The sequence below is a fragment of the Podarcis muralis genome, chromosome 13 (genome assembly GCF_964188315.1).
Source record: "Podarcis muralis chromosome 13, rPodMur119.hap1.1, whole genome shotgun sequence".
In the NCBI taxonomy this organism is placed as follows: Eukaryota; Metazoa; Chordata; class Lepidosauria; order Squamata; family Lacertidae; genus Podarcis; species Podarcis muralis.
In genome coordinates, this window is record NC_135667.1 from 48445536 (window position 1) to 48560279 (window position 114744).

The window sequence follows — 114744 nt, forward strand, 5'->3', positions numbered from 1 at the left end:
GTGGAATGCCCTGTCACAAGAGACTAGGGCCCTGCGGGACATGACATCTTTCCGCAGGGCCTGCAAGACAGAGCTGTTCCACCAGGCCTTTGGTCAGGGCGCAGCCTGACCCCCTCCTCTGGCAATCTGCACAGAATTTTGCTTGATGGTTGCCATTAATTTGATTTTAATTTGATCTAATTAATTTTATAATGAATGTTTTTAGAATGTTGGATTATTTTGTTTGTTGTTAGCCGCCCTGAGCCCAGCTTCGGCTGGGGAGGGCGGGATATAAATAAAAATTATTATTATTATTATTATTATTATTATTATTATTATTATTATTAAGGTACCCCTGCCCGTACAGGCCAGTCTTGACAGACTCTAGGGTTGTGCGCCCATCTCACTTAAGAGGCTGGGGGCCAGCGCTGTCCGGAGACACTTCCGGGTCACGTGGCCAGCGTGACAAAGCTGCTCTGGCGAGCCAGAGCCGCACACGGAACGCCGTTTACCTTCCTGCTGGTAAGCGGTCCCTATTTATCTACTTGCACCCGAAGGTGCTTTCGAACTGCTGGGTTGGCAGGCGCTGGGACCGAGCAACGGGAGCGCACCCCGCTGCGGGGATTCGAACCGCCGACCTTTCGATCGGCAAGCCCTAGGCGCTGAGGCTTTTACCCACAGCGCCACCCGCGTCCCTTTTTATAAAATGTTAAAATTGGATAATTCTAATGATTTGATGTAGCAACTACTGTGGTCCCCCCCCCCCCTGTTATTGTTGAACTCTAAATAAAGTTTTATTCTGTTAAAAAAAAAGAATACACCCAGATCAGGACACAGGTAGTCCAAACAGTAAATGTATGTTAATCAAACAAACAGAACTGCAATTAAAAAGCTAAGTTGAAACAATAAAATGCCTTGTTGAAATTTGCTGATGTGCAGCCAGAAGTTCAAGCAATGCCAGCAGGTATTCTTCCTTTCACAAGACAAGCCAAAGACCACTACGGCACCGGATGGGATTTTTTAGTTCCAGAAGGCTGCAAACATTCAAAAGACTGGCTTCTCTTAGCTTAGACATAAGTTAATAATATAGCCCCATCATGTGGTGGAAAACTAGGCAGCCACAACTCAGGAAACTGCCACCAAGAGCTTCATTAATTGGCAGGGAAGGTTAATTTGGCTTGGTCTCTTCTGCAGTACAAATAATTAGCATTTGACAAATAAAAATATTGGCCCCAATTCAACTAAAATTGTGAAGAAGGGAGTTAAATGTGACGACCTTAAGTAGCCCCATAGAACTAAGGTACGTAATATAGTTAGCCATTGGTTTTAGCAAGGGCAGGGGCAGAAAATATATGTTGGTGCAGAATATCTTTTAAAATTCCCTGACAGGAAAGGGATATTCTTATTGAAGGATTAATCTATAAAACCCATTTTTCTGCACCTTTAGGATTTTGCCTTGGGTTCCCTGGTTCTATATTTCCAGATACGGTTTTTTAACTGGAGCCTTGCTCATTAGGGTCTAAAATACTGGTGCACACTTCTGGGATTTCTGCTGCAAAAAAAAAATCAGATAAGCTTAGAGTGCAGAGATGCATATTGGTCTTACTAATGTAAATGAATAGGCATTTTCTCCTTCCACTTATGGACCTGACTTTGTGGGAACAATTTTTTTTCCTTTTGTCCAAACAATACATAGTCGTGTACAAAAGCAGCCGCAGCCTATAAAACAGACCTGTTGTGATAAAGACTTTTTTGGGGTGAGGGACATTTAACTAGTGGGCTTCAAAGGTTTTCTGAAAATAAATCTCTTTTATTCCTGTCAATTGTCGCACGTACCAAGGCATCTGACCTTTCTAAGCTTTTAAATTTAGAAGTTTGGAAAATTGTGAATTCATTTTGGATTCACTTTCATGGGGGTATTGTTTTATGTTTATAATTACGTTATGTCTTTTTGTGTTTCTATACTGCAACACACCCCCCCCCCCGTGATCATCACATGAAGTGTGGTATAGAAATTTTAATAATTATAATATTCTTTAGCCTCTTCACACACCCATTCCCTCAATCTAGTTTTTTTGCAGCCTAGGACTGCAAGAATATCGAACCTCTCCATTCTGAAGGAAATCAGCCCTGAGTGCTCACTGGAAGGACAGATCCTGAAGCTGAGGCTCCAATACTTTGGCCACCTCATGAGAAGAGAAGACTCCCTGGAAAAGACCCTGATGTTGGGAAAGATGGAGGGCACAAGGAGAAGGGGACGACAGAGGACGAGATGGTTGGACAGTGTTCTCGAAGCTACCAGCATGAATTTGACCAAACTGCGGGAGGCAGTGGAAGACAGGAGTACCAGGCGTGCTCTGGTCCATGGGGTCACGAAGAGTCGGACACGACTAAATGAGTAAACAACAGGGAAAAAAGGCACACAGCTGTGAAACACCTTTGCTAAAAAATGTCAACGTGAGGTGCTATTTTCCCTTTCATGGGTCCATGTGTTTGTAGCCATCTTTTCCTCCAAACTACCAGTAGAGCAAAAATATTGACTGCCTTCAGCTCACCATTATAATGCAGCACCCCATATCAAACATAACAGCAAACGTATTTGCCATGATGCTATTTATTTGTATATGACGGAGGGAAGCAAACTGCAATTCCAGTTGTTTACAGTAAAGCCCTGTACACATGTACTCAGAAGTCCCAATATTATAGAATTACAGTCTTAAATCAGATTGGGTATATTTACTGACAACTTGCGCAGTCAGTATCTCTGTTGACTTTTCTACAATATGAACTGAGTCTCTGTCCTCTTGTCCTGCAAGCATTGTGACTTATTCCTGGGTCCAACTTGACTCATCATAACCAAAGGCTAGACAAAATAAGGTGAGTCCTTCTGGAGATGGTTGAGCAGGTCTCTTTTTTATATATAATAATTTTTATTAAGCTTTCCATTTAACAATCCAATCATATCACATTAATTATTCCAAATTATACCAATACATATTATATACTCCGAATATTTTGCCAAATTTTAAATTTTGTTGGGGGTTCCCATGTTTCGAGCTCAGTGAGGGTCCAATCATTTCACATTTCTGATGCTTTTGATGTTCACAAATCCCATCCTCCAGTCTTCTTGTTGTTATCATTTTTCTTCTTAATAATCTCTGAGTTGTTTCCGCAGGCTAGTTAAACCAAACATTGTTATATTTCTGTGTGAACATTGTAAGGCTCTCCTTAAATCACCACACGCTGATCCAACAGTCCTGCTCAAGCGGCAGGCGCCATTTTAGTCTGTTCCGATGTAATAAAGTCTAAGCGTCTGCTCATTAATTTTCCCAAACCCGTTTCACCATAAATCAGTCTTTCCAGGGGAGGGTTTGCCAACACACAATCCAAACATGATAACAAAGCTATGGCTCACCTCCCCCTCTGACTATCAATCTCGCAACTTAGTCTGTCTCATAATGGCGTGATTGATCAGGTCTCATGAGCCTTTGTATTTCCTGCTTCACTGGAACAATCCAAGAGTGAGAAAACTGCCGATAAGAGGGGCAGTGTGGGTACATTATAGACTACAAAGGCGATGATAATCCTCCTCTGTAGTTGCTATTCATCGAGGAAGATTAACACGCATTTGGTTTTGGAGAGCCAGTCATTCCTGAAGGTCAGAATCTCTACTTCACACGTAAAGACATATAGAACGGGGAACGGCCTGTCCAACAGATTCACCGGTGAGAAGACAAAACCTTTGCCCCATCAAAACTGGTGTGATTAGCTGCGTTAGGCTGCAAAATACCAATTGGAACGGAGCACATCTGATTTTCCCACTGGGGTTTCAGCACTGAGACAGTTGCATCTCATATCACCAAAACACGGACATATTACGACAGAAAAGGTGGCCTGGTCAGACACTGTGATTGTGAGTGGTTATTCAGAGTGTGGTTACTAGGTCTGGCTCAAAAACAACTAATGTACAATTTGGTTATCAGTACATGAAAATGGATTTCCTACCAGTCACGGAATTTGAGGGCAAAGTCCCATTTGCTTTGGAAAGTGGTTTTACCCACAATGTAAGTTTAATTGAAAATCCATTAATTTCCCCCAAATAATTTCTCCAGGTGAAGCTAGAAAGAGATGCGTTGCAGAATTTTGGGGGGGGGGAATCTTACGTTTGTGTTCCTCAAAGTTGAAACACACGACACAATATCCCTACAAAGGATGGTGAAAATTGGAAGGGGTGGGGCAGGCAGGAATATTTAAAAAATTCTTGGAGTTTTGACATGGGCCGTTTGAACTATAATTACATGTGTCCTTCCTGAGCTGCCCAGACCACTTTATTCAAAAAGCAGCAACAAAAGACACTTACAAAAATGAACTCAACAAAGCCTCTCCTCGCAGCTTTACACAAGAAATAAATACTCCCAAAGTGTCTCCACACAAGGTTACAATTCCATTGAGGAGATCACTTTTCCCCCAGAAATAAAATTACAATAACTTACCGGTATACCTGGGGAAGAGTAATGTGCCACATCACTTACTGTATGGATTATCACAGGCCACTTTTGATAATGAGCAACACAGACCCTTCCACCCCACATCTGAAAACAAGTATTAAATTATTTTGGGGATATGCATCTCCCACCATACACCTCCAGCACAAGAGAGCTCACCTTTAAATATTATTAAAAACAGCTAGGCTATCCATCCTTCTCCAAGGTGTACCGCCATTTTGAAACAACACCACAAACTTTCTCTGGTGGTCTTGCCTTCTCCTTCTCCTGCACTGGAGCCAACTTCTAGGCAGGTTTCTTCTTCTTCTTCTTCTTCTTCTTCTTCTTCTTCTTCTTCTTCTTCTTTTCTTAAAGAAGGTGGAACTATCAGCCTGGTTATACCTCAGCCAGTTATGTTTGAACAACGTTAGCACCATTCCTAGGAACTAAAGGAGTGAACAGCACGATTTTTGAGTGTATTGGATAACATCAGATTTTTGGTGAAATTGTGACTCCACGGGTTAGGGATTTTTCGGAAATAATTGTGACTGCACGGGTTAAGGCGTCAAGGGTTATAATAAAAACCCTTCTGTTTCCACTGCCAAACCTTCCAGGGAAGAACTTGCAACGGTTGGCACCATTCTTGAGTGAATTGGAGAATGTCAGATTTTTGGTGAAATTGTTAGGGTTAGGGATTTTTTCAAAAAAATGTTTTTCCGCAGGGTAAGGCGCCAAGGGCTGATTTTTTTTCAGTCTATGATAAAATGTTCTTTTTGCACCGCCAAACCTTTAAGGGGAAAATTCTAACAGTTTGGCACCATTTTTGAGTGAATTGGAGAATGTCAGATTTTTTTGTGAAATTGTGACCCCGCAGGTGAGGACGTTTTTTGAAAAAATTGTGACCACACGGGTTAAGGCATCGAGGGCTGATTTATTTATTTATGATAAAACGTGCTTTTTGTACTGCCAAACCTTGCAGTAGAGAATTTGCAACAGTTTGGGAAGCTCCCAAATGTATAAAGCAGATTTTGTCTGATCATATAGGTAAAGGTAAAGGGACCCCTGACCATTAGGTCCAGTCGTGGCCGACTCTGGGGTTGCGGCGCTCATCTCGCTTTACTGGCCGAGGGAGCCGGCGTACAGCTTCCGGGTCATGTGGAGAGCATGACTAAGCCGCTTCTGGCGAACCAGAGCAGTGCACGGAAACACCATTTACCTTCCCACCTATTTATCTACTTGCACTTTGACGTGCTTTTGAACTGCTAGGTTGGCAGGAGCAGGGACCAAGCAACGGGAGCTCACCCCGTCGCAGGGATTCAAACCGCCGACCTTTTGATCGGCAAGTCCTAGGCTCTGTGTTTTAACCCACAGCGCATAGGAAGTTCCTAAATACAACATTGCCCTGTTTCATAATAAAATATCCTGCTTTTATATCTTAACAAAGAGTCCTTCAAAAAAATATTTTAAAGTGCAGGAGACCCGTTGCTGCTTAGTATTGCTCTGATATAATGGAAGCATAAGATACCTGCAAAAAATCATGTGCCTTTTGTGTTTTTCAAATATCTAAGAGACAAGTCACACAGAACAGGGAAATTTACATTTTCCAAATTCTCATTACTACAGTTACAATGCAACTCTCTTTTTTAAAGTAAAGCAAGAGGTCAGCTGCACCAGCAGAAAACATCCTTCCCACATAAAATCAAAAAAACATATCATCAATTAAAGCTGCAGCTATTTGTATAAATACAACATCCAGACCTCATCGGCATTTACATTTGCTCCTAAAGGCACACTTTGGTTCACGAATTCTGCTGTACATAAAAATACTACAGATTATTACATCTATTCCTGTATTATTTATAAAAAGGAACGGCTGCTTCTCTTCCATGCTGGCAAATTCAAGGGGGGTTATTGAAGCACTGAAGAGGATATGAAAGCAGCCCTGTGAAAATCCATTATGTGCTTCTGGAAATTCCTGTTTTTCCCATGGTAGACAATTCCTCCTGACTTTTTTCCGCAGAATAAAGTCACAAACGCACAGCAATTATTACACCTGCATCCATTTAGCCACATTGGTTTTCAAGTCACTAGCCCTCATGAGTTCCGTCAAGATGAAAAGGGCACTGGAAAGTATGGAACCTGCCTGCAAGCACCTTTTGACAACCTGCAGGTAAAGAGAGAAAGTAATTCAGTCAGGATTTTTTACTCTGCAGACCGACACTAAGCAGAAACAAGCTCCACTGTGTTCACTGCAGTGACTTCCAGGTCTGGAGGACTGTGTTCTTAATAAATCTGGGTCCCATCCTTCCTCCCCACATCAGTTTACAGAATCATGTCAATGGTTATTATCCCACAAGTCATGCAATTCCACAACCCCCCGCAACTCCTATTCAATGACGCTGTCATCTGCACATGTGCAATGGATGTCTAAATTGTACACACCTCAGCTCAAGTTTTTGAATTGGGTGGAAGCTGGTTTGAGGGAATGTGAATCAATCAGCAGTACAGTGGTACCTCGGGTTAAGTACTTAATTCGTTCCGAGGTCCGTTCTTAACCTGAAACTGTTCTTAACCTGAAGCACCACTTTAGCTAATGGGGCCTCCTGCTGCTGCCGCGCTGACAGATCACAATTTCTGTTCTCATCCTGAGGCAAAGTTCTTAACCTGAAGCACTATTTCTGGGTTAGCAGAGTCTGTAACCTGAAGCGTATGTAACCTGAAGCGTATGTAACCCGAGGTACCACTGTATTTCTCAAGAAACGGCAGGATGCAGATGGATTGAGGCTCACATCTTGTGTACTCTAGTTTCAAAAACCAGCAAAGGCTGTGCACTGGAGTCAGAGTAAAGCATAATGTGTACACAATCTGAATCTCCTAAAATACATGCTTAACTGTGCCTTCCCATAGCTAGAAATCTGGAGTTAGCTAGAACATAATGAGCCCCCGCAGAACACACTAGCTGGTATTTTAGGAAAACGTTGACTAGCCTGAGCTCAGTTGGTTTGAAGACAAACAAGCTAGCCCAACCATTTTATTTGACGCCTCAAATAATCAAAGCAAGCGAAGAAGTAAATACCTTCATGCAATGTCTGTCTCTAGAATATCATCTGTTTTAATAGGCAGCCTCTTCTCAAATGTCATCATTTCTTCCTCTCTCCTCTTCCTGCGCCTTTTTTTACAGTAACTTGAAAAGCAAATTTGCAAATATGTGTCATTAAGCGCACATCTAGTCCGTAAAATCAGAACAGAGAAACACGCGCCACTGCAACACACGCACCTTAAACGTATTTTATTTCTAATAAATCTAGATAATCTTTTCAAGTACATTCCCAAGTAAGAAAGCAAGCGCTTTCTCCAAATGAAATCAATGACGAAACCTGTTGTGCTTTGGCAACTAAACAGACCGTTGCCATAGTATTCAAACCCCACAGAAGTCAAAGGAATACGATGAGCCTTCATGTGGCAACTCGACTCGTCAGGCCAAAGTAGTCTTATATGCTTCATTTTGCCACATAATTGTGGAAGACTTTGAGGAAGGAATGGGACCCGGGTGGGGCTGTGGGTTAAACCACAGAGCCTAGGACTTGCAGATCAGAAGGTCGGCGGTTCGAAATCCCTGCGACGGAGTGAGCTCCCGTTGCTCGGCCCCTGCTCCTGCCAACCTAGCAGTTCGAAAGCATGTCAAAGTGCAAGTAGATAAATAGGTACCGCTCTGGCGGGAAGGTAAACGGCGTTTCCGTGCGCTGCTCTGGTTCGCCAGAAGCGGTTTAGTCATGCTGGCCACATGACCCAGAAGCTGTACGCCGGCTCCCTCGGCTAATAAAGCGAGATGAGCGCCGCAACCCCAGAGTCGGTCACGACTGGACCTAATGGTCAGGGGTCCCTTTACCTTTGAGGAAGGAACCATCGTTATTAGCCACTCAGAGGAATAAAAGTGAAAGGGAAAGGACCCGGGTTTCCATGTCATGTGGCCAGCATGACTAAACCGCTACTGGTGCACGGAGGACTGTGACGAGTGTCAGAGCGCACAGAAATGCCATTTACCTTCCCGCCACAGCAGTACCTATTTATCTACTTGCACTGGTGTGCTTTCGAACTGCTAGGTTGGCAGGAGCTAGAACAGAGCAATGGGAACTCACCCCGTCGCAAGGATTCAAACCGCTGACCTTCAGACCAGCAAGCCCAAGAGGGCGCTGTTAACAGAGGCTGGCAGTGACATTTTTCATAGGAGGATAGTTAGGGTCAGAGGCGCATCACACCTCCCTCCCTAAGCTGGGCAGAAGCTTCTTGGGCTTTGGGGATGAGGTGCGTGCCAGGGGAAGATTGAAGAGACTAGCCTAGTTCCCCGGTCTACTGACCTCACAACACTGACTATTAGCTTATCCAATCCAGCCTCAGGAGGGCTTTGTTTGCATACTGACAAGAAACACAAAGGATATCAGTCAAGGATCAGAATGCTCATCCAGGCTTCCTTTTGAGCTGTGCTTTACAGGCACAGGTTCACACAGAAGAAGAAGAAGAAGAAGAAGAAGAAGAAGAAGAAGAAGAAGAAGAAGAAGAAGAAGAAGAAGAAGTAGTGGTGGTGGTTATTTATATCCCGCCCATCTAGCTGTGTTTCCCCAGCCACTCTGGGCGGCTCCCAACAGAATATTAAAAACACGAGAAAACATCAAACATTAAAAGCTTTCAGATGTCTTCTAAAAGTCTGATAGTTGTTTATTTCCTTGACATCTGATGGGAGGGTGTTCCACAGGGCAGGTGCCACTACCAAGAAGGCCCTCTACCTGGTTCCCTGTAACCTCACTTCTTGCAGAGAGGAAACTGCCAGAAGGCTCTCAGAGCTGGATCTCAGTGTCCAGGCACAACAATGCGGGTGGAGACGCTCCTTCAGATATACTGGACCGAGGCCGTTTAGGGCTTTCAAGGTCAACACCAACACTTTGAATTGTGCTCGGAAACGTACTGGGAGCCAATGTAGGTCTTTCAGGACCAGTGTTATATGGTCTCAGCGGCCGCTCCCAATCACCAGTCTAGCTGCCGCATTCTGGGTTAGTTGTAGTTTCTGGGTCACCTTCAAAAGTAGCCCCACGTAGAGCACATTGCAGTAGTCCAAGCGGGAGATAACCAGAGCATGCACCACTCTGGCGAGACAGACCACAGGCAAGTAGGGTCTCAGCCTGTGTAAAGCTCCATGTCTGAGGTGTTTTTTTGTTTTGTCCCAGCACTTTCCCCAGGAAAACCCATGCTTTACCACTGAATTGGAGCAAACAGCAATCCGCAGAAAATCCAACTGATTTTGCACTGATTCAAGGGTAAAACATGGGTTTTCCTGGGAAAAGCACAGAGACAAAAACCAGCAAACAAACTCAGACACAGATCTGGAAAGCCCATACCTGTGGCTAGAAACAAAGGAAGTCTGGATGAGCCCTAAGAGCAAGTTGCAATCTTTGCTTTATTCAGGATGTTTGAAATGTGGCTTCCTGGAGAGGGATCTGCCTGAGGAAGGCCTAAACTACCCCCTCAGATTTATCGTAGGTTGGGGGGGTGGAGAGAGAGAAGCAAAAAATTAAAAGTGGGTTTCATGTTTCTGATTGGGGTCACTGGTTGGTCCTGGGTTTGGAAACCAAGGCCCAGACAGCTGACTTGAAAAGAGACAACCAACATTTCCCCTTTTAGAAATAATATTATATAACTACTTTTGGAGCATTAGGAACCGTTTACAGTCATACTTCAGTAGTCGATTGCCTTGCGAGTCGAACGTTTTGGCACCCGAAAAACCGAAAACCTGGAAGTGAGTGTTCCAGTTTGCAAATGTTCTTTGGGACCCGAACATCCGACGCGGGTTCCGATTGGCTGCAGGAACTTCCTGCAGCCAATCGGAAGCCGCGCCTTGGCTTCCGAACGTTTGCGAAGTCGAACGGACTTCCGGGAACGGATTCTGATCGATTTCCAAGGCATGACTGTACAGTCATACCTCGGGTTACAGCCGCGTCAGGTTGCGATTTTTTGGGTTGTGGACCACCGAAACCCGGATGTACCGGAACGGGTTACTTCCTGGTTTCAGCAGCCGTGCATGTGCAGAAGTGCTAAATTGCACTTTGCGCATGTGCAGAAGCGCTGAATCGCAACCCGCACGTGTGCAGAAGTGGGTTGCGAACACTGCAGGTTGCAAATGTGCATCTGTGGCGATCACACACAGGGCCCCCGGACGTTTGACGGTCTATTGACCCTGTGCCGCCACTGCAATTGCTTTTTCCGCTGCTGCCACCACCCCGCTTCTCACGGGGACACACGGAGTCCAGTCAGTTGTTAACATAAACAAATAATCAAGTTTATTTTTAAATGTAGGAACGAGCGTATGGTTCCAGTTAATTTTTCTCTTGTCAGTTTCTTATTCTTAGTTCCTAACAACTCCAAACTGGTTATTCCAACTATCTATCTGACTCCACCTAACAATTCCTCTCACTCTCTCACAATACAACTCTACCAACCCACACCTAAACCTCCCTCTTCCTTATTCAACTCCCAAACCTCAACTCTCAACTCCCAAACCTCAACTGACTTTCAAAACCTCCCACTTTTATTCCCCCCTTGCATTCTCACTGGCCAATCACATCACACCTATTTTAACCCTTTCCTTATGACCCATCCTAGGAGGCAAACGCCACAGCATCCCACACGGATCACGTTCGCACCCCGAGTGTCCACTGTACTGCTATTCATGTAAAGCAGTGTTCCCCAACCTTGGGCCTCCAGCTGTTTTTGGACTACAATTCCCATCATCCTTGCTAGCGAGGGATGATGGGAGTTGTAGTCCAAAAACAGCTGGAGGCCCAAGGTTGGGGAACACTGATGTAAAAGACCCAAAACACCAGAATCGACTCTGTGCTTTCGGGTCGGCATACTTACTGAGCGCAGGTGCATATACAGGCAGTCAGGACGATGAGTGTCACCATCACACCTATCAAAGACATCACCACAATCTGACCTTCATCCCCTCGCAAGTAAAACAGATCCAACCTCTCACACCTTGCGCCGGTGTAGCCTTTCTCGCAGCTGTAAAGGAGGGACAGGAGACGTGAGGGTTGTGAGACGCAAAGGGCATTGTGTCAATGCTCACCAATGGGCCCTATCAGTGCCGGATTTACAGTACAGTGGTGCCCCGCAAGACGAACGCCTCGCAAGACGGAAAACCCGCTAGACGAAAGGGTTTTCCGTTTTGGAGGCGCTTCGCAAAACGAATTTCCCTATGGGCTTCCTTCGCAAGACGAAAGCCCATAGGGAAATCTCCGGGACAGCGGGGAAGCGCAGCGCGTCTTCCTCACTGTCCTCGGACCTCCTCTGAAGGCTGGCGGCGGGGCGGAGAGACCTCCTCCCGCCACCAGCCTTCGTTTCTCCGCTATCCCGGACGGCTTTTGAAGGCAGGCGGGGGGGAGCAAAGACTTTCGCCCCCCGCCGGCCTTCAGAAGAGGTCCAGGACCTCTTCTGAAGGCCGGCGGGGGGCAAAAGTCTTTGCTCCCCCCTGCCTGCCTTCCCGGGGGCTTTTAAATCACCCCGGGACAGCGGAGAAGTCCTCCGCTGTCCCGGGGCGATTTTAAAATGCTGGCAGGCGGCAACGAAGGCTTCGCTGCTGCCCGCCAGCATTTTAAGATCGCCCCGGGACAGCGGAGAAGTCTCCGCTTTCCCGGGGTTTTTTAAAATGCTTGGGGTGGGAAGAAAAGCCCTTGTCCCCCCCCCCAGCCTTCAGAAGATGTCGGGGGACAGACTGTCCCCGGACCTGGTCTGAAGGCGGTTTCCATAGGAATGCATTGATTGATTTTCAATGCATTCCTATGGGAAACCGTGCTTCGCAAGACGAAAAACTCGCAAGAAGAAAAAACTTGCGGAACGAATTAATTTCGTCTTGCGAGGCACCACTGTACATATAAGCTAAAAAAAGCTATAGCTTATGGCCCCACTCTCTTGGGGGCCCAAATAAAATTTAAAGGGAAAAAAGCCGACGTTCATTTCCAAAATATAAGATAAAAAACAAATAAAATAAAACCTACACACAGCAACAGTGTTTTGTGCTGTGTAGGCTCCTATGATGTAAGTAATGGGCCCCGCCTGCTAGCCTGCTCCCTAAAATATCACTGGTTTGCTCAGTTCTATATATAGGGTGCCTACATTCTGCATGGACTTCTTAACTGTGTTTCAGTTCAACAATTACTTTGATAAAAATACGTATTTTGTTAAGTGCAAATGGCTTTCGATACCTATTAGGTCAAAATATAAATAGTTAACTTATTAAACCTCACAATAATTTCATAATTATTGTATTTCTAATAGTATATCAGTAATTTTTATATAACTGTAGAATGAAATCAGTAATTTTTATATAACTGTATAAACCACTCTGAAAATTCATTATTCCAAAAATGACACTTCTTCTGGTTGTAAATATTAAGATTATACCAGCAAGAATGAGTCTTTTTGTAAAAAAATATTATTTAAATCAAGTCTTACGGACGAGTGATTTAAATCGATTTGATTCAAATCAAATCCACCCTGGCAGAAACAGGGATCCTCATCTGACGAAGAAAATTCTGGTCAGTGACTGACATTTAACTGGGGGGAGACTTGACATCTTCACCTCTGCATTTTAGCAGAAGTGGTGGCAATATGCTTTTCAAAATATTCTGATGCTCTGGAACAGGGGTCACCAACCTTTTTCAGCCATGGGCCGGTCCACCGTCCCTCAGACCTTAGGGGGGGCCCCGACTATATTTTGAAGGGGGAAAATGAACGAATTCCTATGCCCCACAAATAACCCAGAGATGCATTTTAAATAAAAGCAGACATTCTAATCATGTAAAAACAAGCTGATTCCCAGAGCGTCTGCAGGCCAGATTGAGAAGGCGATTGGGCTGCATCCGGCCCGCGGGCCTTAGGTTGCCTACCCCTGCTCTGAAATAAGCCCCAGAACTGAAAGGCGAGCGGGCTCAGTTAGCAACTATGCCATTTCCAGAGAGCCTGTCACATCAGAATTCAATGGCGGACAAGAGACGCCTTTCTCTGTACTTCGGAAAGTCAACATACACGCATGCCGGAATCTGTTCTGCTGCAACGTAACGGCATCTTCCCTTGATGCAGTAGTGCTTGTACTCCTCAGGACATTTTGAAAAATGCCCTCTCCACCTCAGTCCTGTGGTGCCACCTGGAAATTAAAAAGGGGGGGATAAATTAGGGCAGGGCAGTCCAACACGGGACCCTCAGGGCCTTTTGGGGCGGCCCCCAAAGGCAGGTTAAGTGAGGTGCTGGGCTTTGGAAAGGAGGCAAAAAGCTATATGCTATACAGGGGCAGTCTCTTAAAAAGCAGAGACATCACCTTGCCAACAAAGGTCCGCATAGTTAAAGCTATGGTTTTCCCAGTAGTGATGTATGGAAGTGAGAGCTGGACCATAAAGAAGGCTGATCGCCGAAGAATGGATGCTTTTGAATTCTGGTGCTGGAGGAGACTCTTGAGAGTCCCATGGACTGCAAGAAGATCAAACCTCTCCATTCTGAAGGAAATCAGCCCTGAGTGCTCACTGGAAGGACAGATCCTGAAGCTGAGGCTCCAATACTTTGGCCACCTCGTGGGAAGAGAAGACTCCCTGGAGAAGACCCTGATGTTGGGAAAGATGGAGGGCACAAGGAGAAGGGGATGACAGAGGACGATATGGTTGGATAGTGTTCTCGAAGCTACCGGCATGAGTTTGACCAAACTGCGGGAGGCAGTGGAAGACAGGAGTGCCTGGTGTGCTCTGGTCCATGGGGTCACAAAGAGTCGGACACGACTAAACGACTAAACAACAACAACATACAGGGGCGGAGGAAGGGGGCGGTCTACCCCGGGCGTCTTCGCTTAGGGGGGTGACATTTGGTGCGCCACCCACCCGTGACTCAAAAGCCTACCCTGAGCCGTCAGGCAAAGGGGGAGCTGTGCCACTTTGCCAGCGGCATTCTCCCCTCCCCCCTTCGTTTTGACAGCTGGAGGAGGCTTGGGAGTCGCGAGCGGGCTGCACGCCGAATGTCCGCTATTGTCGGCTCTCTCCGTTCCCGGCTGCAGGGCACACGGGCCGCTCCGTGCACCCGAGCGGCTAACCCGCACCTGGGAGGGCACCTGTCAGGTGAGGAGGTGGTTGCTCACGAGTAACCAGGCAGGACTCCAAGCTGTCTTTTACAGGTTTTATTGGTGCAAACTATTTACAGTGCAGAACCCCCAAGTTCATGTCCATCTTAGTCACTTGCAGATTCTGGGAGTGGCCCCTTCCGGTTTCTCCCCCAACATAAGAACTTAGACACCCCAATTATATAATGCAGTGTTCCCCAACCTTGGGCCTCCAGCTGCTTTTGGACTACAATTCCCATCATCCTTGACCACTGGTCTTGCTAGCGAGGGATGATGGGAGTTGTAGTCCAAAAACAGCTGGAGGCCCAAGGTTGGGGAACACTGATATAATGTATATAAATGAAAACTATAAATAATTTTTAAAAAACAACAACCTGAAGAGGTGGTGCTCCTGGCACAGGTGAGGTGCAAGGCATGGTGGCCAACAGTAGGTGGCGCCAGAGCCAATGACAGGCAGAGCTTGTCACTCTAGGAATCATAGAATTGTAGAGTTGGAAGGGACCCCAGTGGTCATCTAGCCCACCCCCCGCAATGCAGGGATCTTTTAGGGCAATGTGGGGCTGAAACCCACAACCCTGGAATTGAGAATCTCATGCTTTACCGAGTGAGCTATCTAGGTTCATCCCCATCCTCTCCCCTGCTGATTTCCACAAGGGCAACATTGAGAGTAAGGAAGAAAAAGATGGCCGCCCGTGCCACCCCCCTAGACTAGCTGTTGTTACTAAGAACAGGAGTGTCACGGTCCGGTTCATGGGTGATCGAAGTCCCGGCTGGGGACGTCGGGCCCGGGGGCAAGATGACGGGGTGGGAGCAGGAACAAGAGTCCAGAAACCAGGAGTCAGAAAGCCAAGAGTCCGAGGGTCAGAGAGCCAGGAGTCAAGAAGCCAAGGGTCCGAGGGTCAGGAAGCAAGGAGTCAAACGCAGCAAGGCAAGGAACATGTTGCTGTGGCAAAGATCCGAACTGAAAATGCTGACCTTATATCCCTTCCTGGCTCTTGCCACCAGGTGCTGTGAGTTACCAATCGGCCTCACCTGTGCGGCCGCGCCTTGCCTCTTCAGAACAAACTTAGGAAGGCCCCAGTCCTGCAGAGTCCTATTGGTCACAGGGCCTGGCTCCTGCATGCACACCTGCCAAGGAGGTAGGTGGGGCAGTGCCCCATTCATCCCAGTGGAGCAGGCCCCGCTGCCACTATCTACATCTGCTTGAGGATACCCCTTTGTGCTTTCCACAGGTAAAGTATCAGCTCCATCTACTATTCATGAAGGCTGCGGCACCTGAAAATTGAACTACGAAGCCTGCGACAGACTCTTTGGAAACCCAACAGCACAAGAGACAGAAAACTCGGCTCCGTTCCACTCCGGGAACTATCATCACAGGGGTTAAAAGTTAATGCTGCTACAAAAGAATGATTAGCTGTGCGGATTGTGTTACCAGGCTGAATACTAAATGAGGCTCTGCTAAGAATGCAGTCTTAACCGTGGCAGATTACACGGTCTCCACTCTCGACAGAGGAGATCTCTCACAGTGGGCATTTTCAAAGAGACAGTGCAAAGGCGAGGGAAACAGGTCACCAGAGGTTCACATCTCAACAGGAAACTCTGGGCGGCTCCCAACAGAATATTAAAAACATGATAAAACATCAAATGTTTAAAACTTCCCCCAACAGAGCTGCCTTCGGATGTCTTCTAAAAGTTAGATAGTTGTTTAGTTCCTTGACATCTGATGGGAGGGCGTTCCACAGGGCGGGTGCCACCACCGAGAAGGCCCTCTGCCTGGTTCCCTGTAACCTCACTACTCGCAGTGAGGGAACCGCCAGAAGGCCCTCGGAGCTGGATCTCAGTGTCTGGGCTGGACGGTGGGAGTGGAGACGCTCCTTCAGGTATACTGGGCAGTTTAGGGCTTTAAAGGTCGGCACCAACACTTTGAATTGTGCTCGGAAACGTACTGGGAGCCATGACGGCCATCCCCTGCTTCCACGCTTGGAGGCCCTAGTGTTTCTGAATATTGGTTGCTGGAAACAACAGGAGGAAAGAGGGCTCTTGTGTTCGAATTCTGCTTGCTGGTTTCGCACAGGCTACTGTGAGAACGGGATGCTGAACTAGGTGGCCCATTGGCCTGATCCTGCGGGCTCTTCTTATGTTGTGCATTGACTCCTATTCTAGACATCTGGAGGAGTCATAGCAATACACACGTTAGGGAAGAGAAGAGATAACGTCTGGGTTAGAAGTCTGGGGGATCCTTAAGAGTAAAAGGTAAAGGTAAAGGGACCCCTGACCATTAGGCCCAGTCGTGGCCGACTCTGGGGTTGCGGCGCTCATCTCGCTTTATTGGCCAAGGGAGCCGGCATACAGCTTCCGGGTCGTGTGGCCAGCATGACTAAGCCGCTTCTGGCGAACCAGAGCAGCGCATGGAAACGCCGTTTACCTTCCCGCTGGAGCGGTACCTATTTATCTACTTGCACTTTGACGTGCTTTCGAACTGCTAGGTTGGCAGGAGCTGGGCCCGAGCAACGGGAGCTCACCCCGTCGCAGGGATTCAAACCGCCGACCTTCTGATTGGCAAGTCCTAGGCTCTGTGGTTTAATAATAAAATAATTTCATTCATATCCCGCCCCGCCCCCCCAGCCAAAGCCGGGCTCAGAGCGACTAACAACAGTAAAATAATATAGCATTCTAAAATCGATTCATTCTAAAATCCGTTCAAAATTAAATTAATGGCAACCATTGGGCTAGAGTTCCGTGAGGATTACCAAAGGAGGGGGTCAGGTTGTGCCTTGGCCAAAGGCCTGGTGGAACAGCTCTGTCTTGCAGGCCTTGCGGAAAGATGTTAAGTCCCGCAGGGCCCTAGTCTCTTGTGACAGAGCGTTCCACCTGATCAGGGCCACAGCCAAAAAGGCCCTGGCTCTGGTTGAGGCCAGCCTAACCTCCCTGTGGCCCGGGACCTCCAAGATGTTTTTGTTTGAAGACCATAAGGTCCTCTGTGGGACATACCAGGAGAGGCGGTCCCATAGCTACGAGGGTCCTAGGCCGTATAGGGCTTTAAAGGTTAAAATCAGCACCTTAAACCTGATCCTGTACTCCACCGGGAGCCAGTGCAGCTGGGTGAATGTGATCCCACGGCAAGGACCCCGTAAGGAGTCTCACCATGGCATTCTGCACCCGCTGGAGTTTCTGGGTCAGTCTCAAGGGCAGCCCCTGCGCCGTGATTGTACTTTCAAAGAAAGGGAAAAGGGGACTCCCATCCAGACATTCACCACAAAGAGATAGTGGAGGGCTGTGTGCCTTAACTAAATTAAAACCACTGATTAAGAGCTCACCGTTAGTGGGAAAGGCGAACCAACATTTTAATCAATTTGGGAGTCTGAGATCTAGCGCAGTCTCTACCCGCTCACCTAAATGGCTTCAAAACGAGCAAGATCGGCTCTCTTTGGTCTTGCGAAAGGTTCATATTGTCAGTGATTTCAGATGAAGACTCTTCACTGCAGATGCCCATAACTCTTCCTGCTCGGAAGACTAGAGTGATTTCAGCCTGAACCGAAAAAATACCTGCTGGCCTTGAATATATTCTACCAAAAAATGCTATATTTGGACATGGGCAGAAAGTAGAGCAAATTTAACCTTGGCCCCAAACAATTCTAAACATTTTAATCTCCAGTTGACATTTGAATGAGTAATAAGCTGTCAGTTTGCAGTGGTATCCCAAACTAAAATGAGACTTGCATAACTCAGGTGGGAGATAACAGTAGCAAGAAGATATGAGGAAAGCAGCCTGCATATAGTTATTATTTATACCAGAGGTCAGCAAACTTTTTCAGCAGGGGGCCCGTCCACTGTCCCTCAGACCTTGTGGGGGGCCGGACTATATTTTGAAGGGAAAAAATGAATGAATTCCTATGCCCCACAAATAACCCAGAGATGCATTTCAAATAAAAGCATACATTCTACTCTTGTAAAAACACGCTGATTCCCGGACTGTCCGTGAGCCGGATTTAGAAGGCGATATGGCCGGATCGGGCCCCCGGGCCTTAGTTTGCCTACCCATGATTTATACTTTTAACTCCCTGCCCTTAATACAGTGGTACCTCGGGTTAAGTACTTAATTCGTTCCGGAGGTCCGTACTTAACCTGAAACTGTTCTTAGCCTGAAGCACCACTTTAGCTAATGGGGCCTCCTGCTGCTGCCGCGCCGCCGGAGCACGATTTCTGTTCTCATCCTGAAGCAAAGTTCTTAACCCGAGGTACTATTTCTGGGTTAGCGGAGTCTGTAACCTGAAGCATATGTATCCTGAAGCGTATGTAACCCGAGGTGCCACTGTATACTCATTCCTTGCTCTCCACACACCCCTCTCCTTTTTAAACCCTTTACACAGATATAGCTAGGGTGGCATGATGGCAGGAGTGTCAGACTACGGCCTTGGAAACACAGGTTTGAATCCCCACTCAGCCATGAAGATCACTGGGTGAGCTTGGTCCAGTTGCCATCTGTTAGGCTAACCTACCACACAGGGCTGTTGTGAGGATGAAATGGAGAGGAGGAGAACCACGCAGGCAGCCTTAAACTCCTTGGAAGATAAAAGTGGTATTTACATGTAATAAGTAAATAAAATGGTTTTCTGAGTAGTGATGTATGGAAGTGAGAGCTGGACCATAAAGAAGGCTGATCGCCGAAGAATTGATGCCTTTGAATTATGGTGTTGGAGGAGACTCTTGAGAGTTCCATGGACTGCAAGAAGATCAAACCTCTCCATTCTGAAGGAAATCAGCCCTGAGTGCTCACTGGAAGGACAGATCGTGAAGCGAGGCTCCAATACTTTGGCCACCTCATGAGAAGAGAAGACTGCGTAGAAAAGACCCTGATGTTGGGAAAGATGGAGGGCACAAGGAGAAGGGGATGACAGAGGATGAGATGGTTGGACAGTGTTCTCCAAGCTATGAACATGAGTTTGACCAAACTGCGGGAGCAGTGGAAGACAGGAGGGCCTGGCGTGCTCTGGTCCATGGGGTGACGAAGAGTCGGACACAACTAAACAACTAAACAACAACAGTCCCTGAACCTACATCTGATTCTCAGGAACTGAGAGATATAGCCATAGGAAAGAGCACTGAGCAGAAATCTATCTTATTTGATACTTGGAGAAAATCATCATGCAAACTGACAATATTTGCAGGACAGAAAGGCTTTCAAAAACTTATTGTCAGGTTTTCTTGCCATGAGGCTGGTGTACCTACAGATATACAGTTGCTCATGAGAATGTCAGCGTTCAAAATGGAAATGCGACTGAACATGAGTTTGACCAAGCTGCGGGAGGCAGTGGAAGACAGGAGGGCCTGGAGTGCTCTGGTCCAGGGGGTCACGAAGAGTCAGACATGACTAAACGACTAAACAACAACAACAACAAGTAAATAAAATAACTTATGCCAGCAGAGATTTCCCTTAGCTGGGGAAACAGTGGGAGGAGACAATTGACTGGGGGTGGCTAACCATGCAGTGTACTGTACATCTGGATTTAGAATAGCACCTTCACATATAATTCGTATTGTTACCTGTGCAATTTCCATTTGGGTAGCCGCAGGACAGCCTCTTTGTTTCCTGTTCGGCGGTTCCATTGCCATCGCCAGTCACACAGTCGAAAATGGCAAAGCCTTCAGAGGGGGTGGGAGAAAGAAAGGAAAAACATTACACACATATATTTCAAGACCTCTTTACTCCCACGATGCTCCCACCATGAATTGGAGTCTAATAATAATAATAATAATAATAATAATAATAATAATAATAATAATAATTTTTATTTATACCCCGCCCTCCCCAGCCAAGGCCAGGCTCAGGGCGGCTAACAAGCAATAATAAAAACAAGTTGAATTAATACAACATAAAAACAAGATTAAAATACAACATTAAAATATTGAAACATTAAAATATTAAAATGCAGCCTCATCACAGGAGGAGAAAGGAAAAAGAGAGGGAGGGAATCAAATTGGCTCCAAGCCAAAGGCCAGGCGGAACAACTCTGTCTTACAGGCCCTGCGGAAAGAAACCAGATCCCGCAGGGCCCCGGTCTCATGAGGCAGAGCGCTCCACCAGACCGGGGCCAGCGTTGAAAAGGCCCTGGCTCTGGTTGAAGCTAATCTAACTCCCTTAGGGCCCGGGACCTCTAGAGTACTGCTATTTATGGACCTTAAGGTCCTCCGTGGGGCATACCAGGAGAGGCGGTCCCATAGGTATGAGGGTCCTAGGCCGTGAAGGGCTTTAAAGGTCAAAACCAGCACCTTAAACCTGACCCTATACGCCACCGGGAGCCAGTGCAGCTGGAAAAGCTGTAGTAAAGGTAAAGGACCCTGGGACGGTGAAGTCCGGTCAAAGGCGACTATGAGGTTGTGATGCTCATCTCTCTTTTTGTGTTTGTCCACAGACAGCTTTCCAGGTCATGTGGCCAGCATGATTAAACCACTTCTGGCGCAACGGGACACCGTGATGGAAACCAGAGCGCACAGAAACAGCATTTACCTTCCCGCTGCAGCGGTACCTATTTATCTACTTGCACTGGTGTGCTTTCGAACTGCCAACCTTCTTCGTGGCGGGGATTCGAACCACCAACCTTCTGATCGGCAAGCCCAAGAGGCTCAGTGGTTTAGGCCACAGCGCCACCCATAGTGTAAACACAGGAGACTGAAGAACAGTCTCCAGTGCTACTCTCCGGTCACAACCCTGCAGGTAGGAACCAAGCCATCAATATTCATCCTGCAGAGTCTGTCCAGAAGGAAACCAAGAAATAGAGCAGAAAGATCAGGGCCATACTGCCCCTGTCCTTCTCTTTATTAAGAAAATCCATCAGGCGGCCAAGGCTAATTCAATCTCCAAACCCAAGCAAGCATGGATCCAAGTTATCAGTCCCATCTGCGAACGTCTGGAGTTGCTCCACCACAATCCACTCCATCACCTTGCTCAGAAATGAAGAATTTGCAACCCAGGCTGTACAGTGGTACCTCGGGTTAAGAACTTAATTCATTCTGGAGGTCTGTTCTTAACCTGAAACTGTTCTTAACCTGAGGTACCACTTTAGCTAATGGGGCCTCCTGCTGCTGCTGCTGCGCCACCGCTGCACGATTTTTGTTCTCACCCTGAAGCAAAGTTCTTAACCCGAGGTACTATTTCTGGGTTAGCAAAGTCTGTAACCTGAAGCGTATTTAACCTGAAGTGTATGTAACCCGAGGTACCACTGTAGTTGATAGTCAAACCTCGGTTTCCGAATGCCTCCATTATCGTACACTGAAAACCTGAAAGTAACTGGTCCGGTTTTCGAACGATTTTCAGAAGCCAAACATTTGACATGGTTTCTGTTTTGAGTTTCCCCATTGTATTGAGGCTTCCGCTTTCAGTTTTCGGGTGTCAAACGTTTCGGAAGTCAACGGTCTTCTGGAACGAATTACAGTGGTACCTCGGGAAAAGAACTTAATTCGTTCAGGAGGTCCGTTCTTAACCTGAAACTGTTCTTAACCTGAGGTACCACTTTAGCTAATGGGCCTCCCGCTGCTGCCGTGCCGCCGGAGCACGATTTCTGTTCTCACCCTGAAGCAAAGTGCTTAACCCGAGGTACTATTTCTGGGTTAGCAGAGTCTGTAACCTGAAGCGTCTGTAACCACTGTACGTTTGACAACCGAGGTTTGACCATAGAATCCACTGGGCCCAGGAAAAGTGAGAGAGCCTCCAGCCCCCATTTCCAATGGACTGTCTTCACTCTAATCCCATCATAATACCCGTTTCCCATCTTTCATCAACTTTCCCCCCTTTAATTCATTATTTTTCCACCAGCAACCAACGAGAACAAACTGAGGCCAAGGTTTTTAAATCAACCAGGGCTCCAGGGCTATGGAAGAACAGGAGAGCAGCCCAAATGCACTCCCCCAACAGAGGAGAAAACTGATGACGACTTATCTCAGAATCACAGAATGGTAGAGTTGGAAGGGGCCACACAGTCATCTAGTCCAACCCCCTGCAGTGCAAGAATCTTTTTGCCCAACCTTAGGCTTGAACCCATGACCCCCAAGATTATGAGTCTCATGCTCTACTGACTGAGCTATCACCACTTCAGTTTAGCTTTCTGATATGATCTAATCCCGGGCTCTCTGACACACCAGGTAAGCTCAGCCTGAGATGGAATCTACCGATAGAAAAGTTGGCTGTGCAGCAGCATTCGAATGGATGGATTTGACGGCTAACCAGCAGCCAGAATAATAAAGCAATTGTTGCTGAACACAAAAGCGGGGAAGGCTCTTTGCACTTTCAAGCCTTCAAGGGAACACTTCCTCCTCACAGCTCAGACTGGGAGGCCTTCACCGGGGCCTGTTTCAACAGACTTCAATGGGACTTATTCCTGGGTGCAGGATTGCAGCCATGATTTAATCCATTTGCTCAGAGACCCAGAAGTCTGTGAAATTAGATTATATCAAGAATGAAATACGGATGGTTGATTTGATTTAAAAATTACCCAACAGGCATGCATACACACACACACACACACACACACACACACACACACACACACAAACACACACACACACACATTCCCCCCTGCAAAAACCCTGGGGTTCCGGCGCTCATCTCGCTTTATTGGCTGAGGGAGCCGGCATACAGGTTCCGGGTCATGTGGCCATCATGACTAAGCCGCTTCTGGCAAACCAGAGCAGCACATGGAAACGCCGTTTACCTTCCCACTGGAGTGGTACCTATTTATCTACTTGTACTTTGACGTGGATTCGAACTGCTAGGTTGGCAGGAGCAGGGACCGAGCAATGGGAGCTCACCCGTCACAGGGATTCGAACTGGCAACCTTCTGATCGGCAAGTCCTAGGCTCTGTGGTTTAACCCACAGCGCCACCCACGTCCCTTAAAGAAGAAAAACAGGTCATAAAACCAAATTTAGACTTGAAATGTGGTTTGCACACCTGAGAGAAGCAAAGCTTCAAATACAGTAGGCATGTCCAAAGTCTGTTTCGGGGGCCTAATCCGGCCCCGGTTGATTAAATCCAGTCCCTATGGCAGTATATGCCCTGGGGTAAAATCCTAAAAAAAACCTTAGCAACTTCAATCCAAAAAAAAGCTCAGAAACTCTGGCGGGCTCTCACGCATGTTCAATTCATGAAATCTGGCCCTCTTTGAAAAAAGTTTGGGCACCCCTGAACAGATATCAGCATGGCTGCTAATATCAATGCAATTAAATTTGTTTAACCTGCCTTTTAATTAATTAAATAACTGCCCACATCATTAAAAAAAAAAACCTTCAAAAGAGGTGCCTTTTTCAGATTTCAAAGGAAGCGTAAGACTACTACTGACAATAAATACCGTATTTTTTGCTGTATAAGACTCACTTTTTCCCTCCTAAAAAGTAAGGGGAAATGTGTGTGCGTCTTATGGAGCGAATGCAGGCTGCGCAGCTATCCCAGAAGCCAGAACAGCAAAAGGGATCGCTGCTTTCACCACGTAATGATCCCTCTTGCTGTTCTGGCTTCTGAGATTCAGAATTTTTTTTTTTCTTGTTTTCCTCCTCCAAAAACTAGGTGCGTCTTGTGGTCTGGTGCGTCTTACAGAGCGAAAAATACGGTAAATGCCAAAAAGGGGGATTCTTTCAGAGGAACTTAAGAGTACCAAAACAGCTCCATCGCTGGGCCATACTAAACAACCAGCTAAAGCTCTTCCGGATTAATCTAGAGCCAGGGCTTTCTCGGCTGCGGCTCCTATCTGGTGGAACGCTCTGTCGCAAGAGACTAGGGCCCTGCGGGACCTGACATCTTTCCGCAGGGCCTGCAAGACAGAGCTGTTCCACCAGGGCACAGCCTGACTCCCTCCTCTGGCAACCTGCACAGAATTTTGCTTAACGGTTGCCATCCATTTGATTTTAATTAATTTTTAGAATGAGATGTTTTTAGAATGTTGGATTATTTGATTGTTGTTAGCCGCCCTGAGCCCGGCTTCGGCTGGGGAGGGCGGCATATAAATAAAATTTATTATTATTATTATTATCATCAATGAACAGTTCAAGAAGGACACTGACAAACTGGAACGTGTCCAGAGGAGGGCAACCAAAATGGTCAAAGGCCTGGAAACGATGCCTTATGAGGAACGGCTAAGGGACCTGGGCATGTTTAGCCTGGAGAAGAGGAGGTTAAGGGGTGATATGATAGCCATGTTCAAATATATAAAAGGATGTCATATAGAGGAGGGAGAAAGGTTGTTTTCTGCTGCTCCAGAGAAGCGGACACGGAGCAATGGATCCAAACTGCAAGAAAGAAGATTCCACCTAAACATGAGGAAGAACTTCCTGACAGTAAGAGCTGTTCGACAGTGGAATTTGCTGCCAAGGAGTGTGGTGGAGTCTCCTTCTTTGGAGGTCTTTAAGCAGAGGCTTGACAACCATATGTCAGGAGTGCTCTGATGGTGTTTCCTGCTTGGCAGGGGGTTGGACTCGGTGGCCCTTGTGGTCTATTCCAACTCTATGATTCTATGATTCTAATAGCCATGCTGGAACAAGACAGTCGCCCATCCAGTTCCCATCAAATAACTGTGGGCAGGAGCAGAAAGCAGTGGCACTCTCCCTACTTGTGAATTTTTCAGCAACTGGTATTCCGAGACACCTTGCCTCCAACAGGGAAGGGAGAACACTGCCATAGCCTGTTGGAAGTTCGCATTCCTACCATTGCTACCTCTGAGCACTTGCAATCTAGAGGCTATTCATCAGAAGAAGAACCTGTAGAAAGGAAAGCACACTTTATTTCTACTGAGGCAGGCAGACACTGGCGGCATCCCGCTGGGAAAGTGAGCAGAGCAGAGCAGAAAGGTATGTTTCGGTGCTAAGCTTAGAGTGCTGGTATCAGAACATTCCAGGAATTCTTCCGCCTCCAAAAAAATGCGATGCAGATTCATCGTTCAAAGTACAGTAAATGGCACAGAACTGGAAGATGATCCAACTTTTAAATACGCCACCAATGTAATAATTTTGTATGCAGTCAAAACGGTTTACAGGATCTCTCAGCTGATTATTTTTGATCAGTTAAACAAGTCCAGCATGTGGACATCTTTCCGCAGGGCCTGCAAGACAGACCTGTTCCGCCTGGCCTTTGGTTTGGACTCAGTCTGACCCTTATGTTTCCCTCCCCTTACGGTTTTGATCTATGAGCTACTTTTAAAATGAGGCTGCATTTTAACCTGTATTTTAAATTGGTTTTTCCCCCCTATTATGTTTTTACTGTAATTTTACTGGTGTTAGCCGCCTTGAGCCTGGTTCTGGGCGGGGAATAAATAAAATTATTATTATTATTATTATTATTATTATTATTATTATTATTATTATTATTAAAATAGCAGAGTATGCTATGGTGCTTGCAATTTATTTTTCTAAATTGCCCTTAGATATATAACCCCTTTTTCTCTCGGGCGTGTGTTATGGTTTTTTCGGTATTAATCCCTTTCCCTCCAGCTGTCAAAACCCAGAACTGAACACTCTTCTTCTTCTTTTATTTCAAATTCCCTCCAACATGGAAAACTGGCCCATGTCAACTACAAATCAAAATGCTGTCTAATGCATGTCATAAATGGAAAAAAAGCTAAGCAAAAATTGCATTTTAAAAAGTGAAATTACAAGCTCAGTTAATACTGGAGTTGGCTTACGGAACTATTAGGTCTCTAAATTTTCCTAATGGCGCAATCGCATTTCTATTTTGAACGCTGACGTTCTCATGAGCGACTGTATATCTGTAGGTACACCAGCCTCATTGCAAGAAAACCTGACAATAGGTTTTCTAAAGCCTTTCTGTCCTGCAAATATTCTCAGTTTGCATGATAATTCTGTCCAAGTATCAAATAAGGTAGATTTCTGCTCAGTGCTCTTTCCTATGGCTATATCTCTCAGTTCCTGAGAATCAGATGTAGGTTCAGGGACTGTTGTTGTTTAGTCGTTTAGTCGTGTCTGACTCTTCGTGACCCCATGGACCAGAGCACGCCAGGCCCTCCTGTCTTCCACTGCCTCCCGCAGTTTGGTCAAACTCATGCTGGTAGCTTCGAGAACACTGTCCAACCATCTCATCCTCTGTTGTCCCCTTCTCCTTGTGATCTTTCCCAACATCAGGGTCTTTTCCAGGGAGTCTTCTCTTCTCATGAGGTGGCCAAAGTATTGGAGTCTCAGCTTCACGATCTGTCCTTCCAGTGAGCACTCGGGGCTAATTCCCTTAAGAATGGATAGGTTTGATCTTCTTGCCTTCCATGGGACTCTCAAGAGTCTCCTCCAGCACCATAATTCAAAGGCATCAATTCTTTGGCGATCAGCCTTCTTTATGGTCCAGCTCTCACTTCCATACATCACTACTGGGAAAACCATAGCTTTAACTATATGGACCTTTGTTGGCAAGGTACACTGTCTCAAGCATTTGTCTCATTTTGGTTCCTTTTTCCAGATAAACAAGATGGGATAGCCTTTGCAAAATGTCTTACCAGTTCAATAGGATTGACTCCCATATACTGATGGGTGGATATTGCAAAATTCTTTCTCAGGATCACTATGATCTTTGCATCAAACAAGTAAACTTCTTGAATATAGAGACCTTCTCTCTGTTTTAACTGAAACTGCTCAATGGTCTCTTATCACGACTCTTGGAGGCAAACATTCAGATATCCTTTTAACAGAAATTCTGACCATTTGTCCAGTTGATAAAATTCGCCATTGACTAATGGCTTTCAAGGGTCCGTCGCTTCCTTTTTGTTGCGTGTGGTACACTGGATAATTGAATGAATGAACTTCAGCAATGTAGAACTCTGATACGGTGCTTCACAGATATACTCGCAGCTTTCAAGAGCACTCAGTCTCCTGGTTTTAAATCCTGCCTGCTAAGACATTGATCACATCGTCATTTATTCCTCATAATACTTTTCTCAGCAGTGTTTAATATAGCCCAAACTTTCACATAGTCTCTGAGTCTATTTAAGGTAAGTTCTGTCTGTAGTTCCATCAGGTATTACTGAAACCAGAGGCCTACCAGCAGTCTGGCTTCCCTCCCAAATATAAGGAAACAAGGCGAATATCCTGTTGCATGTACTAAAACAGCCAACATATTTCCTCCATTGTCTCGTCTGCTTGGGATCCAACACGTCTAGCAGTGCTCTGTGGTAACTTTCTGGCTGAGGATGGCAAAGGGTGATGTGAGATTTAATCGCCCTCTTAAGCTGCAACCAAGGGACGCGGGTGGCGCTGTGGGTTAAACCACAGAGCCTAGGACTTGCCGATCAGAAGGTCGGCGGTTCGAATCCCCGCGACGGAGTGAGCTCCCGTTGCTCGGTCCCTGCTCCTGCCAACCTAGCAGTTCGAAAGCATGAACCGCTCCAGCGGTACCGCTCCGGCGGGAAGGTAAACGGTGTTTCCGTGCGCTGCTCTGGTTCGCCAGAAGCAGCTTAGTCATGCTGGCCACATGACCCGGAAGCTGTACGCCGGCTCCCTTGGCCAATAAAGCGAGATGAGTGACACAACCCCAGAGTCGTCCACGACTGGACCTAATGGTCGGGGGTCCCTTTACGTTTAAGCTGCAACATTTCTGGAATGAGGTGACTTTCAAAGCCCCTACCTGGATCAGAGAAAAAACTGGCAGGTAATCCATAATAATGAACAAAATATATTCACCACAGTATTTTACCAACAGGTCCTAGACTTCCGATTTTTTGTGCGAAAAGCCTGGGCACAGCAGGTCACGTGATCTGTTCCTACCAGAATCTTGCCCAGTTCCAAAGACCTTCCACCTGCCTTGCCCCACCCTCATCTCTGCTTCTCAGTTTGTATTGCACTATTTTATGCACTGTGACTTGCTGTTGTTTTATTGATTATTGTTGTTGTCTAGTCATTTAGTCGTGTCCGACTCTTCGTGACCCCATGGACCAGAGCACGCCAGGCACTCCTGTCTTCCACTGCCTCCCGCAATTTGGTCAAACTCATGTTCATAGCTTCGAGAACACTGTCCAACCATCTCGTCCTCTGTCGTCCCCTTCTCCTTGTGCCCTCCATGTTTCCCAACATCAGGGTCTTTTCCAGGGAGTCTTCTCTTCTCATGAGGTGGCCAAAGTATCGGAGTCTCAGCTTCACAATCTATCCTTCCAGTGACATTGATTATAGTTTAGAAATTATTTATTATAACTGTTAAGAGTGGATTCCTGTTTAATTTTTATATGCTGATATATACCGTATTTTTTGCTGTATAAGACTCACTTTTTCCCTCCTAAAAAGTAAGGGGAAATGTGTGTGCATCTTATGGAGCGAATGCAGGCTGCGCAGCTATTCCAGAAGCCAGAACAGCAAGAGGGATTGCTGCTTTCACTGCGCAGCGATCCCTCTTGCTGTTCTGGCTTCTGAGATTCAGAAATTTTTTTCTTCTTGTTTTCCTCCTCCAAAAACTATGTGCGTCTTGTGGGCTGGTGCGTCCTATAGAGTGAAAAATACGGTGATATTATTCTATACTGTTCTAATGGACGTGGGTGGCAGAGCCTAGGACTTGCCAATCAGAAGGTCGGCGGTTAAAATCCCCGTGATGGAGTGAGCTCCCGTTGCTCAGTCCCTGCTCCTGCCAACCTGCACGTCAAAGTGCAAGTAGATAAATAGGTATCACTCCAGCGGGAAGGTAAACGGCGTTTCCATGCACTGCTCTGGTTCGCCAAAAGCGGCTTAGTCAGGCTGGCCACATGACCCAGAAGCTGTACGCCGGCTCCCTCGGCCAATAAAGCGAGATGAGCGCCGCAACCCCAGAGTCGGGCACGACTGGACCTAATGGTCAGGGGTCCCTTTACCTTTACTGTTCTAATGGATTGTTGAATATTACTTATTTAATATAAGTTGCTTATTTTAAAGTTATTCTTTATTATCACATTATTGTATTGGATTGGATTGTTATAAGGTGTACATTCTTTGATTCTTCGGCTTGCAAACCGCCTTGGGTATTGTAAAATAGAAAGACGGTACAGTGGTACCTCTGGTTACGAACTTAATTCGTTCCGGAGGTCCGTACTTAAGCTGAAACCGTTCTCACCCTGAGACGCGCTTTCGCTAATGAGGTCTGCCTCTGGTGCGCAATTTCAATTCGCATCCTGGGGCAAAGTTTGCAACCAGGAGCAGCTACTTCCGGGTTAACGGAGCTCGTAACCCGAAGCGTGCGTAACCATAGGTACCACTGTATACAAATCAAAAGTGAAATGAAAATGAAATGAAAAGGCAGACTTATCCAATGACTCTTTCTTGGAAGCACGGCTGCTTTGTGAGATATAGTTTTGCCCTGAGCGCATATCCCAGAGCTCCTCACAATCCTGTGGCGGGGTAAAACTATGTTCTCAGAAGCTCAGTGGTTCTTTTGACACCAGCGACATCGTGAAGGCTGTACGTTATGGAGTGTGAGGCACAGCTCACGTTGACACCAGTTCAGCAAAATTCCCTGTGCTATTGTCCTTGGGGCGTGTGTGAGAATGACCGGTGTAACTGGACACTAGCCCCTATCCTATTTATGTTTCCAATTTATGTCACCCTTTCTTCTCTGGGGCTTGGGTTGTGGTTTTTTCCCACACCTTTCACCCCTCCTCACTGTCAAAATCCAGAAGTGAATATTCTTCTCTCTGAATGGTTGTTCTTCAAGATTATTCTGCAGGGTTAGCAAACTTTTTCAGCAGGGGGCCGGTCCACTGTCCCTCAGACCTTGCGGGGGGCCGGAATATATATATTTTTGGGAGGGAAATGAACGAATTCCTATGCCCCACAAATAACCCAGAGATGCATTTTAAATAAAAGGACACATTTTATGTAAAAACACACTGATTCCCGGACCGTCTGCGGGCCGGATTTAGAAGGCGATTGGGCCGGATCCGGCCCCCGGGCCTTAGTTTGCCTACCCATGTTATTCTGCTTATGTTGCAAGTCCTCTCCAACAGGTAAGCTAGGGAAATAGAGAGCTAAGCCACTGTGACTTGTAAACGGCACTAGTTTCTAGGAAGCAACTGTTCCATGAGTCTGCAAAGAACACAATTAACTTTGGAATCATTTGCTGCGTTATTTAATGCTGGTGGGTTTTGATATAAGTTTGTTTAACATTACAGAGCTAGGTTAACGTACACCTGCACGTCACAGCAAAGAAACATAATATATCCAGCAACATTCTCAAGCGAGAAAGGTTGTAAAACCATTTAAAACTGCATGTGATATACAACACCAGCACTCCGGGGCTCGGTCTGTTTTTAAATTCCCTGAACTACCGTTGATTCTAAAGCATCCTAAAATAAACACACAGAGCTAAATATAGAGAACTGGCCCCGTTCAGTAGGTACCCTGATGGATACAGCCACAGCACGGGCAACAAACCCTGCTGGCCTGGCATAGCTTGATACATCAAAAAATAATAAAATATAAAATCATATCTCTTCTGCTAGTGCTGCTTATTCCCTCTCTCCTTAAACAAGCCATTTGGGGTTGATTTGTGCTTTAAATAACTTCAGAACTATAGTGCGCTTTTAGTATTAGGGCTGAGTCCCAGAACGAACTAAATTAAAAACTGCATCTGAGCATACACAGAGTGTTTTTCTCCTTTTCATTAAGTGAACACAGCCTGCCTCAAAGATCAAGCAGCCAGACATTTTAGCATACAAAATGAGCCCTGGAATATGTATATTTTTAAGAAGAAGAAGTGAAGCAATGATCATATATATTAAGAAAGAAGATGTAAACTCCGGCCAACCACACTTTTCCATTCTGCACAGCTCTGCCAGCCTGTCTACAAGTTCTCAAGTCGATGCAACTAACCTCTTTCATCCAGAGACTTCACAACCGCTGCTTTTTCCCCCTGGTCCTTCCCACAAACTCCTCTGTGCTGCTGCTGACACCACAAGCAGAAATGGATCAAGTGAAACTGCACCTGCTGAATTTCTGCCTGCCAGGTACCATAGAGGCTCAGGAACCCCTTGCAAGGAGGGGGGAGGTAAGACTAAAAGGTACTCCCGCTAGTACAGTGGTAAGCAGTGCTTTTTTCCTGGGGGAGACACATACCCCTAAACCTTTTGCGAATCTAAGTTTGGCCTCGTTGAGGGGCAGTATTTCAAAATGAGTAGGAAAACGAGAGTACCCCTAAACATTTTTTAAAGAAATAAAGCGCTGGTGGTATCGCTGCCTGTCACACACCAGACCAGGGTCTGATTCCCAGACAGGGAGACTGATATTATATAGCCCAACCGGTAGAGCATCAGCCTCTTCCTTTCTCCTGTGATGAGGCTGCATTTGAATATTTCAATATTTCAATGTTGTATTTTAATCTTGTTTTTAAATTGTGTTCATTCAACTTGTTTTTATTATTGCTTGTTAGCCGGCCTGAGCCCGGCCTTGGCTGGGGAGAGCGGGGTATAAATAGAATATTATTATTATTATTATTAATCTCAGGGTCCTGGGTTCGAGAACCACCTCGGGCAAAATATTACAGGGTTGGGCTAGATGGCCCTCACGGTCCCACCTACAATTCTGTGGCCCCTCCATGAAAAAGGAAGGCAAGGAATGGAGCTGCCCTGGTCCCTTTTTCTTCCCAGGTGCAGCTAGCAGTTTGGCAACACAGGCAGAAACTTTGCGGCTGCACCTGTTGGACGTCTGCCTGCCGCGGAGCTCTTAAAGGGCCGGGAAGAGAGGAGAGGGACCACGCTGGGAAAGACCTCCCGCCAGCCCCACCGCGGACCCCGAGAGCCCCCCATCCTCACCCAGCAGCAGCAGCAGCAGCGGCGGCGGCGCCGGCTCCATGGCAGAGCGCAGTCCCGGGCGCGCCCAGCTCCGCACCTCGCCGCGCGCCCGGGCGCCCAGCGCCGAAGGAGGCGCCGGAGATGCCCGGGGCGCTGCCTCCGCCTGGCCGGGGGAGGAGCCGCGTCCTTCCCTTCGCGGAGACGGGCGGGCGGTGGGAAGGCGCAGTGGGTGGAGCAGAGGAAGGGCGGGTCCTGCCCCACCTGGGGGAAACCAGGGGGGGTTCCGGGCATAGGCTGGATGCAAAGAGAGTTGCCGGTGGTTGACAGGGTTGTTGCATATAGTGTGTGTGTGTGTGTGTGTGTGTGTGTGTGTGTGTGTGTGTATATATATACACACAATGCAAAATTACAACAAATTTATATATATATGCAACGACAAAAGCATTGAATATATATATTCAATGCAAAATTACAACAAATTTATATACAACAAATATATAGATTCAATGCAAAATTACAACAAATTTATATACAACAAATATATATATTCAATGCAAAATTACAACAAATATATATATATATATATATGCAACAACACAAGCATTGAATATATATATTCAATGCAAAATTACAACAAATTTATATACAACAAATATATAGATTCAATGCAAAATTACAACAAATTTATATACAACAAATATATATATTCAATGCAAAATTACAACAAATATATATATATATATATGCAACAACACAAGCATTGAATATATATATTCAATGCAAAATTACAACAAATATATATATATGCAACAACACAAGCATTGAATATATATATTCAATGCAAAATTACAACAAATTTATATACAACAAATATATATATATATATGCAATAAGAAAAACATTGGATATATATATTCAATGGAAAATTACAAAACATTTCTTTTTTTAAATAGTTTTTTATTAAAAAAGTAAACAAAACATATTATCTTAAAACATATCATCCTTGTTTCCCACCCCCCATTTTCCCCCTCCCTCCCATGCAAGGGATTTCCACATGGTGGGGTTAATGTTCATGTCCCGTTAACAAACATCTTTGTAACGCGTTGTGGGTCTGCCATCTAGTCCCCCCCCCCCCTGCAAAACTGCATTGGTCCATCTAGGAAAGCCACTACTGTTCTTACTTACATACTTGCTCTGTTGTATTATTTGGAGAGCCAAGATTTTCCCCCAGGAGAGTGTAGGGTACAGATTTAGCAGGCTATCTCCTAATCCTACCCCACAACACATCTTAGAACAGCCCAGTTTTTCCTTTTGTTCGTTTAGGACAGATACACTGGTTTAAAGAGTTATGCCACCTGAATTGCATCATTACTTCCTTAGGTAAAGGTAAAGGGACCCCTGACCATTAGGTCCAGTCGTGACCGACTCTGGGGTTGCGGCGCTCATCTTGCTTTACTGGCTGAGGGAGCCGGCGTACAGCTTCCGGGTCATGTGGCCAGCATGACTAAGCCACTTCTGGCGAACCAGAGCAGCGCACGGAAACACCGTTTACCTTCCTGCCGGAGCGGTACCTATTTATCTACTTGCACTTTGATGTGATTTCGAACTGCTAGGTTGGCACGAGCAGGGACCGAGCAATGGGAGCTTACCCCGTCGCGGGGATTCGAACCGCCGACCTTCTGATCGGCAAGCTCTAGGCTCTGTGGTTCAACCCACAGCGCCACACACATCCCTAACAATTCCATTACAGTTACAGATAGGTAGCCGTGTTGGTCTGCCATAGTCAAAACAAAAAAAATTCCTTCCAGTAGCACCTTAAAGACCAACTAAGTTGGTTCTTGGTATGAGCTTTCGTGTGCATGCACACTTCTTCAGATACACTGAAACAGAAGTTGCCAGATCCTTCTATATAGTGAGAAGGTGGGGAGGGGTATTACTCAGAAGGGTGGTGGGAATGGGTGATTGGCAGATAGCTGTGATGAGCCTGTTGACGACTCTTAACGACTGCAATAGGTCTTACAGGAAAAAGCAAGGGGTGAGAAGGTGAAAAATGGCTTTGTCATGTATAATGAGATAAGAATCCAATGTCTTTGTTCAGACCAGGTCTCTCCATAGTTTTAAGTTTGGTAATAAGTTGCAATTCAGCAGCTTCTCTTTCCAGTCTATTTCTGAAATTCCTTTGTAGTAAAACAGCTACTTTGAGATCGTGTATAGAATCCTTGTCCTGGGAGATTGAAGTGTTCTCCTACTGGTTTCTCTGTCTTGTGATTCTTGATGTCAGATTTATGTCCGTTTATTCTTTGGCGTAAGGTTTGGCCTGTTTGTCCAATATAGAGAGCTGAAGGACACTGTTGGCATTTGATGGCATATACAATGTTAGACGATGAGCAATTAAATAGTCCCGAGATGGTATGTGTGATGTTGTTGGGGCCAGTAATGGTGTTGTCCGGGTGTATGTGGCAGCAAAGTTGGCATCTGGGTTTATTGCAGGCTCTGGTGCCGGTGTCCGTGTTAAGTCTAGTTGTAGTATTATTGTGGGTTAGGAGTTGTTTAAGATTGGGTGGCTGTCTGTAGGCAATGAAAGGTCTTCCTCCCAGAGCTTGAGAAAGAGAACTGTCATTGTCCAGGAGAGGTTGTAGAGAAATTCCATTACAATTTGCCAAACTGCGAAGCCTGACTTTCGCTCCATTGCTTTTCACTGCCAACGATCAAGAGGGACCATCTGTTCTTACTTATGTACTTGCTCTGCTGTATTATTTGGGGAGCCACGATTTTCCCTCAGGAGAGTGTAGGGTACAGATTTAGCAGGCTATCTCCTAATCCTACCCCACAACACATCTTAGAACAGCCCAGTTTTTCCTTTTGTTGGTTTAGGACAGGTAAAAAGGTAAAGGGACCCCTGACCATTAGGTCCAGTCGTGGCCGACTCTGGAGTTGCAGTGCTCATCTCGCTTTCATGGCCGAGGGAGCCGGCGTACAGCTTCCGGGTCATGTGGCCAGCATGACTAAGCCGCTTCTGGCGAAACCAGAGCAGCGCACGGAAACGCCGTTTACCTTCCCACCGGAGTGGTACCTATTTATCTACCTTAGAGTTATTCCAAAGTAGGTATAGTAGGAATCCCGACCTTATCAAGCAACCTTAGCTAATGAACTGGATTGTATTGTAAGCCTCTGCACCACAGATACTACTTGCTAGAATACGCCAGCTTCCTTAAAAGTGAGTTGGAAGGAAAGAAGAGATTAAGCTCTGGCATTTCTTTCGGCTGTGAAAACCTGTTCTTAACCATCAGTATTTCCTAACAAGAGAAGCAACCAGAATGCAGTTACACCATTGTGTATATTGAAGAAGCAGGACAGGATTTTCAGCATCAGACCCGTTCTCCTCCCACTGTGAAATGAAATATCCAGTTACTACTGCAAGAGTAGGATGAGTGAAAATATTTTAATCCCTTGTACCTGTAAAGCTATCTGAGCAAACCTTTGGAGTGAAGACATTCCAGTGCCTAAAATGTGCTTCTCCACCCCCAGAAGACGTTTTCCACACGCATTAATTTGTGGCAAAACCTGTGTTTGCTATGAAACTTTGCTCAGTTGGGAGCCATGCCTTATCCTGGTTCCCTAAATAGTGAACATGTGTGATATACAGTGGTACCTCGGGTTAAGTACTTAATTCATTCCGGAGGTCCGTACTTAACCTGAAACTGTACTTAACGTGGAGCACCACTTTAGCTAATGGGGCCTCCTGCTGCTGCTGCGCCGCCGGAGCACGATTTCTGTTCTCATCCTGAAGCAAAGTTCTTAACCTGAAGCACTATTTCTGGGTTAGCGGAGTCTGTAACCTGAAGCGTATGTAACCTGAAGCGTATGTAAGCCGAGGTACCACTGTACAGTATACATTGAGAAACACACAAGTTAGTTCTCATGCGTTTTCCATACATTACACAGTTTCAAGCGCACACTTTAAAATACCCAAGTTTACAGCGAAAACAACGTGTGAATCATAGTCATTTTTCAAATTGCTTGGTGTCAACACACAAGCTAGGCTGAATCCGTTTCATTAGCGTTGAGGCTAGCATCCATAGCAATTAATATCCAAGAAGGGTGTAAAAGCACACCTTCCAACATTTCTTATTTACCGTATACCCTGCCCACCTGCCTGTTGCCCCAGTCGCTCTGGGCAGCTTCGAACATCTACAGTACTGTATAAAAACATAATAAAACATTAAACATTATAAAACTCCACTATAGAGGGTGGCCTTCAGATGTCTTCTAAAGGTTGTATACAGTGGTACCTCGGGTTACATACGCTTCAGGTTACATACGCTTCAGGTTACAGACTCCGCTAACCCAGAAATAGTACCTCAGGTTAAGAACTTTGCTTCAGGATGAGAACAGAAATCGTGCTCCGGCGGCACGGCAACAGCAGGAGGCCCCATTAGCTAAAGTGGTGCTTCAGGTTAAGAACAGTTTCAGGTTAAGAACAGACCTCCGGAACAAATTAAGTACTTAACCCGAGGTACCACTGTAGTTACTTATCTCCATACCCTCCAACAGCACTTCATGTGATCAGACTAAAGCTATATGGAAGGAAAGAGGGAGTCTTTTTTAAAAAAGCAAAAATGCTATTTCACAAAGGACCCCTGACAGTTAAGTCCAGTCGTGAACGACTCTGGGGTTGCGGAGCTTATCTCGCTTTACAGGCCGAGGGAGCCGGCGTTTGTCCGCAGACAGTTTTTCCAGGTCATATGGCCAGCATAACTTAGCCGTTTCTGGCAAAACCAGAGCAGTGCACAGAAACGTCGTTTACCTTCCCGCCAGAATGGTACCTATTTATCTACTTGCACTTTGACGTGCTTTCGAACTGCTAGGTTGGCAGGAGCTGGGACCGAGCAACGGGTGCTCACCCCGTCGTGTGGATTCGAATCGCCAAACTTCCGATTGGCAAGCCCAAGGCTCAGTGGTTTACACCACAGCACCACTCACGTCCCCAAAAAAGTGATACGGAAGAAAAGAGGGAGACTTTTTTAAAAAAGCAAAAATGCTATTTCACAGGAAAGCCTTGCCCAGTTAATTATTTTCTTCCCCAAAAAGTGCAAGGGGGGTGGTTCAGGTGTGAGAATGACAGCTATTTCATTGAAAGGAGTTCCTCCGCCTCGCCACTTTTCATTAATTCAGATAGCCAGAAGATCCCTGCTTTTCTGAGCTTCAGCTTTGTTGTGAATGGGGCGTGTGTGACGTTTGGGTGCTTGACGCAGCACCATTAAGAACTTGAAGTGTGAGAAAGCCCCACCCCACACGCCTACTGCCGTTTTTCCACTACACTTGCAATCACGTCATGAGGTGTGGCACCCTAAAGTAAATGCAGCTGACTGTGTGAAAACACGCTACCCGAAAAAATGTGCCACAGCTGTCAGAATTATTACATCCCGTGGATGCGAGGCAAAATCTGTACTAATAATTACGAGAGGCAGGGCCACACCGCTGGCACGAACTAGGCGCTGCAAACTGGCATTTTTAAAAACAGCAACCAGAATGTCCTTGAGGATTTAGAATTGAGTGCTTATCAGCCAACCGCATTATTCATCCTTTGAACCAGTTTTTTTTCATAATTAACTGCACTATGCAAAAGGGTGATGAGCTGGAAACCTGAAATACGTTCCCAAATAACCCCTTGGGAGCAGGCCAAGGCCATGGTCTTGTTTTAGGCTTCCCATTTCCCTGAATTTCCGGGGCAGGTTTAGAGCGTCAGTTTCTTGGTGAGGAGAAATGTACTGGTGGTGATTCATTCGGGTTTTCTTTTCAGCAACAGCTATTTATTTATAAGTATATAGGTAAGGCAGATGGCAAACAGGTTGTGCTAGTTTGAAAGCAGCCTCGGCGATGTGCACGCTATAGCTTTAAAGCTCATTTGAAACGCATTCTTATTTCCCAGAGAATTCTGGGCACAGGGTTACAATTTCCCAGCAACACTGAATAAACTACAGTTCCCATAGTTCTTTGAGGGAAAGAACATGCTTCAAAGTGCTTTTAAAGGTATAGGGTGAGTGTCAGGAGTTCAGCCTAAACTCAAGTAGGACCCTGGCAGAGACACATGCCCGACTGGCATGTTCTCTCCCTCCTGGTCAATCATTTGGGGGCTTCATAAGCTTGCTTCAGCCCGAACATCACAGCGACCGATGCCAACCGACACCGGCACACTTAGGGATCCGCAGAGTCTGCGCATTTTGCGTGACAGACCTCAGCAACTCAGCATTTTGGCTAATCTACTTTATTTACACATAAACACACACGGAGCACTGCAACATGGCTCCCTCTCTCTCTAGCATCAGACAGCAAAGAGAAAAGGGACAAAGGACAATAGTCCCACTTCACAGAACACAGAAACACAAACATCCTGTCTCCGTCTCTTCCCACTCTGTGGAGTCAAAACATACACCGTCATGTGATAGACAACAATCCCATGACTGCAATCACGGAGCAGGAATTCTAACAGTGAGTAGACAGCCTCAGTCTCCCCCCAAAAAAACAACAAACCCTTGCAACAACCTCAAGCTATTTCCTGCCAGCTTCTTGTTAGCTTGAAAACTCAATCTGTTTCTCTAATTGCCTCTTTTTGCCTCCTCGTGGCCCTCACACACTTGGGTAGGTGTAACTTACATTCCAGACATTTTAAAGAACTGAAAATTATCGTAATGAACCATTATCTCAATGAACCATCAGTGGTTAGTGCAGTTTATCAAGTCACATCCTATGTTTGTTTATTCAGAAGTAAGATGTTTTGCACTGTTCCGTTTTTTTCCAGCTCCTAGCAAGCATTTCTGGGCGCTTCCAGATGACCTGTTTATTGCATTTCCATCCTGATTTGTTGGCAAGGAGATTAGACTACGTTGGCCACCAACTCAGCATCTGTTTGCGGGGAGGTTAGATGTTGTTGCATCAAAGCAAGTGTTATCTCCACACTTTCCTCCGCGCTTCCCATGGTGTACGAAATCCGGACTCTGGAGGAAGTGGGTTTGTCACACAATACTACAGTCATCTATAATTGCACACCCTAATTTTGCTGGTATGTGATTGAATGCCACTTGAAAATAGTCACAATCTGAAAGCACCCTCTATGGACAACCCTTGTTAATTCGGGGCATTGACACCAGCGGGGAAGGATGAGTGAAGAGCAGCGAATGACTGCTTATCCGCACCATCTCAAAAACCACCTTGCAACTTGGGTTTTCCTGCATTTTTGTGGTATGAACCACATGGCATTTCCACTGTCCTGTTGACACCTTGGTCCTCCTGGAGCCCAAAACTGTTTTTCACCTGACCGTAGTGCAGAAAGTTTTCCTAAAAGGATCACATTGCCTCGTGCCATGCAATACGAGTTTTGCATACCACGGTTTTAGAGTTACATCAGGTTTCCCAAAATTCAGCGCCTACCTCATCTGTGCCCACAATCATGTCACACTGTGTTTCCCAGTTCTCTCTAGCTCCAGATGCTGTACATGAATAACAATTTACAGATATTCTGGCATATCTCCCATCTAAATATGTTGCGGTTGTTATGTACTGAAGTTATCACCCTGGACCAGCAGGGGGATACTGTAGATAGTTTTCACTCAGGTCCACATATGCAAATAAGGGATTGAAAGTGACGTTCAGTGATTGGATAGTTACAGAAAGTGGTTACAGTTGCGTTGTAGTGGAGCTCTATATAAGCAGGCTGGCTGAACCCTTCAGTTCAGTTCTGGCCTGTGAATAAACAAGAGCTGTTTGAAGAATCGCTGTGTCGTCTGATATGTTCACCCACAACTTAACAGCGGGCATAGCCTGGAACAGGGGTAGACAACCTAAGGCCCGTGGGCTGGATGTGGCCCAATCGCCTTCTAAATCCAGCCCGCAAACAGTCCGGGAATCAGCATGTTTTTACATGAGTAGAATGTGTCCTTTTATTTAAAATGCATCTCTGGGTTATTTGTGGGGCATAGGAATTCATTCATTTCCCCCCCAAAAAATGGTCTGAGGGACGGTGGACTGGCCCACGGCTGAAAAAGGTTGCTGACCCCCCCTGGCCTGGAATTTAAATGCTGTAAATGCCTTCCTTGTTGAAGGAACCGATCATTCAAAAGAGCAATGTGGATTTGCGAGATCACTGCTGAATAGCCCTGAGACTGATCAGATACACTGTGACCCTAATGGAAGGTTTCTCCCACTATCTTTCCCCACTAAATCTGAGAATTTTACGCATGGAAATGGCTGCAGTAGACAATGTTTTATTTAAACATAATAACTGCGTTGTTAAACTCACATGATGCAGACATCTTTCATGTTTTCCCCAGTATTTTATTATTACGGCAATTACTACAGGTGAAACTTGAAAAATTAGAATATCGTGGAAAAGTTCATTTATTTCAGTAATTCAACTTAAAAGGTGAAACTAATATATGAGATAGACTCATGACATGCAAAGCGAGATAGGTCAAGCCTTTATTTGTTATAATTGTGATGATTATGGCTTTTCATGACATTTCTGTTGGTCTTTAGAAATACATTATTCACGAAAGAAGAATGGAAAGCTAAACCTATGGAGTACGCAGAAATGGCGAGACTTACGGGAAGACTTAGAGACAATGGCAATAGAGACTTTAAAAAAAGATTGGGAACCGTTTATGCTGTATTTACAGAAACATTGTAAAGAAATGGACTCATTCGCAGGGTTTGAGTAAACACAAGTAAGAAAACAAATGTAAAGATTAAGAAACAACAATTTGGAAATTAATTAAATGTAAGACATAATTGGAAAGATAATATGGTATAAAAAATATATAAGAACATAGGAGCATTTAACTAAAAATTTAACAAAAATAAGGAAAAATAAATTAAGCAGAAGTAGCAAATATTTAAAGAACCGGAACTGGAAGTCATAGAGTGGGGGGCGATATTTGGATTCTTTTATCATTATTATTTATATGATAAGTGTGTGGAATATTAAATTGTAAAACTAATAAAACTTATATATATATATATATATATATATATATATATATATATATTACTCCTTTGAGGCTTTGGGAATTTTTTTCTGGTGAATAAGCACAGCTGCCTAAACTGGGTGGTTGTTTTCATTTGTGCCCAATAGATGGCGGCAGCAGTTTATAATGGGGCACATAGAAGCCTATTAGGTCATTTATTCTACAAAGCGTGTTCTCCTTCATGGAGAGCACGTGTTGCGGTGGGGGCCGCCAGGACACTCCAAAGTTGTGGGGCGGGCTAATTGACCGTTGGCCACTGATGCGATTGGGGCTTCCCTTGTTGTTGGGAAGAAGTTAATGTTGCCATTTGTTGATTGACAGCCAGAAATGCTAAAACTCCTTGCACGAGGCTAGGGCTTCCTCTTTTCGCCCCGTGCATCGGATTGCCCGTCCCTCCCTCCCTAGAATTAGGGTTGTTCGCTTTGACCTTGCTATGCCTGTCATGGGGTCGTCTGCTCTTGGGGCAGGGGCCCAGTAGGAATTTTGTCCATCTGGCTGATTGGCTGGGGCCATTTGGTTTTTGCCTACTGCGTAGCAAATCGTCACAACTTGTAAGGTTGCGGTTAGGCATTGGTTTATGGTTTGGTTGGTTGAGGGGCATGGATTGGCTGTGCCTGCCCCTCTAATGCTGCTGCTGCAAGGGATTCCGTTAAAGGAATCAGGGGCTAACTATTGCCTGTCCACTCTGTCAAGGAGGCTTGGGCCATAGCAATGAGCTCCTGGTTGCATTTGGGGGGGACTGAGGGCAGGTTCCCTGCTCTGTCACTACACCCAAGTGTATTCCCCTTTTCTGAGTTTCGCATCGTGCGGAATGTCAGTCTGTCCCCCATGGTGGGGGCAGATAGTCGCAACCAATACCTAAGCAACCACTCACATTTTTGTATTTTAATAAAGTTGTGGCCAAAATTATGCCAGAAACCTTAAACAAAAAATTATGTGTGATGTGAGTTATTGGGGTGGCCCTGGGGACCTCGACAAGTAACCCCAGTTAAGCAAAACATGATGAATTTCAATTAAATAATAATAATAATCTTCACAGTGCAAAATGATTTTGAGATCTGCAAGAACACTGTTATTTGCAAATTTGTTGATTTCTTTTGTAGGTAGCATTAAAAAAAAAGAATGCCCAATTTTATCATCTGAAAAGCATAAAAACATAATCCACTACAGTACGATGCACATACAGTTTTATGTGCATTTAACTTGTGCAATTTCAACTTTGCACGGTTGCAGGCTGCCTGGTCAAAATTGCTCAAATTAAACGCAAGGAAGATTTTCCTGGCATTGAAAGAGCTTTCAGTATTTCCGCCTTGATCACTGAGCAAGGCCTTCTTGACGTGCTAGGAGCCTGGGATGGTCGCGTGAGATCTCACAGGAACACACACAGCTCTGCAAGCTCTCACAAGAGGTGCGTCCTATAGAGCGAAAAATACAGTAAATGCTTTTAGTGTGTGAAGGTTGTGTTAACGGAAAAATCCGAGGGCTCCCTTGGACAAAAACAAAGACACCGACCAGGATTACTTGGAGCAAAACAGCAGCCTGTAGGCTTGGCCTTTATTGAACTCTTGCAACAGGGTGCTCCCCTCACTTGCAGGAGAGAGGAGGTACCCAGAAAAATGGTGTGCAAGGCCTTATAAAGACTTTTGAAACTGCCACCCTGTAGATCAAGACCACCCCCAGAAACATCATACATACATCACAGAAGGGGTGTAACCTAAGACCACCCCTCAGATACATCACACCTACATCACAGAAAAGGCGGTCTAAAACAGAAATTTGAATATTGTTTTTCTCCTGTTGTTGTTTATCTCCTGTCTGGCAGGTTACTTGATTGGATTGCCTGGGGAGCCTGGCCAGTCTTTTGTAATGATAAATACTTAGTTCCTGGGCCAGGTCACAGGCTCACACCCTATTCAAACACAGACATACCCTTAAGACAGGATTTGTTAAGGAAAAGACAATGGGGAGGCTTTTCCATTTTGACCTTGCAGAGAAAAGATTTGGTCAGTTTAGGAATCAAAATGGTTCCAGGTTGGCCTTCCTGTGCTGATCTATGTACGTGCTTGGTTGGTACGCTCATGAACATTACCATATATCTAAGACCATAAAGGGACGCGGGTGGCGCTGTGGGTAAAAGCCTCAGCGCTTAGGGCTTGCCGATTGAAAGGTCGGCGGTTCGAATCCCCGCGGCGGGGTGCGCTCCCGTTGCTCGGTCCCAGCGCCTGCCAACCTAGCAGTTCGAAAGCACCCTCGGGTGCAAGTAGATAAATAGGGACCGCTTACTAGCGGGAAGGTAAACGGCGTTTCCGTGTGCGGCTCTGGCTCGCCAGAGCAGCGATGTCACGCTGGCCATGTGACCCAGAAGTGTCTCCGGACAGCGCTGGCCCCCGGCCTCTTAAGTGAGATGGGTGCACAACCCTAGAGTCTGTCAAGACTGGCCTGTACGGGCAGGGGTACCTTTACCTTTAAGACCATAAAATTCCTATCACAGTAGCAATTGTGAGTCACAATAATAGGGGAAGGTACAAGCTGGCTTCAGTGGGGCAGAACTAACCACCTAGAATGTATTTGGAAAATATATGTGCAGAAGATGCCCTCCTGTTGCTGATGGCTAGTGTGCCCATGCAGAGCAGTGAGAAGGAAACAGATCCTGGGACAGATTTTTCTTTACTCTCTTCCTGCTCCTGGTGGTCCAACCCGTAAATGAGTGATGGGAAGCAGTCTCTCTTCAGGGCGAGGCATTTATCCCTGCAGGATGCAACTTAGTATATTTGTACAAGATTGGGGGGGGGGGGGGAATACGGAATAACAGATACAAGTTTGTTTAAAAAGTGATGGAAGTCAATCAATGAAATTTTATTATTGAGATATTTGTAGAACAAATTTGGAAGAAATTCTTCCAATTTTTCTTCTTCTTCCAATTTTTCTTCTTATTTTTTCATTTTCTTTTTTCTTCTCTTCCTTTTCTCTTTTTTTTTATACGTGTGTGCTTATCTGAAAAATATATGTATGTATGTACGTACGTACGTATGTATGCATTTGTATACATTCTGCTTGTATTTTGTAATAATTATGTTAAATAAAATAATAAAAAATAAAAAAGAAGGAAACAGATCCTGGAACGGATTTTTCTTTACTTTCTTCCTGCTCCTGGTCGTTTAGAGTTCTAAATGAGTGATGGGAAGCAGTCTCTCTTCAGGGTGAGGCATTTATCCCTGCAGGATGCAACTTAGAGGGTCATCGCAGCCCCTCAGATGCAGGCCATTCACAGCATTTGTATGAGAATCAAAGAACAGTAGAGTTGGAGGGGACACTGGGGGTCATCTAGTCCAGCCCCCTGCATTGCAGGAATCTTTTGCCCAACGTGGGGCTCCTGCATTGAAGGGGGTTGGACTAGATGATCCTTGTGGTCCCTTCCAGCTCTACAATTCTTGGATCCCTTCTATGCCCATATACTCGGAGACTAAAGGTATAGTTGTACCCGGTTCTTTCCAGTCCGATTTTCCCCACGCTGCTCTGACCAGCGCAAGAGTGGACTCCCTTCTTTCACCCCCAGACACTTTTCAAAAGTTGTTCCACTAATTCTTTGAATTCACTCTCCTTATTGGGATTAAATTTGGGGAGTTTTCTCACTCCGGGGACAGTCTTAGAGGCTGTGTGCTGATGAGCTGATCTCTCCCCCTGCTGCCACGGCCCGTTTCCCAAATTGAGACAGCCTAAACTCTTCAGAGCTTGGGTTGCCCCGGTGGGGAGCTCGGTTTTTTTGTTTTGTTTTGTCGCATTTATAGAAAATTTTACTCATTGTTTTTAGAAGATGCCATGTCATCAAGCACAAGGAAAGAAAGATTAAACAGCAAATACCTGGGTTATAGATGGCAAAGAACAAGAGCATTCAATCTAAAACGTCCCTTTTCTATAGACTTTTTAATGTTTACAGTTCCACAGTTGCAGACGTGAAACAGTAATTGCCCTGAATAGAGATATTTCCAGATTTTTTTAAAAAAATACCCACTTACAAGACATTTGTACTGACAGTAAACACAGAACAAAAGTAATATATTTAAGCATTTAATGTGCCTTGTTTTCATCAGGGTAAGTGAGACATTGTGTGTATCAAAACAAGTGCTGTACAACTACTGTTTATATGGTTTACTTGAACCCACAGGGACACAGGTAAGAAACATTTTCATGAACAGAAGGATGGAGGATGCGCGCATTATAAGAAACGAAGTTTGTGTTCTACCAAAAGATGAGGATCTCCCATTCCTTCACTCTGTGCCGGGTCGTTCAGAATATCCTCAAAACCAATGCAGTCACAGTTGCCTTTCCAGATATCCAGGGACAAGTTAGAACTAGGAAGGAAAGGAAGACGCTGGAGCAGCTTCACTGCTTGGAATTCCTTCTGCAGCTTCAGCGGTGCATGCAGCCCCGGAATATTTCTCAGAGTAGAAAAATTCATCTTATCTTGATTTAGCAACAACAACAACAACAAAAGTATCCGGTGTGTCCAAAGGATGAACAGGGAAAAGTTCGCTCTTCACATTTGTAAAGCCTCTATTTGTAAAGCTTTCAAATGCTTCAGCAGCTGAAAAATCAGAAACCGGAATACAGTCCTTCAGCAGAGATCCAAACACTCTGGAATTCGTCAAGCTGTGGAATCCTCAAGCTGTGGGGGTTTTTTATAAAAAAAGAAGGGGAGAAAGGACAGTCGTCAAGGACAATGGGAGATGTAGTGAAGCAACCCCTGTAGGATGGCCCCCAACATTCTCCCCTCCCCATGCAAAGGCACCCTTCCTCTTACCTGGTCTTTTGGGGGGAGGCTTGGGCAGCAGCCACAGCGGTGCACGATCGAGATCCTGCAAGAAAGAAGGGATATTTGAAGCACTGCTTCTTGGGCTCGAATCCTGTTGGCTGCTTTCGCAGTGCCATCTGGGTGGCCCCTGGGGGAAGAGGAGGCTGGACCAGATGGCCCCTTGGCCTGATCCTGCAGGCCCTCCTTGTGTGTGTCCTACGGCCCCCCTCCTCCCCCCTGTCCCATTACCTCAGGGGCGAGAGGCCGTTGTCTGGGCTCCAGTCCCTCCCGGAGGAATGCGGCGGTTCCACGGCTGAACTTCTCCCTCGCTGCAAAACAAACGGAGACATCATCAGGCGCCTGTCTCCCAGCCACGCTAGCCCCAGTCTGGGGCAGGAGGGTGGGGGACCTGGGAAGGGACATTTCCTCCTACCTGATCTTATCAGGGCTCCCCACTTCTCCACCGTACGGGCGTCCGACCGGCCTAGCACAGAAGCAACAGCCAAAGTCTCCTCCCTCACCTGAGAAGCTGTTTTAATGGGAGGAAACTTTGGCTGCTGCTTCTGTGCCAAACCGGGCCGGGATGGAGCCATGCCCGTACGGAGGAGGGGCAGTGGGGACGCGCCGCGAGGGACGTCAGCCGGGAACCGCCGGGATGTTCGGTTCTTCATTCCGGGAGCTGGCGCTGGAGCCTCATCCCTGGAGGCGTGGCCCTGTGGAGGAAGAAGGACATCGCATGAGAATGGAAGCCACAGGTGGACTCCCAAAACATGTTTCACAAGGATCCCTTCATTCCCTCTGCCCTCGTACCTGATGTTCGCCACGTCTCTCCAGGGATTTCGCCAGAACAAAATATGTGTTGGGGAAAGGCTCCCACACTGCAAAGAAAAAAGAAACATGAGCAGGCGCCTGGCTCCCTGCCATGCTAGCCCCAGTCTGGGGCATGAGGGTGGGGGACAAGGGAAGGAAGCATTCCTAGAATATGGGGCACTCAGTGGGCATTTCCACTTACCTGAGCTGGGAGCCTTTCCCCCTTTGTTCTGGCCGGCCTCTCGCCTAAGGAAGAAACAAGCTCAGTTAGTATGATTGGCTGGAGGAGTTCCAGATAAATATATAGGTAATAACAGGTATCTCTTTTATTCTAAGGTTCGTTATGGTAACTGAGACCACCAGCTGAGGTTGGCTAGAACCTCAGGAAGGACAGTTGCATGGGATACAGAAATTAGAGAATAAGATGGGCTAAGAAGGCAAGGAGAGCCACTTCTTCCCTGGTCCAGTTCCACACACCATGTCTGCTTCTGACTGAAGGAAGGGATGACTGGGGGGGGGGGGATTCTGGGATTGATCTCCACCAGAGCCAGATTACCCAATGGACAGAGCAGGCCTATGGGCCAGGCAACAACGGATCAGAATAAATACTGTTTGTTTTAGCTATTAATTATTGTTGGTTGGTAAAATCAAAAATGTATCAGGATATGGTTTGCGAGGAGCCCAGGGCTATTTTGACTGCCTAGGGGCCTCCACAGGTTTTGACCTGGAACTGTGCCCAATCAAGGGCCAACTTTGGGCTCTCATATGTCAAGGGCCTCCTGTACGCAGAGCCGTAGCTGAGTGATCTTGCGCCCCTGGAGAACCGTCCAAATCGCACCTCCTAAAGGTAAAGGTAAACGGACCCCTGACCATTAGGTCCAGTCGTGGCTGACTCTGGGGTTGCGGCGCTCATCTCGCTTTACTGGCCGAGGGAGCCGGCGTACAGCTTCCGGGTCATGTGGCCAGCATGACTAAGCCGCTTCTGGCGAACCAGAGCAGCGCACGGAAACGCCGTTTACCTTCCCGCCATGCCCGTACGTATTTATCTACTTGCACTTTGACGTGCTTTCAGACTGCTAGGTTGGCAGGAGCTGGGACCGAACAAAGGGAGTTCACCCTGTCACGGGGATTCGAACCGCCGACCTTCTGATCGGCAAGTCCTAGGCTCTGTGGTTTAACCCACAGTGCCACCCGCGTCCCTATCACGCCCCCTAGCCACGGACAAATGACCTCTTCTTTCTGCCTCTCCTCCAACCCTCCACCCATTCAATTCACCCTCTATTAAAAACCTTTTCTTATGAGGCAATAATCAATATTTTTATTTATAGACAAATGATGGACATATTTCTAGCCGATTTTGCGCTCACCTGCAGGGGCCCACCTCACCACCCCCTAACTATGGCCCTACCTGTACAACCCTACAACTTGGCACCCCTCCCTCTTGTTCTTCAGCATTCCTTGGGCCCCCTCTGCCGTGTGGGACCCAGTGTGAGCACACTGGCTGTGCCATCCTCAGACTGACCCACCCCTGCCACAGAAGGGCACAGCATACCTGCAGATGTTGGTTTGGGACGTGGCACCGCTGGGCTGCTGCTTGGCCGGAGCCCTGACCGGCACTTCCAAACCACGGCCCTGCAAAGGAAGAAGGACATTTTACTCTCCTGCCATAGGCATCCGCTCTAGGGGACAGGGGACCCTCCCCAAAGATTCCCCCCCCCCAATTTTTTTTAATTAATTTTCCAAAAAAATAAATTAAACAAACATAAATCTCAACCGCATTTAAACCAAACTTAGTAACATTGTTAAGTGACTTCCTCGTATCCCCCTGGTTGAATTTCCGTGTATATCATTTTAACAGTTTTCCAAAACCTATATTCTTAAAAAATTAACTTAATCACTTAACATCTTTCTTTCTTTACAATTCAGCATTAAATGTATTAATTCATCACATTATGTATTTAAATACTAAGGCTATCTGGTATTTGCAAGCTTTCCCAATTATTTTCTTCTGGAGCAGTTCGCCCTCCATATTGTCTCTCCCCCCAGCCACATCAGGGGACGGCCAGCCAGCGGAGGGTCATAGGGGGCAGGTGGGAGGGTGAAGGCCGCTCCCTGCAAGGCCCTTTCCACCTGGCCTGAGGGGCGAGGACCAGACCCACTAGCCAGCCCTACTAAAGAGGCTCCTCCTGAGGCCGGAGGAACATCGCCCAGCTATGTTTTATTGATTTATTCTTTTTTTAAAAAAAATAATATTTATTACTTTTCCAACAATTTAAACACTACAAAAAAAAGAACAATACAATACAGAAACACTACATAGCACTAACACATTAAAGTGACAAAACAAAACAAAAACAATTTAAAACACATCAATTTCAATATCTCATCTTTCATTCACTTATTTCAATGACCTCCTCACACCTCCCTTTTTATATTCCACTTCTATTAATTGTTTCAGCAATTCCTTTCCATCTTCCTCTGTTTTCTATCCCGTTTTATTGACTTACTATGCTGTAAACCGCTTTGAGGTTTTTATTACAAATATAAAGCGGTATAGAAATATAAATAAATAAATATGCGGGAAATGGATTCCCCATGGAATCAACATACCACGATTTCTAATGGTTCCCCACGGCGCCAGAGCAGCTGCTGTGGCCTTCCTTTCTGAGAACCTGTGAGACAGAAAGGAAAACAAAAACAGAGGAAGTTACCAACCAGTAATTCACAACAGAAAATACCATCTGGGGTCCACAGCTGAGGACCTGCCAAGCTAGCAACATCTGTGGACAAGGCAAGCCAGGGAGCCAAGCCACATGCATCAGTGGTGGGTGATGCCAACAACAACAACATGCCACTCATCTCCTCTGGGCCATCTACCATCAGCATTCATTTTTCTCTAGCAAATCTCTACAATTCCGTCTACAAGTCTATAATCTATAATTCTATAATCCTATGATTTAAAGTGCATCTAATGAACATTTAGGGGACGCGGGTGGCGCTGTGGGTAAAAGCCTCAGCACCTAGGGCTTGCCGATCGAAAGGTCGGCGGTTCGAATCCCCGCGGCAGGGTGCGCTCCCGTTGTTCGGTCCCAGCGCCTGCCAACCTAGCAGTTCGAAAGCACCCCCGGGTGCAAGTAGATAAATAGGGACCGCTTACTGGCGGGAAGGTAAACGGCGTTTCCGTGTGCGGCTCTGGCTTGCCAGATGCAGCTTGGTCACGCTGGCCACGTGACCCGGAAGTGTCTCCGGACAGCGCTGGCCCCCGGCCTCTTGAGTGAGATGGGCGCACAACCCCAGAGTCTGTCAAGACTGGCCCGTATGGGCAGGGGTACCTTTACCTTTACTTTAATGAACATTTATAGCACATGATGTCCCCAAAATGATCCCGGGCATTTGTAGCTTCCAGGCTCTCACCTTTGCGAAACTCAGCCATAGTGGTGGATACTAGCTGTAGAAAGATTCAGGGTCCTTTCAGACTATTAAAGTAAGTCTGAATGTTGGTGGGGAGGCAGTTGAGAGTTGGTTGAGAGTGGTGGGTTCTAGAAGAGGGGGGACGCAAGGGACGGCTTCCGATTGGCTGCAGGAGCTTCCTACACTCAGAAGGAAGCCATGTCGGACGTTCAGCTTCCAAAGAACGTTCCCAAGCCGGACACTCACTTATAATTATTTTATTTGTTGAATTTATATTGCACCCTTTCTCCCGAGGGAGGCCATAATGACATGGGATGTGGGTCTATTCTGGGCAGTTTCCCGTAGCTATGACACAGCTGAGGCGCAACTGGGAACATTGTGTGAATAAAAACCACTGACTTAAAAGTGCCAAAACTTTCCTGCTTCTTTAGATGTGTGTCAGCAATGCAGGCAATAAAGGTAAAGGTACCCCTGCCCGTACGGGCCAGTCTTGACAGACTCTGGGGTTGTGCGCCCATCTCACTCAAGAGGCCGGGGGCCGGCGCTGTCCGGAGACACTTCCGGGTCACGTGGCCAGCGTGACAAGCTGCATCTGGCGAGCCAGAGCCACACACGGAAACGCCGTTTACCTTCCCGCTAGTAAGCGGTCCCTATTTATCTACTTGCACCCGGGGGTGCTTTTGAACTGCTAGGTTGGCAGGCGCTGGGACCAAACAACGGGAGCGCACCCCGCCGCGGGGATTCGAACCGCCGACCTTTCGATCGGCAAGCCCTAGGCGCTGAGGCTTTTACCCACAGCGCCACCCACGTCCCTGGTAATGCAGGCAATAGTGGCTAATAATAATAATAATAGTGCCACTCATCTTCTCCGAGCCTCCTACCTTCAGAATCCATTTCTCTCAAGTCTATCACCAACATCTGACAGGCATCCCTCTTGCAGGGCAATATAAGGCTTGCTTGCAAAGCAGCACTTTGTGACATCAGCTGGCAAACAGGGCCCAGGCTGCTGGGTTGTCAGGCAGATGAATAAAGAAAAATAAAATCAGGGGGGTCAAAATGTGCTGGGATGAGGCCACCGTGGGTCAGGCCAGAGGGGGCTGTTGGGGTGTGTGGTTCTTCCTTCCCTTGTTCTGCATCTTGCTCCCCCGCCCCTTCCATTGGCTGCTTGATAGTAGAGTTGGAAGGGATGCCAAGGGTCATCTAGTCCAACCCCCGGCAATTCCAGGATCCTGGCTGGGCTCCAAACTTCAATCATCTTCTTACCAGATTTAAGGTGCTGCTTTTGACCTTTAAAGCCCTTCATGGCCTAGGACCCTCGTACCTACGGGACCGCCTCTCCTGGTATGCCCCACGGAGAGCCTCAAGGTCCATAAATAACAACACCCTAGAGGTCCCGGGCCCTAAGGAAGTTAGATTAGCTTCAACCAGGGCCAGGGCCTTTTCAACACTGGCCCCGGCCTGGTGGAACGCTCTGCCTCATGAGACCAGGGCCCTGTGGGATCTGATTTCTTTCCGCAGGGCCTGTAAGACAGAGTTGTTCCGCCTGGCCTTTGGCTTGGAGCCAATTTGATTCCTTCCCCCTCTTAATTTTTTCTTTTCCTTCTCCTCCTGCGATGAGGCTACATTTTAATATTTTAATGTTCCATGATTTTAATGCTGTATTTTATTTTTGTTTTTAAGTTGTAACCATTCTTCTTGTTTTTATTATTGCTTGTAAGCCGCTCTGAGCCCGGCCTTGGCTGGGGAGGGCGGGGTATAAATAAAAAATTATTATTATTATTATTATTATTATTATTATTATTATTATTATTACCAGCCAGATGTAGAGTCGCCTTGAGGGACGGTGGACCGGCCCATGGCTGAAAAAGGTTGCTGACCCCTGCTCTATGTGCTGCTTCTGTAGTGAAGCATTTACTGTGGAACAGGCGAGCTTTTTCACTTTTCATTTAATAGCAATCTGCATGGCACCAGGAGCAAAACATCATGTTTCCTTTTCTTGTTCAACCTCTGCTTTGGCTCAGAAAAAAGAGCCTTTTTAAAAACACAACAGAACAGTTGTGTAAGAACCCATCATGCAGCTTGTTCAGCGCACTGTTGGGCTGGTTATTGTCTGCAGAAATTGCTCCAGACCAGGGGTTAGCAGACTTTTTCAGCAGGGGGCCAAGTCCACTGTCCCTCAGACCTTGTGGGGGGCTGGACTGTATTTCAGGGGGAGGGAAATTCCTACGCCCCACAAATAACCCAGAGATGCATTTTAAATAAAAGGACACATTCTGCTCATGTAAAAACACGCTGATTCCCAGACCGTCCACGGGTCGGATTGAGAAGGCAATTGGGCCGCATCCGGCCCCCGGGCCTTAGGTTGCCTACCCATGCTCCAGACCTTCCCTTCTTTATGGTCCATCTCACCTCTCTAGGAATCAGTCCCAGCACTTTAACACTTCACTTTCAAAACACCATTGCCTCTATATACATTTCTTTTCTTCCCTTGCCTAAAACACAGTTTGTGGTGAAGAAGGGAAATATGATCAGGAGCTTAGCAAAAGGTAGGTTTGCTTAACCCTTTCACACACACACCTGTGGTTCAAATGAAAACCATCATTCAACACACACACACACACACACACACACACACACACACACACACACACGACTTCCCTCCTGGCTACAGAATGTTATTTGGGTTCCAGAAATCTGGAGGCAGCATTGCTATTCCGCTTGCAGCTTAAATCAGCAATGACATGACTGGGTGCTGAATCTATGTGAAGCACCTCAGGATGCTCACGGCATGGTGTAGAACTTAAGGCTAAATACTTTATTTTGCAATTTCCTTGGGGGTTTTTTTTTGGAAAGGAAGCTCATGTAGATGAAATATCTTAGGGAGGGGAGCAGAATTTAACTTCCCTCCTCACATTTAAAGTATTCTCCAATTTTTGCTCAGTTCGTCCTCCCTTTTGCCTCACCCCCCGCTGCACTGTCAGTATTCTTATTCTTATTTATTATTATTATTAGCTACAGACACTGCAGACCTGACTCTAGGGGCAGCCATCTTTTTTGTAGGCTTCCGTTGAGGAAGAGACATATAAGGCCTGCAGGCTTTGCTTTTCCTATTGAAACAGTGGGGCAGCTTGCAACATATATAAAACCATAATTAAACATTAAAAAACTTTCCTATATGCAGGGCTGCCTTCAGATGGCTCAGGGGTCAGATAGCTTCAAACATTTGTCCGATGAAAATAGGGGCGTCCTAAGGAAAAGAGGGTCATTCCAGAATCAAATCAGAAACCGGGACGGCTTCTGGAAATCCAGGACCGACCCTGGAAAATGGGGAAACTCGGAGGGTCTGCATTTATTTAAGCTAACCTTCCCCATGGAAGTGAGCAAAACCTGTTTCTGAGAAAGCAGGCTGAGAATTGCACTGCTAGACTTAGACAGAAGGTTGTTTAACCTATCTGCCTTAACTTTAGATACAGGGGCAGCTGATATTTTGGGTTCTTTGCTTTCCAAAACAGATGACGCAGCAGCTTTCAAAAGCAAAACTAAATATATAATCTTGTTTGTGTGGTGGGTCTGTACACCAAACAAACAAGCAGAGCAACCGATAACCTCACAGTAAGGTTTCTATATCCTGTTCTAATCTTGTTGTCTTCATTTCAACTCTGCTTAGCGATATGCGCCTTTCATTCCATGACCTTTAGGTCTCTCTGCTGACAAACCTCCCTGCTTCCCAGTCTACCCACTTTGGTCCATTAAAGTTTATGCCATAATAAAGTGGCCTGTCTTAAAGGTGAAGGGGAGGGTTTTGTTGTTTTTCCTTCAACAGACAAATATAGGGCCACCCCTCTGGAATTCCAAGGCGTTTGTTTCCACAAATCAGGACTGCGGTCACGATTTTGTAAACTGCAAAACGAAACCACATTCCACATTCGCTTGTGATCACTGTTGCTTTTGTTCGGCTAATTGTGTATTTTAAAAGTGCCCAGTGTTTTGGGAGCAGGCAAGGCTGCGATTCATAGCAACACCAGGAGCAGATCATAGTATTTTGGTGAACGAGATGAATCTGCACACACACACACCATACATTTAAAACATACTACCCCTCCCAACAATCCTGTGAACCAGGGGTAGGCAACCTAAGGCCCAGGGGCCGGATGCGGCCCAATCGCCTTCTAAATCCAGCCTGTAGACAGTCTGGGAATCAGCGTATTTTTACATGAGTATACAGTGGTACCTCGGGTTATATACGCTTCAGGTTACATACACTTTAGGTTACAGTCTCCAGTAACCCAGAAATAGTGCTTCAGGTTAAGAACTTTGCTTCAGGATGAGAACAGAAATCGTGCTCCGGTGGCGTGGCGGCAGCAGGAGGCCCCATTAGCTAAAGTGGTGCTTCAGGTTAAGAACAGTTTCCGGTTAAGTACGGACCTCTGGAACGAATTAAGTACTTAACCCGAGGTACCACTGTAATGTGTCCTTTTATTTAAAATGCATCTCTGGGTTATTTGTGGGGCATAGGAATTCGTTCCTATTTTCCCCCAAAAAATGTAGTCCGGCCCACCACATGGTCTGAAGGATGGTGGACCGGCCCACAGCTGAAAAAGGTTGCTGACCCCTGCTCTGAACCCTAATTTACCATTCATGGACCTACAATTCTAGCACCTTTATCAAACTACAGTTCTGATCATTATTTTTTTAGGGTGGGCGAGTGTCTGGTGTGTCCTGAATCTTGCAAACGGACATCTTTGTTTAAAACGTTGGCATGTCTGCTATTTTGACTAGATGTATTTAATGTATGAGGGACGCGGGTGGCGCTGTGGGTTAAACCACAGAGCCTAGGGCTTGCCGATCAGAAGGTCAGCGGTTCGAATCCCCACGACGGGGTGAGCTCACGTTGCTCGGTCCCTACTCCTGCCCACCTAGCAGTTCAAAAGCACATGAAGTGCAAGTAGATAAATAGGTACCACTCCGGCGGGAAGGTAAATGGCGTTTCCGTGCGCTGCTCTGGTTCGCCAGAAGCGGCTTAGTCATGCTGGCCACATGACCTGGAAGCTGTACGCCGGCTCCCTCGGCCAATAAAGCGAGATGAGCACCGCAACCCGAGAGTCGTTCACAACTGGACTTAAGTGTCAGGGGTCCTTTACCTTTATGCACAAGGCAGTTTACAAGATGAAGAACCAACAAAATAAATAGAACACATCTTACAACAGTCTGTCCCAATACAAACAAGTCAATAATAAAAAATATGACTTAAAATAAACAACAATATTCAACAATTCATTAGAATATAATAATACACAATAAAATAAATTCTCAAAATACCGGCAAACAATAATTAAAGAGAAATCACCCTCAAACATTATTTTAAATAATTACTAAATTATTATCAGCAGAAACAACAGCCTCAAATTCCTGCATTGCAGGGGGCTGGACTAGATGATCCTCAGGGTCCCTTCCAAATCTACATTTCTAGGATTCTATTGTTTGTAAGCCGCTTTGGCATTTATTTGAATGAAAAGCGGCACAGAAACTGAATCAATCAATCAATCAATCAATCCAGTGGTCAGGTCCCGGGGCAGTGGGGGGCAAAGAGAAGCCCGCTTGCCCTTGGGAAGATGGTTCTTCCGATCCTCTCCGCCTGGCGTCTCCTTTCCCCTCTCCAGGTTCCCATGGGGCTTCCAATAGGCGAGCGCGGCGCTTAAGCCTGCGCGCAACGCCCAGCAGGGGCCGCCCTGAAGCCGAGCGAGGGCCGGCTGCAGCAGCAGCAGCGGCGGCTAAAGGGGAGGCGAGAAGTCAGCGGACGAGTCCCGGGGAAGGGAGGAGGAGCAGGAGGAGAAGGAGGCGTTGCACTGCAGCACCAGCAGCTCCGGACCAGAGAGGAAGGAGAGGGGAGAGAGAGAAAGACGCGCGCTCCTCGAAGCAGCCGGAGGAAGTGCCGCCGGCTCCGGATCGCAGCAGCTCCTCTGCCCGCCAAGGCCGTCTCCAAGCGGGGCGCCAAAGCTCCCCACCCTCCCGGCGCCGCGGTCCCCCCGTGCGCAACAGGGCGCGCGTCATGGCGCACCGGGGTGGCCGGGCGCTCGCCGCCTTCCTCCTCGCTGTCACGGCGGCAGGTAAGCGCGGCGGGGGCTGGAAAGTCAGCAGCGCGCTCCGAGCCTTCCCTCTCTTTTTCAAAAAGCCAGGCTTGCCGTCCTTAACCCCGCTTTTCCTTAGGAGGGAGAGAGGCGCGCAGAAGGCGACGCGACTCGCTTTCTTGGGTAGGCAGGGGGAGCGCTGCGCTCTTGGGAGGCGTCGGTACCGGCTTGGAAGCGCACGAGGGGGGCGGCAGAGACCAGAAATACCAAACTGGGTGGAAGGAGCCGTCTGGAGGTCCCCGGGGGAAATGTAGATTTCTTTACGCGCGCCTTTCCTTCCCCCAAAGAGCGCGAGGACCAGATTTCCAAGCGCAACGTTTTGGGCTCGATCGGGCTGCAGTCCCTAAAGCACTTGCGCTTGAAAGTATGGGACGCTGAAACCAAGGGCGCTTACTTGCGAGTAAACAGGGCCAGGGGATGCCAGTGAACAGGGCAATAGTTAGAAGCCGATGGTTTGCATTTGAAGGGATGGTTTGGAGTGAATGTGGCCAGGCCCATCATCTCTCCGGGTTCCTCGAAGGAGGGTGCGCGCGTGTCCTCGTGGACAGGGGTGGGGCACTTATCGTCAAATATTTGGCGGAGAAAGAGGAGAGGTGGTGTGGAAAATCGAAACTTAAGCGTTGCAAAGGTGGCTCTCTTGCTGGTGAGAGCAGGAATATGAAGCAAAGGCTGCCCAGAGTTTTACTCAGCAAATTGCAATGGACACGGGGGTTTATTTCGTCTGTTAGGTAGGTATGGCTAAGTTGGCTGCCTCCTTGTCATGGGATAGCAACTAAGAAGCAAAGGGTTAAAAAAAGTCCCTAATTTTCCCTTTTATGAAGTGTCAAGAGTTGTATACCTGTGAAAAGTTGAGCTGGGGGGCGCAGTCATTAATAGCAGAGGGCTATTTCATAACTTTTGTAAAAGCCTACATCTAAAGTGACTGCGTCCAACATATATTTGCAAATGCACCTATTGCTTTGGCGTGTTAGTTGAAAAGCCAGGATTGGCTGCACGTCAAGTATTAATTGGGTGGCAAACTCACTTAGCTGCTGTTTATTCCATTTATACATGGATCAGTGCCACAGTTAGCTTCTTTCCTTGTGTTGCTACAAATATCCTATCCTTAAACCCAGATCAGTTTTCAAAATATTCATTAGGCTATTTAAAATGCTATACTTAAACATACCAGATACCTATGCAAACCATATAACTGTAAATAAATCCCTTTTAGAACCATGACATTTTAGAGTTTGGAGATCATTGCAGACGGTTGGACTAGACGACTACCATTCTATGAATCTGTAACTCCCTATTTAGTGTACAGTGGTGCCTCACAAGACGAAATTAATCCGTTCCGCGGGTCTCTTTGTCTTGCGGTTTTTTCGTCTTGCGAAGCACGGCTATTAGCGGCTTAGCGGCTATAAGAAAAAGGAAACAAACTCGCAAGAACTCGCAAGACGTTTCGTCTTGCGAAGCAATCCCATAGGGAAATTCGTCTTGCGGAACGACTCAAAAAACGGAAAAACCTTTTGTCTAGCGAGTTTTTCGTCTTGCGAGGCATTCGTCTTGCGGGGCACCACTGTACTTCTGAGAAAACATGAGTAAATCCTAACATAAAATATTAGCATTGCACTGCATGATTTCCGTAATTGGTTAACAGTAGTAGTCACAACATCACCCAGAAATAGTGGGCAAACAACATTCAACTCTTCATCACGTAGGGCAGGCATAGTACAGCAGCACAAACAGAGCTGTGAAGACTGTATTCCATGAGCTAAAAAAATATTGTACCCATGTTGTCCCATTTCTCTTCCAGTTTCTTTGGTGATCCTTTTGTTTACACATGGGTTCACCATTCCCTTTGGCATCCTGTCTCCGCCACCACTTTTTTTGTTTCGTAGAGATTCCATGCTGGGAAAGCTGAATTGTAACCTATAGGTAAAGGTAAAGGACCCCTGACAGTTAAGTCCGGTCGCGGACGACTCTGGGGTTGCAGCACTCATCTCGCTTTACAGGCCGAGGGAGCCGGCGGTTGTCCTCAGGCAGTTTTTCTGGGTCATGCGCCCAGCATGTCTAAGCCATTTCTGGCGAAACCAGAACAGCGCACAGAAACGCCGTTTACCTTCCCGCCTATACCTTACCTCTTTATCTACTTGCACTCTGACGTGCTTTCGAACTGCTAGGTTGGCAGGAGCTGGGACTGAGCAACGGGAGCTCACCCCGTCGCGGGGATTCGAACCGCCAACCTTCCAATTGGCAAGCTTTAGGCTCAGTGGTTTAGACCACAGCACCACCCACATCCTACTGCCACCTGCATCCCATAACCTATAGATTATGCCTATTGGATAAATGTGCCTAAATCTCTTCCTGCTTCCCCTCACCATTTCTTCTTCTTTTTCATAATTTTTTTGGCTCATGCAAACCTTGATGAAGGATGAAAAACTAAACCCCCAAACACTGGAGTGCCTCCCCCAAATACCAGGAAAACCTTTCCAGCAACTCCTTGGACTTCTGAGATTTTAATAGGTGTTGCCTGCATACTTCCAAGCACACTGCTCCATAAGGGTTAGAGATTTGCCTTAAAAGGTGGGGTGAAGACTGCAGTCCTATACACACTTACCTGAGGATACATTACACTGAACTCAGTGGAACTAGCTTTTGAGTCAACAAAGCTGACTTCAAGCTCTCAGTACCATATTATTGGGCTTTTATGTGCAACTTTAGAGGGAAGCAGGCTGGCTGCCACAGGCTGAGTTCTTCAAGTCACAGGAAAACTCAAGAGAGAGCAAAATTTATTTGGTCTGAAGTACAGTGGTACAGTCAGGACGTGGGTGGCGCTGTGGGTAAAAGCTCAGCGCCTAGGACTTGCCGATCGCATGGTCGGCGGTTCAAATCCCCGCGGCGGGGTGCGCTCCCGTTGCTCGGTCCCAGCGCCTGCCAACCTAGCAGTTCGAAAGCACTCCCGGGTGCAAGTAGATAAATAGGTACCGCTTACTAGCGGGAAGGTAAACGGCGTTCCGTGTGCTGCGCTGGCTCGCCAGATGCAGCTTTGTCACGCTGGCCACGTGACCCGGAAGTGTCTGCGGACAGCGCTGGCTCCCGGCCTCTTGAGTGAGATGGGCGCACAACCCTAGAGTCTGTCAAGACTGGCCCGTACGGGCAGGGGTACCTTTACCTTTTTTACAGTGGTACCTTGGTTATCAAACCTAATGCATTCCAGGAGTCCGTTCGACTCCCGGAACCATTCGAAGACCAAGGTGTGAGTTCTGATTGGCTGCAGAAGCTTCCTGCACTCAGTTGGATGTTGGCTTCGGAAAGACGTTTGCAAACTGGAACACTCACTTCCGGGTTTGCAGCGTTTGGGATCCGATTTGTTCAGGAGCCAAGCCGTTTGACAACCAAGGTGCCACTGTATTGGAGTGGTTCGGGCCAGCCAGCCCCAGAAATGGAGTTTCTCCCAAGCAGTACTAAAAGATTGGTTCACTTTGTATTGGAAGTTTCACGCAGTTTATCTTTTATATATATATATATATATATATATATATATATATATTTGCTTTCGTAGATTTTCACGGGTACAGGAATGCAGGTTTTGGTGTCCTCGGGTGTCTTCCCGTGTAAAAGTTGGGGTGTCTAGGCGACGTTTCGACGAGGTCTCACTCGTCATCTTCAGGCTGGTGCTTTCGGCTTCTTGTTACTGGAACAGAGCAGGATCTCAGTGTTTGAGTTCCTATAAATACTGTTGAGGAGGTGTGGCCTCTAATGTTCTTGGGCAGAGAGGAAGTTCCCAGGCTAGTGTGCCTTTTCTTCTTTTGTTTCTTAATTACTTGAGGGATATCTTGAGTGATTTCTTGAGTTGTATCCTGAGTACCACTTAGGTGGGTCATTAGGTGTGGATTAGTTGCTAAAGCCTTTGTGTCTTGACCTCTTGAACTTTGTGAAGAGTTTTTCTGGGAAGATGGTTGTACTGCATTTTGTTGTGCTCTGGCTTGGCTTCGTGTATAGGGGCGAGCTGTGGTTTTGTGGTCTGTGCCAGCCAGATCTGTGTAGGGATTGCAGGGGGGTGCAGCATCCGGAGGTGCCACCATGGTTTGGCTACTGGATGGTATCTGTAATTCATCTGTGGAGAGGGTCTGGGTTTGGGTCTGGTGTGGTTGATTGGTGATGGCGTTCTGTGTGCCTCTGGCTCTGGTGTCAGTTTTTGTGGGGAGGGCTAATTTCCAGATGTCTGGCAAGCGGGATGTGTCGTCACGCTTGTTCATGTTGTGAGGGTGTTTCTCTATCTCGATGGCTTCCATGATTATTCTCTTGTGGTGATGTTCCATGTTAAAGAGCAATTTGGAATCTGCAAAATTAATTTCGTGTCCTGTTTCTTTCATGTGTTGGAAAAGAGAGGAAGTGGACAAACTAACAGACGAATAAATGCACGTATCGCAGAACACAAGAATGCCGTCAAAAAAGAAGAAAAAACTTCCTCTCTTTTCCAACACATGAAAGAAACAGGACACGAAATTAATTTTGCAGATTCCAAATTGCTCTTTAACATGGAACATCACCACAAGAGAATAATCATGGAAGCCATCGAGATAGAGAAACACCCTCACAACATGAACAAGCGTGACGACACATCCCGCTTGCCAGACATCTGGAAATTAGCCCTCCCCACAAAAACTGACACCAGAGCCAGAGGCACACAGAACGCCATCACCAATCAACCACACCAGACCCAAACCCAGACCCTCTCCACAGATGAATTACAGATACCATCCAGTAGCCAAACCATGTTGGCACCTCCGGATGCTGCACCCCCCTGCAATCCCTACACAGATCTGGCTGGCACAGACCACAAAACCACAGCTCGCCCCTATACACGAAGCCAAGCCAGAGCACAACAAAATGCAGTACAACCATCTTCCCAGAAAAACTCTTCACAAAGTTCAAGAGGTCAAGACACAAAGGCTTTAGCAACTAATCCACACCTAATGACCCACCTAAGTGGTACTCAGGATACAACTCAAGAAATCACTCAAGATATCCCTCAAGTAATTAAGAAACAAAAGAAGAAAAGGCACACTAGCCTGGGAACTTCCTCTCTGCCCAAGAACATTAGAGGCCACACCTCCTCAACAGTATTTATAGGAACTCAAACACTGAGATCCTGCTCTGTTCCAGTAACAAGAAGCCGAAAGCACCAGCCTGAAGATGACGAGTGAGACCTCGTCGAAACGTCGCCTAGACACCCCAACTTTTACACGGGAAGACACCCGAGGACACCAAAACCTGCATATATATATATATATATATATATATATATATATATATATATATATATATTATTTATTAAAGATTTTAAACATTATCACCAAACACATATAGACCCATCCCCAAAATACAATAGACAAAAAGAAAAGAGACAAGAAAAAGAAACAGACAAAAATTACATACAACGTCAAAATCAACTTCTTGATAACCATACTTTCTTCACCTTTTTGGACTTCCTCACGTCCCCCGTTCCTGCGTTCCAAATTTATAAAGTTCTAGACAGCAAATTATCCCCTTTTTTCAATTCTTATTTTGTATTTTTCCAATATTATGTCTCTAGTATAAATTACTTTAACCAAAAATTTAAATATAAAATAATTTAATACGTAATATTAACCCAAAATTTAATTTTTTCTCCAATTTCACCTGTTCTCATATTCCTTTCAACTGGCTTACGGGTGCCATGTTATTTTCGTTCTTGCATCTTTCTTAACATTCATACAATTTACAATGTTTTTGTAGGTAGTCCTTGAATTTCTTCCAATCCTCTTCCACTGCTTCTTCTCCCAGGTCGCGGATTCTGCCAGTCATTTCTGCTAATTCCATATAGTCTATCAGTTAGTTTCACGCAGTTTATCAGGTCAGTTGCCGTCACCAAAGCAATTTGCCTTCAGGGTCCAAAAATAGTAAAATTCCATTGCTCACCGAAGGTGCAAAGTACGCAACCATGAGATGTTTTTTCCCCTTAAGAAACAGGGGATAGATGTCTTGGCCTACCTACAACATCCAGTAAATAATTGAAAGCAGCCAGTGTTACAGCAGAAGGTCAAAATGTTCAACATACGATTCGGAGAATTACCTTTACAGAGTAACTCAGTACAAGATTTTGTTCTTGAAGGGAGCTTGGGAGAGGGATGACGCCTTGCTCGCTGGTTGGCAGAACTGCCACAGCGTCAGAGAGAGGCAAGGCTGGGATCTTTAACAGATGTGTAAAAGAAGGAATTTGGGCAACTCCTGCAGCCAAGCTGGTGCCAAATGTCTTGCTCTACTTTCCTTTGAACCACATCAGAAAGGACGAGAGGGGGTGGGTCATGTCATCTGGGCAGCCCAGGACCTCCAGACACACTGACCAGACCTGCGCCCGGGGGAGGTCATTTCAGTGCTGCTAGTGCAGCAGTTTGGCTTCACCCTCGGAGGCGCACTCCATTGTCTCCTGAGATGCCAGCAAGTGGATTTATACTGGACCATCCCCACAATAGGACGCGGGTGGCGCTGTGGGTTAAACCACAGAGCCTAGGACTTGCCGATCAGAAGGTCAGCGGTTCAAATCCCGATGATGGGGTGAGCTCCCGTTGCTCGGTCCCTGCTCCTGCCAACCTAACAGTTCGAAAGCATGTCAAAGTGCAAGTAGATAAATAGGTACCACTCCGGCAGGAAGGTAAACGGCGTTTCCGTGCGCTGCTCTGGTTCACCAGAAGCGGCTTAGTCATGCTGGCCAAAAGACCTGGAAGCTGTATGCCGGCTCCCTCGGCCAATGAGCGCCGCAATCCCAGAGTCGGCCATGACTGGACCTAATGGTCAGGGGTCCCTTTACCTTTTATCCCCACAATATTCCACTTCATTGGTTTTCCTGCTACGTTCCCCCAGGTTAACCATGTTCCTGCTGTCAAGAGGGCCGTAATTGCACCGTACAGTCTTCCTCACACTCTACAATTTAGCTAAACACAGTCACAAGCAGCTCGCTCTAAACAAGTCGCTGAACTTGTTTGGGGCTGCAAGCTGTCTCCAAGGCAGCACCATCAAAGCTGTGCTTTTCGTTTTCCCAGTGCCCGCTTTCTGGATCTTTTCGACAGCAGTGGCAGGCGACGTCTCCCAATTCTAATGCTTGTTGTTGCATGGTTTTGTGGTTGCCTGGAAACAGAAAGGCTTTTCTTCTTGTTGACATAATTTGCGATAATTTGCCCTTTCCTTTGTTCCTGCAGTATTTATTGTTGTATAAAACAACCTGGGGACCCGGGACTTTTAAGCGAGTCTTGGGACAAGCCCAGCTTGATGAAAGGTATCCAGCAGCTTCCACCGTCACAAAGTATTTTGCAAGCTCGCTTGAACCTCGTGCCTTGCTTCAGAGCACAGTTCCTGACAGCACAAGCCCATATGGCACTTTGTCAAATCTTCCTCTCAGATAATCAGCTGCTGTGAGTGGATCACTCTGTCCTTATAAAGTCATACTTCGGGTTACAGACACTTCGGGTTGCACGTTTTCGGGTTGTGCAACGCGCCGAACCCGGAAGTATCGGAACAGGTTACTTCCGGGTTTCAGCGCATGCGCAGAAGCACTAACTCGTGTTATGCGCAGAAGCGCTGAATCACAACCTGCGCATGCACAGATGCAGTGCTGCGGGTTGCGAACGTTCGCAACCCGAGCGTCCACTGTATTGCGTTCAGGCTTTGTCAGAGATCCAGTTCCATTTTTTTCTTGTTACCATGATGTATGTATAGACACCTGCTGGTGAAGGACAGAATTGTAGGGCTGGAAGGGACCCCCGAGGGTCATCTAGTCCAGCCCCCTGCAATGCAGGAATCTCGACACGCAGCCCCCCATCCATTTGATAACTTTTCATGCACCTGACAAAGTGTGCAGTAAAACAGTTGCACCTTCAGTGTGATTCGGCCTGGGTGAACTCAGCTACGTCAGCCTGGATAGCTCAGTTGGTTAGAGCGTGGTGCTGATAATGCCAAGGTTGCAGGTTCGAGCCCTGCATATTCCTGGATTAATAATAATAAATTTTTATTTATACCCCGCCCTCCCCGGCCAGAGCCAGGCTCAGGGCGGCTAACACTAATAAAATCACAGTAAAAACATAATAGGGGACAAAGGGGGGGGGGGGGGGAGACCAATTTAAAATACAGGTTAAAATGCAATTTAAAATGCAGCCTCATTTTAAAGTAGCTGATAAATCAAGACCATAAGGGGAGGGAAACATAAGGGTCAGACCAAGTCCAAACCAAAGGCCAGGCGGAACAGCTCTGTCTTGCAGGCCCTGCGGAAAGATGTCAAGTCCCGCAGGGCCCTAGTCTCTTGTGACAGAGCGTTCCACCAAGTCGGGGCCAGTGCTGAAAAGGCCCTGGCCCTAGTTGAAACCAATCTAACCTCCTTGAGGCTCGGGACCTCCAAAGTGTTGTTATTTGTGAACCTCAAGGTCCTCCGCGGGGCATACCAGGAGAGGCGGTCCCATAGGGGTTGGACTAGATGTTCTTCCGGATCCCTCCCTACTTCAGTTCTGTGATTGTTTTCGGTTTTCTAAATAATCAAGTTATTTTGCAAAGAGCCATCTCCTTGCAATCCAAAATAGCATTTTTAATCTTTCTCCCCTGGAATTTTGAATAGTTTAAAAGTGGTAGCCTGGATCCCATTCTGGGGTTTAGCTTCAACTCAGTTACTTGTAAGAAGCAGCAGCCGTTTATCACTTACCACCTGACTTTATGGCATCCTCTACATGCTGAATGACTTTTGGCACCATGCAATTCTTGCTTAGTTATCCTGTAACTTTCTAGGTCCAAAATTCACCAAGGAAATTGCAGGCCACTTTAAGGACACCTTAGCCTTTTGTGACGGGACGCGGGTGGCGCTGTGGGTTAAAGCCTCAGCGCCTAGGACTTGCCGATCGAAAGGTCGGCGGTTCGAATCCCCGCGGCAGGGTGCGCTCCCGTCGTTCGGTCCCAGCGCCTGCCAACCTAGCAGTTCGAAAGCACCTTCGGGTGCAAGTAGATAAATAGGGACCGCTTACCAGCGGGAAGGTAAACGGCGTTCCGTGTGCTGCGCTGGCTCGCCAGATGCAGCTTGTCACGCTGGCCACGTGACCCGGAAGTGTCTCCGGACAGCGCTGGCTCCCGGCCTATAGAGTGAGATGAGCGCACAACCCTAGAGTCTGGCAAGACTGGCCTGTACGGGCAGGGGTACCTTTAGCCTTTTGTGAACCTTGCTTGCGTGAAAAGGAGTGCAAACTTTCCTCCTTGGCCCTTACTTACCCGGACAGTGAAAACAGTTTATTGGCTGTAAGTGAGCGTTTATGAGATCAGCAAGGAAACCTGCTGACCCAAGGCTTTGTGTAATTTCTCTTTCCACCGTGACACTTGGATCTTAAGATTTTTATTTTGCCTTAATTTTGTGGAGGGCAAATAGATACCTCTTTCCTTCTTGAACTAGGAAGCCCAGCTCCGACCGCATCTAGTCCGTTGTGACTTGCCTGAAGTAGGAGAAATGAAACGTAACAATGGTACTTCTTTGTTTTGGTTTTTTCTTTCTAAATACAAAACAAAAACCGCTTCTTATACAGTGGTACCTCGGGTTAAGTACAGTGGTACCTCGGGTTACATACGCTTCAGGTTACATACGCTTCAGGTTACAGACTCCGCTAACCCAGAAATAGTACCTCGGGTTAAGAACTTTGCTTCAGGATGAGAACAGAAATCGTGCTCCGGCGGCAGCAGAAGGCCCCATTAGCTAAAGTGTTCCCTCAGGTTAAGAACAGTTTCAGGTTAAGAACGGACCTCCGGAACAAATTAAGTACTTAACCCGAGGTACCACTGTAGTTTAATCTGCCACTCCTCCTTGGTTGGTACAGAATCTTATTTCCATCTGCACAGGTGTGATCCTTCTGACTCCTGTAGAGCTGGGGTACAAATCTGGGGATCCATTTCTGATCGATGACGTCCAGGTTCAGGAAAATAAATAAATCACCATATTTCCTCAATGATAGCCTGTTCCATCTCACCCCCACTACCATCTTGTAATGTATATGTACCCGTATTTTTCGCTCTATAACACGCACCCGACCATAACACGCACATAGTTTTTAGAGGAGGAAAATCCGTAGGCATGCCACCCGTAGGCATTTCCTCCATAACACGTACAGACATTTCCCCTTACTTTCTAGGAGGAAAAAAGTGAGTGTTATGGTGCAAAAAATACGGTATATTATATATACATTAAACAAACATATAAACAAACAAACAAACATATAAACATTATACACACACACACACACACACACACACACACACACAGTGGTACCTCAGGTTAAGTACTTAATTCGTTCCGGAGGTCCGTTCTTAACCTGAAACTGTTCTTAACCTGAAGCACCACTTTAGCTAATGGGGCCTCCTGCTGCTGCTGTGCTGCCACCACCCAATTTCTGTTCTCATCCTGAAGCAAAGTTCTTAACCCGAGGTACTATTTCTGGGTTAGCGGAGCCTGTAACCTGAAGCGTATGTAACCCGAGGTACCACTGTATATATATACATATAGAGAGAGAAAGAGAGAAAGTGACTAGAATCCCAAGTCTACCCAAGATTATTTTCCTCTATATTGAGGTGAGGTGGGTAGCAATTTCTCAGGGGTTGTTTTTTTTTGGTGGGAGGGGGGAGTCACCTGCCATCACCTCTTGACATCTTTTCAGCCCCTGGCAGAATATGTTTTAATTTTACAGGTGTTTCAGCGTTACAAGTTTCCTGCATTGCAGGCGATGGCACTAGGCCAGCGGTTCCCAACCATTTTTTTGGCTATGCCACACCTAAGCATCTCTAAAACCTTGCTGCCACCCCCCACTCCCCGTGACATATAATTCTGATTATTCAAAAAGTGAATAATCCTGTTCACGTAAGGGAAGCCTAAAAGGCCATTCACTGTTAATAACTCATAATAATAACTCATTCTTTAATTCATAACAACTGTTAATAACTCGTTCTTTAATTGCCCCCCCTTAAAAATCAGATTGCTCCCCTATGGGGTGTGTGCCCCATGTTAGGAACCATGGGACTCGGCGACTCAGTTCTATAATTCTATGATCCCATGATGCTAAGTTTCTCATCTGTGGTAGAATTTGCAATGGGTGCTTGTAGCCTGTTGTCAGTTTTACTGTTATAATAATAATATGATAATAATTTATTATTTATACCCCGCCCATCTGGCTGAGTTTCCCCAGCCACTCTAGGCGGCTTTCAATTGAGTGTTAAAAAAAATACAGCGTTGAATATTAAAAACTTCCCTAAACGGGGCTGCCTTCAGGTGTCTTTTAAAGATAAGATAGCTGATTATTTCCTTCACATCTGATGGGAGGGCATTCCACAGGGCGGGGGCCGCTACCGAGAAGGCCCTCTGCCTGGTTCCCTGTAACCTCACTTCTCACAATGAGGGAACCGCCAGAAGGTCCTCAGCGCTGGATCTCAGCGTCCGGGCTGAACGATGGGGGTGGGGACACTCCTTCAGGTAAACAGGACCAAGGCCATTTAGGGCTTTAAAGGTCAGCACCAACACTTTGAATTGTGTTCGGAAACATACTGTTGTGTTTGGTTATCTGTTGACACACTCCTGTTGTCGCTGGGCTTTGGCACGGCTTCTGTAGACTTCTGTGAGTATGTCTTGATGCTAGAGGGAGAGGCATAAAAATATTAAACAGGTAACCTAACTCCTGGGGGCAGTGAGAGATTTTACTTTCTTGGGCTCCATGATCACTGCAGATGGTGACAGCAGCCACGAAATTAAAAGACGCCTGCTTCTTGGGAGAAAAGCAATGACAAACCTAGGCAGCATCTTAAAAAGTAGAGACATCACCTTGCCAACAAAGGTCCATATAGTAAAAGCTATGGTTTTCCCAGTAGTGATGTATGGAAGTGAAAGCTGGACCATAAAGAAGGCTGATCGCCGAAGAATTGATGCTTTTGAATTATGGCGCTGGAGGAGACTCTTGAGAGTCCCATGGACTGCAAGAAGATCAAACCTATCCATTCTGAAGGAAATCAGCCCTGAGTGCTCACTGGAAGGACAGATCCTGAAGCTGAGGCTCCAATATTTGGCCACCTCATGAGAAGAGAAGGCTCCCTGGAAAAGACCCTGATGTTGGGAAAGATGGAGGGCACAAGAAGAAGGGGACAACAGAGGATGAGATGGTTGGACAGCGTTCTCGAAGCTACCAACATGAGTTTGACCAAACTGCGGGAGGCAGTGGAAGACAGAAGTGCCTGGCGTGCTCTGGTCCAGGGGGTCACAAAGAGTCGGACACGACTAAACGACTAAACAAGAAAACCTAACTCCTATGGGCCAAAGCAAAACACTATATTTGTGGTGTTGGCCTCCTCACCTGTCCCTGGTGCACACAGAGACGCATTCCTCTATACACAGAGAAAATAGATTCCCTGCTATATATGCACACTCTTAGCCACTCAGCCACCATAGTGACAAGCAGTCTGTCCGTCTGTCCCCCCAGTTTTACATAGGGACAGCTGTTTCCTGCAAAAACCGTGCATGTGTTCACATGCCCTGTACATAAATGAGATACCAGCACCGTGTCTCTAGAAATGAACTCTCAACACTCAGCAATACAGTGGTACTTCCGTTTAAGAACAGTCCTGTTTACGAACGATTCGGTTTACGAACTCTGCAAAACCGGAAGTAGCGTCCTGGTTTGCAAACTTTACCTTGGTCTAAGAACGGAAGCCGAATGGCAGAAGGGCACCGGCGGCGAGAGGCCTCATTAGGGAAAGCGCACCCCGGTTTAAGAACGGACTTCTGGAACGGATTAAGTTCGTAAACCGAGGTACCACTGTACTTAATAATTCTGGATCTATTCTGGTTCCCACCAGAAAAAAAATGGCACTTTGCTTTGACCCCTGTAAGAAATCCATTGCTATTCTTTTAAAAACCTTTTAAAAACCTGTGGGGCCTGCCCCTTTTCTGGATAATGGTTCTTCAAATCCCTGTGGGCTGCAACTGAGATTTAACTGTTAAGGCATTTTCTTTTTCTCATGCACTCGAAAGAAGCTTGTTAAACACAAGACCGGCGTGCCTTAAGAAACAAACACTCCATTTTGAAAAGCAGGGTGGCGAAGAATAATTTAGAAGGATTTGATGCTATGAACTGTTGTCTTAATGAGATCAAAGCTCATGCTGAGATGAAAAGCTACAAAACGAGCCAGTTGCCTCATTACGGGTTTAAATTCTGAACTAGTGCTCTGTTGCTGCCTTAATGTACTGGCGGGTGACAGCAAACTAAACAATTTCAAGAATCGGAAGCCTGGCTTCTGGGACCTGAGGGCACTGTGGTGACGTGAAAAGAATAATCATTCAATAATAAGTTCAACATTTAGCAGCATGGCTTTTGAGCCCACTTGAGAACCCAAAATGTTTGCTTTTACAGTTCTTTTTGGAGTCCCCCCGCTATAGAGCTGATAGCTTGAGTTCTTGGGGTCAGTTGAGGCGCAATTCCATCTCCTTTGTTTGGCAACCGTTGAGAAGCCATCCCTTTAAAACCGCTTTGGACAAAATGGGAACTGTGTGGAAGGACGGCGCTGTCTCTCAGGCCAGTACTTCCCTCAGACTGAGACAGGGCTCCACGATCTTTTCAGGCTCAAGGGCGGAACATTCCGGAAATATAAGGAACCGTCACGGGCACCAAAAAATGTACCCATTTCACAGAAGAAGAATGTTGTTGTTGTTTAGTCGTTTAGTCATGTCCGACTCTTCGTGACCCCCTGGACCAAAGCACGCCAGGCACTCCTGTCTTCCACTGCCTCCCGCAGTTTGGTCAAACTCATGCTGGTAGCTTCGAGAACACTGTCCAACCATCTCATCCTCTGTCGTCCCCTTCTCCCTGTGCCCTCCATCTTTCCCAGCATCAGGGTCTTTCCCAGGGAGTCTTCTCTTCTCATGAGGTGGCCAAAGTATTGGAGCCTCAGCTTCACGATGTGTCCTTCCGGTAGGCACTCACGGCTGATTTCCTTCAGAATGGATAGGTTTGATCTTCTTGCAGTCCGTGGGACTCTCGAGTCTTCTCCAGCACCATAATTCAAAAGCATCAATTCTTCGGCGATCAGCCTTCTTTATGGTCCAGCTCTCACTTCCATACATGACTACTGGGAAAACCATAGCTTTAACTATACGGACCTTTGTTGGCAAGGTGATGTCTCTGCTTTTTAAGATGCTGTCAGTGCTTTTCTCCCAAGAAGAAGGATAGGCAGTGCTCAAACTGGCAAAACACACACAATGCCCCGAACTACCAAAACACAGGGAAAAACAAACAGACAATACCCCACCACCATATTTTGGGGGGGGGGGGCTCAACACCAAAATAATAATAAATAACAAGGAAAGCAATATACACCATTCCCCCAAAAAACACCCACACACAGACCACCACCCCCAAACACAACAGGGATTCCAGCAGAGAATGACAAGAAAGAAGGTGGCTGTTGGTTAGCCTGTACTTCATTTCCAGTCATTCCAACCACTGTCCCAAAAAAATTTAAATGGCAGCCGCCAAGGACAACAGGTGCTTCAGGTAATCTGTTCAATTGAGCCTACACCTGATTTGTTGGCGCAAAGTTTGCAAGGACGTTAGACAGCATCAACTATATATTGATCATTCATTCTGATTTGCTTGTGGGGAGGTTAGACGATTCTGCGCCAAGGAGTTGTTTTTGTGTGTTTTTCAATTTTTTAAATTAATTTTCCAAATTTATAACAAACAGATAGGAAAAAGAAAATCAAAAAACAAACAAACCAACAAACATTTATCCTGATTTTAGTAATTCCACTTTTGTTAACATTGTTAAGTGACTTCCTCGAATCCCCCTGGCTGAGTTTCCATACAAATCATTGTAACAGTTTTCCAAAACTATTTTCACATAAAATTTACTTGGTCAATTAACATCTTACTTTCTTTTCATTTTTAACTTTAACATAATATTTTCAAATCCTAGGCCTATTTGGTACTCGCAAGTAATCCTGTTTATATCATCTTAAGATATTTAGCTAAATAGTCTTTGAATTTCGCTCCTCCTCCCTCTGGTCACGGACTTTTCCGGTCAGGTTGGCTAGCTCCGATAATTCCATCATCTTCATCCTCCATTTCTCCACGGTTGGTACTTCTTGTAATTTCCCATTTTTGACCAGCAAAATTCTAGCTGCAGTTGTGGCATACAAAAACAATCTAAAATCTTTTTTTGGGCAATTCCAAACCTATTATTCCAAGTAGAAAGGCTTCTGGTTTCTTAATAAATGTATATTTCAACATTTTTTCCAATTCATTATATAGCTTTCCCCAGAAGTCTTTCACCTTGGGGCAGGTCCACCACATATGATAAAAAGTACCTTCTTTTTCTTTACATTTCCAACATAGGTTATCAGTCTTATGGTAAATCTTTGCTAATTTTACAGGGGTTAAGTACCATCTATACATCATTTTCATAACATTTTCCTTTAACACCGTGCATGCAGTGAACTTAACCCCTTTCCTCCACAACCTTTTCCAGTCTTCAAACATTATATATATATATATTAAAATAATATTTATTAATTTTCAACAATTTAAATACAACACTACAAAAAAACAAAGAAATACAATACAATACCATACAAAAAAGACTACACAACACTAACACAAACAATTAACAAAACAAAACAAAAAACCATTCAAAACACAATCCCATTTCAATATCGTATCTTTCATTCACTTGTTTCCACGACCTCCTCACACCTCCCTTTTTGTCTTCCACTTCTATTAATTGTTTCAGCAATTCCTCTCCATCTTCCTCTGTTTTCTATCCTATAATTATCTTAACACATTCTAACCTTATTTTTCCCTTTAATACCCTATTAATCTATCTATACTTAATTCCTTATAACATTTCTACTAAAGCCATATAACTTCATTCCAACATTTTCCTAACATTCATTAATTTTACAGTATTTCTGTAAGTAGTCCTTAAACTTTTTCCAATCTTCTTCCACCGATTCTTCTCCCTGATCTCGGATTCTGCCAGTCATTTCCGCCAATTTAGTCTTCAAACATTATATTGTGTCCAACATCTCTTGCCCAATCTTGCGCCAAGGAGTTGTTATCCCACACTTATAGAGTGCATTTCCCCATGCCTTTCCCCATAGCTTTTGCTACACGGCCCGCTTTTAAATGCATATTCATAGTGGAAACACCGTACGAAAACAGGCCATGTGCTGTCGCAGTCGAGGCCAAGCCTGCCAGAGGAGTTATCGGCTGGCTTGCACAGTGCTTTGGTGACAGAAAGCAGAGACCAGTAAACTCAATAAAATAGGCCTGGCAGTGAAGCTTATTAATGTGGTGATGGGATGTCATCTCCTAAGCAGCAGCTGCCCAGAACTGTAGAGCTATAGAGAGTGATTTACGCAAGACCGACAGGGATGCGTGACTCCAAGAATATGCAATCTAATTACTGGGAGAGAATGCAGGCTGCTCTCAATCGTAAACAGATAAGCCTTTCTTACGGGAAACTTAGAATAAACCTTCCCTTCTTCAACTCCCAGTATAACAGAGTATGCTGGGGGGAAAGATTATAGCTCAGTATTGCTGTCCCTGCAAAAAATATCCTCATGTGCTAGCGCTAGGATTTTCAGAAAACTTTGCACGGCAGCCAAAAAGGCACAGAGGGGTTTGAGACGCTGATCAATTTCCTATTGAGCTGGTGCACCTCTGGATCGAACCACTTCAGGGTACAGGTGGGGGCATGTTTAAAAGTCACCTGCAGATAGAAAACCGGTATATCAAGGAGAATATTCTGCTGGAATTCTCCTCCCTGGCGGCTGGTTTTCCAGGTGCAGGGATTTGGAGGGCAGAAATGTGTGGCAGGGCATTTAGTCATGCAAATTCTGGTCTGATGTGGTACACCCTAGAACCTCAGCATAGGTTTAGCATCTCAGCGAGAATTTAGTCCTCTCGGGCAGCGTGTACCGGTGGTTGTCATCCGTTCAAGTTCAGAACTGGTTGCGGTTGTTACAGTGGCAAGTGGTTTTGAGTGCCTTGCTGCCTAACCCAAACTAAGACCCGCAGGTCAGATAAGGCCTGAGGTACTCGTTTATCCGGCCCATGGTGACCCCCGCCGCCCGCTCTTACCAGCGCTGCGCCACTGCCCACTTTCGTGTTGGAGGAGCACCGGAAATAACTTGTGCGCATGCGCATGCGTTATTTGCGCATGCACAAGCGTTATTTCTGGTGCACATCCGGGTCGGAGGAGGCCCGTGCACATGCGCAGAAGCTATTTACGGTGCTCCTCTGACCCGGAAGTGCGCTGGAAATAGTGTGTGGGCACGTGTGTGGGCACACGCCCTCCGGCCCGCCGTGCGATTGGCGTTGAAGACACCGACCCGAGGCGCGGTAAGTTTGCGCCTAACCCATGATGTGTGAATTTAGAGACTGGCTGTTGCTTCCCCACATGCTATAGGGCTGTTGCATCAGATTAATTGCAGTTTAGCATATAACCTCTCACGTCTTCCATCTCCCATAATGCCATTCTCCAAAGGAAAGTCTTAATATATCTATGCTGGTGCCAATTCTGCAACATAACGCAGGAGAGAGTTCAGGCGCATTAATCTTAATCAATGCAAAAGCAGCAGAAAACAAACTCACTTTGTCGTTCCCCTCAACTACCCCTCAGCACTTAATTTTGGCTGGATATAAATTATGTCACGAAATGTGCTTTAAGACATTTATGCCTGCCTCAAACACAGCAAGAGAAAACCTGAGTGTAGTAAGTGCTTAGAATCATAGAATTGGCCCTCCAGCTGTTTTGGGACTACAATTCCCATAATCCCTGACCACTGGGTCCTGCTAGCTAGGGATGATGGGAGTTGTAGTCCAAAAACAGCTGGAGGGCCAAGTTTGGCCATCACTGAGCTGGAGAGTAGGCCTATAAACAAGTTCTTATTGGCAGTTGGACAGTTCCAGCAAAGGAAACGACGAGTGAAAAATAATAAGCAACCCATGTTTTAACACTGCATTGCAAAAGTGATTATTAGCTGCAGAAAGGCGATAGTGTGTTCTCTCAACAAAATAATAGGAGAATGCATTGGGGCTCACAGGTCATCAGGGTGTGGGGAGGGAATGGGGTTCCCTCCCTCTGTGCTCACCCTTTGCTCCTGCCTCCCTCCGTCTTGCAAAGTCTCCCTCTTCCCCTTTGCCCTTCCTTAGCTGCCAGACCTGGGATGCGGGTGGTGCTGTGGGTTAAACCACAGAGCCTAGGACTTGCCGATCAGAAGGTCGGCGGTTCGAATCCTCGCGATGGGGTGAGCTCTCATTGCTTGGTCCCTGCTCCTGCCAACCTAGCAGTTCAAAAGCACGTCAAAGTGCAAGTAGATAAAAAGGTACCGCTCCAGTGGGAAGGTAAACGGTGTTTCCGTGTGCTGCTCCGGTTCGCCAGAAGCGGTTTAGTCATGCTGGCCACATGACCCAGAAGCTGTACGCCGGCTCCCTCGGCCAATAAAGCGAGATGAGTGCCACAACCCCAGAGTCGGCCACGACTGGACCTAATGGTCAGGGGTCCCTTTACCTTTACCTGCCAGACTGGCTTGTTCACCAAGACCTGGTAAAGAAAGGGCAAGGCGAAGGGATAAGCAGCACTCCTTCTCACCTCCTAGATCCCTCTGCCAGCAGGTGAGTTGACCACAGGTGTTTTGTCCAACACTCTTCACCCTGACCCACCTTCCCAAACCATCGATTGGCGGCACCTGCTGGTAGAAGGTTGGACATTAATATTGAAGTCACTTTGGAAATACAGTCGTACCTTGGATGCCGAACGCCTTGAAACAAGTACACTTCAGCTCCTGAACTATCAAAAACCAGAAATGAGTATTCCAGTTTTCGGGTGATTTTAGGAAGCTGAACGTCCGGCACGGCTTCCGATTGGCTGCAGGATGCTCCTGCAGCCAATTGGAAGCCACATCTTGGTTTTTTAACAGTTCTGGGAGTGGAAGGGATTTCTGGAACGCATTCTGTTCCAGAACCAAGGTACGGCTGTACTACAAGTTTCATCCGGAGGACCAAGATTCTATATACAGTGGTACCTCGGATTAATTTGTTCTGGAGGTCCATTTTAAACCTGAAACTGTTCTTAACCTGAAGCACCACTTTAGCTAATGGGGCCTCCCGCTGCTGCCGTGCCGCCGGAGCACGATTTCTGTTCTCATCCTGAAGCAAAGTTCTTAACCTGAGGTAATATTTCTGGGTTAGCGGAGTCTGTAAACTGAAGCCTATGTAACCTGAAGCGTATGTAACCCGAGGTATCACTGTAACTGTTATATAAGCACACATGTATGCTAAAATTTGTTCCAGCGGCCTCTTTCATTTGCGCAAGGTGTCATTCCATTGGAAACATTTTCCGTCATTTCTCAATGTGCTCAAGTGCTTGAACCAGAGGTCACATTTACACAAAACCCTCCATTTGAGATACCCCCAAGCTAGGGGATGGGATCCACAGAGCAGATAAAATATAAGGGAAATTAGAAGAATTTTTAAATAATAGCATCTACTGCCGCCATTGTGCGACTAAATGCCATATCTCTGGAATGGAAGGGCCAGAAAAGTTATGATGAGAATTTTCCACATGCATTTAGCTTGTTTATTTGTCTTAACTTCAAAGCAGCTGTAGGAGACTGTAAGCTTTGATTAAGGAATTGGCACTGGGGGGAGAGAGGGGGGTCTGATCCTTTTCTCCCATGGTATTTCCCTGATACAATCCCCACCCCCCACCCCTTGCAAAACATAACAGAAAACCCCTTATTATCTTCACAGGGTGAAAATAGGAAGGTGCAACGTCAGGCTCAAATAGCAGGTTTGGGAGGGCAGATTTTAGATCAGGGAAATAGCTGTGTCACACACGGTTTCACTCTGCAAACACAACACTCAACCGTGCGACGTCAGCACAGGTTAAATTTCCCAGCAAAGACCTTGTTAAGCAGAGAGTTAAAAGAAAGTGGTTTTTTGGGGGCGGGGTACGGAAAGTAAGTAAGAGGAAAGGAAAGTCATCTTGACATTTTACTGTACAGAAATGAAGATGTGAAATTAAGTGTCCCGGTAACAATAAGCTACAGCGCGTTTTAGTAACGGCCAGTTCGTGACAGCTTCTTCCAAGGTCTTTCCACCCTCGAAGCAGACATATCTGCCTTGTCTCTGTTTTCTTGCCCTTTGCATGCGTTCTGCCAATTAAGGAATGTTACAGGCTTGTCATCAAGCAAATCTTGATTGTATTTTGGCAATGCCTAGGTTTGAAAACCAGTTCAGACATCCCTGTGGGTCTGCTATCGCAGCTCGTCGCCGCAGCAAGGCAAGGTCTCGAGTTACAGACTTCACAGAAAATTACAGCGGCTACTGTATTTCCGTGGCTTGAAGCACAACAATGTGCTTCCCTCCCTCTCTCTCTCTCCCCCCCCCCCCATTTTGTCCCTACATCAAACCTTAATTGCTTCAGGAAATCATTCGGAATATAATGGCTCTACCAGCATTCTGTTTCTGAATTCAGTCCCACTCAGGCTGAGTTCCAGACAGAAACATTATAGGCTTGATAAGGATATCTGGCTGTTTGGGTTTTTTTGCTCATTCACAACCCTGTAGGGATGCTCTGCCCTGCAGATCAGAGAGGTGAAGCTCTGGGATATGGTTTTGACTCTCTTCCTTCTGTGATTCATCCCACCAAACCCCTAAACCAGGCCTAGGCAAACTCGGCCCTCCAGATGTCTTGAGACTACAATTCCCATCATCCCTGACCACTGGTCCTGTTAGCGAGGGATGATGGGAGTTGTAGTCCCAAAACATCTGGAGGGCCGAGTTTGCCTACGCCTGCCCTAAATTCTCCTGCTAGCTCTGCAAAGCGGGGAAAGGCGAGGATAGGGGAGGTTTTTCACTGGAGAAAAAAATCCATTGCAGACATGAGGAATAGTATAATCCCGCCATCATAGGGACCATTGGCTCATCCAGCTCCATATTGCCAGTCAGACTGGCATCTTTTCCAGCCCTGCATGGAGCCACTGGGGACTGGGGAGAGGACATTTTGCGTGCAAAACATGTGTTTTGACCCTCCCATCAGTAGCACGCCGGTGGAATGACAGCAAACGGAATGACCAATATAAAATGAATATGAATGAACTTTATTACGGTCACAGACCAAAATAAAAAAAAAACCCAACCAAACAAACAAAAAATATAAATAAAATAGCAGTTAGGATTTATTTTTTTTAACCAATAATTGTTAGAGCAAATAAGGACAAAGAAACAAGCATAGGATAAAACATCGGGGGGAAATACAAGATTAAACACGGATAATGGATGGGTAAAAATTGATAATTAAAACAGATAAGAGCTAAAAACAAATAAAAGCGCGCAGTTAAATCAACTGTAAGAGCATAAGAACTAAAAGACTCGCAGTTAAAACAAGTATAAGAGGCTGCAGAATAGAAGCCTCTGAAATAGAGGACACTCACAACATTAGAAACCGATGTGCAAATATGGTTAAAACAGACAATTAAAACAATGTGCAACAATAAATTTAGAAACAATGTACAACAATAAACTATCCCAGGGAATTGACTCAGAGTCACCCATGGAAACGAGTTTGGGGATTTTCATGCCAGACTATTTTGAGTTGGGCGATGGTCTGCGCCTACAGATTTGTACACAGAACCTGGCGACCAGATAATGAATATGATTATACAAAGCAATTTGCTACCAGACTCTTGCATTGCTAAAGCTACTAGGGCTGCTTTTGTATTTCTCTGAAGGGGACCGGAAAAGCACGGGTAGGGTGGAGAAGTCAACGTCTTTTATCTGTTCACTGTCACAGTTTGGAGTGGCCCTCATAACTCCTCCTCTGTTGCTGTCGCTGCTTTTCCAGAGAATCTTTGGCAACCCAAAACCCTTATCAAGCGCCAACCAGCTAATGCAGAAAGACAGATGGAGCAAACAGGCCTTTCACCAGCCAGTGACATCCGAAACATATTATTTCTTGAAGGGCAGTTTGAAAAGAAAAGAAAATTACTCCGTTCTACTTCTTGCCCATATTCCTGCCCACCAGGCAGCCCAAAAACCTAAACCAGTGATAAGAAATATAATAACAAGTAGCCCCAAAACCTAGTTAAATTTTGATCGGCAGTAACAAACATTAAAAAGCAGCTGATGTTTCAATTAAAACAACTAGTCAGCCTTCTGCGGGTTGGGAGTAAGAAAGCTGACAGGCTTCAGACGCCACTATAGTGTGTCAAAAGTTATCCCACACCCAACTCCCAAACGCAGTTTCAGTAACTTGACCTGAAGATTATAGTAAATGCTAAAACCAAAAGGCTAAACCTTAGACTTCCCAGTTCTCAGGGCAAATGTATCCTGTTGTAGAATTTTTTAAGCCAAGCTGTTTATCTGCTGGAGGCAACCTAGAAGACAGGTTAATTGCACATGCTGGCTGTTTACATATAGACCATTACACATGCTTTTTAAAAAGTCAGGCTGGGTTATTTTCCATCGGCTACTTACTTCGTTGTTGAATGCTGGTCACTGGCTGGAGTTAACCAGGGCCCCTTTTTTTTTACTTATTATGTTTGCATTTGAAAATAATTAAACCAAGGCAATGCATTAATCAGACTGTAGGAATGTTGTTGTTGTTTAGTTGTGTCCAACTCTTTGTGACCCCATGAACGAAAGCACGCCAGGCACTCCTGTCTTCCACGGCCTCCCGCAGTTTAGTCAAACTCATGCTGGTAGCTTCGAGAACACTGTCCAACCATCTCGTCCTCTGTCGTCCCCTTCTCCTTGTGCCCTCCATCTTTCCCAACATCAGGGTCTTTTCCAGGGAGTCTTCTCTTCTCATGAGGTGGCCAAATTCTTGGAGCCTCAACTTCAGGATCTGTCCTTCCAGTGAGGACTCAGGGCTGATTTCTTTCAGAATGGATAGGTTTGATCATCTTGCAGTCCATGGGACTCTCCAGAGTCTCCTCCAGCACCATAATTCAAAAGCATCAATTCTTCGGTGATCAGCCTTCTTGATGGTCCAGCTCTCACTTCCATACATCACTACTGGGAAAACCATAGCTTTAACTATATGGACCTTTGTTGGCAAGGTGATGTCTCTGCTTTTTAAGATGCTGTCTAGGTTTTATGCTGTAGGAAGGTACATAGGAAGGTACTTTCTACAGAGTTGGACGCTGGACTCTGCTAGCCAAGTTTTCCCTACTTGGACTGGCAAGGAAGCGCAGCAATTGGTCTCAGCGCTACCCGGAGATGTCTTACCACTATACTCCAGCCACGTCCCCAAACATTTTTAATATACTGTACTGGTATCAAAGGGACGCGAGGGGTGTTGTAGTCTAAACCACTGAGCCTTGGGCTTGCCAATGAAAAGGTCGGCGGTTCGAATCCCAGCGACGGGGTGAGCTCCCGTTGCTCGGTCCTTGCTCCTGCCAACCTAGCAGTTCGAAAGCATGCCAGTGCAAGTAGATAAATAGGTACCACTCTGGCGGGAAGGTAAACGGCGTTTCCGTGCACTGCTCTGCTTCGCCAGAAGCAGCTTAGTCATGCTGGCCACATGACCCGGAAAAACTGTCTGTGGAGAGGACAAACGCCAGCTCCCTCAGCCTGTAAAGGGAGATGACTGGACTTAACTGTCAGGGGTCCCTTTACCTTTACCTTTTTACTGGTATCAAAATACAGTGATACCTCAGGCTACATACGCTTCAGGTTACAGACTTCGCTAACCCAGAAATAGTACCTCGGGTTAAGAACTTTGCTTCAGGATGAGAACAGAAATCGTGCTCCGGCGGCGCAGCGGCAGCAGGAGGCCCCATTAGCTAAAGTGGTGCTTCAGGTTAAGAACAGTTTCAGGTTAAGAACGGACCTCCAGAACAAATTAAGTTCTTAACCCAAGGTACCACTGTAATGACACCTTGCTCAAACAAAAGTGAGGGAAGTCTTACTTGTCAAAATACCCTCATCACTATCAGTGCAATCGTATGTTCCTCTGCCTTGGGATCATGTTTTTGATGGGTGGTTTTTGCAGTATGGCTGACTCAAGAGGAAGCCACCTCAATTCTCACAGGAATTTTGCAACCGTATCTCTGGACCTTTTAAAGTAAGATTGGGTGTGGACGTATTTATACAGTTATTGGTAAATATGGGACTTTGGAATAGAAGCAGGACTGGCTATCTAATACATGACTGGTGGGGGAGGCCGTGATTGGCAGCTAAGCCTGTGTTTGACTTTCTACAAGTTGCAAAGCCAGAATTAACACCATGGATGATGAACCCTTGTTAAATATTGCATCTATATTCACTCTTAAATGGAAAACACCTGCCGTGACCAATTCACTTGAAGCTTAAAAATAACTTCTTTGAAATCTTGGGGGTGGGAGAAATTTGTGGATTATCTGAAATGCTCAGATCAGTATCTTCTGGTCGCCGAATGGTTAAGTGTGAGGGAGCAAACAGACGTATTAACCATCTCAGAAGGACTGGAAAGTTTTGATACTAGCTATTTTTCATTGCCACCAAAGAGGAGTACAGAAGGTTCAGGAATTTCATTCATGTAGTCCTCCTAGCACAAAAGCGATAATGACTTTTAATAGATATACTTCCACAGGGACAAAAGAAATTGTTCTTGAGTGCGTATATTATTAACACCACAGGGCAGTTCTGCATTTTTCAGTGACAGTTCTTGACAGTACAATTCCTGTCAAGCAAGGGGACACAGAAACAATTGGCATAATTTCAGGATCTAGTTCTGTCCAAAGACAGGCACATGTGACGTGCTTGAATACCACCCAGGTCCAAATAAATAATAATTATGTTGTTTGATTTTATGAGTGGGTTGCTCTGGTTATCTCCCGCTTGGACTACTGCAATGCTCTCTACGTGGGGCTATCTTTGAAGGTGACCTGGAAACTACAACTAATCCAGAATGCGGCAGCTAGACTGGTGACTGGGAGCGGCCACCGAGACCACATAACACCAGTCTTGAAAGACCTACATTGGCCCCCAGTACGTTTCCGAGCACAATTCAAAGTGTTGGTGCTGACCTTTAAAGCCCTAAACAGCCTTGGTCCAGTATATCTGAAGGAGTGTCTCCACCCCCATCTTTCTACCCGGACACTGAGGTCCAGCGCCGAGAGCCTTCTGGCAGTTCCCTCACTGCAAGAAGCCAAGTTACAGGGAACCAGGCAGAGGGCCTTCTCGGTAGTGGCGCCCACCCTGTGGAACGCCCTCCCACCAGATGTCAAAGAGAAAAATAACTACCAAACTTTTAGAAGACATCTGGAGGCAGCCCTGTTTAGGGAAGCTTTTAATGTTTGATGTATTACGGTATTTTAATATTTTGTTGGAAGCCGCCCAGAGTGGCTGGGGAAGCCCAGCCAGATGGGTGGGGTATAAATAATAAATAATTATTATTATTGCCATACTGTTGGGACGCAGGTGGCGCTGTGGGTTAAACCACAGAGCCTAGGACTTGCCGATCAGAAGGTCGGCGGTTCGAATCCCTGCGACGGGGTGAACTTCCGTTGCTCGGTCCCTGCTCCTGCCAACCTAGCAGTTCAAAAGCGCGTCAAAGTGCAAGTAGATAAATAGGTACCGCTCCGGCGGGAAGGTAAATGGTGTTTCCGTGCGCTGCTGTGGTTCGCCAGTCATGCTGGCCACATGATCCGGGAGCTGTACGCCGGCTCCCTCGGCCAATAATGCAAGATGAGCGCCGCAACCCCAGAATCGGTCACGACTGGACCTAATGGTCAGGGGTCCCTTTACCTTTAACCATACTCTTACGTTGGGTTTCATTTTCCACGATTGAAATCTATGTAACAGTGGGTGAGGAGAGAGGCTTTCTGGCAGAGCCGGCACACCCATGAGGAAAAGTGAGGGGACCCTCAGGCCTCAGGATCCACAGAGGCAGCTGGCCTTCAAGGAACGCATCGCCTCTTGCTGCTGAATCGGTCAGCTTCTCGTCTGACCCCACAATGCCACCTGTACAGCCATCTCCTGGCAAATAGGTGGCATTGTCAGTGTTCGATATTAGCCAGGCGCCTGGCACATTTTGGACCAGGCTATCAGCCACTTAGGGATGCGGGTGGCACTGTAGGTTAAACCACAGAGCCTAGGGCTTGCCGATCAGAAGGTTGGCGGTTCGAATCCCTGCGACACGGTGAGCTCCCGTTGCTCGGTCCCTGCTCCCGCCAACCTAGCAGTTCGAAAGCACGTCAAAGTGCAAGTAGATAAATAGGTACCGCTCCGGTGGGAAGGTAAACAGCGTTTCCATGCGCTGCTCTGGTTCACCAGAAGCGGCTTAGTCATGCTGGCCACATGACCTGGAAGCTGTACGCCAGCTCCCTTGGCCAATAAAGGGAGAGATGAGCGCCGCAACCCCAGAGTTGGTCACGACTGGACCTAATGGTCAGGGGTCTCTTTACCTTTACCTTTACTATCAGCCACTTGTGACCAAATGAGGATGCCTGAGTGCCTGGCATCTCCACTATCTGGAGGTGCACGCTGGGATCGTCGGATCGGGACTGCTTCCGCACACTAATACCCCACCCTGTAAAATTCTAGCAGTTGTGTTTTATCTACACAATCAGAGTGAATTTCATGAAGCAAAATGCTGCCTCTGAGCAGGAGCGCCGAACAGTTGTTGTAGCTTATTTTTACTTACACCCCCCCAATGCCCTCCCCACAGTTGTGAATAATATTCTTATGTTATGACTGGACCGTTAAGAAAAAGAGGTAGGGATAATATATGTCCCTGAATCAAGTGACTTCTTCCTTAAGTTCTCACAGTTCTCAACCTAGTTCAAGGTTGCCTTCTAAATTAGCCATATGTTCAACTAATAATCAATACAATCAGTCCTTCGTTTGAAAAATAAGAGTCTAGAGCCGTCTTGCCCCCAAACGGCAACTAGAGGTTCTGTTTTGGAGACTGCAACCCTGGTTTAAGGTTCCGTTTGGCACCTAGCCTCTGTATCTGAGTTTCTAACACTGAGCACTGTACATCCTTTTCTTCCTGATGTAAAGGTAAAGGTAAAGGGACCCCTGACCATTAGGTCCAGTCGTGACCGACTCTGGGGTTGCGGTGCTCATCTCGCTTTACAGGCCGAGGGAGCTGGCGTACAGATTCCGGGTCATGTGGCCAGCATGACTAAGCCGCTTCTGGCGAACCAGAGCAGTGCATGGAAACTCCATTTACCTTCCCGCTGGAGTGGTACCTATTTATCTACTTGCACTTTGACGTGCTTTCGAACTGGTAGGTTGGCAGGAGCAGGGACCGAGCAACGGGAGCTCACCCCGTCGCAGGGATTCGAACCGCCAACCTTCTGATCGGCAAGCCCTAGGATCTGTGGTTTAACCCACAGCGCCACCCGCGTCCTGATGTAGGTCTTCAGTTTTTCTTTGCTGGCTAGTGGTACACTGGGGGGTGGGAGAGAGAAGGACCACTTTGTGGTTTGCCTCAGGTGCCAAAATGTCTTGGGCCGCCCCACTTGCTGGGAAAATGAAAATCTTGGGTGAAAGCAGATTTCCCACTCGCAGAGCAATAGGCAAAGGGGAGCTGGAATTGCAACTGCTATGAATTTTTCAAGATGAAGTATAAAAGCGTCCTGCGGCTTTTTAGAATCTGCTCCACTCAAGTGGAGGAAACCACAGCTGTGGCTGACACCAGTTGGCTGGCACAACTTCCCTGTCAATCGCTGGAGTAGTTGGGCCGGTTCGGAAAGTTTACACTTTTTCATCTAACAAAGGGCGAGCAAATAAAGCCAGAATGGGTGGGCTGCTTTCGCTTTAGTTTTATTTAAAGGTAGCCTGCCTTGAGGCCTGAGGGGAGAGGCCAAGATCGAGGGAGGAGCCGGCATTCACCTTGCTGGCGTGCAGCTTGCGGGGGGGGGGGGGACAAATTGCAAAGTCATACTAAGCTCTGTTCTTGCCCTGTGGGCGGAAAACGCGCTGCGGTCCCCGTTGCAATGTTACGCCTGTCTTCACCCTTTGAAAACAGGAAGTTAATTGGGCTTGATTTAGCGACGCAGACTCTGCTCGCTCCAGAATGAATGAGCTAAGGTTCAGCTCGATGGGACAAATGCGACGTTTGGGCAAGCAGATACAAAAAAGGAAGCCGGGAGTCTTAAATTTTCCACCAGTTGGATTTTGCAGCCTGGATGGGCTGATTAGATTTGCCTGTGTCCCTTATTTTTTCACAGTTGACTCTGCTAATGCGAGTCGGGGTGGAGCGTGGGGAGAAGCTAGGAATTATGGAGGCTCCGTCTAGCCCCTGACAACTGAATCCTTGAGCCACAGAGGGCTGAGTTTGAGCCAAGAGAACTAGAAGTTGTGAGGATACAGCCTACTTGGGTCTCATCCCAGGCACGAGGGGAGATGGAGAAGAGCCCCAAACCAGTTAAGAGGGGTGTGGCGACCCACTGTGTCCATTATACTGCTGGAAGCACCTCAGGAGTGTGGTTGATAAAGTTGGGCCCCCTTGTTTAAGAACCAAAGTAGTGAGATGTGTTGCAACAACTGAGTTATGGAACAGAAGTGGAATAACTGGAAGTAAGCTGAGCATTTACCTTCTAGAAACCTGTAAGATCTACCTGAAGCGTAATAACTGAACTTAAGCAACTGAAGTTTAAAATAAGATGTGCTAGATTAGAAGCCTGTAGCTCTGTGGTCTAAACCACAGAGCCTAGGGCTTGCTGATTGGAAGGTTGGTGGTTCAAATCCCCGCGATGGCATGAGCTCCCGTTGCTCGGTCCCTACTCCTGCCAACCTAGCAGTTCGAAAGCACGTCAAAGTGCAAGTAGATAAATAGGTACCGCTCCGGCGGGAAGGTAAACGGTGTTTCCATGCGCTGCTCTGGTTTCGCCAGAAGCAGCTTAGTCATGCTGGCCACATGACCCAGAAAAACTGTCTGCGAACAAACGTTGGCCAGTAAAGCAAGATGAGCACCGCAACCCAAGAGTCATTCGCGACTGGACTTTTTTTTTTTTAAAAAAAAGATTTTTTATTGATACAACAAGAAAAAAACACAAATACCAAATTACACACAGGAATAACTATAGATACATAATTTTCTTAGCAAGCAATATAACATATATTGGTCGCGACTGGACTTAACTGTCAGGGGTCCTTTACCTTTACTTTAACATCCGTTAGATTTAGTATAATTATTAATAGGTTAACTATTTCCTGAAAGGACATTATCTCCTGATAACATCCTTTGTTTTATCCACTTTGTTCTATATAATAAATATTTCTTATTCGTTCAGCTTTTGTCTGAGTAAGTATTTCCTCACACAAAACCCAAAAGATAACCTGTGATAGTTACTACAGAGTGTGTACATAGGTGGGATCTGCCACAGTTGGGATACAGCAGTGGGATTCTCTACAAACAGCAATAAAAGAATCCTGTTTTTATTAACCAGGCAAATTTTGCCTGACATTCAAAATGCATTGATAGTGCCAAGTGAATTTGCCTGGAGAAGCAACTTCACAACTGAGGTGCCACCACAGAAAAGGTCTTCTCTCCAGTAGTCAGATATGTAGCCTTCTGATAGCTGGCAACACCTGGTGAAGGGCCTCAGGTAAACCATTCATTTTGATGGGAAAAAGTACTGTATAGGGGTGATTCAGAGGCACTGTTGGGTTGGGGAACTCAACTGCAATATCACTGCTTTGGTCATTGAGAATCCAGCCTCCTTCCTTCCTTCCTTCCTTCCTTCCTTCCTTCCTTCCTTCCTTCCTTCACAGCCCTTCCGATCCACCTGCATCGCCCACCCATCCCCTCCAGATTCTGTTTCCCGCTCACGCTAATAATATGGCCAGCTGGTTATAAATCTAGAAGGTAATAATATTTGTGCGTATGCTTCACCTGTGCAGGCTTAACTGTCTCCTGTGCCTCTTCACCTGGTCCACCTCCTCCCTCAAGCACGGTTCCCTCAGGAACAACAGAATTTAATGATTCCGCTGCTACAACCAGTGTTGGCACTCCTTTGAGCACCCAGAAGGGAGCCTCCGTGACAGTTTCGCTCCCATTGAGATTTTCAACTCAGGATAGCACCACTGCTCCTAACACCACAGTGGAAGCTTTGACTGCAAACCCCGTTTCGGCTGTAACGCCCCTGTCAAGAGCAACGGCCCCGGATAGCTCAGCAGCAACCCATTCATCACCGCAGCCAAACACTGGATTACAAACCACGGAAAACACATCAGCCCCTGCGACATCAGTTGCCGGCCTGGTCACAGGCGCCACTCCTCACTTGGAAACCACACCAGTCAGCTCTTCGCCTACTCTAAATGGATCGTCCACCAACCCTTTTCCTACTAACGCCACCTATCTAAGCACCACCCAAGTGCCGAGTGCAGGAACATCTCCAGAAGCTGTGTCCTCCAGCAAACTCCCTACTGGAGAGGCAACATCTGGAGAGACATCTGTGGCAGCATCCTCCCTGGGCTCCACGCAAGGGGCTACTATTTCTTCGCCAGCGGCTATGTCAAGTAAGGCTACTCCAGCGACCTCCCCTACTGGCAGTACCACGTTCTCTGTGGGGGTAACCATGCAGGAAGTTCAACGGGCCTTGAGTTCAGGTGAGTTGGTCTGTTTCTGCGCTTTGCACGGCAATGGTTTTGTCGACCTTGCGGCTTATTGTTGTCTGTTTTAGGGAGTTCATAAGGCTCCCTAAATTATTATTTTAAATTATTATTATTATTATTATTATTATTATTATTATTATTATTATTATTAAAAAATAATTGGAAGGACTCAAGACAGATTATTTCCCCCCTAAAAAATAAATAAATGTCAAAATAGAAAAGGATGCATCCATTTTCCTCTTTAACCAGGCCTGTGGATGGGGAATTTTTAATGTATTGTTTTAATTGGGTTTGTTAATATATCTATGTGGGTTTTCGTTTGTTTGTTTGTTTTGTTTGTAAGTCACTTTGAGTTGCCTTTGGTAAGCAAAAGCAATCAGTAAATTTAATTAATAATAATACATAACAGAACACACCTACTAAAAAATTTCTGTCCACCCTGATACATTTTAACGTTCTCACTTATCTTCTGAAAAATGGACTCAGTGCAGGCCTTGTACTAACCCATGGTTTGTTATTCACCATAGCATAGAACCCAGACTACAATATATAATAGGCAAGCCGTGGTTTAGAGCTGTTTCGTCTGCTTTCTTTAGCCGTCCTCTCAGCCCTCAACTTTGAAGGTGCATTCCTGTCTCTTACTTTCTGTCTGTGATGCAGCAACTTGAAGAGCGATGGCCACAACTATTGTGTTTCTCCCATCACTCCATGGATGCATCGCGCCAGATGATAATTAGAATAAACCAGGGTTATAATGCTTCTGTCTCGCCCTCAGTCAAATATATCTCTAAATTTATCTGGCAGGGGAAGAAGCCAAGAATAAAATATAAATTATTAACAGATTCTAAAGAGAGAGGCGGCTTCTCCCTGTAGTTCCCAATTCTGGTTTGCCAGCCAATTGCAAACCATGTCATGTCAATTCACACAACAGGCCAGACCAAAATTAAACTTAACCATGGTTGAGATGTCTGAATTTATCTGTAGAGTTTAAATCATAATAATGGAAGTTGCAGAGATCATTCTCGAAAGCTGTAAATAAATCCTTAATATCATTATAATTTCATTTGTATGACACCTTTCCATAGTTAAAAGCACACTCGAGGCAACTTATTACGTGAAAAGATTTACATAATTACAAGTATAACGAAATAGTCATGAGCAGAAAATAAAACACATCAAAAAGTACACAACGAAACTGAACAGTTTCCACATAAACCATAAGATCGAAAAATAAAGATCCGCCAAATTAATCTCAATAAGAGCAAGAAAAAGAAACCCGAACAATACCCCAGCCCAAGCATCTGTTCAGCAGCTTCAGTTTTTGTCACTCAGCCAGGGCCCTGCCCTTTCACTCTAGGTGGAAAAAATCTAGCAGGTCTTCCATGACACACAGCTAAGATGGAGGGCTTCCATGTTTATTATCTATTATAGATAGATAATTTATTACGGTCAAAGACCAGTTCGCATAACACAATAAAAACAGAGTTCATAAAGATAAAATATACAATCAGAGCAGATTGCAGCAATAGCTCAGGGGTAGATATATACATACACCTGTACAACTGAGATTTGGGCTACCATAAAAATTGAGCCTGAGGGCGACTTCAGCATTTCCCTAGTTAGCTATGTGGGATGCGGGTGGCGCTGTGGGTTAAACCACAGAGCCTAGGACTTGCCGATCAGAAGGTCGGCGGTTCGAATCCCCGCAACGGGGTGAGCTCCCGTTGCTCAGTCCCTGCTCCTGCCAACCTAGCAGTTCGAAAGCACGTCAAAGTGCAAGTAGATAAATTGGTACCGCTCCAGCGGGAAGGTAAACAGCGTTTCCGTGCACTGCTCTGGTTCGCCAGAAGCGGCTTAGTCACGCTGGCCACATGACCCGGAAGCTGTACGCCAGCTCCCTCGGCCAGTAAAGCGAGATGAGCGCCGCAACCCCAGAGTCAGCCACGACTGGACCTAATGGTCAGGGGTCCCTTTACCTTTAGTAAGCTATGTTATTCTACAGGATGATCTGTGCCTACAAATCTGGGCGCAGAATCTGGCTACCAGCCAGGACCCTCAGTTCAGATATTGTTGGACTGCAACTCCCATCCTCTTTGACCACTGACTGGAGTTGATGGGAATTGGAGCCCCAGCAACTGGAGAGCCACAGGTTCTCCAGTCTTGACTTTGAAAGAACATGAAGACATGGGACCTACTAGGCTGTCTTTAGTAAATGAGACAAGGAGAGAAAGAGCAGATACAGGGCCTCTAATACTCAGGCAGTCATTGGCTGTGTTTCCCCCACTACAAAGATTAATGTCGTCCCTCCAATCCCTCTCCTTGCTTTTACAAGCGAGTATAAAAAAAGCTGGAATAGCAGTTAGCCACTTAATAAGAGCGCACAAGCTTTGAACGCAGACGTTCAAAGCCCCAGAGATTAAATCTCACAGCCATAACGTCACTTGATGGCCTTAAGCAAGCAACCATTTTCTCCCCCCCCCCCCACCTCTGCTGCTTAAATCGGAGGATGATAGGACTGACTTCAGAGAAGAAAGGCGCTATATCCGCCCTAGTGGCTATTATAATTACGCCACACTGTTTAAATCTCAAACTCTGTCTGCGTGCATGCAGATTTTCAAATCGCAGGATTTGGAGTCGGCGCTTAATATGCTTTGAGCACTCCGTGCTACGAGCTTCCTTGGTTTGCCACATTTTCTACATTAGAGGGCAGTGTGTCTGTGGACTGAATCGTAGGATGAAAAATAATCTGGATGGTTGAAGGTGAAACTGTGATCTCTGATACATCTCTTTTGCTGTGCAGGCAGCATCGCCGCTATTACCATCACAGTGATTGCAGTGGTTCTGTTGGTGTTCGGCATAGCCGCATTCCTGAAGATCAGGTAAGAATTGGTGCCCTTATTTAGAGGAGAGGCAATAGTTTAGGGAAGTTTTTAATATTTAATGCTGTGTTGTTTTTAACACTCGATTGGGAGCCACCCCGAGTGGCTGGGGAAACTCAGCCAGATGGGCGGGGTATAAATAATAGATTATTATTATTAGAATCATAGAATCATAGAGTTGGAATAGACCACAAGGGCCATCGAGTCCAACCCCCTGCCAAGCAGGAAACACCATCAGAGCACTCCTGACATATGGTTGTCAAGCCTCTGCTTAAAGACCTCCAAAGAAGGAGACTCCACCACACTCCTTGGCAGCAAATTCCACTGTCGAACAGCTCTTACTGTCAGGAAGTTCTTCCTAATGTTTAGGTGGAATCTTCTTTCTTGTAGTTTGGATCCATTGCTCCGTGTCCGCTTCTCTGGAGCAGCAGAAAACAACCTTTCTCCCTCCTCTATATTATTATTATTATTATTATTATTATTATTATTATTCCTTGGGGAAAGGCTGGCTTCTTAACTATGGTTCTTACAGTCACTCCTCCACAGCTGGAAGTGGGAAGAGCCCCTATAAAATTCACTTCTTATCCAGATAGCATATAGACCCCTGATGAGGAGTACCCAATCCCAAATTATTCGCAGGGAGGCATATAGAAGCTGTGCCAAAACCCAACAATAATAGGAGTGTCAACTGATAACCAAACGCAAACTGACAACAGGCTACCACAGATGAGAAACTTGGAATCCTAGACTTAGAAGGGACCTTGAGGGTCTTCAACCTCCTACAATTCAGGAATCTCAACTACAGCATCCATGAGAGATGGCCACTCAACCTCTGCTTTAAAAACTCCAAGCAAGGAGAGTCCATCAGCTCCATTGTTGAACAGCTCTTACTGTCAGAAAGTCCTTCCCTGATCTTTAGTCGATATTTCCTTTCTTATAACTTGAAGCCATAAGTTTGAGAGCCACCCTCTGGAGCAGGAGAAAACTAGCTTGCTTTAGATATTTGAAGATGGCTACCATCTCGCTTAAGAGGCCGGGGGCCAGCGCTGTCCGCAGACACTTCCAGGTCACGTGGCCAGCGTGACAAAGCTGCATCTGGCGAGCCAGTGCAGCACACGGAAACGCCGTTTACCTTCCCACCAGTAAGCGGTCCCTATTTATCTACTTGCACCCGGGGGTGCTTTCGAACTGCTAGGTTGGCAGGCGCTGGGACCGAGCAGTGGGAGCGCACCCCGCCGCGGGGATTCGAACCGCCGACCATGCGATCGGCAAGTCCTAGGCGCTGAGGTTTTACCCACAGCGCCACCCGCGTCCCAGTAATGGAAGTACAATCCCCAAAAGGACAGAGGGAGGAGGCAGGTGAAAGAGGGATTGTTAGTGTTATAATTTTTACTCCAGAATCTTACATTTCTGTAATAAGCATAGGCTGACCGGAGTACGGTTCTGTTTCTGTTTCTCCCTCAGGCATTCTTCGTACGGAAGGCTCTTGGATGACCACGACTATGGATCCTGGGGGAACTATAACAACCCTCTCTATGATGACTCTTAAATGGAGGAGAATCCACCAAAGCCAAAAACTGCTCGTGTATTTATGAAGCACTTATTTCACTAAAAGCGCCATGGCCCGATAATCCTTCCGCGTACAATGTCCGTGTTGTTGCTCCTCCTCCTGTTTCTGCTGATGTGTTGTCACCATACCTTTTCGCAAGGCAGGCCCCAAACGGAAAACGAGCCAACCAGAGTGGAGCGTTCAGCAACAAATCGGGCAAGAGTTGGAATCCGTAACTACGAGAATACTTGCTCGCAGGTGCCGTTGCCTCCAAACCCTACCGTTCTGCAAAGTGATTAGGATTCCTGCAAAAAGGAACGAAGTCGGTGGAAAGTTTCGCCACCTGTGGCCGTTTGGGCTCCCAGCAACTCAGTTGTAACAGGAAACCTGCAATGAAGAATGTGACCTTTTATAGAGTTGTCAGCAGAAATTCGTGGTAGAAGTTGCTCAGGGGTCTCCCAGAATTAAACGGCAGATCTTGATTCTTGCTTTAATTGCCTTTTCCAGCTTGTCTCCTTAAGAAAGCGTTCTGAGTAGAATTCAGCTGAAGGTTGGAGCAACCTGATATATAACTGAAGTTCTTATTAAATGTTTTGCTAAAGAAAGGCAGAATGTAACAGTAATAGGGGCTTTAGCCAGAAATGGCAGTCTGGTATACTGATCCCCTCCCCAGCCTTCTATAGTGTCCAGTTCATTGGGGCCTCCTTTCACAAAAATCTATTACAGTTTGGGCAGTTGTTTTTGGAAATTTATTGAAGCCCAGTGTTAAGTCATGAGCCCACCAGCTCATGGTAAAGTTATTGTTACCTCCCAAATACAGAGGCTCTCCATGGAATTGCCTTCAATAAAGTTTGTTTTGTGGGGACCATTTGGAAAAGCAAACTCTCAAGGGCTATTTTTCCACACCCCAAGTTTGTCAGTTCAGACGTGTTTTCAGAAGTGTGTTAGATAAGGGGGTCCTCGCCTTTTGAGCCCCTCTGTGCACATACAGATTAGGAAAAAGCAGAAAAGGCAGGTTCGCGATGCAAATGTAGCGAAGGCCAGCGGATAATTTGCATTACGAATCAAAGCTTCTCAAGCCAAATAGAAGTAAAACACCTCATTCTGCATTATTGAGTTCCAGCCGATGGCGACTAACGTTAAGCTGAACCCTAGATGCAAGTCTTTGATGTATTTTCCATTATAGAAAGAAGGATTCCATTTCAGAAAAGACATTTTCAGTACTACAGTGTTGCTTTCTGCCTTTTCAGTATGCAAAGTCTAGCAGTTGCTGTTTTTTTTATCTCCTTCCCTTCCATTTTTAAGGGCACAAAGCCAGTCTGCTGTCACAATGAGGTTTGAACAACATATTATGCAGAGTTGGGGGGGGGGGATTCCCCTCCTTTTATTTTTATATCAACCCCAAAAAAGATAGGGCAGCATGTCTGTGGCTAGATGCAGGGCAAGTGAGGAAGGAAGGAAAGATTCTCGCACATTTAAAAAGTTGCTGCTGTGCTGGATGGCAGAGACACCGTATGAACCTCCAGCAAAACACCTGTATTTCTCTGTTTTTTCGTTTTTCTGTTTCGTAGCACTCTTGTCTCTGCAACTTTTTTGCATTAAAAGCTGGATGGAGGAAGATTCTTGTGCTAAACTCTTTAGTGCACAGTGTAAAGGGGGGGGGGGGGAATTGATTCCCCCCTCCCAGAGGCTAAACAGCTACTTGTTTGCACTACAAATAAACTTTAACAATAATAAAGATCTCTCTTTCATGCTTTTTTCTATAGAAGTAAACCTGTTAAACCGAAGTTAGCACAAAGTATGGGGGTGCGAACACATTGCCAGCTTGAAGCACAGCTAGGCCATTGCTTTTCTCAGGCTGGCTTGAAGCTGGTTTGGGGGGAAAATGCACCAAAACACAGTCTTTCAAAAGAAAGGATGGAATAAGGGTGGATTGTGGCCAATGCCGTGTGCCACTTCCCAAACCAGTTTGGGAGCGCATTGAATGCAGAATAATGGGATTGTGCGCACAGCCTTGCTTTCTTAAAGGTAAAGGGACCCCTGACCATTGTACCTATTTATCTACTTGCACTTTGACGTGCTTTTGAACTGCTAGGTTGGCAGGAGCAGGGACTGAGTAACAGGAGCTCACCCCGTCGTGGAGATTCAAACCGCCAACCTTTTGATCGGCAAGTCCTAGGCTCTGTGGTTTAACCCACAGCGCCACCCGCATCCCAAGGTCAAGCAACCTCTTTTCAGCACATACTTGAGCTGCTTAGCACCTATTTTCAAAGCCGGGTGGTTGAGCTCAGCCTCAACTCCCCTTTCCACCTTAGTGTACATCCTCCAAAGTCACCCCCAACAGATTCCTTTGGCCCAAAAGACATAGCTTAAAAGAATTGGGTATAGTAGACCCAATTTGAGTTGCACAACTCAAATTGATTAATTCGGCTTGGGAAACCCAGCCAGATGGGCGGGGTATAAATAATAAATTATTATTATTTCATTTATATACTTCAATCCCAAAGTTTTTGAGAGTCAGCTGTTGTAAAGGTGTGGTGATCTGTCGTGGAACAATCCCGTTCAAGAAGATAACTGTGTGGTTGCACAGACCTCGTTGCTGGTTGCGAAGGGCCCCCCCGACTGTTCAAGCTTCGGGGCCACAAAAATGTAGGGGGAGGAAGTACACTCATTGCTAATAGCCCTGTTGCTGCGGGAATCCCAGTCCCTGACCCCGTGCCAGCATTTTAATTGCAAAGTTGGCAAGCCTGTTCTGAAAAGCATAAGCAGGCTTACTGTATCCATTAAACCTTTTGGAGTCGTAACAGAAGCAGCTGAATTCTGGCGAGTCTTGCATCTGTTCCAATGGGGTTCTGTTGTGGGCAGGATGTCAAATCGGATGACGTTATATGGAAGACCGCCTCCAAGTTTGCCACTTTGCAGCCCTGCGTATATCCCTCAGATAAGGGGACAGGTAGGTGGCGCTGTGGTGTAAACCACTGAGCCTAGGGGTTGCCAATCGGAAGATCTGCAGTTTGAATCCCCGTGACTGGGTGAGCTCTCATTGTTTGGTCCCTGCTCCTGCCAACTTAGCAGTTGGAAAGCATGTCAAAGTGTAAGTAGATAAATAGGTACCACTCCGGCGGGAAGGTAAATGGCATTTCCGTGCGCTGCTCTGGCTTCGCCAGATGCGGCTTAGTCATGCTGGCCACACGACCCGGAAAAACTGTCTGTGGACAAACATTGGCTCCCTCGGCCAGTAAAGTGAGATGAGCGCCGCAACCCCAGAGTCGTTCACGACTGGACTTAACTGTCAGGGGTCCTTTACCTTTACCTTTTTAAGGGAACAGGTATGCTGAGGTGTCATCACTGATGACAACATCTGATTGACTCACCTCAGGCTCTTCTTATAGCCGTGAAGTGTTAGTGTCTAGATGTAACACAAGTAATTGATCACTTGTCTGTTAATGGATGCTGAGTGGCAGCCCTGTTTCATGAAGGCTGACAGGAAGTAGGGCAGCCAGGCACTTAACTGCGTAGGCATCTCCATGTCAGAAACTGTCAAGAGCCAAGTCGTGGAGAACAATCTAGGTCCAATGATCTTATCTCCAAAGGCAACTAGGCCAGGCAGCATACACCTTAAAACCAGATGCAATCAGCCTCTTTCCTGCTGCGGCAGCCACAGACAGCTTTTCCTACATTCACAACAATATATCAACCACATCTAAAAAAATCTGCGAACTATATGTTATATATGCATACGGTATATTTGATTGACTATGCCAGGGGTTGTCAACCTGGCCCCTACACCCTACTAGTGGGCGTTTCAGGATTCTAGGTGGGCAGTAGGGGGTTTTACGGCACAAGCTGAATCCTTCCATCAAGCACCGATAGGCGGTAAGGAAATTTTACCATCAAGAAAGATGCATTAGTGGGCGGTAGGTATAAAAATGTTACAAGAAGGACAACAAGGAGGGAGACAGGCTACCTTCTCTAGGGAGGGAGTTCCAAAGACCAGGAGAAGCCACCACTCAGAAGAAGAAGAAGTTTGGATTTGATATCCCGCTTTATCACTACCCTAAGGAGTCTCAAAGCGGCTAACAATCTCCTTTCCCTTCCTCCCCCACAACTAACACTCTGTGAGGTGAGTGGGGCTGAGAGACTTCAGAGAAGTGTGACTGGCCCAAGGTCACCCAGCAGCTGCATGTGGAGGAGCGGGGAATCGAACCCGGTTCACCAGATTACGAGTCCACCGCTCTTAACCACTATACCACACTGGCTCTCTGAGAAGTGTGGGAATGTTGAGGATAGTAGGAGAGGATATATTGATTAAATATTAACCTTCCTCACTCATGCTAGTGAGCTAGTAGCAGAGCACATTCCCTTGCACATTGCAGGAAGCTAGTTGATGGATTTGTGAGAATCATTTGAGTTGATCAATCCAGTCTGGCTTGTCCAGATTGGATTGTTCCTGATAAATCCCTTTTAGTTCCCTCTTAAAAACAATAATGACACAACAGTCTTCTTTTAAAAGGAACGATAAGGTTTACTTACATTCAGTTCACAGTATGGTCCTGAAGGCAGGTTTTATCTTGTAGTTAGAGTTACAAATAATAATAATAATAATAATAATAATAATAATAATAATAATAATAATAATTTATTTGTACCCCGCCCAACTGGCTGGGTTTCTCCAGCCACTCTGGGCGGCTTCCAGCAAAGACCAAAAATACACTAAAATGTCACACATTAAAAACTTCCCTGAACAGGGCTGCCTTCAGATGTCTGAATGTCTGGTAGTTGTTTATCTCTTTGACATCTGATGGGAGGGCGTTCTACAGGGCGCCACTACCGAGAAGGCCCTCTGCCTGGTTCCCTATAGCTTTGCTTCTCGCAGTGAGGGAACCGCCAGAAGGCCCTCGGCGCTGGACCTCAGTGTCCGGGCAGAACGATGGGGGTGGTGACGCTCCTTCAGATATACTGAGCCGAGGCCGTTTAGGGCTTTAAAGGTCAGCACCAACACTTTGAATTGTGCTTGGAAACGTACAGAGAAAAGTGTGGGTTCATCCTCTGTGGGGAATGAGACCATGTGCTGCTGGCTGAGACCCAGCAGACAGCATAATGGGAAAGGGCAAAAAGGGAAGATGGCTGTGTGACCAGCCCTTTTGTAGGGTCTGCTAGGGTCATGCCCATCTACTTGGTCACACACAGGGGAAGGATGCTCCAGACCAGGTGTGACAGGAAGTCCTCCTGGCTGGAGCAAACATTCCCCGGTGCGTCCACTCTGAGCAAACAGGAAATGTTGGATTTGACTGCTTCAGTGATGTTACATCCCACAAGAAGGCCCTCTCCTGCGTCCCCACCAAGTGTGCCTCTAAGGGTGGTAGAACCGGGAGAAGGATTTCCTCCAAAGATCTCAGAACCCAGACAGTTTCATATGAGGAAATGAATAAAGGTAAAGGGACCCCTGACCATTAGGTCCTGTTGTGACCGACTCTGGGGTTGTGGCGCTCATCTCACTTTATTGGCCAAGGGAGCTGGCGTACAGCTTCCAGGTCATGTGGCCAGCATGACTAAGCCGCTTCTGTCGAACCAGAGCAGCGCACGGAAACACTTTCCCGCCAGAGCGGTACCTATTTATCTATTTGCACTTTGACGTGCTTTCGAACTGCTAGGTTGGCAGGAGTAGGGACCGAGCAACGGGAGCTCACCCCGTCACGGGGATTCGAACCGCTGACCTTCTGATCTGCAAGGCCTAGGCTCTGTGGTTTAACCCACAGCGAAATGAATACAAGGACCTTAAACCTTGCTCCGTAATAGATGGGCGCCCAGTGCATATGTCTTTAGAATGGTGTCACATGTTCTCATCCATATGCCCCCATCACTAGTCTGGTTGCAGCATTCTGCATCAGCTGGAGTTTCCAAACCAGAACCAAGCGCAGCCCCACATCAAGCATGTTGCAGCAATCCAGCCTCAATATTGCCAATGCAGGCACTACAGTGCTCAGACTCTTCCCCTCCATGAATGGCCATAGCTGGCAAACTAGTAAAGGTAAAGGTACCCCTGCCCGTACGGGCCAGTCTTGACAAACTCTGGGGTTGTGCGCTCATCTCACTCTATAGGCCGGGAGCCAGTGCTGTCCGCAGACACTTCCGGGTCACGTGGCCAGTGTGACGAAGCTGCTCTGGTGAGCCAGAGCCGCACACGGAAATGCCGTTTACCTTCCCGCCAGTAAGCGGTCCCTATTTATCTACTTGCACCCGGGGGTGCTTTCGAACTGCTAGGTTGGCAGGCGCTGGGACCGAACGACGGGAGCGCACCTCGCCACAGGGATTTGACCCGCCGACCATGCGATCGGCAAGTCCTAGGCGCTGAGGTTTAACCCACAGCGCCACCCGTGTCCCTGGCAAACTAGACATAGCTGCTAAAAGGCTCTCCTAGCCATTCAACTTTTTCATAAATGATCAGAAATCAGCAGCAAAGTACACCAAGTTTGAACATTGGCATCCAATGATCTAGGGTGGCGAAAGCCCAAGTGGACTGCGAAAAGCTGCAAAAAGATTCCTTCAAAATTGGGTAAATGGGTAAGAAAACTGGGGAAAGATATTCCTTCTAAGAGGTGATACTTCCAAAATTGATGAGGACCAGGACTTTGTGGTTGCAACCAGTGTTGGTGTAAGTTCCTATATACACCAATATGTATTACAGTACAGTGGTACCTCGAGTTAAGTACTTAATTCGTTCCGGAGGTCCGTTCTTAACCTGAAACTGTTCTTAACCTGAAGCACCACTTTAGCTAATGGGGCCTCCTGTTGCTGCCGCACAGTTTCTGTTCTCATCCCGAAGCAAAGTTCTTAACCCGAGGTACTATTTCTGGGTTAGCGGAGTCTGTAACCTAAAGCGCCTGTAAGCTGAAGCGTATGTAACCCGAGGTACCACTGTACAGTTAATTATGACATGCTGTGAACTACCCCCTTGGGGATTGGATTTTTATTTTTTGCATAGCAAATAGTTTGCTTCCATCTTAAAATGCACATACACGTGCATGCACGCGCACTTCCTAGCAATTATTTATCTCACATGACATCATTTCCCACTTTATTCTCTCTGTTGCTCATCTTCCTTCTGTGCTAAGCAAGGCAGTCCACATTCTCGCCAAGATTATGTTTGTGGTGTCTTGATCCCAGTCAAGAAGAGGAAACTGTAACCATGGGGACAGAGGCAATAGATTTAGAATCTTAGCTGGGTCACGTCACTCCCTCTCTGCAGCTCCTATCTGAAAGCTAATTCAGCATCTAAAAATATCACACCAACATAGTACCTTTTAAGGGCAAGTCCAGCTGGTCCCCTGCTCTTAAAAATGAGAGTGTAGAGACTATTGTGACTTGTGTGTAGCACAGCCAAAAGAGTTGGTGGCTCTAGAATCAGCCTGAACCGAAGGAGAAATGAGCCCTGTGACACTTGGGAGCGGACTGGTGTTCAGTTTTTAGTTGCCGTACTCAGGATTTGCACAATCGCAGCACAACACACTTTCATGAATTAAATTACTAGTGTCGGAGGAGAGGGGTGGTATATTCAGTTCTCCTTTCTGTCTGACAGTGATTAGTAGGGCTTGAGCTGGAAGACGCTCTTTGCATCACCTTCAACCCATTGACTGATTGTTAAAGGCACGTTTCCCAGCACAATTCAAAGTGTTGGGGCTGACCTTTAAAGCCCTAAACGGCCTCGGCCCACTAGACCTGAAGAAGCGTCTCCACCCCCATCGTCCAGCTCCGAGGGCCTTCTGGCAGTTCCCTCTCTGCAAGAAGTGAAGCTACAGGGAACAGGGCAAAGGGCCTTCTCGGTAGTAGCGCCCACCCTGTGGAATGCCCTCCTACCAGATGTCAAGGAAATAAACAACTGACTTTTAGAATACATCTGAAGGCAGCGCTGTTTAGGGAAATTTTTAATGTTTGATGTTTTGTTGTGTTTTTAATATTCTGTTGGGAGCCGCCCAGGGTGGCTGGGGAAACCCAGCCAGATGGGCAGCCGTCGCAGGGATTCGACCTGCTGACCTTCTGATCAGCAAGCCCTAGGCTTAGTGGTTTAGACCACATCTCCACCCGTGTCCCATAAATATATTAGTAGTAGTAGTAGTAGCAGCAGCAGTAGTTTTGGGCAGCAAAGAGTTAAGAAAACCACTAGAACTCATGGTGATGACCTTGATGGTCTGGTAAAATGGCCAAGTACCCCCCCCCCCCAGAAGAGCCTTACCTTCCCATTCCCAGATGTGGAATGTGCTAATTGATTCTATGTGAAGGGAGAATGGAATTTGACTTGAAGCAGGAACAATCTCAGACAAGGGTCATGCTGCAAGGGTACAAGTTGTAGTGGGGGAAAAACCCTAATCTCTTGTCCTCCATTTCTCCTGAGCCACCCAGGCAAGTCCTTCTCACCAAGTTCCCAAAATGCACAGGATAGTTTCTGTCTGGCAGCAAACAAGCAATCCTGGGGATCTAAACCACAGAGCCTAGGGCTTGCCGATCAGAAGGTCGGCGGTTCGAATCCCCGTGACGGGGTGAGCTCCCGTTGCTCAGTCCCTGCTCCTGCCAACCTAGCAGTTCGAAGTGCAAGTAGATAAATAGGTACCGCTCCGGCGGGAAGGTAAACGGCGTTTCTGTGCGCTGCTCTGGTTCGCCAGAAGCGACTTAGTCATGCTGGCCACATGACCTGGAAAAGCTGTCTGCAGACAAACGCCGGCTCCCTCGGCCTGTAAAGCGAGATGAGCGCCACAACCCCAGAGTTGTCTGCGACTGGACCTAATGGTCAGGGGTCCCTTTACCTAGCCAATTCCCCAGATTGCAAAAAGTGTCAGCCCTCCCATTCCACTCCAAAAAAGGTGTTTACAGACTATCTGATAAACATGCCCACAATATAATTGGCGAGAAGGTGCCAGTTGCTAGTCAAATGGGCAAGAAGCTCTTCAAAAGGGACTTGATAAATGGTTTTTTTGCGGGGTCACCAATGGAGGTACACATATACGAGGCCCCAAACCAGAATATCTCCAAACTCTAAGCTTTAATTTTATTTTTTTTAAGTAGCTCAATCAAATATTTCTAAGGAAAGTTATAAAACAAACTGTGGAGACAAATCTAAGGCTTCAGCACTGGACAGGCAGTACCATTGTTAAGGAAGCTTAATCACTTAATCACTGTTGCTATTGGAAAAAGTAATGTCAACCACCTTCACCTGCCCAAAGCAATCTGCGTATAACCTATCCTCTATACACCCATATTTTTACTTGGTCTTTCAGGCCCAGATCCGGATGAGGAGGACAGAGCACCTGGGACCAGCAAAACTGTTTCACCTTATGAAGCATCTGGACACTGTGTTGCTTAGGAATCCTATGAGTTGACCTATGTCTATTTGTTGCTTACGTCAGCAATGCAAAAAGGGGTCTGGATTCAATGTGGGGCAGGTGCTGCAAGTTTAGGAAGAAGGGCTGTTTCCCTTGGCGCTCCATATTTGCAAAGCAGCATGATTTTCATTCTTCTGACAAAAATACTTGAGTGAATTTTATTTTAAAAATTTATGTCCTACTTTTTTCATCAAATCCATAGAGGCTGTTATTGAGCCTTAGGAGTGAGACTTGCAATATGGAGTCCTTCTGTTCAGAATTCCAGCTCCACCTCCAGTCTTCAATCCAAGACACACACACACACACACACAGAGGTCATGCAGCATACTTATGTCTCATTGGGCTGTTTTAGGGTTTTGCCCACTTAGGGTTTTTCCCCCCATCTAAAAATGTATTTTATTGTCTCTTTTGAACTGCCCTAAGCCAACGGATACTTTGCTTTTGTGCATGTGTGGTGTTAAAGTTATCCAGACACATTCTAGGCTGCAATTCTACACTCACTTCCAGTGAGTAAGGCCCATTGAACTTGACAAGATTTACTTCCGAGTAGACGTGCATAAGGTTGCACTGTAAGGATATTTTCAGTTTGTACAGCTGCCAAACTGTGCAGAGCATTTCAGGAATTTACAGTTCAACTGCCATAAATCTAAAAACAACAATGGGTCAAGATAGCGACTCCAACAACAAGCTCTGAAAACAGCAACGGTGAAACAGGCTGGGCTTTTCCTACTTTTTAAAAGCTTGTTTTAATTATTGCTGTTCAGCGAAAAGCAGCATTTGCCTGCCTTTAACATACTTTAACAGGGACGCAGGTGGCGCTGTGGGTAAAAGCCTCAGCGCCTAGGACTTGCCGATCGAAAGGTCGGCGGTTCGAATCCCCACGGTGGGGTGCGCTCCCGTTGCTCGGTCCCAGCGCCTGCCAACCTAGCAGTTCGAAAGCACCCCCGGGTGCAAGTAGATAAATAGGGACCGCTTACCAGCGGGAAGGTAAACGGCGTTCCGTGTGCTGCGCTGGCTCGCCAGATGCAGCTTCGTCACGCTGGCCACGTGACCCGGAAGTGTCTTCGGACAGCGCTGGCCCCCGGCCTCTTGAGTGAGATGGGCGCACAACCCTAGAGTCTGGCAAGACTGGCCCGTACGGGCAGGGGTACCTTTACCTTTTAACATACTTTAGGTGATATATTTGCCAGTAATAATAATAATAATAATAATAATAATAATAATAATTTATTTATACCCTGCCCATCTGGCTGGGCTTCCCCAGCCACTCTGGGCAGCTTCCAAAAAATATTAAAATACTGTAATACATCGAACATTAAAAGTTTTCCTAAACAGGGCTGCCTTCAGATGTCTTCTAAAAGTCTGGTAGTTGTTGTTCTCTTTGACATCTGGTGGGAGTTCCACAGGGCGGGTGCCACTACCCAGAAGGCCCTCTGCCTGGTTCCCTGTAGCCTCACTTCTCGCAAAGAGGGAACCGCCAGAAGGCCCTTGGAGCTGGACCTCAGTGTCCGGGTAGAACGATGGGGGTGGAGACGCTCCTTCAAATATACTGGACCAAGGCTGTTTAGGGCTTTAAAGGTCAGCACCAACACTTTGAATTGTGCTTGGAAATGTACTGGGAGCCAGATATATATGACCAACATTCTGGTAGTGGTTTATCTTTTGACAGATGTATTTGCAATGTAAAGGCTATCATAGTGCTTTAGAATACCCTGAAGAATAAAACAGCCCATCCCATTGGAGCCTGGAATGAGTGGATTTGTTATAGAGCAACAGACACACTGCCAAACCAGTGAGGTCTGAGGGGTGTTGGGAGTCCAGCAACATTCAAGTTTTCTTCAACTTTGCTGTAAAAGGGCCGGGCAAGAATTAAATGATTTTGAAGTGACAGCTGTGTGTGGTTTACATTTTAATATGTTGATAAGTATCAGGGACGTGGGTGGCGCTGTGGGTTAAACCACAGAGCCTAGGACTTGCCAATCAGAAGGTCGGTGGTTCGAATCCCCATGATGGGGTGAGCTCCCGTTGCTCAGTCCCTGCTCCTGCCCACCTAGCAGTTCAAAAGCACGTCAAAGTGCAAGTAGATAAATAGGTACCGCTCCGGCGGGAAGGTAAACGGCGTTTCCGTGCGCTGCTCTGGTTTGCCAGAAGTGGCTTAGTCATGCTGGCCACATGACCCGGAAGCTGTCTGCGGACAAACGCCGGCTCCCTCGGCCCATAGAGCGAGATGAGCGCCGCAACCCCAAAGTCAGCCACGACTGGACCTAAAGGTCAGGGGTCCCTTTACCTTTACCTTTAAGTATCAGACAGAAGCAGCTTCGCCCAAAGGTGGGGTGAGGAATTGAAGAGCACCTCTCCCTCAGAGCAAAATCAAAGCCACCCCCTTTGAGCAGAGATTTATTTGTGGAATATGCGGTATATAAATAAATTGGCTAAGGCTGACTACACAGATGCAGAAAGGCATATTTAATTGCTAGCATATTTGTTGTCGGCATCCGTCTGTCTCAAGAGACAATGGAGTGCGCCTTCAGGGGTGAAGTCAAAGTGCTGTGTAAGCAGCACCAAAGTGACCTCCCCAGGGTGCAAGCTTGGGCAGTGGGTGTGGGGGTCCTGGGCTGCCCAAACAACAAGATCCCCCTCTCGGCCATACTGATGGGGTCCAGAGGAAAGCAGAGCAATATGTCTGGCATCAGATTGGCTGCCAGATTTGCCAGGAGGAGGCGAACAAGGAACCATCCAACTGTCCTAGGGACTCCCCTCCAGATTTGTGTAGGCTTTACTTCTGAGCCTTTTCTTCTCCCAAATACAGTGGTACCTCGATTTTCAAACAGCTTAGTTCACGAACAACTTGGAACCTGAACGCTGCAAAACCAGAAGTAGGTGTTCCGGTTTTCAAACTACAGTGGTACCTCGGGTTAAGTACTTACTTCGTTCCGGAGGTCCGTTCTTAACCTGAAACTGTTCTTAACCTGAAGCACCACTTTAGCTAATGGGGCCTCCTGCTGCTGCCGCGCTGCCAGATCACAATTTCTGTTCTCATCCTGAAGCAAAGTACTTAACCCAAGATACTATTTCTGGGTTAGCAGAGTCTGTAACCTGAAGTGTATGTAACCTGAAGCATATGTAACCCAAGGTACCACTGTATTTTTCAGAAGCCGAACATGCTCCGTTTTGAGTCCCCCTGTGTTTCCTGTTGTGCTGCTAATTTGTGTGTCCCCCCCCCCCCATTTTAATTCAAGCCTTCTGTTTCTGGTTGCAGTGTTCTAAGGAGATATTTGGAGCTTATATTTGGTGCTTTGTTTTTGCTATTTATTTTGCGTTTTTGGTTTTGAGGCTTTTTCACCTAATTTGTTTTTGTGACTGTGTGGACTGTTCAGCTACAGATTGATTGATTGATTGATTGATTGATTGATTGATTGATTGAGTGATTGATTGTGTGACTGAGGAAATGGATAAAAGCTCCCCATCCAAACAATGACTATCATCAGTGCAGGTAAGATAAAATGTTCATTTTAATTTTCATCATCTACAATGCTCTTTTATATATTTTATAGTACAGTACATTGATTCCCGGACCGTCTGCGGGCCGGATCTAGAAGGCAATTGGGCCGGATCCGGCCACCAGGCCTTAGTTTGCCTACCCATGGTGTATACAGTGGTACCTTGGTTCTCAGACGCCTTGGTACTTAAACAACTTGGAACCCAAATACTGCAAACCCGGAAGTACCATATTTTTTGCACCATAACACTCACTTTTTTCCTCCTAGAAAGTAAGGGGAAATGTCTGTGCGTGTTATGGAGCGAATGCCTGCGGGTGGCGGGGGGGGGGGGGATCTGCTGCAGTCGTGAGCAGAGGATCCATGGTTCCCCTTCCTTCCCTCCTCCGTGGCTCGCTTTGAAACAGCAAAGTGGGAGAAGAGCCGCTGAGTGGGGAGGAGAGAAGGACAGAGAGCCTGCTTCTTTAAAGGAGCAAAGCAGGAGAGGAGAAGAGCCGCTTACACGAGTGTAAGCGGCTCCTGTCCAGTTGGTTCCTTTAAAGCAAGCAGGCTCTCTGTCCCTCTCTCCTCCCCACTCAGCTCGCTACATAGCAACAAAGTTTTTGTGCTCGCTAAGCTCTTTTTAGTTTTGTTTTTGTGACTGTGTGGAACCCAGTTCGGCTACTGACTGATTGTGTGACTGCAGTACATTGTTTATTGCTTTAATTTTATGGATCATTGGTACTGTTCTCTTCAGTGAGTATTGAATTACCACCTGAATGTGGACTATTTCTTACTGCTAGTCTACATCCATACATAAACTACAGTGGTACCTCAGGATACGAACGGGATCCATTCTGGAGCCCCGTTCACATCCAGAAGCGAACACAACCCGCATCTGCGCGTGCCGCGATTCGCCACTTCCGCGCATGCGCGTGACGTCATTTTGACCATCTGCGCTTGCGCGAGCGGCAAAACCCAGAAGTAACGTATTCCGTTACTTCCAGGTCACCGCAGAGCGCAACACAAAAGCGCTCAACCTGAAGCACATTTAACCCGAGGTATGACTGTATATGAAGGGACGCGGGTGGCGCTGTGGGTAAAAGCCTCAGCGCCTAGGGCTTGCCGATCAAAAGGTCGGCGGTTCGAATCCCTGCGGCGGGGTGCGCTCCCGTTGCTCGGTCCCAGCGCCTGCCAACCTAGCAGTTCGAAAGCACCTCCAGGTGCAAGTAGATAAATAGGGACCGCTTACTGGCGGAAAGGTAAACGGCATTTCCGTGTGCGGCTCTGGCTTGCCAGAGCAGCGATGTCACGCTGGCCACGTGACCCGGAAGTGTCTCCTGGCCTCTTCAGTGAGATGGGCGCACAACCCCAGAGTCTGTCAAGACTGGCCTGTACGGGCAGGGGTACCTTTACCTTTACCTTTATGACTGTATATGGAACTCATTCTGCTAATCAGTAATACCTTGGATAGCTCAGTTGGTTAGAGCATGATGCGGAGAACGCCAAGGTTGCAGGTTCAACTCCTGTATCGGTCAGCTGCATATTCCTGCATTACAGGTAGGTAGGCAAGTTGAAATTGTTCAACTCTACAATTCTATGATTCTAAGAACAAATGTTCTGTGAAGTTTACCTATGGAAGAAACCACTCTCAAGGCCTAGTACTGCTCAGCTGCAGGCAATTTTCAACACTGTGCTTCCACATGGAAGCAACTTGAAATTGTTCATAATATACACACATGCTCCTAATGGCAACAGGTGAACTGGATCTAATATGATCTGCCAGAGCATCATTGGAATAGGATTACATGGACGGGCCAGAACAACTCAACAACTGCCATTAGAAAATAGCACATAGCACACATGGCTTTTCAGCTGTTTCCATGTCAGGTTACAGCCCTCCCGTTGAACTCTGGAGAGCAAACTATTAAAATATTGGGAGGCCCCCCGAAAGAGATTCTTACTGCCCCAGAGGCAGTTGCATTTCTGGTACAAAGAATGTCTCTGCGGCAGGTGGAGCCCATGGAAGCCCAGGACAACTGCAAAACTGCAGCATTTACTCAGCTCATTGAGTAGGTTTTGTTGTTGTTGTTTAGTCGTTTAGTCGTGTCCGACTCTTCGTGACCCCATGGACCAGAGCACGCCAGGCACTCCTGTCTCCCACTGCCTCCCGCAGTTTGGTCAAACTCATGTTCGTAGCTTCGAGAACACTGTCCCACCATCTCGTCCTCTGTCATCCCCTTCTCCTTGTGCCCTCCATCTTTCCCAACATCAGGGTCTTTTCCAGGGGGTCTTCTCTTCTCATGAGGTGGCCAAAGTATTGGAGCCTTAGCTTCAGGATCTGTCCTTCCAGTGAGCGCTCAGGGCTGATTTCCTTCAGAATGGATAGGTTTTATCTTCTTGCAGTCCATGGGACTCTCAAGAGTCTCCTCCAGCACCATAATTCAAAAGCATAAATTCTTCAGCGATCAGCCTTCTTTATGGTCCAGCTCTCACTTCCATACATCACTACTGGGAAAACCATAGCTTTTACTATACGGACCTTTGTTGGCAAGGTGATGTCTCTGCTTTTTAAGATGCTGTCTAGGCCTAGGGTAGGTTTTAACGGATGCTTAAAGGGACAAAATCCACTAGGGGAAATTTGTCCTACCACGACACCATGATCCTATTTATGTTAAGAACAGATACTGGTTTTAAACCACTAACTGGCATGGCTTCCTTCAAAGAATCTGGGTAAGTGTAGATGTTGTCTGATAGAGATCGCTAGCTAGGCCATTCTTTTTCTCAATTCAGATTAAAACTGGTTTCAGGGGAGATGCATAGTACTTTGTGACAGGATGCAGGATAGCTATGGATTGGGGCTAACGTCATGCGCACGCTACTTCCCAAACCAGAAGTCGGAGCACACTGGGTGCAGAGTTAGCTGGAGTGCACACAGCCTATGTCCCTCCCCAGACTTTGGATCTGCCAGAGAAGATGTGCTCCATGCTCTGTCTGACAGATATAATCTGTGAGAATGAGGAACAGGGCCTTCTCTATTGTGGCGCCCCTTACCTTCTTTCCCTGGTAAATCAAGTGATTCAATTGCTAGAAAGTCTCCTTATGTCCTGGTGTACACTGGCTGCATGGTGGTACATGTGAATATCTTATCAGAATAAGTTTTCAGTTTAAGTGGATATTTTGTGTTTCAGCGATTTTATCACAATTGGTGTTCTTTTATCCGATCTTCTTATTTGTGCTTTATGTTTATACACCATATTGGGAACTCTTAAGGGGAAATACAGTGAATAAATGGAAAACAACAACAACAATAGGCTAGTTAATAAAACCGCAAAGCTACCTCTGAATGCTTAGCTGTAGGACTAGCCTAGGTGTGACTGGACTGAACAGCCTAAGCTGATGGCTGAGACAAAACTAATCTCCAAATCTTCCCTCTCAGGTGGTTTATAATTATCCCCCTTTATTTTCCCTGCCTTTTTTAGGGGGTGGGCTTTGACACACCATATGGGAGACCACAGGAGTTTCAGAGATTTGCACAAAGTCTTAAAGCTGCAATGCTCACTGTACACTCATGCTGTCTGGCAGTAAAGATTGAGGCTTATGTGAACAGGGTTATGAGCTTTCCAGAAACAGTCACCACACGCTGATGTATCAATGAAACACATAACTAAGCAGAACTGGGCCCCTTCTTAATTCTCAGGGACGGCTCCACTGAGAAGGCAGGCATTTTGTCAGACGGACAGCCGGACACCATGCAGTCCTTGTACCATAGCTTGAGCAACCCCAGCTGATAACGGAGAGGTACTACAGATGGAGCACAATGCAAATCGTGTGCCAGAGGCAGGAAAGGGAGCTTTGTGTTCACAAGTGACTCTTTGAAAGAAATGAATTGCTTGTGGGCTTACTTGCTTTATTTACAGGTGAAACTCGGAAAACTAGAATTTCGTGGGAAAGGTCATTTATTTCAATAATTCAACTTAAAAGGTGAAACTAATATATGAGATAGACTCATGACATGCAAAGCGAGATATGTCAAGCCTTTATTTGTTATAAATTGTGATGATCATGGCGTACAGCTGATGAAAACCCCACAGTGGACCAACACCAGCTGATGACATGGCTCCCCAAATCAACACAGACTGTGGATACTTCACACTGGACTTCAAGCATCTGGCATTGTGTGCCTCCTCTTCCAGACTCAGGTCCTTTGTTTCCAAATGAGATACAAAAGCTGCTCTCATCAGAAAAGAGATTTGGGGAGCCATGTCGTCAGCTGGTGTTGGTCCACTGTGCTTCATTAAGTCCAGGGTCAATGCAGCCATCTACCAGGAGATTTTGGAGCACTTCATGCTTCCTTCCGCAGACGAGCTTCATGGGGATGCTGACTTCATTTTCCAGCAGGACTTTGTCACCTGCCCACACTGCCAAAAGTACCAAAACCTGGTTCAGTGTCCATGGGATTACTGTGCTTGATTGGCCAGCAAACTCGCCTGACCTGAACCCCATAGAGAATCTATGGGTCACTGCCAAAAGAAAGATGAGAGACATGAGACCGAGCAGTGCAGAAGAGCTGAAGGCTGCTATTGAAGCTTCCTGGTCTTCCATAACACCTCAGCAGTGCCACAGGCTGATAGCATCCATGCCACGCCGCATTGAGGCAGTAATTGATGCAAAAGGGGCCCAAACCAAGTACTGAGTACATATGCATGCTTCTGCTTCTCAGAGGTCCAATACTGCTCTATTTGGAGTCCTTGTTTTGCTGATTTCATTCAATATTCTAATTTTCTGAGATTGCTAATTTGGGGTTTTCAGCAGCCATGATCATCACAATTATTACAAATAAAGGCTTGACATATCTCACTTTGCATGTCATGAGTCTATCTCATATATTAGTTTCACCTTTTAAGTTGCATTACTGAAATAAATGAACTTTTCCATGATATTCTAATTTTCTGAGTTTCACCAGTATATCTATTCTCATTCTCTCTCTCTCTCTCTCTCTCTCTCTCTCTCTCTCTCTCTCTCTCTCTCATCTATCTATTTATTTGTAGCTATAATAGAACACAACTACCGTATTTTTTGCTCTATAACATGCACCCGACCATAACACGCATGTAGTTTTTAGAGGAGGAAAATCCGTAGGCATGCCACCTGTAGACATTTCTACACATTTCCCCTTACTTTCTAGGAGGAAAAAAGTGAGTGTTATGGTGCAAAAAAATACGGTACTTTATAATATGATCATGGGACACCCAGAAAGTATAAAACAATGCAGCTACATAAGAACGTGAATCATTCCCAAAATATATTATCCTTGAATCTTCCTGCCATATCACTATCCTCTCCTGCCACATCAGTGTGGCGCACCACAACCTTTGAGAACCACGGGTCTGAATATATAATGCTGGGTGGATCATCTCTCTCTGTTTGATCATACTCTAAAAAAACAAAACGAAAACAACTCTAGACGGTTAGTGTGACAGGACTCTGCTTCATCATGAACTGTTCTTCTATATGCTTGGTAGTTTTATCTTTAATAAAGCTTTCTCCAAACAGATGTTAAGCTAGCTATTTTGTAATTACCTGAATCCCCTTGGTTCCCTTTTTTAAAAAATTGTGTCACATTGCTCACTTTTCAGTTCTCAGGCATGGAGGCTGATGTTAGGAGAAAAGTACAGTGGTACCTCGGGTTACATACGCTTCAGGTTACATACGCTTCAGGTTACAGACTCCGCTAACCCAGAAATAGTGCTTCAGGTTAAGAACTTTGCTTCAGGATAAAAACAGAAATCGTGCTCCAGCGGCACGGCGGCAGCGGGAGGCCCCATTAGCTAAAGTGGTGCTTCAGGTTAAGAACAGTTTCAGGTTAAGAACGGATGTCTGGAACGAATTAAGTACTTAACCCAAGGTACCACTGTATATGTTTTTGTTAGAAGATCAGCAATTCACATTTGAGTCCTTTAAGGACTCTCAGGTGGATACCATCTGCACCAGGCAATTTGTGAATTTTAAATTGCCCATATGGCCTTATTAATGAGGAATCAAACGGGAATTTTAGCAGTTTACAGTGGGCTTGAGAAGATGATATAGCCACTGACCTAGCCACTGTGATCCACGTGACGGTCACCTCCAGATTGGATTATTGTAACTCACTCTACGTGGGGCTGCCCTTGAGACTGACCCAGAAACTCCAGCGGGTGCAGAATGCTGCAGCGAGACTCCTTACGGGGTCCTCGCTGTGGGATCATATTCACCCGGTGCTATACCAGCTGCACTGGCTCCCGGTGGAGTACAGGGTCAGGTTTAAGGTGCTGGTTTTAACCTTTAAAGTCCTATATGGCCTAGGACCCTCGTACCTACGGGACCGCCTCTCCTGGTATGTCCCACGGAGGACCTTACGGTCTTCAAACAAAAACATCTTGGAGGTCACAGGGAGGCTAGGCTGGCCTCAACCAGAGCCAGGGCTTTTTCGGCCGTGGCCCCGATCTGGTGGAACGCTCTGCCACAAGAGACTAGGGCCCTGCGGGACCTGACATCTTTCCGCAGGGCCTGCAAGACAGAGCTGTTCCACCAGGCCTTTGGCCAGGGCACAGCCTGACCCCCTCCTTTGGCGATCCTCACAGAACTCTAGCCCAATGGTTGCCATTAATTTGATTTGAACTGATTTTAGAATGAACTGATTTTAGAATGTTGTATTATTTTACTGTTCTTAGCCACTCTGAGCCTGGCTTCGGCTGGGGAGGACGGGATATAAATATTATTATTATTATTATTGTTGTTGTTGTTGTTGTTAAGTTGTGGGTTGACATAGCAGACGACACAGCGATTTCTCCAAAGCAGCTCTTTATTTTGTAAGCTGGAACAGAACTGACTGAGGAGCTCAGTCAGCCTGCTTATATAGAGCTACAGAACAATTGTAACTGTTGCAACGTTCTAAAACTAACCAATCACTGAACGTCACTTTTCGATCCTTCATTTGCATAACTATCTACAGTATCCCCCTGCTGGCCCAGGGTGAGAACTTCAGTACATAACAATTATTATTATTTGGTTTAAGGGAAGAGAGTGAGAGAGAGGTCTAGCCTCACAAACCCAAGGCAAGTGTGAGGTGGCTGCCTTGGGGAGCTAAATTTGGGTCTCATAAAAGGGTTGTTATTTAATTCATTACAGTGGTGCCTCACAAGACGAAAATAATCCGTTCCGCGAGTCTCTTCGTCTAGCGGTTTTTTCGTCTTGCGAAGCAACCCTGTTAGCGGCTTAGCGGATTAGCGCTATTAGCGGTTTAGCGGCTTAGCGGCTATTAAAGGCCTAGCGGCTTAACGGCTAAAAGGCTATTAGCAGCTTAGCGCTATTAGCGGCTTAGCGGCTTAGCGGCTATTAAAGGCTTAGCGGCTAAAAGGCTATTAGCGGCTTAGCAGATTAGAAAAAGGGGGGGGGAGCGGAAAAAATCGCAAGACTCGCAAGACGTTTTCGTCTTGCGAAGCAAGCCCATAGGGAAATTCGTCTTGCAAAGCGCATCGAAAAACGGAAAACCCTTTCATCTAGCGGCTTTTTCGTCTTGCGGGGCATTCGTCTTGCGGGGCACCACTGTATTGTTGTACCTGGGGAAGGGGGAAAGTGCTTGTAGGATTATCTGCCTCAGGTGCCAAGTTAACGTATGCGCCTGGACTTTGAGGGGCGGGCTGCCCATTGACCATGTACCTCAAGCAGCAAAATGTCTTGGCCCAGCCCTCAGGGCACCAGAGAGTGAATGGAAAGGGACAGGCAGAGACTGTGCACGCCCCCACCCCGAATCATGGGAGCTATAGTTTACCCCTCACAGAACTACAATTCCCAGCACCTTTAAACTACAGACAAACGCTTTTCCTTATGCGCTGCTGCTCTCGCCACCGCAGGAACATTGCCACACCAAGCCAGCGTAACAGTGAGCCACCTTGCCTATCTCTGTGTTTACAGAAGGAGGAGAAATGGCTCAAAATGTCAGATAGTGGCTTGTGAGCTTTCTTTACGAGAGTGCAAACACAAATCTGGATCAACCGAAGTCCAAGGGAAAACAGATGTCCTAGGTTAAAGATCCCCTCCTCAGTATTATTTGATATTTGCTGCCTTTGTGCTAACTGTAATGAACATTTTTAAAAGATGGAATGTAGTAACAACTACATAATGTATTAAGCATCACTGAATGGGCTTCTGGTTTTTACCTCGCCCTTTGTGATTCTGTGCATAGCGGTCAACGTTTCCCTTATTTAAAGGGAAATTCCCTTATTCCGAATAGGATTCCTCGCAAGAAAAGGGAAAAGTTGACAGCTATGATTCTCTGTTTATTGTTCCTGATCTTTATATTTTGTGTGTCTAAGCCAATTTTAAAAAGGGAAAACTCAACTCGCAATATTTCCTGTCCTGTACCTAAATTTCTAGCAGCCATCATACCAGATCTCTGCAACCATCCTTTAATGCATTAGGTACCAGCACTGTGGTGGAAAATAACGCTCATCATGTATCATTCATAGGTTTGAGCTTTTAACTACTAGACGGCATGTGAGTCATTGCTGGCCAATGTTTCCTCAGTTTCTCAGTCAGGGCACCTGGGGAATTAAGAAATGGCATACTACTAAGCCATCAGGACTGAAGCACAATTTAGTCACAGCAAAAAAAGAATAAAAGTCTCTGTTTCAGCAACGACTTCCTGCTTGGTGTTACTCAAAGAGAAAATGATGGAAAGTATCCGTCCATTTGTTCTTTTAATTTATCTATATACCATATGCCGGCATCATCTGCACCCAAGCATGTATGGTGGAGAACACTAGCAGTAAATCCCAGAAACACAGGCCGCCTGCCATTTTGAGATTAGCCCAAATAAGAGTTGCACAGTATTTCAGACACAATCCTGGGTGCCTGCTTGCCTGGGTGCAGGCTCATTAAATACAGAGGTGTGCACTTCTGGGTAAACAATTTAAGAAGGATATTGAGAAACTGGAGTGTTATGTATTGAAGTTTTCACCCTGGCCACTGCTGAACTCTCCGCACAGGAAATCCGCAAGGCCAATAGTCCGGGTCTTGCTAGGATGCCAGTTCCGCCTACATCTTCCTCACAAACTGAGGGCATGGAGCCGAGCCGAGCCATTTCAGTGGGTCTGCCTGGCTTTCCAGAGACTCAGACCACCGCCGTGCCTGACCGTCCGCCGAGTCCTTCGACAGCAGCGGAGCCAGGGAACTTGGGCTCAATGCCACATTTGGTCGCACCACAGTCGCAGCCAGAATCGGAAGACCACCTGGACTTTGGTACTGGCCCTCGGCGACCCAGCAGGGTTTCCAAGCACCCAGCGTATTTAAAAGACTATGTTCACTGGACAAACGGCACATGTAAAGCTGTATGGTGAATAGGGTCAATTAATATGCTTATGTGCCTTACTGAAACCAATAAGGGTATTGCTGTATGTAATGGAACCACTATGTTTGTAACTAATGCCTTATCTCGGTAGGGGGGGGGTGTTATGTGTTGAAGTTCTCACCCTTGCCACCAGGAGCATCGTATATATAGTTTTCACTCAGGTCCACGTCAGTTACTTTAGGCGGGAAACCCTGGGTTGTGGTTGCTACAATTCTGACAGCCGGCTGCCTATAAAAGCAGGCCGGCTGAGCTGTTTGCTGTTCAGTTCTGTTCTGGCCTATGAATAAACAAGAGCTGTGTGAAGAATCGCTGTGTCGTCTGATATGTTCACCCACAACTTAACATGGAGTGTGTGCAGAGGAGGGTGACAAAGATTGTAGGGCCATAAGGAACCCCCCCACCCCCCCCCACGGCCTTTCTGAGAAAGGAGAGGTCCACTGGCATTGCCAAGGCTGGCATTGAGGGGCCTCTCAAATGTTTGTTCAAGGTTGTAAAGAGATAAAGAGGACTCAGGAATCCACCTGGGGCCGGTGGGGCCATTGCAGGCAGGAGGGGGGCAATGCCCATGTAAGGACATAGAAACTTACTATAACTTTCGATTTCCCAGGAATCAGGTGGTTTACAAGAAATCAGGTGGTATTGTATTCTGCAAATGTATAAAAAGCTGGCACACTCAGAACTGAATGTGCAGATTGCAAGCTTATTGCGCATTTCAAATAAACCCTGTTGTCTCCTGCAAGGTCGTTTGCCACTTTGTGTGAATGTGTTCCGGGAACAGGTATGGAACAGGTCCATCAAGATGATTCAGGGTCTGGAAACCAAGGCTTATGAGGAATGGTTGAGGGAGTTGGGTATGCATTAAAACACAAAAACCCCCACAAACATTAAAAACCTCCCTGTACAGGCCCGCCTTCAAATGTCAA

The 114744-nt window shown here is 46.3% G+C and overlaps 3 protein-coding genes and 1 pseudogene across 3 annotated transcripts; 1 reads left to right on the forward strand and 3 right to left on the reverse strand.

Moving 5' to 3' along the window:
- Window positions 1-2881: 2881 nt before the first annotated feature.
- BTC (betacellulin) lies at window positions 2882-40656 on the reverse strand. The gene is made up of 7 exons (XM_077918312.1): window positions 40644-40656; window positions 32366-32605; window positions 20161-20259; window positions 13542-13659; window positions 11373-11519; window positions 7540-7647; window positions 2882-6627 (listed from the first exon to the last, which is right to left on the reverse strand). The coding sequence occupies exons 1-6, from the start codon at window positions 40654-40656 to the stop codon at window positions 7542-7544; spliced, it is 723 nt and encodes a 240-aa protein (XP_077774438.1). The 3' UTR covers window positions 2882-6627; window positions 7540-7541.
- Window positions 40657-45422: 4766 nt separating this feature from the next.
- On the reverse strand, window positions 45423-46028 carry LOC114581417 (proteasome maturation protein pseudogene; annotated as a pseudogene).
- Window positions 45925-50499, reverse strand: LOC114581530 (uncharacterized). The gene is made up of 9 exons (XM_077918313.1): window positions 50384-50499; window positions 49580-49641; window positions 48522-48601; window positions 47118-47215; window positions 46970-47037; window positions 46593-46872; window positions 46409-46488; window positions 46169-46223; window positions 45925-46033 (listed from the first exon to the last, which is right to left on the reverse strand). Exons 1-9 carry the CDS (start codon window positions 50400-50402, stop codon window positions 46029-46031), a joined length of 747 nt encoding a protein of 248 aa, XP_077774439.1. The 5' UTR covers window positions 50403-50499; the 3' UTR covers window positions 45925-46028.
- A 5564-nt stretch (window positions 50500-56063) lies between these two features.
- Window positions 56064-93315, forward strand: PARM1 (prostate androgen-regulated mucin-like protein 1). The gene is made up of 4 exons (XM_028701742.2): window positions 56064-56487; window positions 86436-87143; window positions 89950-90028; window positions 91493-93315. The coding sequence occupies exons 1-4, from the start codon at window positions 56430-56432 to the stop codon at window positions 91575-91577; spliced, it is 930 nt and encodes a 309-aa protein (XP_028557575.2). The 5' UTR covers window positions 56064-56429; the 3' UTR covers window positions 91578-93315.
- Window positions 93316-114744: the final 21429 nt, after the last annotated feature.

Bases quoted from the DNA above. Each gene is read 5' to 3' on its own strand.
- BTC (XM_077918312.1), bottom strand. The intron at 13,660-20,160 runs GTAACAATACGA...TTTAATTTCCAG, and splicing joins CCCAAATGGAAATTGCACAG to GTGGCACCACAGGACTGAGG. The intron at 7,648-11,372 runs GTAAGTATGCCG...TTGCTTTTCAAG, and splicing joins TGTATATGCACCTGCGCTCA to TTACTGTAAAAAAAGGCGCA.
- LOC114581530 (XM_077918313.1), bottom strand. The intron at 47,038-47,117 runs GTCCCCCACCCT...TTTTCTTTGCAG, and splicing joins TAGGAATGCTTCCTTCCCTT to TGTGGGAGCCTTTCCCCAAC. The intron at 46,873-46,969 runs GTACGAGGGCAG...CTTCCTCCACAG, and splicing joins AGAGACGTGGCGAACATCAG to GGCCACGCCTCCAGGGATGA.
- PARM1 (XM_028701742.2), top strand. From the start codon at position 56,430: ATGGCGCACCGGGGTGGCCGGGCGCTCGCCGCCTTCCTCCTCGCTGTC. The intron at 56,488-86,435 runs GTAAGCGCGGCG...TCACCTGTGCAG, and splicing joins CCTCGCTGTCACGGCGGCAG to GCTTAACTGTCTCCTGTGCC. The intron at 90,029-91,492 runs GTAAGAATTGGT...TTTCTCCCTCAG, and splicing joins GCCGCATTCCTGAAGATCAG to GCATTCTTCGTACGGAAGGC.